The sequence below is a fragment of the Malaclemys terrapin genome, chromosome 12, assembly GCF_027887155.1.
Source record: "Malaclemys terrapin pileata isolate rMalTer1 chromosome 12, rMalTer1.hap1, whole genome shotgun sequence".
NCBI lineage: Eukaryota > Metazoa > Chordata > Testudines > Emydidae > Malaclemys > Malaclemys terrapin.
The window spans coordinates 19,807,200-19,941,676 of NC_071516.1; the positions used below are offsets into that span (position 1 = coordinate 19,807,200).

Consider the following 134,477-nt stretch of genomic DNA (forward strand, 5'->3'; position numbering starts at 1 on the left):
ACAATTCAATTTCTGTGAGAGAGCTGTTAAATCAATGGCCCGCTGTTGTCAACCCCTTACCACCAGCCTTTGGCATTGCAGTCCAACATAGAGGTAACAGGATAACAAAGGTAAAGAACCCCCCATCTACAATGGAGTCTGCAGTCTGATAAAGATACAGAGAGTTCATAATCTCACCCAGAATTCATAAATTGTCCAGACAGATTCCCCCAATGGTCACAGCAAGTCACTTAATCTCTCTGTTACCTCAATATCCTATCTGTAAAATGGGGATAGCAATACTTCTCTATCTCATAGCAGTCTTTCAATGGTAAATTCATTATTGTTCATGGGGTGCTCAGATAGCCTGGTGATACAGTCCAGAAAAGCCTAAACATAAAAGTATTTATCCCAAATACACACAGTTCACAAAGCTGTGAGAGAGTCTCACATATTACCTCTCAAAAATATGGCAGCATCTTATTTTTAAATAAAATAGGTATAAAAATGCACACCTAATTTGCATGCATAGTCATTATTGTTGCCAGCTCTGAATTCAGGTCGCAGCAGGGAAGTGAAGGAAGAGCTTATTTTGAAATACCTTATTGGATCACGCTCTTTTCTAGATTTATCTCTGGGCAGGAATTTCACTACCAATTTGGGATAATAAATAATGTGAACTCTGCTGTTCTCTTAAGGGGCAAGTGTTTATAGGCACAGCAATAATAACCCACCATCAGCAATAAGAACAGAGCATGGGTCCTGATATGGGGCATTTCAGCCACATGAAGATTGCTCCAGCTCCATGAAAGCTGGTTTACCAAAATATAGACTAAACTACAGGGATTTATTTAGTTTTACACGTACCACATAATTACCTCAGAGTCTCCCTCATATAGCGAATGTTTTCCAGTTGCCTGCTGAGTCTCCCTCCTCGCAAGGTGGGTCAATGTCTGTTCCCTCTGCTGTCAATAGCTGTCAGGAAATATTTTACCTACAATGCTCAGGGGAACAGGAACTTGCTGTCCGAGTATGGCCCCGGGGGCGTTTGCATGAGTCAAGACCTAACAAAGCTCAGAGGAGCTGAAACCCAGCTCAGGGCACAGAGTGGTGAGGTCCTGAGAGCTGAGTCATTATATTATGGGACTATATTGTGAAGGTGCAATATCCAAAATAAATGAAGGACTCTGGGGTTGTGGGCATAGGCTCTTTGGTTAGATTTGGGACCCAGGACTCTGGGGTTCTGTTCCCAGCTCTGGGAAGGTTTGTGGGCTACTAGTTAGAGTGGAGAGCTGAGAGTTCTGTTACTTATATTTTTCCCTGATACTTCTCTAGCAACTTTCCTTTTGCACAGTTCTAAAGCACAACAACAGCAGTACTTCTCTCCATCACCAAAATGCAGCCACCTTGGGCACAGAACTCAGCAGTTATCCTGTCTGAAGGACGTTGCACTACTGGGCTTTTAGGAGAAGAACTGAATGCTTTCTCTGGATCTAGACTAATGGAGAAATTTTGATAGGCAGAACTTTGGGTGCTTGAGTTGGAATATGGCTCAGATGCCAGGGTAAACGCAGGGACAACAGTGACAGTTTGAAACCTTTTCCCAGACTCTGCTCTGGGATACACTTCACTTTATCTGGTCTTGGTTCTTTTCATTCCCTGCCCCCTTCTTCTTCAGAAATAAATAGGCAGTATTTAGTTGGATTTTTAGCACTTTTGGTAACACTCAGCTGCCATCCCCATCCTCCATACCTGGCACCTCCACTCCAACTAATCCTTTTATTTTGGCATCCAACATTTTCCGCTTCATTCACTGTTTAGCGAAAAAGATAGCAGCTACCAGTCAGAATTAGCAGTGCTGGGTCTGCTGCTAAAATTGAAATTCATGGCATCCAGGAGCTTCTGGTGCCAGTGCCAACAGTGGCTGCATGTGGGTCAGGAGCAATGCCCAACCTCCAGTTGAGGAATCTCAGAGATGTACCAGCTAGAAACGAGTAACAAAACCATGACTGTTCAACCGAGAGAGGAGATAAATGATAAAGGTACATGAAATAGTGACTAGTGCAGAGAAGGTTGTTGGGACACTGCTATTTACCCTCTCATAACACCACAATACGGGGACGCTGAGTGAAGTTGAAAGGTGACACATTTCAAACAGATAAAAAGAAATATTTTCACACAACACAGCGTGAACCTGCAGAAATCACTGCTACACAATGTCACGAAAGCCAAGAATTTAGCAAATTTTTTTTTAAAAGAAAAAGGATTAGACATGGATAATGAGAACGTTCAAAATTATGCTAGATAGGATACAAAACATAAGGGACCAAACCCCTCATTATTTCAGATAAAAGACAACCACTAGCTTTAGGACCAAGTGTCCCCTATGGGCTAGTTATTCCAAAAGTATATTAAGGAGTTTCATGCAACTTCTTTTGAAGCATCAAGTGCTGCCCACTGTCAGAGATGGGAGACTGAACTAGACAGACCACTGGTCTGATATGGGCTGGTAATTCCCATGTTCCTATGCACCACACTGACAAAATGGAGTAAACTATGGCTGCTTTTCAGCTTCGCTCAAGGCAAGGCCTCCCACTCTGCAAGGAATACAGAGCCCCAGAATATGATGGTCCCTCTTGCTACTCACAAGGATTGCGATATGGAACCTTTCACCATTCAGTCAGCCATTTAAAATCAAATCCAGACTAAGCGGTGATTAGGTGACTGTTCAATGGTCTATGTGAAATAAGTGGTTGGGTCTCAGCCAAGATTCCTAGCAGACAGATGGACATGGACGCGTATGCGTAATATCTCTAGGATACGGCCTTTCCTATTCATCCACACAGCTAAACCTCTTCTCTAAGCTCTCCTCATCTGTTACTTCAACAGCCTTCTCTCTGGCCTTGGCAAAAGCAATCTTATCTTGTTCACATCCATTCAGAATGCTGCTGCAAAAACAGTTTTCCTAGACTGGCAGCCACCACTTTTTACATCCCTCCACTGGCTTCCCCTTGTCTAGCGCATCAAACATAAGCAGATTGTATTCACTTTCAAGGCCTTTCACAGTCAAACCCCACCCTATCATTTCTCATTAGCTTGCTTGCTTGCTTCTGATCAGCACATGATCCCAGCCTCCACTGCCCACTTATTAATGTTTCAAACAAGCACCTTTGTGTTTTCTCTCACTCTGCCCCACCTGCTTGGGGAGTGCTTCCCATTAACATCCATAAAGCTCCTCATTGTCGACCTTCAAATCCCTCCTCAAAGCTCTCCTTTACCACAAGGCCTATAAAAAAAACTTAACAGCTATGCAGCGGGTGTGCTGAGACCAGTGCGTATCAGGCTGACCCGTATTGTCTCATTCTTCACTTGTACTTTCCCCATCTGTCTTATTAATTTATAAATTGCTTGGAGAAGGCCCTGTCCTTTTGGTCTGTGTTTGTACAGTGCCTAGCAGAGTGAGACCAAAGCCCATGTCTAGGACACCCAGGTGCTATGGTAACACAGATAATAAAACCACCAAATTATAAGTTTCTCCTCTGATGGCAGCCTCACCTGAATGGACATGGAGATTCTCTGCCTGGATGAATCCATATGGCAGATGGTTGGGGAGGGGCGTAGGGAAAACTCACATTGCTATGGCCTGGGCTGTACCTGTTCTGAGAATAAACAGATTTCTAAGGGCTGGCAACTTTCACCAGCATTTAGCTCAGTAAAAAATAAATACAAAGCCAAATCCTAGTGCTGGGATTAATCAGAGCATTAACCAGCTTCCCTAAGAGAAACAGGATTCTTTTCAGTTGAATTTGTCTGTACAATTAGAAAAAAAAATCTATTTTATATGAATACACCACAGATGTGTGACTTGACCTAATCTCTGTTGACACAATTCAGACGTTAGGAAAAATACATGAGATGTGTGTTCTGCTGAAAAAGGTCTTTCTTCGGCATGTTCCTTTAATGTAGGCCCCAAACAATTGGCAGGGCATTTCTAACTCCAGTGTGGAGAGATCAGCGGGACCCTGCGAAGGATAATGCAGGATTTCAGTACAATTGCTGGTGCTTAGATGAGGAGAGTTGGTGGCTCTGTTCCCACCTTTTCAGAGTGGCATTTTTGCATGCCAGTGAGAGCTTGCTCCATCAGCGATCTCACAGGTGCTGGGCCTTTGAACTCCACTTCAAAGCTGGGGGCTAGAGCGAAGTTTTTCTAAACTCAAAAGAACATGTAAATATTTGCAGGCACCAATGAACCCTCCTCGTCATTTCAATGATCAACTGTATAAGATGGCTGGACAGAGAGTTCAGCAGGCTTTGAAGTGTATCCTGCTAGTTCACTGAACCCCTCCAAGAGCTGCAGAGATGGGTGCACACAAAGTGCGATGACAGAGAGATTTGTACCTGAACTGGAATTTCCCCCTCCTATATTCTCCATATAAACTCATGAGGACAAATCAACTTTTTGCTCAGCTTGGTGCAGCCTGACGCCTTGAACAGTAAGAAACAGAGTCCCACCACTTGCTGTATTCCTTGAGAGCAGAATATGCCTTACAGCTGTTATTCCAGACATGACTGATTTGGGGTCTCCTGATCCTGGAGTTTTATGGTGACCCATTTTAAAGTCAGACCAATTGTTAAATCCAGATTCAGGTTTATTTTCTACCCAGACCCATCCACCAAAGTTTAAAGGTCTTTGGACTGGAGAGTTGAGATTCAGAGGCCCATTCACTCCCCAGCCTTTATGCTGAGGTGGTCAGTGAAGGAGCTGATTAATGCCAGCTGTGTGCTGTTTTTTGCCCTGTGGGCACTTGTTCACTAACAAGATGGACTAAGACCCACCAACTAATTTCACCCACCAAACCACCATCAGATGATCATGAACTTCATTTAACCTGGACTGGATTTGACCCAGTTTCCTAGGGGTGAAAGGTTTCCCATTCCAATCTGCCTCCCCATCAGCTGGTGTCTTTAACATAAGGATGCCGAAGCTTTTAAAACTATATTAAATATGAAGTTTAGTGCTTATTGGAGCTTTTGGTCTAAGGCTATGTCCATACTGGGAGCATTTCACTGGTACATCTCCACCTTCTGCTTAAATGCAAAGCGCACTTCTCTACCCTGCCTTCTCTAATATATATAAAAAAAAAAAAAGTAAATGTGTTTTTTTTAAACCTCAAAACCTAACAACCCCCTCCCATTGCACATACAATTTCCTCCCGAGCAGAGGACAAGAGAAAGGATGACCCACTCATGACAGATGTCAGTCACATTTAGGGTGACCACAGATCCCTTATTTTAAGGGACCACCCCATATTTCATTGACCTTTTTAATGTACTGAAATGTCTTACAATTGAGCATAAGTACCATTGTAAACATCACATTGACATTTATAATAATTGCATTGTATGCTTGAGGGCAGAAGAAATGTACACTTTAAAGAAAATATGCTAAGGGCAATGGTACTTCCTTAAAATGTCCCTTAAAATAAATTATTGTCCCTTATTTCCATCCAAGGAAGGTGGCCACCCTAGTCACATTGCTTAGTGCGCTAGCGGAAGGTGCTCAGGTTCTACTGTAGTGCGAGGACACGAACACAAAGAGCCATGCTTTAAGCATCACTTAAAGAATTCCCTAACCAGGAAGTTCCCCTGTTTATTAAGTTCCGTGCTGCAACACATCCTGGTCATCTCTCGAGACAGTGGAGAGCCAGGAACTCTATAACCACTCCACATCTCCCTTTTTTTATAACGATAGATTAAAACTTAAATTATAAAGCCATGTGTATATACACACACACACACAACAGTGCAAAATAAACTTCAAATCCCTTAAAACTATTTACACAACTATGTCCCTGTAACCAAGTTCACTCACCACTAGGCATCCCTTTGTGGCCAGGCATGGATCACATCTCTCTCAGTTGGCTAGCAGCCCCTGCCAATGGCTGCTCCAGCGCCATGGTATGTCCCTGCCTGGTAACACAGCCCTCTGGCTGGCTCACCATCTTTAGTCCACCCCTGCCAGGGTCCCAACTGTCCCAAACTAAATGTCCAAAAACCATCTTTAACAGAAAAAACACTTCAGCCCTCTCAGGGACTCTTCCTCACTCACTCTTCAGCTTAATCTACAGCTCCCCTGCTAGGCTCAATAACCCTTACAATGGGCTTGTAAACCCCCTTCCTTGGGGCTGGTAGGGGAACCCAGTCCCATCCTCAGCTCTGGGTTCTGGCCCAGGGCCCTGTACTGAACAACTAGGTCTGCTCCTTTACCTGTGGTGCAGTCTTCCCTCCTCCATTTCCTACTCAGCCTCTTAAGTTCCCTTCCATTCTCCCAGTCTCTTCCCTGCTTAGTCAGGGTATCTCCCAGGCCTCCCTGCCTAGAGAGATTTCCTTGCTTCTCCAAGCTTCCTACCTAGCTCTCCCTCCAGCTCCTACCCCAGCTGGGCTTTATCACCACTCAAGCCTGACTCTGCCTCCTTTCAAGCAGCCATTTTCTCTACTTTATGGGGAATTGCCTGATTTCCCCTCAGATGAGGCTCATTCTGCAATCAGGTTGGCTTAGCCCCAGGCTCTCCAGCCCATGGAGCAAGCCACCCTACAACAGTCCCTTTTTCAGTTGCATGTAATTAGTCCTGAGCAGTATTCTAAAGATCAAATCTTTTGAGAGGGTCTGATCAATTCTTCCAGACTGTGCTGAGTTCATGTATAGAGCTCCCTGTGGAAGGAGCTCACTTCCTGACAAAGTACCAGCAGGTCCCAGATCCTCTTTTCATTGCGTTAGAAAATATTGACAATGACCCCCATTCCTTCAGAGAAGTCTTTCTCGAGCCTCCACTAGGTAGGATCTGGGAGTTTCTGTCAAACTCTGAACACTTCCAAATGTCTGGGAGCTTCTAAGCCAAACATCTCCCCTAGTTTCAGTGCAGATAGTGCTTTTGTTTTGTGCTGAGCATTGACATTTTGTTGTTGCCAAAATTTTATTTCAGCATTCTGTTTGCAAAAATGCTTTCAGGTTGGACCTCTTAGGTTTAAGCTGTGTCAGTACCCAGGTAAAGGTGTCCTTAGTCACCTTCCCATCAGAAGTTCTGCTGGTGATAGTACAGATACAAGCGGTGTGGACCAATATGCCAGGAGTGCTTTATATGGGTCTACTGGTTCTTGCAAAAGTCTTTTTAAAGTCTGTGCTGCTCTCTCCACCTCCCCTTTGCTCTGGGGGCAATGTGGATGAATAGTATGATGTTCAAAATCAAAGTCCTGTGCAAATGCTAGGAATGGTTCAGAGGTAAATTGAGGCCCATTAGCAAACACAAGGACTTCAGAAACTCTGTGTCTTGCAAATATTGACTTTAGTTTCTGGATGACCTGTGCCAATGAAATCTGTATAAGTATAGCCAAGTCAATATCTCTGGAGAAGTAATTAGCTATAATAATGTGTGTGTGTCCTTTCCAGAAAAACAAATCTGTGGCTGCCCACTGCCAAGATTTGTCAAGTAGTTTTGCACAGAATAATGGCTCTGGAGATGATTTTTTTTTTTGTTAATTTGTTACATATTTCGCAGCCCTCTTCTAAGATCTGAATTTATCACCTCAGACTGGGTCACTGTACAGAGTGTTGTGCTTGTGCCCTGCACTCATTTATATCTTGGTTTCCCTCATGGATTTTGGAGAGCATCCCTTTCTGAAGTACCATAGGGCTAACCATGTGCTATCCTTTCAGAAGCAGGCCACCGACCATGTGAAAGATCATTTTGGTCCTGCCAATAAGGTAGTAGGTCTGTCGGAAGTTTACTCCATTGATCCCACCCTCTTTGGCAGAGCTAAATCAGTTTCTGGCGAGTCTCATCCTTTAGTTCATTTCTGAGGCCAGGTCTACACTACCCCCCTAATTCGAACTAAGGTACGCAACTTCAGCTACGTGAATAACGTAGCTGAAGTTCGAAGTACCTTAGTTCGAACTTACCTTGGTCCACACTCGGCAGGCAGGCTCCCCCGTCGACTCCGCGGTACTCCTCTCGCCGAGCTGGAGTACCGCAGTCGACGGCGAGCACTTCCGGGTTCGACTTATCGCGTCCAGACTAGACGCGATAAGTCGAACCCAGAAGTTCGATTGCCAGCCGCCGAACTAGCGGGTAAGTGTAGCCAAGGCCTAAGTGGCAGAAGTCAGCTGGCAGGTGCTGGAATTGCTGCCAGAAGAAGGTCTGTGTAGATTTTGACATCTTTCTCTAAAGCCTTTTCTTCTTCCATTGGTGGCTGCTCAACTGGGGCTCTAGATAGTGTGTCTGCTGCTCTGAGTGCTTTCCTTTGTATGTGTACAATGTCGAAAGAAAATAGCATCAGCCATATTCGAAATCTTTGAATCCTCGGCAGACGGTCATCCAGTGGTTTTGAACTTAATAATGCCACTAAGGCTTTGTGACCTGTTTCTATGTTAAAATTCAAGCCAAACAGATATGCACTGAGCTATTCACAGGCCCACCTGACTGCTAGAGATTCCTTTTGAGCATACCGCTGCTTTATTTCTGTGCGGCTTCTTGATGAAAGCAACAGGTCTCTGGTCTCTTTCTGGCTGTTTTTGTGTGAGCCCTGCTCCTAAAGCATATAAAGATGAGTCTGCTGCTCTGGTTGTTGGATAGGTTTTTGACTATTGTGCCAAAACAGGTGGAGATGTTAGTTATTTTATTAAATGTGTTTTGTTGTATGCTCCCCAGATCCACATATTGTGAGCATTCAGGAGAACTCTTAAGGGTTTTGTTAGATGAGCTAAATTTGGTAAGAGTTTCCCAAAATGATTTGTCATGCCCAGGAATCTTCTTAAACCTATCCTTAGGTTCAGATAAGGCAAGTAATGGCTTCAGTTTGTCTGACTCTGTCTAAAATCCCTGTTTGCTAATTATGTGTACTACCAATTTTATCTGCTCCTTTCCAAATTCACATTTCTCATTCAAAGTGAGGCTGGCTTGTTGGAAGCATCTGAAAACTGCACATAGTCACTCAGCATGTTCATTTTTATCTCTGCCATATACCAACACACCATCGGCATGGCAAACAATGCCAGGCGAACTTGACACGATCTGGGAAATTATCTTTTGGAAGTGTTCTGGTGCTGAAGATATGCTGAAGGGAAGACAACTGAAACAGTGCCTTCCAAATGGGGTGATGAATGTAGCTAATGGTATAGATTCCTTAGCAAGGGGTATTTGCCAGAAGCCTGCTGTAGCATTTACTTTGGCTTCTGATAACTGAGCTAATGTCTGGTCAACTGTGGGAAGCAAGTGTCTTTCTCTTTACATGCTTTTAGTATGTTGTGTAAGGGCCACACAAATTCAGATTTTGCCATTGGACTTAGGAAAAAAGCACGAGGAAAAAAATAGGATTTTAAAACAACAAACAGTCGACACACATCTTTCTTACCTAAAGTACTACCACCCCGTAACGGTGACCTTGGCAGGCCTCACTTCTCCAGACACCCCCAGCAGGTTCCAGTGCCTGAGTCTGGTTCCCGTTCCCTGCACTCCCAAGATTGTGTCTTTTAAAATCCTGTCAAGTTCTTTGTCAGTCAATCTTGGCAGGTTTTTTTCTTCTCCTAGTTGAAGCAGCCCCACAGGCCTGGCAGAGGATTGAGCTAGAGTGTCAGAGCTAATAGTCCTAGCATTGTCCCTTGGTAGCTCTTAAATGTCAACAGCTGGAGGACATGGCTCAAGATGCTCACCTTTCCTGCCTGACAGATCCTAGACAGACTCCTAGTGAGAAGTACTTAAAATGAAATACACATACAGAAACCAATCACCCGGCCAACATGCAGTATTAATACTAAATTATTACAGAGCAGGTCCCTATTCATCACAGGCAGGCAGGCACAAAAACATCTCTTTTACAAGCTGAACAAACAAACATAAATAACCTTTTCTGCAGCAAAACCATTTTGCAGCTAGAGAAAGCGAAACTTTGCATCTTGCAGAGAAGGTCAAAAGGCAGAGCCTGTTGACTGGGACCCCTTTTCATTGGCTGATTCCTAGCCACATGCGCAGCCAGGCACAGGGACTCACAGTCGAGAGGGGAGTCTGCGTAGGTGTGAAGGGAAACCAAAAGAGAAACAACGATAACAAGAGCTTACTGTGAAGCGGTGAAAATCTGCCTGTGAACTGGTGCCAGCTGCTCAGTTTCTATCTTAATTTTGGACTTGGAAAGAAAGTGAGCAAATTAAATACACAGGAACTACAGTGAAGCTGAGGCACACACCCTCCAAGCAAGCAAATTACACATTTCAGCTGCCAGGGTGTCCTGATTTCACTTCACCAGGTCTAGGTTTTACAATCTGTGGTAGCCTTTGATCAGGAGCCTTCAGAACAGTCGCTGATCCTACATGTTATCCCAACCCATAGGTGCTAGAACTAGCTGCACCCCCTGGTTTGAAGTGGTTTCCATTATATACAGGGTTTACTGTGTGGTTCAATGGCTCTCAGCACTCCCACTGTACAAATTGTTCCAGCACCCCTGTCTGAGCCACAAATTTCAGCCCCCCTTCCAGACCAATGCACAGCTCCTGTGTAGTGTTATCGGTGTCAGAACCCCCGAGAATGATGATCGCATGTGTCCTCAGATATGAACTGGGGATATACATTGAATTCAAGTAAGTACTGACCACACATTTTTGCACACTGCAGAACCCTGCTCAGTGTTCATTATTCTGGAAACAGCCAATAGTGTACTGGTGGCACCATGATAATGTAGAGAGAGATTTTTACAAGAGCAGGTGGGCAATTGTTATTGTGGTGGGAGGCTTTCTGCATAGTCATGTTAAGAATCTAAATACAACAGGTACCACAATGGTCAGACATGCTAGCCTGTTCCTTACTGCCATTGCCCTCCCTCCCAAAAGTATCACAGTGGGACTGGAAACAATACATTTAGCTACCAGAGGTGAAGCCCCCAGCAGAAAATTGCTGGTAGTTGTAGTGGTGTGACCATGGGAATGCAGGGCATTGGGAATGCACAACACTGTTAGGTATTTCATCTTTGTGCCAAAGGTTTTGATACATAAATTAAGGTAATGGATGTGGCAATAAGAAAATCTTATCCCCATGCAAAAGGATTAACTAATTTCATTCTGCAGAAGCTGAAATTTTAAGTGCTTATTTCAGTGGTTCTCAACCTATTTACCATTGTGGGACACATATGCAGCTCTCTCTGTGTTATGTGGGTTGCATCCACACAATATATAAACTACCTGTATGGTCCTGAGGATGTCACATGGACCGCAGCTGTTTGCTGATAGGGTCACAAGCAGCCCACAGGCTGCGGGCTGAGAGCCACTGGCTTAGATACTATAGGATGAGCATTCTAAAAATGCATACACATAGACTGACAAGCTCTGTTTTTGAGGTTGACCTATTCCATAAAGCTTGTGGGGGGTGCACATGTGTCTATGTGTGGTTTTTGGGTGTTTGTGGGTGTGTGATTGTTTGGGGGTTGTAATGGGGGCAGTGTATAGCTGTGTGGTGTGGTTGTGTTCTATAAGTATGTGTGCAGTGGTTATTGGAGTGTGGTGTATGTAAATCACAGATATAAGGGGTTTATAGGTGTCTGATGTGTGTGCTGGTAGAGAAGAGGGATGGGTTAGGAGTGAGTTCTCTCTGTTTTCTGGAGTGATTTATGGCCTGGTGGATTCTTGTTTTCGCGTACCTGTTAGATTCTTCTTATGTTGGCAGAATGCACTGAGATCATCACAAATCAAAGTCACTGGGCTAAAAACGTAAATTGTTAGCAAACAGTAAATGGACGATTGACTCTTATGACTTGTGTTGTGAGTAGCTCCCATGTTATTTATGAAATGAATACCTAAATGTAGTCTTGCTACCATAAAAAAATATCTTTGAAGAAACTATAATCCATGAAATTCCAGACATTTATTTCTTGAAACCGCAGAAAAATTTCTCACCCTTCAAAGCTTCCAATTATATCTTAGTGCCTGGGTGGATACAATATGCTCCACAGCCTCCTTGATACAGACCTCATCTGGAATACTGTGTGCAGGTCTGGTCTCCCATGTTTAAGAAGGATGAATTCAAACTGGAACAGGTTCAGAGAAGGGCTACTAGGATCATCCGAGGAATGGAAAACCTGTCATATAAAAGGAGACTCAAAGAGCTTGGCTTTGTTTAGCCTAATCAAAAGAAGGCTGAGGGGAGATATGATTGCTCTCTATAAATATATCAGAGGAATAAATACCAGGGAGGGAGAGGAATTATTTAAGCTCAGTACCAGTGTGGAAACAAGAACAAATGGATATAAATTGGCCATCAGGAAGTTTAGACTTGAAATTAGATGAAGGTTTCTAACCATCGGAGGAGTGAAGCTCTGGAACAGCCTTCCAAGGGGAGTAGTGGGGGCAAAAGACATATCTGGCTTCAAGACTAAGCTTGATAAGTTTATGGAGAGGATGGTTTGATGGGATAGCCTAATTTTGGCAATTAATTCGTCTTTGACTACTAGCAATAAATATGCCCAATGGCTTGTGATGGGATGTTAGATGGGGTGGGATCTGAGTTACTACAGAGAATTCTTTCCTGGGTGTGTGGCTGGTGAGTCTTGCCCACATGCTCAGGGTTTAGCTGATCGCCATATTTGGGGTCGGGAAGGAATTTTCCTCCAGGGCAGATTGGCAGAAGCCCTGAGGGTTTTTCTCCTTCCTCTTCAGCGTGGGGCACGGGTCACTTGCTGGAAGATTCTCTGCACCTTGAAGTCTTTAAACCATGATTTGAGGACTTCAATGGCTCAGACACAAGTTTGATACAGGAGTGAGTGGGTGGGTGAGATTCTGTGGCCTGCGTTGTGCAGGAGGTCAGACTAGATGATCATAATTGTCCCTTCTGACCTTAAAGTCTATGATTCTATGATTCTATGGAGACTACAATACCCAGCATGCTGTGCTTCCTCTTGATCTGATCCACATTGCCCAGAGCTAGAACACTGGGTGGAACCTGCTGTTTCCACAGACAAGCCCCTATATTAAAATCATATCTAAATGATGTAAAGCAGATGCATCCCTTGGGATTCTGGCAGATTGGGAGTGTTGCCCTGAGATTGGCAACGTTTGGGCACTTCTGCTGCAGTAAGAATCCCAAACTCAGTGGCTGTTGCTTTATCCCACCAAGGCCCCAATCCTGCAAGGTGCTGGGCACCCTCAACTGAAGTTCCACTGAGCTTGCTGGCAGCTGAGAGTATTCATCCCTTTACAGGCCAGAACTCAAGCCAGGAGCTGGTCTAGTGCAAGACCAAAGGAACAGAAGGAAAAATTTTCAATATTTGGGTGCCAGCTCTGCCCTTGAGAAAGATTTTGGTTGCCAAGCTCTGTGCAAACACAAGAGAGCTCCAAAACCCCTTTGTGAAGTTCTCATCAAGCCCGCCTCAGGTGGCCATAAACACACACACAAACGCCCTGCACTTGGGATCACTGCAGAGTCCTCAATGGCAGCACTAACTATAAACCAGAAAAGGTCTTTCTCACATTTATTTTTAGGTTTTCTCATGCTCTAGCAAATATGTGAGCAGAAACGACATGGTTACAGGAGGGCATTTTACCTGATATTACAGACAGTAGCAGTCTCCTGAGCCACTCCAAAGGCATTCAAAAATGGCTCTAGAAATGTGGGATTTGCCACACAGGATTAGACCATTTGGTCCCTCCAGTCCAATATCCTGCCTCTGGCACTGGCAACAATGCACAGCTCTCATATCTGTTTTTATGGTAACAACTATGGCCTGGGCTTTCGATATGGTAACATCATTAATTGCATTAGGTGTGGAGAGTCTTAGCTCAGAAACATTAGTAAATGCTTTCAGACCCTTAGAGGAAGAGACAGCAGAGAATAGCAAAGTATTATTTATTTATTCACGTAATTATCTTCAGTTACTAGATACACCTGATCCTTTCTTCATTTAACAAAACCCCTGGAGGTTTGAGGAACACATTAGCCAAGGCCTTATCTAGACTAGGATTTGGAAGGTGCTAGCTAGCACGTATTAACTAACACATGTTAACAGCCTAGTGGAGACAAGGCAGTGTACTTTTAATGTGTTAAACTGGTTCAGTTAAATCCTAGGCACCTCCTAGACAAGTCTAGACCAAGCTTAAGGCTGTCCTCTCTTTTGCAGCCTGTTCAAGTCCCCGTGCTCCTAGTTAGTCAGTATCTCAGCTGTTTTCCTTGATTCTGAAGTTTTGTATCACCACGTAAAACAGGAATTTTCCTTCTAGCGCCCGCCCTGTTTCTACACCCCTTCGTGTATATCTCACAGAGCTGGGTGAAAGCTTGGTGCCGAAGGTGCCTGAATAGATCATACCACTCACTATAACATGCACATTCTTCAACGCCTTGGTCCAATGAGAAGCACTGAGGGAAATAAGTAAATGCTGTACACCAAAATAAACACACTCCATGGAATTGGCTTGAGTAGAGAATAAAGGATAATAAGCACTTTCAGGGCAGATGCCCTCATTCTGTGCCAGGACACCTGGAATTCAGCAGTGTAACTGTGAACTACCGCACTTGGCAGCAAGGTCAACAAAGTGTTTCCCGGCGAGCATGAATTACTGACTGCCTCCAGTGCATAAAATGGCACCAGGAAGCAGACAGAGCTGGGGAGAGCATGACCATATAGGAGGGGATTGCAAATCAATCTCTGCTTTCAGTGCTGGAGCCAAGAGTGGGCTCAGATGGCAGAAAGAGCTTTTGGATTTTTTTCCTTCTGAGTGACTTTTGGGGAGGTGCCCCCAATTTTTTTCTAATGAACTAGCCATTGAGGTGGTGCTATGAACCTTCTAGACATGTGAAAGTCGTGAAATGCCCTAGACATAATATTAATTAATTCGTTAAAAGCTGAGAGCCTATTTATTAGTATTATTATAATTTATTTGTATGATCATAGGACCCAGGCACCTCTGTCATGAACCAGGACCCCATTGTGCTAGGCACTGTACAATCACAGAACCACAAGACAGTCCCCGGGTCTATGCAGCTCAGTTTCGCATACTGTGTCCAGAATTGTGTCCATTGCTGCTGGCATCTCAGGGGCGGTGTACTAACAAGGCGGTAAACAAAAAGGAGCCCTTTGGATTAAGTGTTGTTAAAACCTCAACGGAAATTACCGAATGGAAAAGAATCAAACTGATGTGGAAAGAAGAATTAGCGCCAAGTTTCTCACAAAATCCTACAAGTAAGAGATGGGAATGACCTGATTTAGAAACCTAAATCTCATTGCCAAAAGGAATTTAAGCTCTTAGGAGCCTAAATCGCATTAGCTGTCAATGGGGACTTGGTTCCTAAGTGCCTAAATGCCTTTTGACAATGATACTTAGGCTCCTAAATCAGTTAGGCCTTGCAATACTGAGTGCTGCGACACCTCAATTCCTTTAAAAAACTGGGACTAAGCGGCTTCCCTGAGGTCCCACCAGAAGTCTGTGGTATAGCAGGGAGCTGACCGTGAGTCTTCCAAGTCCTAGATTAGTGCCCTAAACACTGGACCCACCCTTCTTTTTACTTGGCTCCAGGGTCCACTCAGAGGGTGCCTGACAGCCTGAAAAAATACAGAAAAAAAAGAATACAGGCCATTTCCCAGGCAGGCCTCTATTGTTCCCTCATAGGGAAAGCAGCTGCTGACGCTGGTCATGGGCAGTGGGTACCATAGGCTGGGGAAGGCTGTGCCTTCCCAAACAGTCAGGCAGGGCCCTGCCCTCACACCGCCCCCAAGCCCCCTGCTTCTGCTCTGTGAGCCAGCTCCAGGGTCTGGGGCCACGCTGCCTGCCTTCACAGGTGCTCCCGGGTTGGGGAAGCTGGGGCCGCGGCACTCACCCTCTCGGCGCTCTGGGCCTGGGGGGGAGGGACTGCGGCAGTGCTGCCGTCCGTTCTGGCATTCCAAGGCTGGGGGGGCTGCAGGAGTGCCGCCCTCTCTCCCAGGGCTCTGGGGATGGGGGCACTAACCTGGGGCAATGGCTGGCAGCCGTGGTCAGAAAGAGACCCTGGTGGCTCTGGTCAGTACCACTGACCAGGCCATTAAAAGTCTGGTTGGCAGTGCAGGCAGGCTCCCTACCCAGCTGCCGGCATGTCCCTCTGGCAGAGGGATGGCCACCAGGGCTCTGTGTTCTGCCTCCGCCCCCAGTGCCAGCTCAGCAGCTCCCATTGGCCAGGAACCGCAGCTAATAGGAGCTGAGGGGATGGTGCCTGTAGGTGCGGGCAGCGTGCAGAGCCATGTGGTCACGCCTCCGCCTAGGAGCAGGAGGGAGATGCCGGCAACTTCTCTGGAGTTGCCTGAGGTAAGCATTGCCCGTAGCCTGCACCTCGAAACCCCTCCCACACCCCAACCCCCTGTCCCAGCCCGGAGCCCTCTCCTGCACCCCAAATCCCTCATCCCTGGCCCCACCCCAGAGCCTGTGCCCCCAGCCGGAGCCTTTTCCCCCTCCCGCGCCCAATCCCCTGCCCCAGCAGGGTGAAAATGAGGAAGTGAGCGAGGGTGGGGAGAGCGAGCGACGGAGGGAGGGGGGAATGGAGTGAGTGGGGGCATGGCCTTGAAGAAGGGGCGGGGCAGGGGGCGGGGCAAGGGTGTTCGGCTTTCTGCAAATAGGAAGTTGGCAACCCTAGGAGGCCATATCAAATGCACCAGCAGCAATAGAACCTCACAGAGCTGGCCCCCATAATGATCCCTGACATCATCCATCAGTTCCTAAAGCCCAGGGCAATGAGGGTTTGGTGTCTGCCAGATCGGGGGGTGGGGGGGCAGCAGGTGCATGAGAGACAGGGAGCAGGGACTCTGTACTGGGAGAAGACATGCCTCTGTGACCTGCGACCCAGCCAGCTTGCCATATTTACTGCAAATCTTTCTCTTCTGTCTAGTGACTGCCTGGGCATGGTGCTAAATAGAATAACCTAGTGATAGCCCTGCCTTCCCTTCTCTGAGTGAGACCATGAATCTAGAAGGGGCTTTCTCAAAATCTATGGCTGGCATTGAGCACCATGCTGTGGCCTGCATGATATATGGTTTAGTTTGGTGTGGTAGCCCCTTTGTCTGGAACATGGTGTCCCAGACTTGAGTCTCTCTGACAGCATAGCATATGTCCCATAAACCTTCCTCTCTAGCCTGGCCAAGCTCTGACATTCTTCGCTCCCCAACCTCCAGAAGTTACAGACACCGCAGAGGTGAAATGTTCACTCCCCAACAGTCTGGGAGCACACAACCAGAGCCTCAACGGTCTCTGCCAGCTGGCTATGAGCAGCAGAAACGTCAGCCAGGAGACATCATTCCTGTCCGAATGGGTGAGGAGGCAGTGACCACTAACAGGCTTTGGAATGTGGTGGGGGGTCCGAAAATTCAGTGCAAATCAATAAATGAATCCTGAATAAATAATCCTGCAAGCTCTGGCAAACCAGCTCAGGACATCTTGGCTCACACTCACTTCAAAGGCTCCAGGAAAGTCTGGAGTGTCTCAATTTATGACACAGTCACCAATTGTTGCAGGAGAGACAGGCCTCAGTCTGCGAGACCTTCGTTTGTAACAATTTTTTATCCCACTGTGATATCTGAGTTCCACCAGCCTGCATCCCCAAGACATTTATTTATGTGTGAAAAGATTGAAGGGATTTGATTTTACTCAAAGGTATTTCACAAAAAAGTCTTGGGAACTAATGAGGAAATATGTTTAAAAGAAAATCCACATAAACAAGACAGGGCATAAAATGATGACCCCATAGGAAGCTTTAGGGGACAACAAGATACAAGATCGCTTACCCGTTAGTCTGAGCCAGTTTTTTCTATAGCTCATAAGCACTTCAAGGCAGGAACTCTGGTATCTGTATGGCATGTTTTATCTATTGCCCTGTAGTGCTCACACTGATGATTCTGTGGTAATAATAATAAGTGTTATAACTATGTACAAAATTAGCCAATGAAATCTGAGAATGGTAGATTTGGAAGCAGAATTATCAAACATGTATTACCTATTTTTAATATTTTGGGCAAAATTTTCAAACCAGCATCTAAAATCTGAATAGTCACTTGTTTGCACATGCCAAATTTGCACATGCAAAGTAAGCAGTTAGACATGCAAATAACCATTTACATGAATCGATGTGAATTTCTGTATGTGTAAAAGATATAGACTCAGTTTCAGAGGGAATATCTCTGTATTATACCAGTGTATGATTTCATACCATGGTTAACATGTTATTGGCTGTTGCCTCTCCAGCGTAAGCTTTTGGCCTGGGTTTTTTATACCACTTCCTTTAGACCAAGATTCGAAAAAGGGATTGGGCATTGACAGGGATATCAAGAATATTCAGAGTTTTCCAAATGAATGCTAACAAGTTTTGAAGGGTTATTTAACCTCAAGCTTCAGGGCCTAAGTCAATCGCTAATCATTGGAGATCAGGATGAGACCTAACAAGGGAGGCAGATCATCCCTTACCCATGTCTATGGGGGTTCTTAACCATTGTTCTGAAGCAGCTGGTGCTGGTCACTGTCATTAGGCAGGACACAGGACTAGATGGCTCTGGAGTCTGATCTAGTCTAGCAATTCCTGTGTCCTGTGTTATATCCTTGAACCATTAAGGGTAAAATCCTGGCTCTGCCGAAGTCAGTTGGAGTTTTGCCATTGACTTTGTTACAGCCGGGTTTCAACCCAGGTGTTACCCATACTCAGCAGTACCCAATGTTTTCCATTTCTAATTTCACTGATTTGGGTTGAAATATGTACAGTGAAATGTATCCAAGGCCACACCTGCAAAAGAAGGTCACCTAATGGAGGCTGCATTTTAGCCAAATGTTGAACAAACTTTGGGGGTACTTTAAAGGAGCCACTTAAGACAGGTGATTACGCATAGGAGCCGGCTGGATTTCAATATAACTGTGTGTGTTTTATTCCAGAACCGTTCAAACATTAAATTAGTTAAATCTAAGTGACCTCACATTACAGAACTCTGGTAACCACTGGCATTTACAGAGATTTTGCCCCACTGTCAGAAAACATCCCTGGTGTTCTGAGAGAAAGAACCTTGCTTTAATCCATTGCTCTTGAAATTTTAGACCACTGGAGGGTTCTAGAAGGAAAAAATCTCTTCAGAATCAAATAAACCCTTACTTTCCTTCCTTCATTTCACTGGAGCTGGAGTTACTATCAGCGTTCACATCAAAATGAACCATTTTTCCAGCTGGCAGGATTTTTATAGAGAGACAGAATTTTAACACTTCCTGGGCTAAGAGGTCTAATAAAGAAAGGGTGTATTGTTTTACCCAGACAGAAAGAAATATTCCTTCTCCCTCACCTCTGCCCTTTGTCTCACAATAAACAGAAGACATCTGCTGATTACTGAAATCTCTTCTTTCCTGTCACTGGGCCTTCTCATGAAGGTCTGAAGTCAGCAGAACATGGTGTGGAAGTGACAAAGGGGAGTCTGAGATGTGAGAGTGAAAAGGAAACATGTCAGAGACCTAGGTAAGGCTGCTCCAGGATCTGATCCAAAGCCCATTGAATTAAATAGGAGTCCGTCTCATCCACTCCAATGGGAGTTTTGTCTCAGCCGCCAGTTGTGTCCTGTCTGACATGCAGATTGTGAGCTCTCGAGGTCAGATACTGTTGCCTTTGTTATTTGTCTGTGCAGTGCCTAGCACCATGGGGCCTATTTCCTTGATTGGTGTTCTTCAGTGATACCATAATCCAAAGGAAGAATAATAATAATTTCCATTGATTTGATTGGGCTTTAGATCAGGTTCCTAGTAAGGGTCTCTCGAGCTTCCAGCTGCCACAAGGCAGCATTTAAACAAATGTGCATGGAACTGCCCACTTAGAAGACGTACCCCAGAAATTCTGGAGGAACAAGCCTAGTCCAGAGTGGTAGTGACTGGAAGATGCTCTGACCTGGTGGCTGCTTAGTGACCTGCCTGAAATGAGTGGGCAAGTCTCCGTCACCTGGTTCCTAGTGAGACAGGAAGCAACATCTCAGAACTGCCACCTCCTCTGTACTCGTGTTGTCAGAGCAGAGCTATGAAGTGAATGGGCCTTGGAGCCCAAGTTCCCTCCGTTGCCCTACGGGCACATTAGTGGGGGAAGCCGGAGCTGCTGTGGCTGAGGTTTTACATGCTTTGGAGATATACATTTTCCAGAACTGGCACCGAGACCTTTCACTGGCGGCTCTTCACTTTGAGGAGAGGGGCCAAATTCAGCCCTGGTGTGGGCAGATCCACTCCACTGAGCTCATCCTCTTACACCAGGGCAGTTTTGGTCTAAGAGGATGCCTGAGATGGAGCCTCCCTGGCAATCCCACAGTGCCATGTCACAATCTGGCCCTTGGGTAGCATGGGGATCAGTGGCTCATAAAGTCATTAGACAACTGGATGGAGAGAGAAAGAGAGAGAAAATCTTCAGACTCCATTGTGTATTATTATGTAGCAAGTTGCTATGTGTGTCAGCATTTAAACCATTGGTGCACATCTCGTCTGAGACAATGCTGTTCACCCAGTGATTTATCTCCTCTCTTTCTTTCCCTCCATGCTCATTAAACTGAGAATTCATTGGAGTGGCTGCTGAATCCAGTTGAATGCGTGTGCGTTTTGGCTCTTCGTGAGGTCCTCTCTGCAGATACCGTATGCTTTGGCAGACAGGACAGTCTAGGCTGCAGGATATTACGCCTGGCAGGGACACAAAACCCTACCAGTTCCTGGAATTTAAATTGTCTATCAGCGTGCTGATTAAGCAGCACTTGCAATCTGCACCCAAGAAAAAACCTGTAACTGTCTCTGAGCATAGGATTCTTTCACCATTAGCTCACTTTATGGCAGTGGGAGCTGCAGCTGGTACACTCTCTCCAACCCATTCAATCTGTCAAATGTTAAACTGGGAGACACAAAACTATTTTCTCAAATGCAAAAGTTTGCCTTTCACAGTGTCAGATGGGCGTTTGCTCCCTAGGCGGTTGGAGGGGGAACTCTTTAAAGAAAACAGTAATACCCCCACCCAACTATGTATCGGTATTTTCTTTGTATGCCAAATCGACTTACAAATACTCTGGTGGCTGCTTCTGCTAGTCTGCCCAGTCCATGTCTCCAGCTTGCCCAGTTCATGCCTCCAATCTGTTCACTTCTTGCCTCACTGTTGCTCATGTTGAGGGGTCACTGTCCCTCATTTCAGAGACCGGGGGCTGAAAAATATGGTCTCACCAATAAACAGCAGCACCACCAATGCCCAAGGAGGGCTAGTTCGTATTACAAACCAGGCAGCTCCAATCTAGAGCTGGGCACGCTGAAACAAAAAAGCCACTGGATGGTTCTAATGAAGCTGGATGCAGCGTTGCTTCCCTGCTCACAGCTCTCATCCATGGGGGATTTCAAAGGAGAGCAGGAGTAGTGCCCAACTCTGGAGATAAAGAGGACCACATTGGCTGGGGGCTAAGGCTTAATTGTGACTGTGTGTTTAGGTACCCATTTATCATCAAAATGCCAAGCACAGTCTTTGCTGGGACTTGCATCCTCCTGCTGCTTGAGATCACCAGCAAGGAAAAACCTGCAGCCGATTAGTCTTAATCTCACCCGGTGTTTGCAGTGACTGAGTGCTTCAGGCTGCATTATACAGGGTTTGTGGGCTCTGTTTGCCTCTCTGGCCACACGCTGAACACTCCTGGTTTAGATACTAAACTCAGCTGCAAAGAGGTTTCCAGAGACATTTCCTTTGTGTCTGGAGCTGATCTGGAGGATGCATTCGAAATATGACATTAGCCCCGAGGAGAAGATCATGGGGGAAGGTTTTTCTGCTGCCTCACTGGCTACCTCTTTATTCCATCCGCTGTGCAAGGAGCAAACAGGAGTGTGCTGTGTCAGCAGCCCATCCACCACACGTCACTGGTGCTCTCCGTCTACTCCCCAGGAGTGCCAGGCAGCTGGATTCTCTTTTCACCAGAGCAGATGCCGGAAAAAGTCTCAGGGGACGATTTCATTAGACAGAGTCAGACAGGAGGATTTGGGGGGCTGGAAAGGAGGGCTGCATTTCCTTCACACATCAGAGCCACTTTTGGGGCATCATTAGACTCCATGTCCCATGCCCCTTCCTCCTGGCTGCTGTTTAACTTAAGTGGGGCTGTGGGTTTGTTAGGGGCCCTCTTCCCCACTTAATTTCTGTTGCTGTTTTCACTCCAGTCCAATCTCAGCCATTTACTACCATCTTCCTCCAGACTAGCTGGCTCCAGTCCAAGCAGAGATGTCATCATTGATTCTGGTAGGGCTCAGATCATCCTATCTTGCAGGGGTCCTTCGACTTTGCCCAATGTCTGGTTGCACCCAGTGGTTTCTTACCCAGAACCCAACATGTGCAGAATGAAGCTGCCCTCATCTTTCATTCTGAGATGCAGGCCATTGAAGACTACAGGTCCCAGCATCTAGTGGGACTACGTGGGTGAGATCAAGATGGAGTAGTGCATGCTCCGAAATGTGGGTTACATGGGCCACATCTTCCATGGAGAAGCCAAGGATGGTTGTGAGATGCATTGTAAAGTTCCGTGGAACACATGTAGCTGCAGGCTGCACTTTGGCTACCTCTGCCATATTGAAAGGCCTGTATTATTGCCCATTACTTGGAGGCATGTGATATTGCATAGCCTTCGGGATCAACTGGTGGGAGCTGGAGACAGAGCCTCCTTGGATGGCCCACTGCAGTGAGATTCACTTCTGCTGCCATCTGTAGGGCGACAGCCAGCGTTTTGTGAGTGCCTTTGCTTAAATGGGTTTCTGAAACCTCTGCACCAATATCCACCTGTACCTGTTCCCTTCTCAAGTCATTGTGATTCCGGCTGATTGGAGGAAGGCGAGGATGTAGCTCCTTCAATGAGATTTTGAAGCACTGTTAATTTATGTAATGCACTCCCAGGTACTTAGGATGACTGGGCACCTTAGACATGCTCTGTAGAAATCCAGTGGTGTCATAGAATCATTGAAGTTAGAGCTGAGGAAGTGTATGTGCAACATGCCTCAGGTGGCATATGGCCAGGATTCATCACCGAATTTGGTCCACTGGTTGGATCATTAACTTCCCTGGCTTGGGCCAGGTATTGACAGAGTGTGACATGAACACTGATCCATGCCCCCCCGAAGAAGCACTATTGGGGTCCATCTGGCCTATCCCAGGGGACAGTATGCTCTCATGTGCATGCCTGAGTCCAGTCTTCAATGTCTCAAGCAATGGAACTTCTACAGATCCCACAGGTAAGCCATTTCCGCCTGCACAGTATAGGCCAAATTTTCAGTCCCAGCTTCTGTTTTGCACACCCATGTCCGCATGTGCATCTGCAAATCGGGGCACTCCCTCCTGTCCTGTTTGTGTGCACAGATCTGTAGGTGTGCGCACGTCAGAGCTGTGCAAATGCCAAGGTTATGCAATAAAACGGGCTGCATGTCTAATTTGGTGGGCCCAGTCAACTCTACGTGCAAAGCTGGCTGTGCATGGAGTCCCCATACTCTATGTACTGCACTATCTGGTAAAGCCAACGCTGTGTGAAATATAGCAACAAATCTCAACACAGTTCAAAAAATACAGCCTGATTCTGTATAAAGAGAAGAGGAAGAAAGCATGTCAAACTTTCCTGGCCTGTAGTCATTCATTCAATCCCAGGGAACTGTTACCGTTCGCCCTGTTATAGGAAAGCATGTGTGAGGCTGTCAGACCTGATTTATACAGTGGTTTCATCTAACTGAGATGGAGATCAAAACATCTGTTAAGCTGCCCTGGATGAATGTCAGGGTTCTGCAGAAAAAGGCCCTTTCCCTTCCACCTGGGACACCGTGATTAGGCCATTGTCACTGGCATGGATTCATTTCCATCCTACCTCAAATCTATAATACACCCTGATCAGTACCTAGGAAGCGGCTGCTCTGAACACCAGGATGGCCAGAGAACAGCCCAGGAAAGGTGTTCTCCAGCATGGCCCTGTCACTCATAGGGAGAGGTGGTTTGCCAAGGTGGCAGCCTGGGAGGCCCATTTGCTCAATTCAAGATGGAGTGCTGCAGGCAGGAACTCACAGTCTCTTCTGGGCACCCTTCCACAGGAGTGAGGACAGAATGCTGCATTCTGCTCTATTTCACACCGGTTAGGGGGAGCCCTCAGATTCCCAGAGAGCTGCCAACAGGGTCAACTCACCAGGGCAAAATATGTGCCTCCCTACCCTTTTCAAAATTAAAGCAAACTTACTACCAAAGTCCTTTAGAGGGAGGTGAGGTCTCTGGAAATGTCTATTATTAGATGTCTCACAAGTACAGTGCAAGGGTCCCACAGGCACATTGCAGCTAAAGAGAAGCTGTGTTTGCCTCTGATTAATATACTGGTGCCTATTTTATTTTATACTGTTTGCAGCCTGACCGGGTTCATAATACACACCGCTCACAACAAGCAGAGAACTCGGCAGAGCTGGGCTGTGTGTACACAGGGAAAAGGCCATAAATTGCCTAGCAGAGCATTTTTCAAACTTTAGGACGTTCCCCGGAGGAAGAGTTAAGATGTAGATTTTGCGTCAGATGCTATCAAAGGCTCCTAGGACTTGGCTAGGTTAAATCTCTCTGCCACATGTGCCTGAGCAGGTTGTTTGCAAAGGTCAAGCTCCCAGGCTGTTGCTGCAGCAGCTAACATTTCTCAGCTGTTCTTGGCTCAGTCCTCAAGGTATGTAGTCTGGGAAATGTCCTCTCAGCTTCTTTGGGGAATGTCTTTCACTGATGTGAGAAGGTGCATCTACTAAAAAAAAAGAAAGATTTTTTTAAATCTTGGTTTTGAAGTGGTTGATTTTGCTTCCCCAAAGAAAAAGATTATTTAGACTCTCTCACTGATCCTTTTAGAACTTGCCGTTTGTTTCTTTATCTGAGTAAGGTTTCGGGGTGTTTTTTTTTTTTTTGAGGGATTTGCTCAACGTACCAAAAGCCTGTGAAATCAGAGGGGCTGGAACCTTAAGCTAATGTAACATCATGTAATTAATGAGCCTGGGTTTGTGAAAAGTGAAAAATTTGGGGAAGTTTTTGCACTTAAATTAAAAAAAAAAAACTTTCTGCAGATTTCACAGGGGGTCCCAGGGAATTTGCTCTTATATATGAGCAGGAAATCCAGCTGATGAAAGATACCTTCTTTTTAAATTCAGTTTGTTTGTGGAAAAGCATCTGTCAGTGTTTAATTTTTGTTTTGTTTTTCAACCTGGAAAACCTATTTCCAAGATCTTTGGGGAGGTGGAATTTTCATGTGAAATGCAAAAATAAACTGTGCCTCTATTGTCTCCCTTTTTAGATACACCATCAGAAGGAAGAAGATTTGCCTTATTTTTTTGTTTTGTTTCCCATTTGAAAGTAGACAGTTGCAAAAAAAATAAAACAAGCTAAAATGACTTTACTACACATGCACCTGTATTTCACTGGCTTGGTCTTCTGGATTATACCGAAATCAACCTCTTTTGTGCTGCCCAATGCCACCGAGCTCCTGCACCCCTCCAGCAGCCCACAGGCTGGCTTGGTGTCCGGCCTCGGGGTGCCGAGGAGTCGTCGAAAGCGATACATCTCTCCGCGGGACATGAGCGCTCTTTTGGACTACCACAACCAAGTACGGGCACAGGTGTCTCCGCCAGCTGCCAACATGGAGTATATGGTGAGTTTTTGCCATGCTTCCTGAAGGGAGAAGGAACGATAGTGGGGTCAAGGGCAGGTTTAATGTCTTAGCACCATCTGTTGAGGAAGCGGGTACAAAGGGAAAACTGCAGCGCTGCAGAATGGAGCCCAGCTGGACTGGCAATGCCCATTACATCAGCACGGCGGATGCCATGCTCAGGCACTGGCCATGTTATTATTGTGATCTATTATTTCTCAGCAACAAGCTGTGTGCTAAGCCCTGCGCAGCAACGCGCAGAGTCAGCCCCAGTCCCAATGCGCTTCCTACCCAAAGTCAAACCTGAGACAAGCGAGGGTCATAAAGAGCCTAACCAGGTGTGGGGAGGAGAGAGGGTGCGGGGAAGTTAACGATAAGCCCACACTGGGTGCTATTAAGTTAGGCTTCCTTTGTTTTCTATGATTACTTCTTGTGAGACAGCAGAGTTTCTGGGAGGGACCTGAATGAGGAAAGGGAAGGTGGGGATCTAAAGCCCTTTAATGAGTACAGAGGTTTCCTGTCATGTTATGCCCAGCCAGGCAGTGCCCATCGGTTCAGTACAGTGTATGCCAGCATTAGCCCCTAGTACTAGCAGTGCCCTCTGGGTCAGTTTGTTAATAGAAGTTCCAGCTCTTGGTATATTTCTCCCTCTGGTCTACACACAATGTTGCACCCATTTAACTAAGGGTGTGATGCTAAAGCGATGCAGCCCTGTGTGTGAACACTATGACATTGGCTTATATCAGTTCAGCTTATGTCTGTGAGGTAACAGGTACAAATCAAACCAACACACGCCAGGTTCACGCAGAGTTATGCCAGGTTAGCAGCCTCCTTTTAGTAAAACCAGTGCAACCTCTGTGTTTAGACAAGCCCTAATTAGTCAGCTGTTTCCACCATGCTGCAGACTGTGGGCACCTGGGGGAGGTTTTAGACCTGCAGATAGGGAGGGGCCCACTTGGTTTAGAGCTTATTTCACAAAGGAAAAAGTGAAGAGCTAAGGGAGGGATCCCTATGTGAGTGGCTGAGCTCTGCATCAGCTGGTACCATGCAGCCTGCAGGGCCCTGTGGAGACAGCCTTTCTGAACTCAGTGAGCTCCTTGTTCATGATAATTGTAGTAGCTGCATTTTGCTGTTAGCAGAGAAGATGAAAGCCTGCCACGTCACAGTGACTTCCCCAGCTAGCAGCTCTGAGTGCAGTGGTTGGGGCTGGGGAGGTGGTGAGTCCAATGAAGGTAACTGATATTTCACATCATCTTCTGGGAAGCCCTGGCTTCCTTTCCTTATGCAATTCCTGGCACACTGATTGCTAACTTAGTAGCTAATGCTAACTGCTGCGTCTGTTGGGTTTGTGTCTTTTCTTTTCCTACTCATGTGTCCAAAAAAGGTCAGAGTAGAAACCTGTAGTAACTAAAAAGCAGGAATAAAAAATAACCAAGGTTCTGATCCAAAGCCCATTGAAGTCTGTCCAGTGGGACGCTGTTCACTGACTTCAGGGGGCTTTGGATTAGGCCCTTGAGGAGAAAAGTGCAGCTGTGTTTGCTTGGGAAATGCCAGCTGCTGACAGATACTCTGTAGGGAAACCGCCAAGCTCTAGGTTCCATTCAAGGCTCTGGAAATGGGCACGGGGGATCTGCTGGAGAATCGTCAACAACAGACAGAAAAGAGACCTCCCTATGGGCCTGATTCTGCAGAGCGCTGGCATCTTTAACCCTCTGAAGTCAGTGGGAGTCAGCACCTCCCATGATCAGGCCTGTGCTTGGTTCCACTCTAGAGTCCTGGCAAAACCAAATGTCATCTGCTGCAAACCAGGAACAGACATAAAGTGCAAAGAGCAGCCCTGTTTGTGTGCGCCTTGGGAGATCTGTCCCAGGCCACTTCCACCAGTGCTGCCCAAAAAACAATGCTGTCTGCAGGGGTGATCTGCCGCATGTGGAAATGTACCATCTTCTCCCCAGAGGCCTGGCAAAGTGATTGTTCGTCATTTCTACTCCCACTTGGCTTTGCTACTGTTCATAGAATCATAGAATAGCAGGGTTGGAAGGGATCTCAAGAGGTCATCTAGTCCAACCCCCTGCTCAAAGCAGGACCAATTCCCAACTAAATCATCCCAGCCAGGGCTTTGTCAAGCCGGGCCTTAAAAACCTCCAAGGAAGGAGACTCCACCACCTCTCTAGGTAACCCATTCCAGTGCTTCACCACCCTCCTAGTGAAATAGTGTTTCCTAATATCCAACCTGGACCTCCCCCACTGCAACTTGAGACCATTGCTCCTTGTTCTGTCATCTGCCACCACTGAGAACAGCCGAGCTCCATCCTCTTTAGAATCCCCCTTCAGGTAGTTGAAGGCTGCTATCAAATCCGCCCTCATTCTTCTCTTCTGGAGACTAAACAATCCCAGTTCCCTCAGCCTCTCCTCATAAGTCATATGCTCCAGACCCCTAATCATTTTTGTTGCCCTCCGCTGGACTCTTTCCAATTTTTCCACCTCCTTCTTGTAGTGTGGGGCCCAAAACTGGACACAGTACTCCCGATAAGGCCTCACCAATGTCGAATAAATGTTAATGTTTGTTGAGTGCTAACAGCATGATTGGTGCTGTATATACACAGAAGAAGACCTGGCCTCAGCCTCCAGGGACTTGCAGTCTAATTCACACACCAACCATACAGGTCTGACCCAGCAAGTAGTGCCTGGAGAGAACTACAGGCCTAATTTGCAAAGGTGCTGAAGCACCTCCAGCTCCCATTGACATCAGCACTTCTGAGACGTAGGCCCCATTTTCTGCAGGTGCAATGGGGGTCAGAGTTGCAGAGATAAAAGGCGTCTCACACCCAGCTCCAGAACTACAGCTTCCTGCTGTAGGTGTGTAACAGCATGCATCAGCTAAGTACCAGGATCATAGTCACAGTCCCTTTGTTATTCTAACTGCTTAGAGCAGCTATTTCCTTCGTCCTCACCCACCCTGAACAGCTTTGGAGACAAGCCCCAGTCATGCCTGGGAGAGAAAAGGGAAGGCGCTGGTCTGATTTTGGAAGCTACCTGTTTAGGCCAAGCATGTGTGAAGCACAGACTCTCCGCAGGCAAGATTGATCCGATCTGAGCACCACGCAAGCAGAACTATTGTGTATCCCTTATGCATCAACATCTAGAGGTGACCCATAATGCACCCTTTCTGGTGGAGCCAACTTATGTCCTTTACCCACTGGGGCTGAGAGCTGACCCTTTGGGTGTCACCCACCTAGTGACACCCAGAATCAACCTATGGTATCCCCTACCTAGTGAAATCCAGAATTGGCCTATTGGGAATCTGTTGGCCAGTGGTGGCCACAATTGGCTCACTCTGTAGCCTCAGCCCTGTGATCCTGATGGTGATTCTGAGATGTCTGAGGACAATGGGTGATACAGGAGCCTTCCCTTCTGTTGTCTACCACAAGCTATAAGTTCAGTATTTCCTGTCACTCCCATCTTTTCTCCCTTTGGGGTTGGCTTCCCTGCTTCCAGACAGGAGGACCGATGTGCCATAACTTGTAAGCCCCCCGACGCTGGGTCCTGGATTTTCAACTGTCCCCACGTGTTATGGAAGCAATGACAGGAAACAAAGCTGGAACCATTTCTGCAGCCTGCATCGCAGAGGAGAGCAGGGGTCCCGCTGTTAAAATCGCTGAGTCTCCATTCAGTGCCCACCCAGCAAATGGCCATGCATGTCACAGCAATGGTGGGGGGGCTTTCATGGGCTTATTGCCTCTGAATTAGTGAAATGTTCATAATAGCTGAATTTCCCCCGGTCCAAACTACAGGTGTGAGACGTATTGGGCTCTGGCACGGTCTCCCTGGGACGCTTAAAAGTTGGCTGGACAAGACACTAGAAAATGGCCTATAGGGCAGAACCCATGAGACAGACAGCATGAGCTGGAGTCTCTGGATATGTCTACACTGCAGTGTAAGCCCAGAGTTACCCACAACTTGAGGTAGCGGACCCTGGGTTTGTTAAGCAAGTTCTTGAGCATCTACACTCATTTGTAACTCCGGGTTAGGAATAGTTGAATTCGGAGTCCCAACCTGGGGCCCCAGTATCTACACTGCATTATGTGGGCCCAAGTCCAACCACCTATATCCCAGACTTCCAAGTGCCTCCCAAAATAAGGCTGTTCTAGCCCTTTGTTCCTGGTGTAATGTGGGAAAACTTGATTGTCCAGAGAACAAAGAAAGTCAGCCAGTGGGATTGTGGAATACTATTGGCAGGCTTCCAGAGCATGAGTCCAGTGCGGCTGTGTCTTCACTGCAAAGCAATAGGAATTGAACCATAGGTCCTGGCTTGACTAATGCTCGGATCCTCCATGGGTGGGGGGGTCCTGGGACCCTGGATTTGAGCCCTGGGTTAGTGCGATTTGTGTGTAGACGGAAGGGGGTTGGGCTTGAGCCTGAGTTCAAACCCTGGCCTTACATTGCAGTGTAGACACACCCTATGACTCTCTGACCAGCTGGTTTTGAGAAAACCCCCGTCCTTTGATTTGCCCAAAGCTGAACATCAGGCAGGGTTTGCTGAAAAGTACCCCAAACCTGGCCCATTATATAGAAAGACAGGTGATATTCAGGGGCTTCGATCCCAAAGCTCAGTGGGGGTGGGAAGGGACCTGGCCTCCTGTCCCATGTGCCACAGAGCCCAGCCGAGCTGAAGGGTCACCAGGCCTCCACATCAGGCCTGATGCAGACACTGCTTGGGCTGTATTTCATGCTCTCAGATAAGATGGGGCACCTGACACTTTGTGATGGATGCTAGGAAACATTTTCAACCTGTGAGGGTGATTAGGCGTCAGGAGAGACAATAAAGGAGGTGGCTGAAGCAGAAAGGCCAGGAGAGATGGTGATCATAACAATATAAAGTTAATACTTTGCCTTTCTACAGTGATGTCCATTTGAGGATCTCAAGGCAACTTCCAAACACCAGTGAGTTTAGTCTCACAGTTGCCCTGTTCAGTATCTCCAGGCCCATTCGACAGATAAAGCAAGTGAGGCACAGAGTGGGAAATGACTCACTCAACGTGTGTCAATGGCAGAACAGAGGCCAGAGGCCAGGCCTCCTGACGCCTAGTCCTGCGCTTTAGCTGCAAGACCACTGCTCCTCTCTGAACAAGTACAAACACAAGTGGGAATGATGTAGGGAAGTGCCCTGCATAATGCAGGAACCTAAGGGTCTTTTCCAGGCCAGCCTTCTTGGATTCTGAGGCGGTTCTCCTGTACACGTCATGGTTAAATGTTTCCCTTTCATTCTGCAGGGGAATGAGTCACTGTTTCTTGCTCTGGGCTGTAGTCTAATGACATATGTTGTTGCACCATCTCTTTTTTCCTCACCTAGGTGTGGGACGAGAGACTAGCCAAGTCTGCTGAAGCATGGGCCGTACAGTGCATATGGGACCATGGGCCACCACAGCTGATGAGATACATTGGTCAGAACCTCTCCATTCACTCTGGCAGGTAAGCGACCCACAGCCATGCTCTGATCATGCATGTTGCGTCAAATGAGGTCAAAGTCCTCATTCTCTGCAGACACAGGAGGAACTGGGGAGTCTGATTAGAACCCCGCCTAGGACAAAATTTGATCTAGGTCAGTGGTTCTCACACTTTTGCATTGGTGACCTCTTTCAAATAGCAAGCCTCTGAGTGTAACCCCCCAGTATAAATCAAAAATCCCTTTTTTTATATTTAACACTATTATAAATGCTGGAGGTGAAGAGGAGTTTGGGGGGTGACAGCTTGTGACCTCCAGGTAATAACCTCATGACCCCTTGAGGGGTCACAACCCCCGGTTTGAGAACCCCTGATCTAGTTCCATGGACGTCATTATTAGCAGCTTCCTTATTTAGGGCCCGGTTGTCACCCCTAACTCACACTCCGTAGCACCTTGCTCCACTGTGAGCTAAATGAAAGAAAGCAGCAGGACTCCTGGGCGAGTGAGGTGCTGTTCCCAGGGAGCAAGGGACAAGCCCAGGAGAGCCGAAATGAGTCTGGGCCAGGTTCACTGTTGCTCTGAGGAGGTGCAGCTGAACCCATCGCCCCGGCAGTGAGTCTGAGTCACAGCCTAGAGAAAACACTCTATGTTTGTTTGGGGAGGAGTGTGACTTATTACAGAATGGAAGCTGAAGGGCATGTCTCAGCTTGATCTGCAGACCTTGAGCCACTCAGCTGTCGGTAGCAGGAAGAGACCATTAATATACAGAGAAACCCACTGGACCAGAGTCGTGTTCCTGTTGGCGTTAGTTAGGGTTACCATATTTCAGCAAGCAAAAAAGAGGACGGGAGGAGCCCCGCCCTAGCCCCGCCCCTGTCTTGCCCTAGCCCCGCCCCTGCCCCACCCACTTCCCGCCCCCCTCAGAACCCCCAACCCTCCCCCCCACTCCTTGTCCCCTGACTGCCCCCTCCTCGGACCCACCCCCCCACCCCCAGACAGACCCCTGGGACTCCCATGCCCCATCCAACCACTCCCCACCCCCTGACAGCCCCTCCCCAGAACTCCCGACCCATCTAAACCCCTCTGCTCCCTGTCCCCTGACTGCTCCGATCCCTCTCCCCACCCCTGCCCCCTGACAGCCCCCCCCCCTGCTCCTTGTCCCCTGACTGCCCCCTCCTGGGACCCCTGCTCCTAACTGCCCTCCAGAACCCCACCCCCTACCTAAGCCTCCCAGCCTCTTGTCCCCTGACTGCCCCCTCCTGAGACCCTACCCGTACCCTGACTGCCCAAAACCTTCTCCACCCCCCCCCAGAAAGCCCCCCCCCGAACTCCCGACCCCCCCCGTCTCTTGACTGCCCCCTCCAAAACCTCCCTGCCCCTTCTCCTGCCCCCTGGCTCCCTTGTCGTTGGCCTTCGGTTCACCTAAGGTCTCTCTGGGAGCTTGCTCAGGAACTGGCTGAGCCGTTCTCCCGGCACGCTAAGCAGCAGTGGGGGAGGAGCTCCAGACTGCCAGAGGCGAATGCAGGGAGGGAGGGAGGGAGTGAGCTCTGCTGCAGGGGGAGGAGGGACTCTCTCTCGCTGTCGGAGCCCCATGTAAGTGGCACCATCCGGCTGCCCTGTTAGCCGCGAGTGCTCTGCATGGGGGGGGGAGGGGGGAAGTCCGGACATTAACAAATTCCCCCCGGACGCTATTTTTAGTTCAAAAATCCGGACATGTCCGGGGGAATCCGGACGAATGGTAACCCTAGCGTTAGTGAAGAGGTTTTTTTTAGAGCCACTGCAGGATGCAACTGGAGCCAGGGGATGGGCTGTGAAAGCGAAAAGCCCTGGTTCAAAAACAAAACACTTTGGGTAAATTAGCGAATGCAGCAAGAAATGGAGATGAAAACATCTGGAGATAAATGAGTCGATGTGTGAGTTGGATCAGTTGAGAAGTTTTCTCCTTCCTGGGAAAAGTCCTCTTTTTTTCTTGCACTGACAACACACGGGGTGGGGAGGGGGGGTTTAATGGGAGTAAAGAGTGATTTAATACAGCCAGAGAGGGCCAGATTTCTAGAGTCACTGTTGTACATGCCCCTGGCATGCATGCACACAGCTCACAATGCAGGAGAGCAAAATTATGCTGCCCCAGAGTCCTTAGCACCTGGAGAGACCCAGGGGGAACTTCCACTCACATTTCAAACCCCTGTCCTTCTTGCTCTGCTCCCCGTTTCACTCACTATGAGCACAAAGGGACCTCCTCCTTCTCCTTCACTCTCTGATGTCGCCTCCCAGGCCATTGGGAACTCAGTTCCATTCTTGGTCCTTGAGGGAGCAAGGCGGGCACCTGCTCGCATGGCTCCAACATAGCTAAGACAAAGCACCTCTCTATTAAACATGCATGAGTGCCAGGGCCGGCTCCAGGCACCAGCTTACCAAGCAAGTGCTTGGGGCGGCCACTCCGGAGAGGGGCGGCATGTCCAGCTGTTTGGCGGCAATTCGGCAGAGGGTCCCTCACTCCTGCTCGGAGCAAAGGACCTCCCGCTGAATTGCCGCTGCAGATCGCGATCGTGGCTTTATTTATTTTGTTTTTGTTTGGCTGCTTGGGGCGGCCAAAACCCTGGAGCTGGCCCTGATGAGTGCACCTAGGGGCACAGGCCTGCCCTGGCAGGTCTCCTTGGGGTTTGCTTCCTAGTCCTGGGTAGCGCGGAGGAATAACAGGGATAACATGTGTGATCTTCCACAGGTACCGGTCAGTCGTGGATCTTGTGAAATCTTGGTATTATGAGAAACAGCATTACTCCTTCCCCTACCCTCGTGACTGCAACCCCAGCTGCCCCTCCAAATGCAGTGGTTCTGTCTGCAGCCATTACACCCAGGTACGAAGCCAGAGTCACGTGGGGCAGGGTAGTGGTATTACTAAGTCTGCTGACATGCCCAAACCAGGAGTTAGATGGTAATGTACCAGGATCAGAACGCTTTCCATTGCACTTTGGGAGGTCTGGGCAATCCTCTTTTGTGTTGGCAGGATAGAATGCCCTGCAACTCTGTGTTTGTACAGCGCCTGACACAATGGGGTCCTGGCCCATGGTGAAGGCTCCTAGCTGCTACAATAACACAAAGCATAAATAATAATCATTCTACATGTGGCAACCAAGGGGATAAAGACTTTCCCGTGGGGCAAAAGGCAAAGCTTCTCATGAGTCTGATGCAGAGGCACAAACTGACAAAATGCAGTGAAATTTAGCAAAAAATCCCAGCAGACTTCCTGGGAAGCCAGTCCTTCTGCCTGACAGAGGTTTGTGTTTCATGGCAGAGGATGAGAGGCCTGGGGAAGGCAGGTTCAGGCGTTGCTGAGCCCTCTGTAGCGCACCTGGATGGGGACTCAGTGAGCATCAGTGGCATTATCCTAGGGTTACCATATTTTGAGCCTCCAAAAGGAGGACACTCCATGGGGCCCCGCCCCCGGCCCCGCCCGCGCCCCAACTCCGCCCCTCCCCTGCTTCCCGCGAACATTTGATTCGTGGGAAGCCTGAAGCAGGTAAAGGCGGTGTGGGGGGAGGAGGCGCGGCCCAGTCTGGCCCCCCCCCGGCGTCTCCAGCTTGGGCCCTGGGCCCGGCCCCCGGCCGAGCACCCCCGGCCCGCCAAGCACTGCCGGTCCCCGGCCCGGCCCCCGGGCCCCCGGCTCAGCACCGCCGGCCTGGCCCCCGAACCCCCGGCACCGCACCGCCGGCCCCCGAGCCCCCGGCCCAGCACCGCTTGCCCCGCATGTCCCTATTTTCCCGGACATGTCCGGCTTTTTGGGATTTCCCCCCGGACGGGGATTTGGAGCCCAAAAAGCCGGACATGTCCGGGAAAATCCAGACGTATGGTAACCCTACATTATCCTGCCGCTGCAGCTTCTTAGGGCAATGAGCCATATCACCTAAAGAAACCAGCAGAGAGCCCCCTGATCTGTCCCTTGCCAGAGCTGTCAGTCTGGCACCCTTTGCCAGCACTACATTCATTGCAAACAAGCACCATCCAAACACCAGCTCTTTTCCTAGCAGCAGTAGCTGCATTTTCCATTGTTCCGTCTGCTGGCTGGGGAGATGTTGTCTGTGGCGGCTGAGCTAGCTGGAGAGGGAAGGAGGACGAGCAACTCTGGGAGGCTGTCTGGTTTAAATCATAAAGACGAGGCCAAAGGAAGGCAGGCGTTAGCATTCCTGACAGGCTGCCTGCCCTCGGCAGTATCCGTTGTCCTGGGATACCTTGCAGAGCATTTGCCGGCATGAGCATGAGAGGCAGGTATTCACAGAGCTGCTGCCCTGGAACACACACATTGCTTTTAGGTGGATCAGTTTGTTTACATCTAAGAGCTGTGGCTGTAGCTGCAGAGAGGTTTCTCTCCACGTTCTGGAGCACAGATGGAAGATTTTAGCCAATTAGCTGGAATGCTCCTTTTTTATTTGGCCTCAGTTTCCCTCTTTACACCAGTAGCACCACGAAGTCTCCAAAAGGGGGGAGAGAGAGCCCCTTCCTGCCTTTCTGATCATGAATCAGCTCCTTCACAACAGAGCGGCTATTTAGTGTGCAGAAATGTCCGGCTGCTCATTAAATACGGCCCCCTCATCCCCCAGAGCACACCCAGGAGGAGTGCCGCCAGCACAAGGTGGAAAATGTTCCTTTACTTCCCTGGTTTGTGGCAAAGCATTTCTACCCTTTAATTAACAATGTGCTGCATGGCTCCACTGCTCTGCTCAGTCTGCTTGGCCCCTGGCAATCCCCAGGCCAGTATTTCCATGGGTGTCTGCCACTTACATAGACTTTTCATCCCCTTTCCTTCTGACTTGTCTGAGAACTTGAATATGTCTCAGTCCCAGTGCAGCTGTTGTTATTGTTGTGACTTAAGCACGGTCTGGATAGTGGCTTTAGGGAATCTGGGAGTGAACTAGAAAAATAACAACCACTTTTTATGAAGAGTTCAATTCAATGACCTGAGCAAGTTGGATGGTTTTCCTAGTTCTGATTAGTGTGTGAAGATGTCCACCCCAAGGCTCTCCCAAGGGATACTTATTTGAAAGGGCTGAGGCTGGTCCCTTTTTTGTGGGTACAATCCTGCAGTGCGGGCATTGCCAAGTCCTTGCTCTTCTGTTTGATGTGTACCCACAATCAGGTAATTCGGGGAGCAAATACTCAGATTTGAGCAACTCATTTCAACTTAAGGTGTGACAAGGCAGGTATCAATTTTGCAGGCATGAGTTGTGCCCACAGAAGAGAAGTCATTTGACTGGAAAACTGGCCTTACAATCGGTCAGCAAAGCACAAGGCAGATGCAGCAGTAGGCATCCACCAAGACAATCAGTGAGGGGTGTTTTTATTCTCTGTCTTCTGGAAGGGGAAATTCCCAAATAGAATAAACAGAGGTCCATTTGCCTCTGCTTGGCAGGCTCCATGGTTCTCCACCTCTGATGCTTGTGCTTTGCTGTATGCCACACAATCCTGATAGCTTCTGTTTGACTGTCTCTGATGCAGATGGTGTGGGCCTCCTCCAACAGAATTGGCTGTGCCATCAACACCTGCTCCAACATGAACGTGTGGGGCAGCACCTGGCGGCAGGCGGTGTATTTAGTGTGCAACTATGCCATCAAGTAAGTGAGCAAAGGAAAGGCTCCCCCTGACCACAGGCAACTTCAGAGTGAGGATGGGAGCTGGGGGTTAGTGAGCACCACCTCCCCTCTCCCAACACACCTGCCTGAGTTTGCCATTCACATAAGGAACTTGCCCCGTGGACCAGGTTCCATCTCAGCCTGATCTTGGTTTGCCTGCGGGACCCGTGACAGGAGGGGAGGCAAAATGGAAGCTGGGAATTCTCTCAGCCTTACCTGTGTGCTCACAAACACAGCGCCCTCTGTGTGTTGAACATCCTGGCTTAGAAGCAATTGAGTTGCCCCAGCCCTGCCAGGAGATATAGTATCATAGAATATCAGGGTTGGAAGGGACCTCAGGAGGTCATCTAGTCCAACCCCCTGCTCAAAGCAGGACCAATCCACAGACAGATTTTTGCCCCAGATCCCTAAATGGCCCCCTGTCAAGGCTCCTTCCCCACTCTGAACTTTAGGTTACAGATGTGGGGGCCTGCATGAAAACTTCTAAGCTTAACTACCAGCTTAGATTTGGCCCGCTGCCACCACTCCCAATGTGCTAACTCCCTTCCCTGGGGGTAGCCTTGAGAAACTCTTCACCAATTCCCTGGTGAATACAGATCTAAACCCATTGGATCTTAAAACAAGGAGAAATTAACCATTCCCCCTCCTCCCTTCCACCAACTCCTGGTGGATCAAGATCCAACCCCTTTGGATCTAAAAACAAGGAAAAATCGATCAGGTTCTTAAAAAGAAGACTTTTAATTAAAGAAAAAGATAAAAATCATCTCTGTAAAATCAGGATGGAAAATAACTTTACAGGATAATCAAACTTAAAGAGCCCAGAGGAACCCCCTCTAGCCTTAGGTTCAAAGTTACAGCAAACAGAGGTAAACACCCTAGTAAAAGGTACATTTACAAGTTGAGAAAACAAAGATAAAACTAACACGCCTTGCCTGGCTGTTTACTTACAAGTTTGAAATATGAGAGACTTGTTCAGAAAGATTTGGAGAGCATGGATTGATGTCTGGTCCCTCTCAGTCCCAAAAGCGAACAACCACCAAAACAAAGAGCCCAAACAAAAGCCTTCCCCCCACCAAGATTTGAAAGTATCTTGTCCCCTTATTGGTCCTTTGGGTCAGGTGTCAGCCAGGTTACCTGAGCTTCTTAACCCTTTACAGGTAAAAGTATTTTGGAGTCTCTGGCCAGGAGGGATTTTATAGTATTGTACACAGGAGGGTTGTTACCCTTCCCTTTATAGTTATGACACCCCCTCAAACTCACAACTCTGGGTTTAGCAAGCCAATGCTCAAACCACTGTGCTATCCCTCCCCCCCACACCCTTATTGCTCTCAGCCTTTGCTCAGTCTGGGCTCTCCTTTGGTGCCTGGATTAGCCCAAGAGAGTATTTTCCTTTGCCTCAAAGGGGCTTAGCAAGTACTTGCATACAGCGTTCCTCTGGGGACAGCCAGAGCTGCAAGCACTGACCATGATGCAAAACACTCTTGCTAATCAGCCTCAGGTAACTCTTCCCCTATGCAGCTGTGGCTCCCTGGGCACCAGGAGGGCTGGACATGAGCCATCCTACACTGGTATGCTGCCGGGACAGTGGAGGTACCTTAGCAATTTGAACATGAGTTAAACTCAGTGTGTGTCCAGCTTCACCTTAGTCCAATGATCCAGGGTTGAAACTCCTTCACCCCCTCATGTCAGTAAACAGATGCACACTCACACTGTTGCATGCACGCACGTGCAAACACACACAGAGACACGCCGACCAGATTGCATGTACACAGGGCATTGTGATGCTTGTTTAGGACTCTATTACAGAGAGAGCCAAGACAGTACAACATTAAGGTTTTATTCCTTCCTCCATGTGTATTGTCCTCTCTCATCAAGCACTCCCTGAAAGTGGAGTTACCCTACAGATAAGCATTCGATCAGACAATAGCACCCCCAACTGGGAAGTTATCTAGCATAACAAGTGCTGTTTGCAGTCACTGGTTTTGTCACATGCATCACTAGCTGCACAGACTTCCTGGTTGCTCACTGAGGATACAGAGCCCAGGATTCTTCTGCTTCAAAAGTACAGACCTCTCCCATTTGAGGTAAAGAAATCTCCCTGGGCTGCAATGGTATCACAGTTCATCACACCTGTCATCTGCAGCACTAGAGGGCAACATGGTCAGACACTGTTGAACAGGTGTGATTCTATCCAGTAGGGGCAGTGTGGCACGCGCACACACACAGACACGCACACACACAGACACACACACACACAGACACACACACGTTCTCTGAGCACAAACAAGCACAATCCAAAGCATGCTGCGACTCCCATGCCATGCCTTCCTTTCCAGGGGCAACTGGATAGGAGAAGCTCCTTACAAGGTGGGGAGACCGTGCTCGGCCTGCCCCCCCAGTTATGGTGGCGTCTGCAGCAACAACATGTGCTTCACGGGACTCAAATCCAACAAAGTGAGCTGGTTCTGAGCCTCCGAGAGCTCTTCCCGGCGGCTGGAAAAGCGGAGCTGCGGCTGGCGACAGGAGAGCGTGGGAAACGCCATGTACAATGTTGTGTAAACTAGGAGAATTATTTATAACAGTGACATTCCAGGCTGCTTCCCCCTCCCCTCCCCTCCCCCCCCCACCCCTCCAGCTGCATTTAGGAAGTGTTAGTCAGTAACTGCTCTAAAGAGCTGGCAGGATCTTTCCCTATGGTTATTCTGTTCTATCCCGGCTGTAGCCCACTCCCCTAACGCTGTGTAGGGAATGGCTGAGCTGTCACTTTGTCTCTGTGTTACACAGCTCCCGAGGGAGCGCATGGGGTGGTGTTCCTCTGAGGGCAGTAGGTGCAGTTAGGTTCCCAGGGTAGCAGAGTGTCGAGGGAAAAGTCATAGTGGGATGTCTGTCCCCTTTCCAGCTCTGTGATGCCCCCTCCCCCCCAGCTCACACGTAAGGCAGATGATCGTTGTCAATAATGCTCAGGCTTTCCTCTGAGCGTCCCCCATATCTGATGGTCCAGGGAGGAGCTGGGAGGGCTGAGCAAGCAATGGGGAGGACAGTGCGCACCCACGGCCTCCCTTGTCAGTGGTTCCACATTCATCCTTCCCCAACCTAACAATAAGCCTCTTTGTCAGAACTTTACAATAAAAGTCTTGGGAGCAAGGTGTTTGTGCCTGTCTCTGCTGCTGGCCCATCCCCGGGGAACGCACCCTTGCAACACAGAGCAACCCCTAGGCTTCGTTTTCCTCTTTGGAGCGAGACGCCATGTATCGTAGTACAGACAGTGCTGACAGCCCTGGCAGAGATACAGCTGTTCCTCCATGAGGGGAGGGCTGGCGGGCCAGGGGCAGAGTATCTCCAGGCACACACATGAGGGGAACCCAACCACCGACCTGCAGCTGGGGCATTTCCTTTTGCTAACCCCCACCAGCTCGGTTTCCAAAGGTAACCGTTGCAGGGCCCATGTGGAGATGCTTGTGTAATTTGCTCCACCTTGTGGGAGAAGGAGGGTATTGCAGTGAGGTTGATTCAGCTGTGCATCAAAAGTGAGATTCTTTCCTGAAGTCTCTCATTGGGTTACTACAGCTGGATGGGGGAGAGGATAAGGAGCTGCTCTGCTGGGAAGGAGGCCAACTTGAGAGCCCAGGAAGTCCACACAGAGCAGGCATAGTCTCTTGCAGGCTGGCGTACCACCCTCTGCCCTGCCAATGAACTTATCTGACCCAAAGGCCCAAATGCGTGAACTGTCCAATTTGCCCATTTGGTTGGGTCAGGGAGGTTTCCTTAGTCTTAAGGTGGAACTCAAGCACAGCAGCATGTGGTGCAGGGAGGGGCTGCAAGCGCGTTGGGGGACAGGATTGGAATTGACAAATCAGAGGATTGGTCTGAAATCAACAAGATGAAATTCAATAAAGACAAGTGCAAAGTACTACGGTTAGGAAGGAAACATCAACTGTACAACTACAAACTGGGGGATAACTGGGCAGGTGGCAGCACGGCTGAAAAGGATCTGGGGGTTACAGTGGATCACATACTGAATATGAGTCAACTATGTGATGCTGTTGCAAAAAAGGCAAATATCATTCTGGGGGTGTATTAATAGGAGCGTTGGATATAAGACCTGGGAAGTAATTGTCCCTCTCTATCCAGCAGTGGTGAGATCTCAGCTGGAGTGCTGTGTCCGGTCCTGAGTGCCACACTTTAGGAAAGATATGGACAAATTGGAGAGAGTCCATAGGAGCTCAACGAAAGTGATAAAAGGGTTTTAAAAAACCTGACCTTTGAGGAAAGGTTAAAAAAACTGGGCATGTCTCGTCTTGAAGGCGTACTTAGACTGAGTGGGGACTTGATAACAATCTTCACATATGTTAAGGGCTGTTATAACGAGGACAGTGATTAATTGTTTTCTGTGTCTGCTGAAGGTAGGACAAGAAGTGATCTGCAGCAAGGGAGGTTAAGGTTAGGTATTAAGAAAAACTTTCTAACTATTCAGGTTATTTAAGCTCTGGAATAGGCTTCCGAGAGAGGTTGTGGAATGCCCATCACTGGAGGTTTTTAAGAACAGGGTGGACAAACTCCTGTCAGGGATGATCTGGGTTTACTTGATCCTGCCTGAGCACAGGGGGCTGGACTTGCTGATTTCTCAAAGTCCCTTCCAGCCCTGCATTTCTGTGAGTCTATGGGTGGGGGTGAGGGAGCCAGTCCAGCACGCAGGGCCGGCTCCAGGCACCAGCTCAGCAAGCAGGTGCTTGGGGCGGCCAATGGAGAGGGGCGGCATGTCCGGCTCTTCAGCAGCAATTCGGCGGCGGGTCACTCAGTTCCTCTCGGAGCGAAGGACATGCTGCTGAATTGCCTCCGAAGAATGAAGCGGCGGTAGAGCTGAATTGCCACCGATCGCGATCATGGCTTATTTTATTTTTTTTCCTGCTTGGGGAGGCAAAAACGCTAGAGCCGGCCCTGCCAGCACGGGCTAGTAGCTGGAATCGTTCCCTTGACCCGGAAGCAAGAATGGGCTCAAACATCTGAGATCTGAGCACACGGAGGTGTGCTGTACAACATGAAGGCCAGGCAATGGTAGGAGGGAATCCAGTGGTACATTTCATGAACCCACTGGCCTATCCACCTGGGAATGTGAGGGCAAATCCTAGGTCATGAGTGAAATGAGTGTGGTGGGTCTCAGCCAGCTCAAATCAAGGTCTCTCCTCTATGAAGATGCATGACTAGTGGCGAGTGAATCTCCTCGGAGTTGCTGCACAACAACTTTGGGCCTAAGGAAAAGTGTCTGTGCAGTGGCCATTGAGGGGCAGATAATGCTGATTCCCCGTGCTAAGCAGCAAACAAAGGGCGGTGCCTCTCTTATCTGCACTGACAATGGGAGGATTCAGCCCCGCCGCCTGACGCTCAGTAGAGTCTGGCTTACTCTGGAGGCTGTGAGGAAACCCTCCTATCTCAGCTCTCTGGTTAAAGACAGACAAGCCAGGTCCCAGGGATGGAGCTGAGCATCTGGTTTCCCCCTCTCTCCACTGGACCGGGAAAGCCCAGCAAGAGCATTTCTGGCCCCACACACACACCCCTTCGCCCCCCACATGCTGCCACCCTGAAGAAGGGAAGGGGAACAATAATGCAAAGCAAAGAAAGTAAAAGAACTCAGAGTCATTGGATCAACCCTGCCCCCCTAATCTGAAGCCCCACATCCTCCATATCACACCCCTAACCCCACATTGTGGGGGCCTGCACATCACACAGCCCAACCCCAAGCTGCAGGAGACACTCTATCCCAGCCCAGCCCAGAGGGTCTGGGTAGAACCCTCTCTCCCAATAGATGGAGCCACTCCACATCACCCACCCCCGCCTGCACAGGCCTCCATGTGACTCACATCCCTGCCCCAAACAGGACCCATCAGTATCAGACACTCCTGTCTCAAACTCAGAGGCCCCCTCTATCCTTCCCCCGACCTCAAACTGCAGGTGCCCCCACCTCAGACACCCCATCCCCCAACTGGCGGTCTCGACACCTCTCCCACACCTTGCCCCAGGCTACATGGCCCCTCCCAGTGAGCTGGCGCTGGACGTGACTATGCTCGGAAAGTGAACAGCCTGAGTTTCCCCTCTCTGGCCCCTCCTCGTCCTGATGGCCCCCTGCAGAACTCTCCGGGTCGTCACCAACGGTCAGCTCAAAGCTGTGGCTACCAAAGCTTAGGAGCAAGGAACGAATCCCATGGTGATTCTTGGTGCCTGGCTCCTGGCACGGGGCGGCTGTGGGGCTGTAGCAGTCTGGACTGCAGGACGCACAGATGAGCAGAAAGATGCTGGCGGTAGTTGCAGATCAGAGATCATGCTGTTGTTTTCTGTGGGGTGAGCACTTGCCACTCTGGCCTGCCATTTGACACTTGGAGACTTGGGTGGGTCTGGACTCAACCCTTTACTTGCAAGCTGATGGCTTTCTTAACCCAAGCCTGATCTCCCTATCTCCCCAGCATCATTTCACCACCACCACCACCAGCATCTACTATGCAGCAGCACCAAGCCTGGGTGTATTTGTGCAGCGAACACAGCCCTGCCAGGGTGATGCATCCATGCAAGATCACTTGGGTGCAGAACACTCAACTGCACCTTCCCAGGTGTCAAGCGAGACGCTCCTGTGTGGGACGTATCCCAACAAGTCTGCTAGGAGCCCACAGATACTGCACACAAGCCAGATGACACAAGGTGCCCAGCAACTGGTTACAAGGTATAGCCCAAGGTCCAGTGTGCTTCAGCAGCAGCAGTGAGAACTACAAACTGCTGCAATCTGGGTGAACTTCCTGGTCCCTGCGGGGATGTACCCACTCCCCGCCCAGCAGGAAGTCTGAGCCTTGACGCGGGGAGCAGGCGGCAAGGAAAGGGAAGGTGGCTGGGCTGTAATCCTTTTCTGTGTTTCCTTCCAGAATCCCACTTTGTTCTGGTGGCTTGTCTGGGGGGACGGGACGAAGGTGAATACCCACGGGCGCCAACGCAGAGCCCATTGACGAACCCCCAAAGTTGTGTAAAAGCCATAGGTAGGCTTACCTTAGCTAGAACCACCCCATACTGGGATGGTGGCCAGTAGAGCATGTCCCTCTGTCACACTGAGCGCACAGTCGCTCTTCTCTGGGGTTGAACTGGAATTTTTACCTCCAGTTTCTACCTCTAATTGGTGGTCCCTGATTCTGAGAGTCAGTCTCTCCCCAAATAGAGTGGCACATTTCCCTGCCCTGAGGTAACCGGTTAATGGGATAGTTCTGTGGTAGATGTGATTTGATTGGCACACACCTGCCTATAAACACAGCTATGTTTAAACACACCCTCATACACAGGACACACGTCTTGCACCCCCTTCCATAAATGCACTTACGTGCATATGCACATTCACCCCTGCACAAATGCAAACACACATTTACACACACACCCGTACACACGTGCATATGCCCCCTCTGCCCCCTCCCCCCACACATGCCTAGGCATGTGTCCCTGGGCACACATACGTGTGGCGTGCACCGGTCTCACCCATGTACACAGACACAGAGCCTTTGTTTTCTCTCTTTGTTTGGCAATGGCAATAAAAAGAGCTGTATCTCAGAGCTGGGAGACTGGGCTGGTTCTCCACCCCCCCCTTCCCCTTTCAGAGCTCCCAGCCAGCAGAGCTCTGCCATCAGCCCACTTTTCCACCACTGCCGGGGAGAGTACCGAGACAACGGCCCCTGGCGCTGGGGTCAGCCTGGCATGAGTGGGAGCCCCAAAAGTGAGCAATAAAAGCCATGTTTGAGTTTCTAGCTTGGCAGCAGTTACTATAGCTACAGCGGCAGCACCTTGCAGATTGGTTTCCATAAAAGCCTGGTTACTATTTAACATCTCCACCCACATTAGCCCTGATTAAGTGAATCAATAAGATAACAGGAGAGGCAGGTTTCCTCGCCCTCCCTCTCCACAACCCCTCCTGCCTTCACCTAGCTCCTTGTACATATATTTATTATTTTACACATTCTCTGTTTTCTGCCCTGAGGTTCCTATAGAATTAGTCGGCGAGACATGGTCAATGTAATCGCCCAGCTAAGCGCTAAGATGGAGGCTTTGTACGGTGAGTATGTGGGTTACCATCTTCCTTGCTGCAACTCTTGGCTCCGGGCAGTCGTTGCTCGTGGGAACAAATGTCAGGGAAGGTAGGAGACTAGGGGCTGGCAGTGTGTGTGGCAGTTACACTTCTGGGGCCCTGCTCAGGCAAACTCCCACTGACTTGAAGAGGAGTTTTGCCTGAGTGAGGACCCTCAGGATTTGGGCCTTTATGGACAAGGATTTAGGGGGTAAGGGAAGGTCTCCAAGCCTGGAAACTGGCATGGAGAAGAGAAGCAGGGTTCTTGCTGGAAGTCTCTTCATTCTGCTTTGCGTGAGGCAAGAGGAATCTGTGCCATTGTCGCGCTCGGAGCAGAGCAGCCGGAGGTGTCCCCTCCCTCACAAAACATTGGTGTGCTCGGGACAGGGACTGGGTTTCTGCCTGCGAGCCCTGTTGATGTGACGTGTTCGTTTCACCAGTGGGAGAACAAATCAAAGTGAAAGCCGGGCCCTGTTGTGGGTTGTGCAGCGCTCGGGTGGCATGCGGCAGGTCAGTAACAATGCAGGCTTTCGTCACAACAAGCCCTGGTTTCCCCAATAACAGGCAGAGATGGCTGACCATTGAGAGGGGCTGGTTTGTTGGTATTGTCTAGTGAAAGGATTCCAGGCTGCGGGCTTCGCCCACAAGCAGCAAATGGCCTGAACGAGGCACACACCAGAAGGTGTGTTATTGGTTAGGAACATCTGGGTTCCGTAGGAGGTGCCAAGAAGGCCCTGCACTGTCCCTGCATGGCCGGGAGGGTGTGACCCTACTTGTGCACACAAAACAGTTCGGAATGAGCAATTCTGCACTATCCCCAGCGCCAGGAGACTGTTTTGCTTTGCCAAATGCTAAATGCCAAGAGTTTCACTTTAACTAGAGGGTGATGGTCACTTTCCTCCTTTGGATGCTGGTTTCATTATTATTACTCCCCCTTTTTGACCCAAGCAGTGTAGCTAAAATTCAGAGTCCTGTGGATTGTTTCCATTAGGAGAAGAAATTGATGACAGTCAGGTATTTCTTTGGCGCAAACTTGTTTATTTACAAAGAATGTACAAAGTTCTGTTACCCTGAACACAGCAGGAGCCAAACAACAGGAGACAGTTTCTTTACTCTCAGTTCCAAGCCTCAGGTCTAAGCCAGCACTCTGCCCAAAAGCTCTTCTCTCTCTTAGCTGTTTCTCAGGTTCCCATTCCCAGGGCTTCTCTGGCTGATTGGCTGTGTCTTTGGCTTTCTGCTCCTTCTCTCAGCTTCCCTGTTTTTTCTTGCTGCTTCTCTCACACATAGAGACACTCGCAGCACAACCAGTCAATGCCCCAGCCCCAGTGTTTGCTATATTCATTTCTGGAGCAACTGCTTGGGCCACATGATTCAGCTTCTACTCAAGCCTTGTTTTGGGTGGAGGATTCAATTAGCTCAGCTATCTATAAAGGAGCTCAATGGCTTTTTTACATTTATCCTGAACCCACCAGCTTCCACGAGATTTAACATTTTTCATTCGTACTACAGCAGGGCCTAAGGGACCCAGTGCTTCTTTGGCAAAGTTGCCAGGGCCAAGGAAGGTGAAACAACCAGTTTGACTGCCAGTTGAGCCTGTCCATCCAGCCACCCTGCTTGTTCCTTGAGGTTGCCTGCGTACATAAGGAGCGTGGCACTAACGGCTGGTCCTCTGGCCTGGCACTGGCTGGACACTGGCTCTGTCACTCTCCAGTCTGTCCCTGTTCTGTGGAAAAACAGAAGCCTCCAGAGCTGTTCAGTCTGACATCTTGTGCCTGCCCTACAGTCACTATTAGGAACAAAGAGCCTAAGCCCTGGCATAGGGTCGTTTAAGATGCCCATATGCCAACAAACACCTGGAAGCTATTTATCCAGGTGGGATTTTGATCACACTCTTTTCACCAGCCTGGAACTGGATGAAAAGATGATCACTTAAATATTCTCCAGATAGGTTTTCTCTAGACATGCACAGACATCGCTCCAGGACCTTCTTATTGGACCTGGTCCTGAGTCGGTGCAAATCCCTGTCACTCCATTTGCTATGCCAGTTTACATCACCTGAGGATCTGGCCTATTGTTATACTGCTGCTGGATAAGTTAAACACCCTCAGTGAGATTTGGTGGAGCAGGAGAACTGAAGCCATCTCATAAAGTACGTTTAGGGGGTCTGGTCCGCTTGTCCGCCTGTGAGTATCCTCTGTGTGCCTTGATCTGTGTGGCTGCAGTTTTCAATGGCCAAAAAGCCCAGCTGATTTCACAGAGCCATAGAAGTTAGAGGCAGGAAAGGACCTTGTGGGTAAAAGTGAGTGCTGAATTGGGTGATCGGTTTTGCATGAACAGTATTTTGCTGGTAAGCCCTGCTTTTGTGTGCCCAGTCCCGCTGCCACAGGGTCGTGGGATGTTCAGTGACCACGTCTGTTCTGTGAGCAGCTCAAACAAATCTTGGCATCTCCAGAAACAATGTGCACAAAGGGGCTGATCCTGCAAGGATCCTATTGACCTCAAGAGGGGAAGAGGGCACTGAGCACCCTGCAGGATCAGGCCCGAGCTCATGATGGTTCTTGCTGGGCATACAGAACGCTCAGTGCCCTCCGGAAACATGGCCCCTTCTCCCAAGGAGCTTCCACCCCGGCTCAGACACATGCAGCAGAGCTAGTCCCATAGGGGAATGGCACAGTCCGGGGTCTGTGCTGGAATCTCAGAGGGGTTATCATTGAAAGGCTTGACATGGCCGGTATGTCTGAGGAGGCAGGAGAGAGGTGCCCGGGGAGAAGCAGGGTGTTCCAGGCACAGGAGCAGCAAGGGGAAAAGGTGCAAAGATGAGAGCGGCTGAAGGAAGCAAAAGGAGCAGCTAGGAGTGGAGGGTGGATGGCACAAAGGAAACAAGGTGATAACGCGCCCTTGGTCTGTCTTGTCCATTTAAACCCTTCGGACAGGGGCGGATCTGTTACTATGCGCCCACCTCTAGGTCCTACTGCAACAACAACAACAATTCGTAACGTAGGTAGGAAGTGCTGAGAGTGGGGGGCCACGCTGAGCACGACGATGGAGCTTGTACTTGCTGCAGAAAGTGGCTGCAGTGCTAGAAGCAGGTTTGATGCCCCCCTGATATGGCCATCTCATTGCCCACCCTCACCCGCCCTGGCTAATGCATGATTATTCCCCTTGCGCATCTGCCAATGCAGCTTTATCCAGGCTACTTTTCAATGATTCAGGCAATTTTTTCCTGCCACCGGCTTCTCATGAATGGATCCCCCCATCTGTTTTATCTAGCAGGGATCAAGCTGTGTACATTTAGCTGCAGAACAGGAAGGATTAGAGTGATTCTCCCATGAGGCCCTGTCTGGGAAGCTTGGAGGTGCAAGATAACCCCTATTTGGGTCTCCCTGCACTCAAAATGTTTATGACACGCATTTGACTTGGGGTTCAGAGCTCTCTCCTACCCCGTAAGGAGCAAGTCTTTGCCTTCAGCCCTGCTTGGCTGATAGTATTGCAAACAGCTGAATGAGCTGTTAAATCACTTATTGTGTCCCCTTGCATCTGGCTTTAACATGGGCAGCGGTTTGCCAGCCTCAACATATGGAAGATTTACTGGGAACTTTTAATCAAGCTGAGTCAAATATTGCCGCAGCTAATTTTCTCCTAGAATCCAGCCCCGATCAAAAGCAAACGAGAGGCCGAGAAGAGCTGGCAGGTTGCGTGCAGGACACATGTGGGAGGAGAACGCTGCCGTATCAGCTAGACTTGGGAAGAATTGCTCCACATCCCACCTGCAGGGTTGGTCTCCCCATCTGTTTCATGGATAAACAAAGGAGATCTCGCAACAGACACTCGCTGTTTGAAAGTCTGTCGCGGGAAAGACCTGCCAAGTCTAGCTGAGTCCGAGGCCTCTGAAAAAACAACAAAAAAGGAGCCTCCGAGACCGAAGCAAGAGGAGCCACTGAATGCTGGCAGAAGGAGGGGAGCCCTCGTACACCGTTAGGTTAAAAAGTTATCCAAATACAAGCAGAGGACGGTTTGGCTGAGAGCAGGGACCCAGGGAGTGTCTGGCATGAAATGGAGTTTGGGGAAAGGATTCTTCAGATGAAAGCTGGAATCTTAGTCCTGCATGGACACACTTCAAATGGAGCTTCAGGCTAGCCTTTATGATAGATAGATAGATAGATAGATAGATAGATAGATAGATAGATAGATAGATAGATAGATAGATAGATAATGTTCAAGTGGTGCAAAGTGCACAGGAACTAGCCAGAAATAGCCTCTGAAGAATTGCCCCTGGGCACGGGAACTCCTTCCCACTATAAAGCTGGTGAAGGTGGCATAGCTGCCTCCTAGAACAACCGCCTTTTTGTCCCCAGCGTTGGGGGTTGGGTGAGGAAATGGGCATATTGGAGGGGATGTAGCAGAGCAGAGCCCACTACACTGAGTTGACTATTTGCATAAGTTCGGGCTGGTCCTTAGCAGGGTGGTACAGGATCTGAGAGCCACAGACAGCTTTCTGGCAGCCCACCCTCCACGTTGTCCTTGGGGCGGGGGTTGCATTCAGTGGAGATCTTGAGATCTTTTTGGAGACATTTTCAGGCTGTTGAAAGGCGCCTCATCCACAGCCTTGATCCCGTTCATCCCCCGAACAGGGGCAGCACCAACAGCAGCCACGGGCACCAATATGCGCCAAATTGCTCCCCATGTCTTGAAGCAACGTCCTGCAGGACGAGAGGTGGGTTCAGCCTCCGTGGGTCACTCCGGCCCTGTGCTCCCTTTCTTTTGTCAATTACAATGGAATTGAGGAAAAATCCCAAAGCAAAGGGTTCCGATAATGTCAAAACATCTGGTTCAATCGTCTCAAAATGGAGAGTTTTGATTTTTCATTTCAAAATGACTTGTCAGACCAAAATTCCATTTTTTAAAAAATGTTTTAAAAGGCCAAAACTGGAACAAAATGTTTTGGTTTTTCGTCAATAAAATGTTTCAATCAACCCCAAATTATTTCTCCCCCCAGAATTTCATTTCATAGGAGAATTCAAAGGTTTGTTTGTTTCCTTTCCATTTTGCAATGGCAAAAAATTCGAAATCAGAGAATTTTCCGGAAAATGGAAAATCTGGTTTCTGCCCAGCTATATTTAAAAGACCCCAATGATGCCCTGGTGTCTCTATTTGGGGGCTGTTTGGTGGGGGGCTAGCAAGGCATCCCCTGACTTCTCACAGAGCAGAGCACGCTAGTTTTCCACATCCCAACGCTTCCGTTTTATAGGCCATTCCTCAGAAAGGGCATGCATGGGTAATGCAGAGTTGGAAGGATGTGTCCAGCAGGGCTGATGAGAGAGGGGAGGGCAGGACAATTGTACCAGGGACCTGAGCTCAGTGCCCCCCCCCCCAAAATATCTGTATTGTCTGTGTAACTAAAGAGACATGGCAGGAGATTGGGCCCCAGGGAACATGATGTACCAGGGCCCCATATTTCTCTCGATGGGCCTGCCTGCACCTTCCTAACTGTAACGCAGAGGAAAGGGGTATGTGTTGAAAATATCTCTCCAGCATGGTGTCATCCTGCTGGCGCTGCTGAGGTTTGTGGTAATAAGGAGGAGTTGGAGGCTGTTGAGCGGATAAGCGATGGAGAGATAGACTAAGAAGCGCGCTGGCTACCCTTATAGACACCGTATAGGTCAGGGGTAGGGCAGGAGACCCACCACTCTCTGGACAATGAAGAGGAGCCGGGGTCCTTACTGGTGCTCCATTGCTAGGAGACGAGGGAGGAGCCAAACCAGTCCATTTCTTTGCATTTTTCCTCACATGGCAGTAACTGTTATCACAGCATCTCTCTGTCCTGGGAGTCAGTGTGAGCTAGTGGTTAGAGCAGGGATCTGCACCAGAAGTCAGGAGGCCTGGGGTCTGTTACTGATATCCCCACTGCTTAACTTGGCCACGTCCATCTGTAATCTGGGTGTACTGCTAAGTGAAAAGATGGGAGACCCTTATGGGAGAGGTGACAGAGAAGTGCTAAGTATTATTAGGATTGATATTTGTGTCAAGGGTTTTCTTTTCCTTGTACCACAGTGGGAGAGAGGAAGAACAAAGTGCTAATGAGGTTGGCAATTACCCCATTTGCATGTGCTGGCTCAGTAACTATGCACACAGATTAGGCAAACAATCGCACATGAAGTTGAACACCTAAATTAAAAAAAATATGGCTACAATGATTATGATTGATTGAGTGCGTGAGTAACATTCTGGAAGCGCCCTGAGGTCCTGATGAAGACCTGGGCCATCAGGTGCTATACAAATATAGGGGTGGATATGCTTCCTGCCCCAGATTGCGTACAATCAGTTTCTATTTTCATTCCAAAAAGTCAGCTGTCAAACTGGGAATGAGCACCCCAGGGTGTTAGGTCTGTGACTGTCTGGGGCAGGCTTTACCTGCCAGAAAACAGCTGAGCAGCGTGTCTTACTCCATCAAGGAATAAGCAAAGCTACTTAAACACTAAACAAAGGATAGTCCTTTACTTTAGCTGCCCTGGACATCGCTACGGTGCTGCCCCTTGGAGCTCAGAGGCTCTTTATTCATGAAAACATCCACATTGTATAAGGAAATGCCTGGGGAGCTGAGAACATGCAGTGCCTCTGTGCAGGGACACAAGGAGAACTTGTTACTGCATTTGTAGGGGGCGTGGAGATCTTGAGATGAAAGGTGGGTTGTGTGCAGTTTGGTAGCAATGCAGCTGACAATAGTGATACTGCCATGTTCTGAGCTAGTTCTACACAACTCCATGGCATTTTTATAAGGGGGTGAGAGAGCAAAGTATCCTGTCATTGACTGTAAAATGTACCCATGGCCTGAGGGCCAGCATGAGGCCTGTGCAGCATTTAAAGTCTCATTTCAAACCTACTTTGAGGTCTTCTTGTCTACACTTACTGGGGGTTCGACATGCAGCGACCGATGCAGTGGTGGTTGATTTAGCGCTAAATCAATCACAGATCACTCTCCCATCAACTCCTGTACTTCACCGGAATGAGAAGAGTAATGGGAGTTGATGGGAGAGCGTCTCCCGCCGACATAGCGTAGTGTAAACCCTAAGTAGATCTAAGCTACGTTGACTTGAGTTACACTACTAACATAACTCAAATTGCGTAGATTAGATCGACTTTCCCACGTAGCGTAGACAAACGAGGATCTGACCCTCAATCAGAAGCAATATCTTTTATTCCACCAGTGTCTGTTTTTAAGGGCAGGTCTGCTAGGGTTACCATACGTCCGGATTTTCCCGGACATGTCCGGCTTTTTGGTCCTCAAATCCCCATCCGGGGGGAATTGCCAAAAAGCCGAACATGTCCGGGAAAATACTCCCAGCTTTGTTTTGCCGGCATCCCTGCCCCAGTCCCCTGCTTACCGTACAGCGGCTCCGGCAGGCTGTGACCTGCAGGTGGATTATCCCGCGGCGGCGGCTGCTGCTGCTCCCCCCAGACATCTCAGCTCTGTGTAGCTGAAGAGCCGAGCTGCCCAAGCACTACCGGCTTCACAGTTTGCCGGGCAGCCCCCAGACCTCCAGACCCTGCGCCCCCAGCCGGGTGCTTCCCCAGCACAGCCTGGGGGCGCAGGGTCTGGAGGTCTGAGGGCTGCCTGGCAAACCGAAGCCGGTACCACTCGGGCAGCTGTTTCGCGTGGCTGAGAGGGAGGAGGGGGAATACGGGGCGCTCAGGGGAGGGGGCAGAGTTGGGGTGGGGACTTTAGGGAAGGGGCGGAGTTGGGGCGGGGTGGGGAAGGGGCGGGGCCAGGGCCCCTGGAGTGTCCACTTTTTTTAATGTTTAAATATGGTAACCCTAGGTCTGCACTCTGGGGTTAAATCGACCTAAGTTACGCAACTCCAGCTATGTGAATAATGTAGCTGGAGTCAACGTAGCTTAGATCAACTTATTGCGGTGTCTACACCGTGCTGGGTCAACAGGAGAAACTCTCCCCTCGACTTATCTTACACTTCTCATTCCGGTGGAGTACCAGAGTCGACGGGAGAGCGATCTGCAGTCGATTTAGTGGGTCTTCACTAGATCGACCCCTGGTGGATCGATCGCCACAGCATCAATCCATGATAAGGGTAGACAAGCCTAAGTCTCAGTGAGTTTCATTTGGAAGCAACAGCACTAAGTGGGTGGACAGCGTGGCATGCTGATGGAAGTCCTAGTCAAATAGCTCTTTAAATATAAACTTAATAGCACCCAGCGTCTTCCAGAATGGTAGTCCCTTGTGCACTTTACAATCTATACCCAGAGCCCCCATGAAATGCAGCCCACCTCTGGGACACAGGACAGCATAAGACACAACAGCAGAGCGGAAATTTGTATTGCAAATATTTTTGCCTCCTAACAATAGCATTTCCCTATTCCCTTGGTGACTGTCTAGCTCCCGCTGATAGGCCTTGCTTAGACAGTAAGGCCCTGTCTACACTAGGGACTTTCTCTACAAATGCCCAACCACTGGGAACACTGGCTCAGCACCATTCATGTTAGCAATGCTGGGACCTCTAGTACAGCGGGATCCCCAGTTGCCAGTTTCATGTAACCTTGTTCAGAGCAGGCCTAATCAACATGGTGCTAAATGCTGGCAGTAGCCAGCAGCTCATCTATTCTGGGACGCTTATCATTGCTGACTCAGAATAGATGGGTTCCATCCACCCACCCACCAGTTTCCCTCTGCCTTTAAATGATGGGTCTCTAGTCTGCACTCATATCCAGTCTGTAGGAAAGTTCCTTCAGCCTCCATGTGTCCAGGCACTAATGGGGAACAGAATCACACTCTGTAAGTTATTAAGGAGTTTGGGTGGTTCGGGATATTGGGAATTGGGTACAAAGCTCTCCCCCATAGGTCACCAATGTCAGTCCTGATCCAGCCAAGGCTGACAGTGATTGAAAGTCAATTCAATGGCCTGTTTGAGATCAGCTGGGAGCTCAAGTCCTGCCTCTAGTGGGCATGAGGCTGAAAAAAGCCAACAATGCCACTGCTGCAAGGCCAAGGACTGAATGATCAGGGAGACAAACTCTCCTCTGGTGGTCCCAGTGGCTCCTGGTGGGGGGGGAACAGTCTCCAGGTGGCACAAAGGAAGCTCACACTGCTGCTGCTTAGCCCTGCTCATTTTGTGGCAAGACAGAGGACTTCAGTCTGCATGACTGGCAGCCCAGCGGTGGTCTGAGGTCTCTAAATAAAGCTCACCAGCTGGACCAGGTTGTGCTGCTTGGTGCCCTGCCACGTCCCCACTGTCCTTGTGTTGGTGCCGTGGATACCCTGATAGGCTCCTCTCAGTGTGTGTCTCTGGCAACTGCTGCCACACTCACAACTGGGCAAGTACTAGGGAAAAAAATAGTGAATATTTTTGTTCAGGCTCCTTTTGTGTTTGCTTTCCTCAAATATTCTAGCAAACAAGTTTCCTGGCAGGAATGTCTGTGGAGACAGCAAATGTTGTAGAATATTCACGGAAGGCAAATTTCAGGTTTGTGATTGCACCAGAAACTTGATTCGAAACAATACCCTGTCACCTACACGTCCAATCAAACCAGCTGAAATGTTGAGTACCAACTCTTCTCGGGGAACTGCTTAAGAGAAGTGACTCCATGCAAAATGATTGATTTAGTGCTAGTTGCTATGTAAAGGGCCATCTGCGGGGAATGTATATAAAATCATGAGCCTCTGCTGGGTTAATAAACCTCTATGATTGGTGTAGCCATTAGAGGGGTACAAAGAGCCATGCTCTGCTAGGGTGGGTCAGGTTACATCTAGGAGTAGAAAACAATCCCAGAGAGATAGGGAGGAGAGGCTCCATTCTGATACACACAATCCCACCCCCATCCACAGCAGCCAGACCTCCCAGCAGGACCCACTGTTCTCTTGGGGTGGTTATGAACAGCATCTCCTCCCAGCATCACAACGGGATGGGGATTAGAAATGTCCTTCTCCCCTCCCACCTGAGCATTGTGTAAGCGAGGTTCTCCTGTGGCAGCTGTAAATAATGTGACATAGTGCCTGCTTCAGGTTAATCCATAAATACATACACAAATGGCACAGGAAGGATTTAGACTTTATTGCGCTTGGTAATCCAGTGAGCCTAACACAGTGTCAACAGCAGTGCAAAGGAGCAGGTGGTGACTCTCTTCTAGGGGGGAGGAAAATAACCAAGAGGTCGGTGAGGCCCAAATGTTCAGAATCATGCACATGCAGGGGCGCACCTGACATGTCTGTGCAAATACCCTGACGGCGTGAGCAGCTGCACTAAATCCTCACCCCAAAGGCTAGCTACCCAGCCCATCAGCTTGGGTAGAGTCTACACTGAAGTGCTACAGCAGCGCAGCTGTGCCACTGTAGCGGTTGAAGTGTAGATATACCATAACTATCAGAGGGTGAGGTTTGCTAGGAGTTGTGGGGGCAAACAACTTAATTAGATTTCAGAGACAGCTGGACAAATCTATGAGTGCGAGTGCATGATGAGGTTGCTTGGGATGGGAAAGGGACAGGAAAGGGCAGGGCTCAGCGGCCCTGGGGCTCACTTCCAGTTTATGTCTTATGTTCCTAAAAGCTCATGCGTCAGGGTTTCAGCTGGCTACCTACAAGGGTCAGGAATTGATTCTCCTCCCCCCAGTGTATTTTGGGAAGGTTTTTTTTTTTTTTTTTAATCTCCTTCCTCTGGTCCTGGAACAATTTTGATAGTAGGGGGTGCTGAAAGCCATTGAACCAAACTGTAAACCCTGTATATTATGGAAACCACTTTAAGCCAGGGGGTGCAGCAGCACCTCCAGCACCCCTAGTTCCAGCACCTCTGATCAGGGATGGCCACAGCTGGAGATGGGACATTAGCCAGATGGGCCAGGGCTCTGAGGTGGCACCAAGCATTTCCTGTCTGCAGTGCTTGGCTGGCTGGTTCGTGCTCACAAGCTGAGGGTGAGGTCTAACTGATCGCTGTATAAGGGAAGGAATTTTCCCCCAGATCAGATGGGCAGTGACCTTAGGGGTTTTCACCTTCCTCTGCAGTGTGCGAGTGCAGGTCACTTGCCAGGATTATCTGGGTGGATCTTTTCATTTCCTTGCCATTGTGGGGGCCTTGGACACTGGGGCACCTCAGCCCCACCTATTCTCTGCCTGTGGCACAGAACAGTCGGTCTCCTGAGGGCTGTAATGCTTTGGTCTCATTTCTGTTGTTGGGGTAAGTGTGATAGTGCTGAGTGTTGGTGCTGGCTTGTGATATTGAGGAGACTAGACTAGACTAGACAGATCTGCTGGTCCCTTCTAGCCTTAACTCTCTGACACTGCATGCTTGCAGGTGGCGGGTACCTTTCACCTGCCTTCTGCACAGAAAATCTCCTGTGGCTGAAAATAGGCGTGTCACAGATTTTATAGCCACCAGGCAAGGGGGAGGTGTTGGGAGAGCCATACGTTCAGCTTCCTGGCATGGCATTGATACTCTGCTCAGCAGAGCCAGTGTCAACAGAAGGCCTGGAGGAAGAAGGCAAAAACCAAACACATGGGCCCTTCTCAGAACAAGAGCTGTAAAACCTGTGCAAACCTGAACAAGTGGCACGACACCCTTTTATATGTTCAGAATCAATAGTCGGGCCCACTAAGAGTGTTTGCCGACACATAAACTACATCCACCGCACAGGGTTTCCCGAGGTTTATGACTCAAGGCCTGGAGTCTTTAATGGAGTTTGCAGAGCCCAGGTACCTACCTCCACATCTTGCTTTACTGCAGCTCTCAAATCACCAGTCTGCAGCCTCTCCACCATATGCTCTTAAAAGCTTTTTTAAAGGGTGTTTGTTCCACTGCAACCCGAGTGCACTGATAAGCAGCCTGGGGTGCCCCCCACTCCCACCCCTAGTCATGGGAGGTGTGGTCAGAGCATGGCATGTGAAATTGGTGTCCACCAAGCAAGGTATTAACAAACTTCAACAGAACTTTATTTACAGTGGAAATCTCTTTACCAAGCTGTAGCTGCACACTCTGTAACTCTCACCGTCTCCTCAACTCCTCCCCCGTCCTTCCTGTTTCCTGTCCTTTCAGACTCCCAACAGCCAGTGCTCCCAGTTCTAATAATCACATGCAGCATCTAAACACCACATTCCCTTCTCTCTTAAGTAACTTTCCAAATTAAAATAAACATTGTTCTTCTAACCACAGGAACAAATATGAAACAAGACACTATATTGTTGGCAGGAATATTACACTGAAAACACTGTAGATACTACATAACATAGTCTTTAGTCCAGGCAGGTGGTCGTCTGAGTCTGACAGGCCGTCTCTCAAGCCCCGGTTCCAGTGCAATGTCTTGTTGTGTTGGTTCTATGGTGAAGTCATCCAATGCAGACTGGGTGTTGGCATAATCTCTTCTTGGTGCATAGGCAGGTGCAAGATAAGAAGCATTCCATACCCGCCCATCAGAAAGTCGATAGGTGTAAGGTTCCTTCTTCTCTATGATTTTAAGAGGAGCTGTGAATTTATGGTCCCCTTTACGTAAGATTCCAGGTTTTCGTATTCTAACAAAGGAACCACACTCAAACTTTGGTTCCTTAGCTCCCCGCCATTTGTCTGTGAAAGCCTTAGACTTTGCTTGGTTCTGTTCAACTGCCTTTCTCACATCATCCTTGTTTGGGGCATCAGGTCATGCCTTTAACAATCCAGCAATGTTCAGTTTAGTATTCATCTGTTTCCCATACAGTAACTCTGTGGGTGATCTTTGCGTTGTGGCATGTCGTGTAGCCCGGTATGCTTGCAAGAAATCAGTAGTGAAGGGTATCCACAATCGCCCTTTCAGTTTAGCTGTTTGCAAACTCTCTTTCAAACTTCTGTTAAACCGTTCGATTTCCCCATTGGCTTGAGGGTAAATAGGGATGACCTCCTGTGTAAGATGTTCCTCTGCTAGAAAAGTTTCAAACTCCAGGGAAGTAAATTGACTACCATTATCTGAAACCAATTCTTTGGGGTTACCTTCCTGGCTAAAAACTGAAGAGAGGAACTTAATTACTGTAGCAGAAGAAATTTGCGATGTAAACACTACCTCAGGCCATTTGCTGAAATAGTCTATTAAAGTGATGGCATAACGACAGTCAATTGGAGCAATATCAGAGGGTCCTACAATGTCAATCGCCACTCTGGTGATACACAGACTTCTGCCCTGCATGAAATCAGTGGGACTAATCACAGTTTGTAAAATGAAGCATGTGTAGAAATCTTTGCAGGATCAGGGCTTTATTTGGGATCCCATGTCCATGGTTAATTAAACAGAATGAATCTATATTTAAGAATAAGTGATATGTTTTGGCTGTTACACCATTTTCAGAAGATATCTTATGGATGAGTGTTAAAGAATATGCTCATAATATTCTGGGAAACTGTTGTATCCACCAGGCAAGGTATTAACAAACTTCAACAGAACTTTATTTACAGTGGAAAGCTCTTTATCAAGCTGTAGCTGCACAGTCTGTAACTCTCAGCTAGGGTGACCAGACGTCCCGATTTTATCGGGACTGTCCTGATATTTCCTTGTTTGTCCCGTGTCCCGACCAATGTTAGGTCGGGACACTGGACAAACAAGCAAATACTCCAGAGCCCGGAAGTGCTTGCGCCCCCACCCCCCGCCCCGACTCCGCCCCCTCCTTCCCCCATTGGCTCCCTCCCCGAATCCCCGCCTCTTCCCCAGGCTCGCCATTCCTCCTCCCTCCGGCGCTTGTGGAGGGAGGCCCGGGAGACGCAGGGGAAGCGATGAGTGAGAGTCTGGCCTGGCCCCGAGCGCAGGCAGGACTCAGTCGCGCGGTACCTGGAGGGAGAGTAGGGGGGCGGCCCGCAGGGCCAGGCGGCGGCTGTTCTCCCCCCCAGGCAGCGGGACTCGGGAGCAGCCGCTGCTGCAGCTCCCACTGCCGCAGGGGGAGGAGGCAGCCGATGGCCAAGCTTGGCGGCTGCAACTGTGGCGCCCCCAAACTCCCCGAGCTCGGGCTTGTTGCGGGGACCCAGCAGCGCGCACGGTGCGCCCAGCCCCTGGCCAGTCGCGTCTGGGCTGGCTGCCCAGCTGGTGCTATCCCACAGCGGCCCCGGGGCGGAGGCATCGGCAGCCCAGCTCCGTTCATTCCCCTGCGGGACCCGAGCGGGACGGGGGGGCTGGGGCCTGCTGCCCCCACTCCGGGGCCGCCGCAGGATAGCACCAGCTGGGCCAGGGCCAGGCCGGACTCTCACTCACCCCGGCCCCGCGCTTCCCCTGCATCTCCCGGGGCCTCCCTCCAGCACTTGTGGAGGAAGGGGTTTTTTTTTTGCCCTGCCCCCTCCCACCACGCCCCCCCGCGTCCCGATATTTGACTTGGGTGATCTAGTCACCCTACTCTCACCCAGTCTCCTCAACTCCTCCCCCCTCCTTCCTGTTTCCTGTCCTTTCAGACTCCCAACAGCCAGTGCTCCCAGTTCTAATAATCACATGCAGCATTTAAACACCACAATTGGGTGTGCCAGTGCTTGTTACCAACAGCAAGCGTCATGTCTCTGGTTTCCGGCTCGCTGAGTGAGTTCTGCCCCAAATAAGTAATATCCCTGGGGATGCATCCCAGCCACCTCCTGAAATAAATGCCCCAGCCCAGGAAGTGGATTCCATTCAGGTTAACTTCACTTACCCACACTCAGCTGGTGGGGGCAGGGAGTGTTAATACTGGAGATCTGGGTCTGCTGCTGGTAACAGTCACCACTCAGATAGGCTGTGGACACTGAAAAAGCAGCTGCCCACAGTGCTGATGGGGGACAGGAGCAAACCCACCAGCGGGGCCCTGGGTCTCGGGGTTCTATGCAGCTGGGTGTGCGTGAAGGAGAAGCCACAAGAGCAGTAGAAAGGCCACCCCCAGGGGATGCTCCAAGTCTCTCCACCAAGGCAAGGGATTGTGGAGGAGGCCTGAGCTGAGCTGTCTGTGATGGCTGGGTAGCAACAACAGGGAGCAGCCTGAGATCAGTGGCATAGTGAGAGCAAGGAGGGGAGCGGTGGGTGCTGGAGACAGAGGCAGTGTCACGGTAGGAGTGGAAGATGAAGCTGGGAGAGGGAGTGACAGCATGAACCCCGGGCACAGATCCCCTGCAACACACACTGAACGATGGGGCATTCCTCTCTGGATGGTGCCTCAAGCTCCACTCTCGTCGTTTCTGAAGTCACTGTAAGCTCTCGTGGAATTACAGCTCCATAACTCCCAGCTGCCGGCTCTGCGCTGTCTGTGCACCTGGAAGCAGTTACACTGGCTCGGGTCCTGCCTGTGGGTGTGCAGCGTTTGAGCCTGTCCGGAGAACTCTCTGTTGATCTAGGTGGCAAGGCACTACATTTCAGTGCAGAATACAAGGGGAAAGGCGCTTTCACAAAGTTAAGTTGAGTTCACATCTGGGCCCCTCCTCCGTGCCGTACAGGAATGCTGATGCATTCGTCCATCCCACCCCACCAGGACAAGGGAGTGTAACAGAGTAGGGTGTGGCATGATCAGTCCCAGAGCCGAGCAGGGCTCCTGCGTGTCCAGGCCCCCTCAGAATACACAGCACAGAGCTGAGCTCACAGGCTCAGGTGAAGATAGGCGGGTGCGGGAGAGAACAGTTCTGGGGACTGACCACAGGGCTGGGCTGGAATGTATCATTGCTCCTTGCTGTTTATCCCAAAGTGCTGCTAGACATTGCAGAACTGGACAAAGCCATGGACCCTGCCCCAAAGAGCTTCCAGTCCAACCAGAGAGACAAGATGAGGGAACACAAAACAAAGGCAGGAGCTAGGGGAGATGGTAGACAAACCCAGGAGCTGGCTGTGTGCTCCAGGACCGCTCTACGCCATCTGCTTCTCCTCTCCTTTGTGCAGGTCGTGATCTGGGGCGAGGTGGGGAGTAAAGCAGGAATGCAATGTGCTCCAGGGATCCTAGGGGGCAGACTGGCTCCTAGGGGACTGTTCTAGCTGCTTTAATGTAGAGAATCTTTACTGCTGCTCTGACGGGCTCCAAGATCCACTTCTGTTCCCCACCCCACCCCACCCCCAGCTATGCTGAGCTTGAGGACGCGCAGCACATTCTATAGGTACACGAGCAAAATATTTTGTTCAGCCCCAACTCCCCAGGCACATTAGCCCCTATACCATTCCCCTGACATTGCCTCTCTTTCTGGGTCACAACATCTGTATTTATCACAGAACCAAGGGAGCTCCTTGGCCTGGCCTACCCCCACGGGGCCCTCCATCAGGAGGTGACCCCCATGTCTCTTACACATCACCCCTGCCGGAGGCCATTGCATTCACCCTGTGGGAATGAGCAGGGCACTCCTGTGAGGCATTTAAAGCCTTGCAAAGGAAGGACCCGGTTATATTGCTGCAGTAGACCATAGCAATGGGATGTGCTCCAGGAACAGTGATGCAGGAGCCATAGGAAGCCAGCACGTCTCTGCTCAGCTTTAATTAGGTTGAGTCATGGGGGTGAGGTCACTCCAGGTCTTGTTCTGGTCCTGGTACAGGTGTCAGGAGCAGAGTAGGTCTTTCACTCCCCAGAGGTTGGTGTGACGAGCGTATCCTTTGGCTTCTGTCCCGATGGGTACAATTGGCCCCTCCTTGCCCTGTGTTTCTTGTACCTTCCAGATCTCAAAGCCAAACTCAAAACTGATCTGGTTTCACACTGATACTGTGGATTCTGTCTGATCAGGGCACGGAACTGTCAAACAGCCCCAGGTCTGTGAATCTCAGGGATCCTCGCTGGGAAGCGGCTCTTAGTTTGGTGTTTGTGATGAAATCCAGGGGAGCAGGCAAGATTCCCGTGGGGTGGGGGCTGAGTGGAGAAGGGAGAGGTTTGGAGCTCCTGAGCCTGCAAACTGGGTTTCAGTGGTTTCTAGTAACAGGCAAGCCTGTTTACCTGGGCTCTGAAATCCCCATGCACAAGGACTTGACCGCTCAGATTCAGTGACTGGCCACTAGGAGGAGATTAGCAGGCTCAGCAAGTGTAGAAGCGAGCACCCCTGGAGACCTCCTGAGAAGGAAGCATGGTCTAGGCTTGTCCTGGAGTGGAGCATTTCCAGCAGCCCCAGCCTGAATACAGGGACATTACAACAGCTTTCGGGTATGAGCATTAAATCCATTGCCCTGAAACACCTTCGCCCACCAGGGGTCTGGGTGACTTCACTGAAGAGCTGCCCTGTTGCCTCTCTCTCTTGCATCGTCTCTCCTTCCTCCAGGAGGGGGACAGGATCTCCCCACCACACAAACAGCTTAGGCGGTGACGTGTCAGAACTCAGCATTTTCTGCTCTGTCCCACTGCGCAAGTCCGCCAGCATGGAAAGGTCATAGCAGCACTGCCGCCAGACAGGAATAGAAAGATCAATAGAGGCCACGGCACCCCAGTTCCTGAGATAAGGCCAGCAATGGCTCTCTCAAGGTCTTGTTCTGCTTTGCCAGCCAGAAAATCCCCTTATTTGCTACCAGCCCTGACCATGCCTGTCCCTCCTGCACGCCACATCACAAAGGGCCCCCAGGGCTAGAGTGACCAGACAGCAAATGTGAAAAATCAGGACGGGGGGTGGGGGATAATAGGAGCCTATATAAGAAAAAGACCCAAAAATCGGGACTGTCCCTATAAAATCGGGACATCTGGTCACTCTACCAGGGCAGGAACAGTCTGTGATCACCCCAGCTGAAAGCTCTTGATTGTGTTGCATGTTGAAGGACCTGAATTTCAGTTCCACCATCACCTCTGATAGATTCACTAGGGAAGGGGCTGGCGGTTAAACCAATGCACGGAACTTGCTGACAAATGTCAACCCGATAAGAGTCCCAGCCCACAATAAATACTCCCTGACAGCCAGCAACCTGGGTAAATAAAGGAGCCTTATTCTGTGCACCTGGCAGGTTCTGCTGAAGCAAAGGGCTAATTCCAGAATAAAAGGCGACCCCCCCCTCTCCTCCTCCCACCCCAATGTTTGGATGCAGGGATTCTTAGCCTAGGTGCCCCTGCTGATTTTACCTGTTACAATAGTGCAGGTAGCCACGGCCACGTATGGCTTTGTAGGTCAATATGATGCGCCTCGTATGACACTTGGGAGTGAACAAGAGGAAACCCGTTCAGTGAAACTTTCCCCATCTGGCCAGCGGCACTGAGCTGCAGCATGTGTAGCTTTCAGTAGTAGCCCCATATAGAGAGCACTGCCACTATAACGAGACCAGGACTGTATAGCCCATAGGAGGTCCCAAAGGTGAGCTTATTCCCGGGGGTACATCTAAAGATGAAAAGCTACATATCAAGCATGCTCTAATGCACTGACTGCCCATATAAAGAGCACTCTGCAGCCCAATGCATCCGATTATTACATCACTCCCTATCCTTTTGTAATGGGGACTGTGGAACTTGTGCCCCTCTGTGTAGCACAGGAGATTCAAGTACAGGTTGTTGTATCAAGGTATTTTATTACGGATGTTTGTACAGACACATTTTCTAATAAAGGCCTTTCGCTTCCCCCTTACCTTGCAGAGACGGACTCACACCGAGTCATTTTGCTAAATGCAGTGTGGCATGTTTTCATAAGCAGCCTCTGCATTTGCACACACGGTTGTGCACCCCCAGAAGCTGCAGCTGTGTGTGTGCAGATACATGGGTGCCAGATCAGAGGCCAGGGTTAGGAGACTTTGAAAAGGTGGCCCAGAAGGCATAGGGCACCCCAAAGGGCATGGTCGCAGGGTGTAGAGCTTGGGCCACCTTATATTCATGTTCGAGCATTTGTCAGAACTCTTTAAAAGCTGTAACTCCATTGCATGAACTCCTGCTTCCAATCAAATCTCATTGTGACCAGCATTAAGAGATTAGCTTATCCCTGCAGCCCACACTCCGGCTGGCCTCCCGGTTACTTGCGCTGAACATGGCTCCTTGTTCACAGCCCTTGTGGTGCTTGCTGGGTAGAAATCCCTGCCTGGGGGTGAGACTGCTCTAGCTTCTTCCTGGGGCCCAACGGATCCTCTGGAAAATGAATGGCAGCAGCTATAACTTGCTCCAGGAGACGCCAGGTACTGGTACTAGGTCTTTAACTTTACAGTCAGCCGAGTGGGGAAAGAATGGTATTTTCATAGCAGGTGTTGTGAAAGTTCATCCAGATGAATTCAGCAGAGCTGTGCTAATGACACCTCCCCCCCATCTGCTGTCCACATGCCGGACTGCTCTGAAACTCCCACCAGAGAGAACAGGAGAGCACCGAGAAAGCTCCCGGGCAGTGGCTTTGGGAAAACATCCCTCGGGGTCAGCGCAGTAAGGGATCCTTCAGGGCTAGGCAGGGGGGTTCTGCCTCTCAGGTACCTCATGTGTAACTATCATGGCACTGTTCTGGTTTAAGAATCTCCCAATCCAACATTTCTCCTCAGCCCACATCTGCCCATTATATTTTGCCAGCTGTTTATGGGTGACCAGAACTGCTGCAGCCAGGAGGGCCGGCGCAATCCATTAGGCGACCTAAGCGGTCACCTAGGGCACTAACATTTGGGGGGCGGCGACCGCGGTGGCCGGATCTTCGGCCACCCCAGTTGTCGGCGGTATTTCAGAGGCGGGACCTTCCGCCGCCTCTGTCAGGGGTGGCATTTCGGGGGCAGGACTTTCCGCCGCCTAGGGCGGCAAAAAATCTGGTGGCACTCCTGGCAGCCAGCACTGAATTCTCTGTTACCCTGAAGTCCCTGGAGCAGGGCTTGAATCTAGTGCCACAGCCCTGTTATCCCAGTCACTAGGCTACTGCTTGGAACCTGTATTGAATTGTCTGTCCCCCGGAGGTCCCCCTGCCACTGGCCAGAAGTAATCTGCATTTCCTACTCGTCCGGAGTACCTGGGACTAAGGCATTCTCCCTTATGTAAAGTGACTGAAAAATAGGTTTAGGACCTCAGAGGATTCACCCCCATGTTACTGATCCTATCTCAGGCCTGCAAGGGTCTGTCTACACTGCAGCTGGGCGCGAGCCTGCCAGCCCACGAAGGCAGACTCATGCTAGCACGGTTCAAGCTAGCATGCTAAGAATAGCTGTGTGGCCGTTACCACTCTGGCAGTGACTCAGGCTACCCACCCGATCCCCTAGGCTCAAGTTCTGGTCTCTAGCCCAAGTCTCTGCCGCACACAGCTATTTTTAGCCTGCTATCTCAAGCCCCACTAGTGCAAGTCTGTCTGGCCAGGCTTGGCGATTCACTGGCAGCTGCAGTGTAGGCAAAGACGTCCCTGATTACTCTGTGATGCATTTTGCCTCTTGAGGGTGAACTGTGCAGTGAGATCATGGCCTACATTGTGGGGTCCGTGATGTCTCTGCTGCTCGGGAACAGCGGGACTGCTAGGAATAGCAATACACAGGTATCAAACCACCAGGGACCCTGGTCAGCCAAGCAGGGACTTGTTAGGATTCCATTTCTGCATAGGGGAAATCGGGGACTCTACTTGGACATCACAAGTCCTGCCAAGTGGGTCTCCCATTTCAGATGAACAGGTATCGTTTCAAGGTGACATGCCATGATGCGTGTAGTCACAGCATCTCCGCACATAAGGTGGCGTTTTGTTAGGAGAATGTGTTTGAGTAACAAGGGGCCTCTTCTCCCCTGGGTGCACGGAGAAACATCCTCACACCAACCCGAGGGGCACAGAAGTTGCAGGAACACAGTGTAAACTGGAAGCTGCTCGCTTTTCAGCCGACCCAAGGCTGCAGAATTCAACCCCAGCTGACTGAGTGGAAAATGCACCTGCGAGGTGGGACTTTCTCTTTTTCACAGGTGAGGCTGGTCCACAGCATGCCTTGTTGGGCCAAGCCTGGTACTGCAGACTCTCCCTGCCTTACCCCACAAGTTGTGGCTGCCTGCTTGGAGCAGGGCAGCCTGGGCCGTAAATTCAGTGTCAGGCCCTACGCAGTTACAAACACAGAATTTGGCTGCCTGTATGTTCAACAAACAAACATCAAAGGCATATGCTTGGTTGCAGCGCTTGAAAGCAAGGACCTGACCTGGCCCTGGCATTCTGGGTTAGCACTGAGCGCTCCGCCTCTGTCCCAGTCTTACCCCACGCTTGTCCTGAGAGGCAGCAGGCAAGCCTTCTGAACTGGCCTGCTGGCTCCTGATTGGTCAGCGTCTCCTCCTGGCCCTTCTAGGCCACTAGATGACTACGTTTTGTTGGTAGCCCAGTCTGAGTCAGTGGGTTCATCTTGAGCAGAGTGTTGTTAGGGTGTGAACATCTCCAGCAGAGGGTGGAGAACGCCTGAGAGACTCCATCACACTCCCTCTATAACACCCAGGGGCTGGGATGTTCACTGAAAGGGAAGAGGATGGGAATGTGGTTGAAGCGAAACTCACTTTTGAATTGAGACTTAGCAATCCTCCCGGTTGTTTGCTCAGTTCTCCTCACCTACACACCTCCTCTTGTCGCCAGAGCATTCTTCCTGTCTGGTGACAACTCGGGGTCAGGAACCTTGCCGTTCAGGGTCCTGCGCTCACTCTGGGCCAAACCCTATGCAGAACTCCAGGCCCAGAAGCTGGTGGGCAGAGGAAGGCAAACAACCCACAGGACTCTGGGGGAGGGTCAAATAAATGCAATCAAAGGGGTTACCTCTAGCCAGTCTCCCATGCTATGTGCACTGGGTGGAGAACCTTGTGCTAGCAGGGCTTGAGCTAGCTCACTAAAAATAGCTGTGTGGCTGTTGTGGCTTGGGCAGGAATGTGGACTCCCAAGCCTAGGAGGTTGGGGAGGTTGAGAGCTTGAGCTGCAGCAGCCACACGGCTAATTTTAGCGTGCTGCCTCGAGCCACGCTAGCATGAGTCTGTCTACCCGGGCTCGGAGGCTCACTCCAAGCTGCAATGTAGATGTACCCCTATAGGCCCAGGGTGGAAAGCAGAGGGCACCCAGTTCCAGCCGAGACAGAGGAGAACTCTAGAGCTCAGTCCTCATTTAGGGCCCAAACAAACTCCCACTGAAGCTACTGGGAAACTATCCCTCAACAGAGCCCATTCCTGTTCTCCTGGCTGATGTACCTTTAATGAAGCCTGGCATCATGTGCTGAGAGACAAAGCTTCAACCCTTCGCCTGCAAGTCACTGGGTGGTGTCTAACTCTCCCTACACCCTGACATCGGTGTAAAGTGCTGCTCCATTCTCAGGGTCTCCCTGCTCTGCTGAGCCATGCCACTACCACCACATGCACTAAAATTCCCTCTAGCTCTGTCCATATGGAGCAGAGACAGACATTTTAGGAACCGAGTTGGACGCTCTTAGTCTAGGGAATATCAGACTCTCCAGATGCAAACTTCATAGGCTGAAACTGGCCAAATCCCTTTTGAAGTCAGAGACAAAGTAGGTGATGATGGGATTATTTTTATTAGCCCTTACGCCCTATGCAAGCTGCACAGGGACAGCCCTACGGTCAGGAAGCCTGGTGAGTGTCACATATGCAAACTCCTAGCTAGCCAAGTCTGAACTAACTAGCTTGGGACTCCCTTTGATTTCACTTATAGCTCACTAGGGGAAAATTAGTTTTCCCCCAGATAGTGCTAGGTAAATCCCAGACTGGGGCTCTGCACTCCTCCCACCTACAACACTTCCTAGCAACATCCCGGAACTTAATTCTGACATTTTGTAGACTGCAAGGCACATGAATCCAAGACTGACACTATGCCAACCAATGGACATGGTGTAAGTTCTTAGATTAGGATAGATAGATCGATCTCCACAACACCCCATAAAAGATATTGGTTCTGTAGTCACTGCCATCGAACAATTTTTGATGCCTTTTGTGAGATGGGTTGATAGTCTGCAGTGCAATTCCTGGTTTGTTGGCACCCTCAGAAGAGAGGCCGAGGATTGAATGGGGCACGGCGATTGAACTCCCCACTCTCCATAGAGGCAGTCTCTCAGGTCAGGGTTGCCTGCATTGCCCACACTGCAGCTGCAGCTCGTGTTCAGTTTTGCGCCTGTCCTTCGACTAAAGGGTTCCAGTCTGCAGAACTAGCAGTTTCCCCCTTTTCACTGGCACTAAAATCCATTTAAATCAAACAAGAGAGAAAGAAATTATGGAGGGATGTGTTTTTGTAAAACATTCCCATCTTGTTTCTTCTTCTGACACATGCCTCTGCTTCCAAGAAGCAGCCAGGTCTGTGCCCTGTCAGCCATCTCTCTAGATAAAGTCATCCTCTGCCAGCATGTTTTGATGAAACCTGCTTTGGGGGCACTTGTACTGGGAGTTATACCCAGTTAATCATTGCATTCTTTATCTGTTGATGATTGATTTAGAAAAGTTCATGGCTTCGGTGTTTGAAACATTTAGTTGACTCAATTTATGCAGTTTATGGTCATAATATATTTTAATTCTTTTATGACAGAAGAGGCCATTAGCCCAGGGTGCTGCGGGAACCAATTGTGATAAATAATAATGTTATTCTGCCTTTGAGTTCCGGGTTCAGCTTAAAGGGGAACTAATGATTTGCGGTGACGTGCGTTATCTTGGAAGTTAGCCAGATGGCGCTACAGCATCCACATCTGTTGTTAATGTGAATGTTTGGATTATAAACCTCTCGTGTTATGGAGTTATTGGTGACTCTTGTGCCCTAACATTACATAGATGACATCTTTCTTCAATGAGAGAATCAGAAATATTAGGGGCAGGAAATATGAGGTCACCCAGTGTATCTGCCTATGTGGAAGAGTGCCTGGGGTGTTGTCTATTTTTTACCAACTCCAGAAACCAGGATTATCCCAGAATCTCACTTTTGAGACTTTTTTTTAATGTCCAGCCTGATTTTCCCTTTTGCTCTAGTTCTGTCAATCTATTCATCCACCTACACAATTCTGCTCCCTCCTTGATACTTCAAATATTTCTGAACAGTTCTCAGTTCCCATCAGACCCTTTCTTGCTCTTTTTTGGATCCTTTACAATTTCCCCATCATTGTATCTTGTATTGGAATGTCCCAAACTGCACATGAAATCTTCAGGTGTTTTTGGTGTCAGACTAATACAAAGAGGCTTTGAACAGCAAATAGCACAATGTCATTTCTGCTGGGAATGGTTGGAGAAGATGGATGCGGTATTAAGAGATGAAATATTGTTCAGTATCATGGTGCTAGTGTAACCTAGGCTCACTCAATGGGGGCTCTGTTCACCTGTAGTCGTGGCTGGGCCACAGACAGAGTTTGACGAGCCTTCTACCATCTTGGATAATAGAAAGAGCGGTACAGAACGCCGTAGCACATCTTCTCTTAGGCCTGAGCTACACTAGCGGGGGGGTTCGAACTAAGATATACAACTTCAGCTGAAGTCGAAGTATCTTAGTTCGACTTACCTGGCCGTTCTCACGGTAGCGAGTCGACTGCCGTGGCTCCCCCATCGACTCCACTAACTCCTCCTGCCGAGGTGGAGTACGGGTGTTGATTCGGGGATCGATTTATTGCATCTCAGAGACGCAATAAATCGATCCCCGATACATGGAACACTACCCGCCAATCCAGCGGGTAGTATAGACGTACCCATAGACACAGGCTACCACAGCATATGAAACCTCCCTGTCCTCTGCTCCTTAAACTGGCTTCCCCATAGAATACCACATCAAGTTCCAGGTCTTGGGTCCCTATCTTCAAGGCGCTCCATGGCCTGGGCCCAGGATATCTAAAAGATTGTCTCACATAAACAAGTAGCAACATGAAAACAAACACGTGGCAGATGTTACCCAGTATTGGGAGGCCTTCAATAGACTAGAGCTGGGTCTTTTAGCTCAGGCAGAGAAGTTCATACTTATGACCCAGAAGTCATAGGTTTGATCCGCATTGCCAACAACCCACCCAGGGCATGGCATGGCATTACACTAGCAGGATAAATTATGGTACAAGGCAGAAACTGTAGTTAAGAAAGACGTTTGTGGTTGTGGCCCCATGGAGTCATGTGCTGGAATGTGTCAGATCAATCTGTCCTTCTGAGTGGCTCCATCCCTGCAGTACCTGAGTACCCCACACATTTTAAATGAAGTCTTACAGATGGGGAACTGAGGCACAGAGAGATTGAGTGACTTTCCCAAAGTTACACAGGGAGTCCATGTAGTGCCAGGACTTGAACCTAGCTCTCCTGAATCCCTGTCCAGAACGCCCACCACCACCACCATAAGACCAACCTTCCTCTCGCATGAGCAAAGAGGCTCTTCCAGCGGAGACCAGTTCATTACAGCTCCTTATTGGCTCAGACAGGGAGAGGCTGATGTTTAGTTCAACTGGGTGAGCTGCTACTACAGCCACTGTCTATGAACCATGGAGGTCTCATTTTTTAGTCTCAGTTGTGTGAAGATGTAGGATGCATCCAAAGCATTTCTGGGCCCAGCTGAGGGACTCCACTAATGGATTAACTCCATTTGACAGGTCTAGAGTGAACGGCCCAATGCCCAGAAGAGGTCTGCCATGCTATCCTGTGCAGGACATCCATCAGGAAGGCTTTTGTTTCAGGAAGATGCTTTTTGTCCTTTGGGAAATCTACTATCTAAGCAGTGACTTTATCTACTCTTTCCTTGTCCATGCTAGGACTGAGATTCTCAGCAGAACATAGTGGTCAGTGGATCTCCTACTTTCCCACACAGCCCCAGCTCCTAATCCATTTGGGCTTCGGAGCAGTTTACCATCTCTTATGATCCCTTGCAATTAACCCCATCGGTCCATTTCCCAGTTCTGGCAGTAGATGATGCAATTGGTACCAACAGTGACAAAGGGCCCTTTCCAGCAGGCAGGTCGTTTGGAGGAATTGTTTTGCAAAAAAAATTGCTTTGTAACCTTTGTTGATTTTGGCAATTCTCCTCCTCTGACAGCAGCGATTCTGGGTATCGCTCCACTGGCTGGAATTATCCAGGAGCTTTTTCATGTGTGTATAATGAACATGAAGTATAAGCAAATGAAACCTAAATGAACGGCAAATGGCTTGCAGGGACTAGTGGCAAGGCCCTCGCTGTGTCTGCTGAGCTGTATGCTACGCAGGGATCTGCAGGGATTCCCCGAGTCAGAATGGGTGGCATTTATCTCCCAACAAGAGTCCCACAGCTCACATAAGTGCTGCTCAGTGAAGGGTATTACTGCTAGGGTCATTTCAGAACCAGAACCTTGGAACCAGAGCTGTGCTCAACCGGGGGATGCTTTTTTGCTGAATTTTGCACATTAAGGACTAGATTTTTGTGCATTCAGCATTCTGTAGCTCCCATGGGGAGGAGAAAAGTGTGGGTTCTCCACTATTTTCTGCTGGGTGCAGAGCTCTTGGAAGAATCTGGCTCCAGACGTACACCACTTCATTCTGGCCCTTTTGTTCTCCTCGAATTTTCTTTTCCATTAAAAAGGCTGAAATGGTCATTTTGAAAGTGAAAATCTGCCAAAATGTATACACTGTATTTTGAACGTTTCATTTCGAAACCACCTTTCCCCTCAAGATGGGCCATTGCTTTGCTCCAGAATAGGCTCATTTTCACTGGAATCGAGTTTTTAATGAACTATTCACAAACATGTGGTGCATTTGGGGGTAAAAATAGGCCCATTTGCAATATTAAAATAAAACATGAAATGGATCTGCTATGTTTAGCCAAGCTGGGGGACTCTGTATAAAGGTAACTACATGGAACTTTTCAGTTCTCTTCCCAGCTGCGCCAGTGACTCACTGCATGATCTTGAGTGAATCATTTCAGCCCAGATATTCAAAGGGGCACACATGGAATTGTGTGCACAAACACATACAACTGATCATTTGCACATGCCGTTACCATGACTGTAATGCAGACTCAGTGACTGTGCATGTAGATTAGATGTGCAATTGCATTGGCATTTCTGTGAGTGCCGTTGTATGCAATTCTGAAAACCTGGGCCTTAACCTCTCTCTATGTTAACTGTCCTATTAAAAAATCCAAACCAACCAACCAACCAAACAAATGGCAGTAACAATAACTACTTCCTGGGGGTGTTTAGAGGCTTTGTCGGCATTAATAAAGCCCTTTGAGATCCTGGGATGAAAGGCACTGTAAGGGTTAATCTTATTGTGGGATATGTTTAAACGGTCTGTGTGCCTGGTCCCCACTAAGCCCCCACTTCGGACTAAGGTACGCAAATTCAGCTACGTCAATAACGTAGCTGAATTCGAAGTACCTTAGTCCAAACTTACCGCGGGTCCAGACGCGGCAGGAAGGCTCCCCCGTCGATGCCGCGTACTCCTCTCGGCGAGCTGGAGTACCGGCGTCGACGGCGAGCACTTCCGGGATCGATCCCAGAACATCGATTGCCTGCCGCCGGACCCTCCGGTAAGTGAAGACGCACGTGTTGACGGTTCTCTTTCCCTATCCCTTTTGCATGGCAGCTGTTTATTATGGTTCCTTTAATTAGCTCAGGCTCTCTGAGAATGTCCTTTGCAGCTTCCAGTTCAAATACGTGGATGGAGATTTAGTGGAATCTTTTCCTTACTCCCAAGCATGTCTTATTCCACATGTTCCAAGTGCTTTGGATTACTCAATACCCTAAACCATTCCCAGTGGATCTTTGGCAACAGAGCACCTTTTATGGGCAAGTCTGACTGATTTTTCCTGGGTTTGGACATTTTCAGAGAACTCCTCTTGTCTGCAGTGGTGAACTAGCACGAGGTTGATTAAAGCACCTTGCAGTGTGTTTAGTTTGTTGTGCCCTGATCAAGCCCCAAATTCCTGTTAGCAGGCAACATGTTACAAAATGCACAAGTAAAGGCATATCTGCCACAATGTGTGGCCCATGGGGCCCAGCAACCAATCTGACTTGGCTGCCTTAACGTGCAATATGCCATCCCCAGGCAATGCAGGGATGGCATCATCTCCTGTAAACACCAACCCCCAGAAACAACTGGCCCAGGTGCCAAGACCAGATCTACAGATAATTCCTAGGAATTTAAATACTGGGGCTACTCTAGGAGTCGGAGTCTGTTGTTGTTCTTACTTGTCACTTTCACCACTTCACAGACTATGTAGCTTTCAGATTATGCCTTAGAGGTCAGTTTATCCTCTTCATAATGCCATATATATATCCTAGTGTGAGTTATGTGTGGAGATCAAGGGGACAATAGACCTCTAATTAATTCTGCTGAACCTTACAGCTCCCTGGAGACTTCTCCCACCTGTCAAGAATATTTCCAGGAAATGTTACTGGGCCAGAGCTTCAGCTGCTGTATGTCAGCTAATCTACATAGGGTGACCAGATGTTCCGATTTTATAGGAACTTTTTCTTACATAGGCGCCTATTATATAGGCACCTATTACCCACCACCCCCATCCCGATGTTTCACACTTGCTGTCTGGTCACCCTAGATCTACACCAGCTCTTTACCTGATGCTTGTTTCAATTGGATAGAGAACTATAGCTCTCTGCGCCCCGGACTGACTCCAGACAAATTCCTCAGAGCTGCTTATTAACACACAGAAAACTCTGCTCTGTAATTGTTTAGGGGACAAATTCCGACAAAAGGCAAATGGGATTTGACAATGTGGCCAAAATATCCCTGTTTACAAAAAGTATGACAAAATAGAAGCCCTTGGCTTTATCTTTCCCATTTGGAAACAGCCACAGAGCAAATATACTCAGGGCACGGAAGGGGGGGAAATTTATATTGACTTTAGAAAAACTATTCTTTAAAAAAATAATCTCTCTAGATGCCCAGATTCAGTGCTGGACCCCAAAGTCTTGCATAAGGGTTTAAAGCCTGCCTGCTAGCTTGCAGGGTTTGTGTGTGAGCAAGTCATGCAGTAAACTATTCTCTGTTAATTTTTTAATGCAGAATAAACAGGCCGAGAAATGATTAGCATGCAAGTAAGTTCAGCCGAATTGGGGAAATGAGAGAGTGAGGAGGCTAGCTGGAGTTATCAGTTAACCACATGAAGTGCCTTTGCTTCCAAGAGCTAATTCTGCCTGTTGCTTTCTGAACCCTTTTAAATAGCCTTTTTTAAAATTTAAGTAATGACCTAAAATGGCTAGTATAAGCACAATGGGGGCCCTTGTTTTCTCTTCTCTTTTTCTGTTCGTAATGGCTGCGCACAGGAATTGCAGGTGATAAGGGTCCTACCTGGTTTATTACAGATGATCAGCATCTTCTTCCCCATTCCCAACTTTGAAAGGAAGCTGTTAGATTAAGACGAAAATGTGGAAATCCACTTTGTATGTGCGCAACTGTTCTGGTGAGAGTTTCAGTACGATCCCAGCAGACCCAACGAGTGAACAGAAGAGACTGCGAGGCAGGGAAAAAGCATAACTAGGTAGTTGCTTGGAATGGAGTTTGGTCAGTGGTCGGAGATCTATATTCTCAGATAGACAGGACTTTGTCCACAAACTGGAATTTGAAATTTCAAAGGGAGAAAAGCAGAAGGGACCTTTCCGGGTGTGGAGATGACTATGTGACGTTATTTCCCCAGGACTTTTGTTCTTTAGCTTGTAACTCAGGCGGTTTGCGCTTCTCCCTCAGCTCATTTGGTGAATGAGAGACTGAAAGATCAAACAGAGAGAGAGAGAGATTTGTTGATGACATTCAATGTGGCAATAAACACATGTCCCAGCTTCACAGTACAAAACTTTCACAGTACAGATCCAGTACAGAACTTTTCCAAAATTTGGGGTGGGTTCAGGCCTGGAGAATGTAGGCCGAAATGTTTAGAAATGGCCTCTACATTTACACCAGCTATGAATTATTCAGGCAAATTGTAGCAACTAGATTTCTAGCTCTAGGCCTGAAGGTGTAATTCAGGATCTTAGATATCCAGTTAATGCCATTTGGGCTTGAAATTGTTGTGGGTACAACATTGTGCATGAAAAACTAGAGTCCAGGGGGCGGCCCAGCTGAAAAACAGATCTTGAAGGTGAAGCTTGGATGATTACTGGAAACTTGTATGTGTTTGAGATGCAATTTTCCAGGTACTACTCATTCCAAACCATGTGGCTGCAGCCCTACCTGCTGCTTTGGCAAAACTTCACCAGGGATATTAAGAATGTTTTTTCTAGGTCATCGGTTCCCAGACTGGGGGGTGCGCCCCCCTGAGGGGGCGTGAAGAAATTTCAAAGGGGGTGCGAGGCTGTGAAATTTTCATAAAGAAAATATTTTTTTATCAGCATAATTTATTTCTTTATTTATTTATTTGACTTATTTATTTAATAGCCCAACAGACAATAATACATTATACATATTCTGTATACATAATAATAACTATTCATAAAATTGTCCAATTACAGGCCTATATTATTTAACTACAATAAAGTATTAACAATCTTCTCGTTTTTGATTATGAATATATTTCGTCAAGAATAAAGGTATAACATAAAGTACAATAATAATAAAAATACAACTATAAATAAAAGTATGTAACTGCAATGTTTTCAAATTTCATACCAGAAAATGCAAATATTTTTTATTTTTTTGCCTTTCGACATGTAGGAATGCCATTTCGGTTGGTGGGGAGGCCAAAGAATGATGTAGAAAGCAATGGAACTTTTTAAAACTTCTTAGCTTGCTAGCGAGAATGTTCGAGACTGTTCTATCGTGGGAGTGGTTACCTCCACCACTCACCGTGCAAGACCGGCTACTTGCCGGACTGGTGGTGGGGTATATATAGGGCAGCACGCATTCGTACATAATAGTAGTAGTACATAAACGTTCGCGATAACTCAAATTAACTTGCGTCCGTTATTATTCACGAATTCAAAAAATTATTTTTATAGATTTTTTTTATTAGTATATTATGGCCGCGATTAAGAAAAGGAAGTACGATGAAGACTACATTAAGTACGGTTTCACCGTCATGGAAAAAAACGGGATCTATCATCCTCAATGCATAATATGCCATGCAGTTCTCAGCAATGATGCCTTGAGTCCTGAGTCGTCTTGAGCGACACTTGACAAAGAACCACAGTGCTTTGAAAGACAAACCAAGAGTTTTTTGCTGCTAAACTTCAAAATTTAAAACGCATGGAGTTGGACACTATTGGCGCTTTTCATCAAGCGTCAGCCAAAGTGGTAGAAGCATCTTAAGAACTATCATTGCTCATCGCTAAAGCCAAGAAAGCGCACATAATAGGAGAAACTCTTGTGAAGCCTTGCTTGTTGAAAGCAGCTGATATTGTGCTTGGTGCCAAAAGCAAGAAAAAAATATCAGAAATTTCGCTTTCCGACAATTCCGTGAAACGTCGCATCAATGACATGGCGAAAGATCTAAAACTTCAAGTTGTGGAGGCAGTAAAAGCTTCTCCTTTTTTCGCAATTCAGTGTGATGATACCACTTATGTAGCACAATGCTGTCAGTTGCTTGTCTACGTTCGATTCATTAACGATGGAACTGTGAAAGAAGAACTGCTTTTTTCAAAGGAATTGACGACCACATCAAAGGCTTCTGATGTTATGAAAATGGTTTCTGACTTTTTTGAAGAAAATGGACTTTCATGGGAAAAACTGGTTGGCGTATGCACAGACGGTGCTCCAGCAATGTTTGGCTCTCACTCTGGACTTGTGACATTTGAGAAAGAAAAAAAGTCCAGACGTAACCACGACTCACTGCGTCATACACAGACAAGCACTGGCTACTAAAACCCTTCCAGATGACCTACATGACTCATTGAATTTGGCCATCAAAGTTGTCAATTTTGTGAAGAACAGCGCTTTAAATAGGAGACTTTTTGCAGCTCTTTGCGCAGATTTGGGAGTGATCATAAAATTCTTTTGTTTCACATGGAGGTACAATGGCTTTCCAAAGGGAACATGCTTTCGAGATTATTCGAACTGAAAGACGAAGTGGAAATTTTCCTCGAGCAACAGAAAAAAGAAGAGTTATATCATGCATTTATGGACCAAACGTTTCAACTTTCACTGGCATACCTCATGGACATTTTTGAATCTTTGAACAATCTCAATTTGAAGCTGCAAAAAAAAAAAAAACCGCTGCAAACATTATAGTGCACTACAATGCCATCATAGCATTTACAGGAAAAAACGAGCTTTGGAAACGTCAAATGCAAGCTCAGACACCTAACTTTTCATTTTTTCCAACGTTTTCATCACTCGCTGAAAATGAAGGTTTCCAAGAACTTTGTAAAGAGGATGCAAAGAACAAAATTGTGTTTCATGTGGACTGCCTTGCTGACGAATTCATCCGCTATTTTCCAGACAACTTTTCTGGCAACCCCATTCATAAATTAGCATGTAATCTGTTCAACATTGATGTCGATTCATTGCCAGAAGTATTGCAAGAACAAGCACTCGAAATGGAATATGATTCAAGTGCGAAAGATATTTTTGAAAACTTAAGCCTGGAGGAATTTTGGATAAAATATTTCCCAATTTATCCGAAAGTTGGAGAAGAAGCACTACGTATTATTCTTCCGTTTTCGTCGACGTACCTCTGTGAATAAAGCTTTTCAAGTTTAGTCAAAATAAAAACGAAACAAAGGAATCGACTGGATATCAAAAACGATTTGTGTTGCGCACTTTCATCTTTCAAACCTAGAATTTCCCAAGTCATGAAGAAAATACAACATCATCCTTCACATTAAATTTGTTTTGTTTATGCTATATATTATTTTAAATTACATTTTTATTAAATGTTTGTGCCAAGAAAAACTATTTGTGCTTATTTTTCATTTTAAATAAAATATTTATACCAAGTTTTTGTGTTTATTTTTAATTTTAAATTATGAATTGAATTAGTTAAAAGGGGGGTTGGATGATGGTAAAGGAGAGGTGGGGGGCATGAGGGTTTCTCAAAAATTAAAAAGGGGGCGTGATGCCAAAAAGTTTGGGAACCAATGTTCTAGGTCTTTCTGATCCAAGGTCTGCTTTAGGTACAAGCAATGCAACTCACCACTTGAGGACACACTTTTCTGTGGACTCCCTGGTTCTATGCTGAGTGATTTCATGGACTCACCCATCTCCCTCTCCAATTGTGGGACTGGGGATGCAAACACTCATCACGCCATCTCCCACTCCTTCCAGTAGCCCAGAGCTGTAACTCTTGCCTTGGTCCTTTTCTGATGCCTCTTCACCTAGCTGTCCTGCAGCATCAAAAAGCTTCACTTTTTCTGGTCTGCTAATCCGACTCTGCATGGAAACCTTGCAAATGAACAGGGTGCCTTGGGATGGCCATTGGGCTCTGTAGGGAGTGCAGGACAGAGTGTCTTCGGTTCCTGGGGAATTAAAGATCACCTTTGGAATCCTATTTCCAACAGATTATGGAGCCTCAATGCAGTGCTTTTGAGCCAATATTCCTCACAAAATTATTCTGCCATATCATTTTCTGCTTCCAATGGCTTCTGCTTACTACAGGCCTCAGGCTTCCTGGATGTGAGGAAGGCCGTCTCCATGCTGAATGGAAAGAGAGGCCTGAAGAATTGCTTCCCCTGCATCCTTCGCTGTTACTGACAGCGCTTACTGGATAATAAAATGCCTTGCGTGTCTATCAGCTAATACCTTCAATCAGCCAATGGTCTCAAACACTTTACAAACATTAATTATTTCAGCCTTTGTCTGTTTTACAGATGATAAATCAAAGCACAGAGGCAAAGTGACTTGCTCAAAGTCACAGAGTAAGCCAGCAGAACGGGAATCCTAATGCCCAGGCTGCTGCTCTCACCATTAGGCACGCTGTTTCTCATCCCTCCCATCTGGCTATGGCTTCTGAATGGCGACAGATTGTGTTTTAAGAAGTCACTGGGGTTTTCCTTTCTCCCTAAAGAACAACAATGATTTTTCAATCCACTTTCAATAACTCCATTGACAGGACAAGGTATGGAAGTGCTGCCAAAGGTCATGTCCCTGAATTTCTGCACAAAAGAGGTTCCACGTTAGTCATAGGGCAGTGGGGGTTATATGGCCGGGGCCATGTTCTCTGCTGGTATAACTCCATCGAATTCAATGGGTTGCCAATTCCACTGACTGTGAAGATAGTTCTGCATCCCTTTCCCTTCTTCCAAACTTATTCTTCCTTGCAATTTAGAAGGGGGTTGTTACATTTATTTGAAATAGAAGTAACAATCTAAAATTGTCAGTATATACCTGTTATAGATTTTGGGCTCAGCCACGCCACACGTATAAGCAGGCCAAGTGACTCGGTTACAATCTGCAGCATGGACAAGCATCATCTGAGTTTAACTCTTGTCGTGTTCACAGTATAAATTGTAACTGGATCAGAAGACAGCCATTTTATAACTTCAGTGGCTCTGTGCAGGTGGTACAGACAGACTGCTCCCGTGTCTCTCTGAGTGTGTCACTCTCTGTCTCTATGCACATAGGATGATTATATCCTTCCCATGCCTGTTTATTAATTGCCCTGTATCCTGCTCCTTATTTAATGAGGCGCGTATCTTATTTGCTGGGAATCCCCTTTCCTCTTAGTGAAATTGCCAAGCTTGTCAGTCTGTATATGGGGCAGGATTAGTCTCATGTCACCCTTGTATGAGGAAAAACACAGGAAAATTTACTGCTCTCTGATAAAATCGAATGATTGCCCCATGCGCAGGGTATTCCGGTTCCTGGAATTCTAACAGTTTCCTATTACAGCTGTCTCACATAGTATGAAGTGCTGAGAAGGTGGGTGGGGAGAAAGATTGATGGGGTGATAGGAGGAAGTTTCCCTAACCAACTAGATTCTGTCTGGGGCTCGGCTCAGTGCATGTGGAGCTGCCATTCACCGGGACTCTCATCACCAGGACAGAACATGGAGAGACCCATTGTCCAGCCCAGATTCCACCCTTAAACCCTCCAAAGCTTCTGCCTTCTTTCTTCCAGCTGCTGCTACTTGCTAAAACTGGGCCAAATTCTCCTCTCAGCTGCACTGGTGCCAATGGGCCTGATCCTGGACCCATTGAAGTTGATGAGAATATTTCCTGTGACTTCAAAGGGCATTGTGTCTGCCCCAGGGTGGGGTTACTCCTCTGAAGTCAGTGGATTTGCTCTGGATTTTTACCAGTGAGATCAGAATTTATCCCTCCCTCTGACTGATACTAAAAGAGAAACAGCTGCTAAGTGGGGCAGAAAAATTCAAATCAGCCTAAAAAGGAAGAGATTTGTCCATTAAATAATTTTTAAGGAGTCCCCTCTCAGGCCAGCCATTCACTGGTCCTGGTCTATATGCTTAGCCCAGGATGGGTCAGTGTGTCATTCAAAGATGCCACACAGGCACCAAGTTACCACTGATTCATCAAGGGAATCTCTCCTAAATTCCCAGTAGAGAAGTTGTCAGTCTCTCAGGGAGAGGAGAATCTTCTCATACTAGATTGGAGCTTGGGTAACTTGACTAATGAGTAGGATGGTCTATTGTTGATGGGAGAAAAATCAAGCATTCCTGGTAGTGTACCCCATCTCTGCTTTGGTGTGACCATCCTCAAGAATGCAGGAAGTGTGTAGTCTCCTTGTCTTTGACCTCTCTGCTGAGATAAGGGTTTTGTGATATGGGAGTTAGGTGTCTTTGAGGATCTGGGCCTTGTACACTAGGAACTGAACTGAAAACACCAGTAATGGTGGATTGCAGTCACCACCAACCTAGAGGTGAAAGGCTCCTATGTCCTTTTGACAGTTCCCAGCCTCCTGTGCCATCTAATTTCCCCTCAATCTCCCCCACTCACCTTTCGTATACATCTCTTCATTTTCTATTCCTAGCATTCTGAATCCTCCCTGACATACGTCCTCCAGACCTAATGGGAGTGAGCAAGTATTTCAGTCTTATTTAGTCAGCAGCCTAGTTGAACAAAGACTTGTTTTGCTGAACTAAGCAAAATGGGCCATGCTTTTATGATATTTTACTAGACACTATGGCAAATCCTGCACATATTTGACTTAGTGTCTGCACCATTTATCTAATCAAAGGGATCACTCTAGCCAAGCCTGGATTGGGACTGAGGTCCCAGGAATGAGGCTGTTAAGGGGCTGTATTCCACCACCCCCACCTCACACACATTGTTTCAGACAAATGAATTCCTGGCTCAGAATCCTCCTTGCTGAAGGGGAAGTGATATACCAGCCATGTGAGTTCAGAGGGGGGTCCTTTGCATCTTTAACGATCCTCCTGCTCCCACTCCAGGGAAGGAACACTAGACATCAATCCCAAGAAAGGAATGTGGGGCTTTCCCATACCTCCAGCAACCAAGTGGAAGCAAGGTAGCCTATGGAGCATACAGCAGTAGCCTCAGGGTATAGGTGGTGTCTGTGCCTTCAAATATAGACTGTCAGTGTCTTGGGGCACAGACTTTGCAAATCACCATGCTGAGGACATCACCATGATTTTCCGTTCATGTGTCGAATGTCACAGCCCAATGGCATGTACGCTTTCAGAGTCTGAGGCCCCAGGATTTCAGTGTTGAGCTGCCATAGGGAAGCCATTCATATCAGTCAAGTCTTTTTGACTCAACGTGACCCAGTCTGTCCTGTGTGCCTGTGAAGAGTGATCAAAACTAGTTCAGGGCCATTAACTCGCAGTGTGTAGACTAAATCGCCCTGCATTGATTGAGAAATAAACTGGGATGTTTTGATTACATAGAGAGCTGACACTAATCATTAATTACTGGCCCTTCAATGCAATTCAGCTGATGCTGTTAAGTGATAAATTGATTTCCACGTGTTGATCTTGTGTTATTGTGCAATGGAAATTACAGTGGATTATACAAAATCTTCCCAGTGCAAACCACTGCCACACCCTGGATAAACTTGCGTCTCATAAAGCCCACACGCAGCAGATGAAGCCAGGAGCTCAGAAAAAGAAAAAGCTCTGTTTCCTGACATTTGTAATGTACATTCTTACTGTCCTGTATTATTTGAAGGTCTAATCCAAAACCCATGGACGTTAATAGAAAATCTCCCATTGATTTCAATGGGCTTTGGATCAGGACTTAACTCTACAGCATGTGTTGCGTGCTATAGTATATAAGAAAGACACCCTGCAGAATAAAGTTCTGTTGCATTGTAAAATGCCTGGGGGAATTTTTAAAATACAAACACACAGGGCAGATTTTTCAGATTGTCCCTTGAAAATCAAATACAGGAAAATGAGCTGCTCTTCCGGGCTGAGATTTTTCAAAAATGTTAGGCACACAAAAAAATGTCAGTGCAATTTTATGCCTGATCCACCGGGCGCTCAAAATGCACCCAGAGTCACACTTGTGTTCACATTTGACATGTACTTTTGCATGCCTGGCTCTTCTGAAAATCTGTCCCTGAAAGTTGTTGGGAAAGGCTGTGGAGTGAGAGGTGTTTATAGTGCGCTCTGGCCCTGTAAAACTCGGTTTATAGGGAAGTAAAATGAAAGTCTCATGTTGTTACCATGTGTAAATGGCAATTCCGGTTAGAATGACCTTCTGTGAAATGAAAGCGAGAGAGAGAAAAGGGTGTGGGGGACGAGAGGGAGAGAAAGCTGGAGGATATTGAAGGGGAGGGAACAGGGCAAGAACGTCCTTCTCCAGGAAGGGTTTTTCCAAGTTCTTACACTTCAGCTAAAATTAAGACCAATAATAACAATTAAGCATCAAGATCAATAGCCCAGCAAATGTACTTCACTCATGGAGAATGCTCCTCTCTCTAAGTGCTGCCACCCCGGCACGTGCCCAGAAGCTGAAATCAGCAAAGTGCATGTAGATTCAATAATAAACAGTCAACAAAATCGCTGCTGCCCCACCAAAAAAAAAAAAAACCCAACCATCCAGCTTAGCGTTCACCAGTGGGTGAGATGATTAAAGATTAACCCCCCCGCCTTTTGCCTCCACCCCTCTGGGGAGTATAGGCCTTGAAGCTCAGCAAATCCTTTCAGAGAAATATTTGAAATAAAAGACAACAGATAGGGGACGCAGTGAAGGCAGCCGGAGGCTGAGGGGCCAATAACCTCCGACGAGGGAATCGCTGCAATCTGGCCCGTGTTTGCTGATGATAATGCGTCTCTCCAAAGCCCTGATAGACATGGAGATGGCAGATTATAGCGCAGCTTTGGACCCAGCTTACACCACTCTGGAGTTTGAGAACATGCAGGTGCTGGCCATGGGCAACGGTAAGTCTACCGCTGGGTTTGCTTTTGCCAGTCAAAGGTGGGATCAGTGGTAGAGCCAGCCAGTGCCTTCGGGAGCACAGGTCATCTGGCAACAGGCATGTAGCTGGTGCAGAGGGCACAGGGGGAGCTGAAGCACCAAGTCGGAGGGGGACTTTTCCTGCTCCTGGAGAGAAGTGTTTCTGTTTAACTAACACGCCACTTGAACTGATCGAATGACATTAACTCAGATACCAAGGCAATGGGTGTAGTATAAGAACCTGAATAGAACAGAATTTTCCTGCTCAACATCTGGCCCTGGCAGACACAGCAGAGGGACTGGGAGCCCGAGCTGACAGCGACTGTCTCTCACAAGTCCCTAACGGAAAGGAGAATGCAGAGTGAAGGGTGGTTCTTTACCTCCCTGCTAGGCAGGGCTTCCAAGTAAGGAGCTTTCCATGGCTTGACAGAGATACTGTGAAGCCCAAAGTTGGGACAGTGAACCTGGACAGAGAGCAGCCCCTCTAGCAGTGAAGTAGAATGAAAGTCCCAGAAGGTTTCAGTGCATCACGCTATACAGATTGTAATACCTCCACATAGAGAGAAGCTGTTCATGTGCACAGGTGGCATGACATTTCTCTTTACAACAGGCTGACCGTAGCTAGCTTGAACCCCGTTGCATGGCATAATTGGTGTGAATTGAAACATATGTGGGGCTCTGAGGGGAAGGTTCAGTCCTTTAACTGGAAATAGTATCAGTGTATCTTATAGCTGTGATAAAAGGGCACTTTCACCCACACACCCTGCGGAGAATCACAATTCTATCAGGATTTGCAACATTGTCCCACTGGTTATATTTTGGAACTTGTGAGGATTCCTTTTTATTAGACACTCAGAGACACAATCAATGAAAATTCCTCTCCGGGTCCCCCCCCCAAGTCCTCTCTAAATACTGGGTTAATCGCTAAGCTAAGTATGCTGCAGAAAGCAACTAACTAGCTCTCAGAGCTACCAAAATGACGTCCCCGCACCCTGGTCAGCTCCCTTAACACAAGCCTGCTCTGAAGACACAAACAGTTTTACTTACAGAATCCTGTCACTGATCTAGTCTCACTGTGGCTGCAAGAGAGAACTTCTCCTGCCACAAACCATCTATATAGAGTTGGGCTCCCCCTGTATATTGTCTCTCTGCTCAGCACTCCATGGGGTCAGCATCTCCAGAGCATATGAACCCAGAGGGAGCAGACCTGAGTGGTGGGTGTAATCTGCCTGAAGTAGGGCATAGACTGTAACTACCATTAACTGCATCAAGGCTGTTCAGTGCATCAAGTCCCAGTACGCAGAGCTCCCCTTTCCAGTGCTGTCTCATGCAGCTTGGCAAAGAACGCTGTCAGATTTTCTAGAGGTGGGAAAGACTTATTAAATCCCCCAGCCTCTGCCAAGGATCTCGTTAGGGGCAGAATGAGTGAGAGAGAGAACATAATGGGTTATGCTATGGAAATTAACTCCACAGCCCTGAAACATCCCTCATCTGTTGTAACTCCTCCAGCCATTGTTTTGGGTCTTGGTCCCACATTTGCACCTTGGCAGGCTGAGCGATTTGGCTTGGAAAGTTCAGGGGACACAGGGTGGTGGGATGCACAGAGAGGCAGCTGCCTTCACGCTCCATCTCCTTGAATTGTGTGGACTTGCAGAGATGCCAGTATTTATTCTTACAGCTGGACCTAGGCTTTACTACTAAGCTTAAAGCCCCTTATGTGGCCCTTGTACCATCCATCTAATGTATTGAACCCTCTCATCTGTGGGAAGTCATCACAACCTCTAAGGCCTAGAAATCCCATTGAAGCTTTGTAGGGCCAGAGTAGACACTATCTGTACTGAATTTGTTTAAATATGTTTTTAGCAGAAGTGGCTGACAAATTCTACAGGGATAGCCCTGATTTTATAAGCTGTAGCAAAGGTGATCCCCTTGCAACAGGCCCTGTGGGGAGAAGAGGAGAGTATCAGCTTCATTTCCTACAACTTTTCTCTTCCAAGAAGTTTGTGTGTTCAGGCCCAGTAGGAAAAATGCCCTAGAAACACTCTCCTAGTAACCCAGCCAATTCATCTGAACAGCTTCCTTCTTCTTGATATGTGATACTTTGGGGCCTTTGAGCTATAATGGAGAAGATTTTAGTGAAAGTCTACGTCAGTGGCTCTCAATCTTTCCAGACTACTGTACCCCTTCAGGAGTCTGATTTGTGTTGTATAACCCCAAATTTCACCTCATTTAAAAACTACTTGCTTACAAAATCAGACATAAAAATACAAACTACAGCACGCTATTACTGAAAAATGGCTGACTTTCTCATTTTTACCATATAATTATAAACTAAATCAACTGGAATATAAATATTGTACTTACATTTCAGTGTATAGTATATAGAGCAGTATAAACAAGTCATTGTATGAAATTTTAGTTTGTGCTGACTTCACTAGTGCTTTTTATGTAGCCTGTTGTAAAACTAGGCAAATATCTAGATGAGTTGATGTACCCCCCCAGGAGTACATATACCCCTGGTTGAGAAGCAGTGGTCTACATCTTTAGAAAGGATGGGGACATGAGGGTTAACTCTGATTCTGGCAAAATTCCCACTCAGGCAACCACAATCTGCTTACCTAAATAACCCACCTCTTCTGCTTTTTTTTTAATTGGACACAGTCCTCTACATTTCTGATCCAAAACTGCTGTGAAGTGTTGTTGTGTGCTGTTAAACAGACATTATGTTCCATTCCAGAGGTGGCTGCATTTCAATGGTAGATGTAGTTCATACCTTTTTATAGTTTTGATGCTTCTAGTTTTGGAAAATGCTTTGGGATTGGTCAGGATAAAAATTGCTATACAAGTGTTATATCATTTTCAGTGTTATTAGTTCCCTGGCTTTAAAGGGGAATTAGCTTTTTCATCTTCTTTGTCCTAACGTCTGACTAATCCCCATTAAACAGGCATTGTTGGGACATCCAGGGAGAGAGGACAGTCAGTTAAGTTTCTGACACTATACAAATAACAATAGTTTGAAAATTATCCATCAGCAAATAATTCTGTTTCCGTTTCCAGCCAGTGAGAATAGGAGACTGGTAGACTGTAAGCTTTTTGGGGTAGGACTATCTTTTTGTTATGTGTGTGTACAGGCTCAGCACAAAGGGGCCCTGATCCCTGATTGGGGTCTCTGGGGACTACTGTCATTCATTTAATAAATAATGAGGTGATTGTGTGCAGCGCTCTCTGATGTTTTTCTTCTCTGATTCCATATCTTTGTTTTATGTTATATATGTTTGGAGGAAATTGACATATACTCATTTTTCTGACATGATTTCATCTCTGACTGTCTGAGACCCTGTGAACTGTCACACCAAGAGGAAGCATGTTTGTAGGCAGCAGCCTTCCTGCAAAGCATCACAGAGGCTACTAGCTGAAAGCTAACGAGACGTGACTCACTCGCGCAGGGGGCAGGTGCCAGATGGGGCAGCACAACTATAAAAGCGACCCCTAAAATCCAGAGTACCAACAAGAGGGAGCAAAGCCCGGAAGGGCAGAATGCATGGGGACAGATAGATAGGAGCTCAGAGAAGGAGCAAGTTCATGGATGATATCGAAAATCAGGAGGGTGATCTGGAATTGGAATCAGACACGGAAGCCTGTAAAGGGGATGAAGGCTGCAGGGAAGGACAGGAAGGGAGTGTAAAAAAATAAAACCTCATTAGCCCACCACAGGAGAGATCATACCAGCTCCAAATTTCTCATCATTAACATGGCAGTGCAGGCTGATACTACAGCTCCCAGCATATACCTTGATCCAATGGGCAGGGGACATTGAATGCTCCGGACGGTCACCTTTCCCTACTAGAGGGGGGGAGGGGGCCTGCAATTTACTCTGTTCTGTGTAAATTCAGTATGGTCCTCTCAATCCTGACAAGATGCAAACACAGCCTGCTGGACTGGACAACAGCCACTTAGAAAGCTTACATCCAGACAGAAGCCCCCCTCCCACCCTGCCTCAGCTGCTGCAGAGGATGGATCGAGCAGACCCAAAGCCTTAGGGCTTGTCTGCATGGGAGATTTGCCCAGTTATATCAGTATAATTATAGCGATCTAACTAAACCACTCTGGTTATACCAGTATAACTCCCCCACGCAGACACTCTTATTCTGAAATAGGCTTCTGCTGAGTTTGAACAGCTTCCAAAGTGACATAAGCCAAACCAGAAAAAGGCCCTCTGGGAGCAGCATAAGAGTGGCCAGGTGGGAAGTAGAACTCCAGTGCTTTAAATTCACACCCCAGTTTATACCAGTATAACTTCCCCACACAGACAAGCCCTTACTCAGAGGTAAGTGAAGAGATATTTTGCTGGGAGTTTTGGTGCCTGTATGTATCTCTATGCAGTGGATCAGGGGAACAATTTCCTAGGCTGTAGTAGTCCAGTTCTCTAGCCTCCCTGGAGCCTAGTTAAACAAACAGGCAAACAAAAGAAACTTCCCACAAGCAGGGCTTTAAACAAAGAGCTCCCGAGGCTCCTTCAGCCTGGCCTCTAAATGAACTCTGCAGCAACAGAGCTTTGCCAGCAGCATTGTCCTACCCTCCTCTCCGCCCCAGGATTCTGGCTCCTACTACCAGCCCCAGCCCTTCCGGGCACAGCCCTCTTATCATGTGCTGGTGACAGGCCTAATTTGCCCAGCCTTGCTTCCAGGTGGATCTCTGCACCAAGGCAGCTGTGGCCTGTACTGAGAGAGTGTTAACCCTCTTCCTGCCAGAGCCTGTGTGAGGTCTATACATCCCTTCACAACAGGAAAGGAAATCATAGGTAGGAAGCCTTGATGGTGGGTAGAATATTGGGTTTCTTCTTCTCAGACCAGACAGATTCTTTGTGGGGATTAGGGCAGAGATTCATTCACAGTGTAAGCCCGAGGAAGCCAATGGAGTTACCCCAAGAATGGGTTTGACCCCAAGGCCCCATGAGATCCAGTGTCTGCCGTGTGCAAGGCAGAGGTTCATTAAAACCTTTTTAGGATTCCAGTTCATTTTTAGTTTACGCCCTCTGAGTTTTTGCTTTGAGTTTCACACCTGGGTATGGGACAGAGACCATGTCACCATGGATGGTTGATGATGGCCTTCTAGAGCCCCGATAGAAATTCCAGCAGTCTCCATTAGAATCCTTCAGGTAGCTTTCTAGGGTTTTCTCATGGTCTCTCCTAATTCCTACTGGCCTCTATCAGTGTCAGTGGCAGAACAGCGGTGGGACCGGTAGAAATCAGAAGACCAGCAGACTCATTTCTCTGTTTCTATGACCATCTGGAATCAGTAAATAATTTTCATCTGGAATTTCCATTGAGGAAGACAAAGGTATCTGTGCTGATACATGACACATGGAGGTGTCAGTCACAGTTACAGGGGTAGCAGCATTCGATGCCATCAGCCTTAAGGTTTAGTTGGCTCCCATCCTTCCCAGTCAATGTTTATGCAAAGCCCCTGGGGGAGATATCATAGAAATCATAGAAATGTCAGACTGGAAGGGACCTTGATAGGTCATCTAGTCCAGTCCCTTACATTGAGGCAGGACTCAGTATTCTCCAGACCAGCCCTGACTAACCTGTTCACAAAAACCTGCAATGATTCCACAACTAGAGCCTTGCGCGGATACAAATTTATATCTGTTATCTGTGGATATAAATGAGTATCTGCGGAACCGCAGGGCTCTCCCGGGAACTCAGCAGCAAAATGAGCAGAATGTGGGGCCACCGCTCCCAGGAGCCAGCGCCGGCAGCTCCTCCCGTGTGGCTGTACTGCCCCCAGCCCCGCCCCCATCCCTTCCACGCAGCTGTCTGCATGACTGCATCTCTTTTCTGGGGTCCATACAGCCACGCCAGAGGACAGGGCTGGGGGCGGGGTTGGGGGACGATACAGCTGCACTGGAGGAAGCGCCGGTGCAGGGCGCTGGCTCCAGGGCTCTGCTCCTTTTGCCCCTGCAGTTCCCGGGAGAGCCCTGCGTTTCCACGGACACCGATTTATATCCGTGGCTATCCGCATCTGCAGATATAAATTTGTATCCGCGTAGGGCTCTAGCCACAACCTCCCTAGGTAATTTGTTCCAGTGCTTAACTATCCTTACAGCTAGGAAGTTTTTCATAATGTCCAACCTAAATCTCCCTTGCTGCAATTTAAGCCCATTACTTCTTGTCCTGTCCTCAGTGGATAGGGAGAACAATTGGCCACCCTCCTTTTTATAACAATCTTTCATGAACTTGAAGAATGTTATTATGTCCTGCCTCAATCTTCTCTTCTCCAGACTAAATAACCCCAATTTTTTCAATCTTTCCTCATAGGTCATGTTTTCTAGATCTTTAATCATTTTTGTTGCTCTCCTCTGGACTTTCTCCAATTTCTCCACATCTTTCCCAAAGTGAGGTGCCCAGAACTGGACACAGTACTCCAGTTGAGGCCTTATCAGTGCTGAATAGAGTGGGAGAATTACTTCTTTTGTCTTGCTTACAATACTCCTGCTAATACATCCCAGAATGATGTTTGATTTTTTTGTAACAGTATTACATTGTTGACACATATTTAGTATGTGATCCACTCTAATGCCCCAGATCCTTTTTCCTAGGCAGTTATTTCCTATTTTGTCTATGTGCAATTGATTGTTCCTTCCTAAGTGGATTACTTTGCATTTGTCCTTATTGTATTTCATTCTGTTTATTTCAGACAATTTCCCCAGTTTGTCAAGATCATTTTGAATTCTAATCCTGTCCTCCAAAGCACTTGCAAACCCTCCCAGCTTGGTATCATCTACAAACTTTATAAGTGTACTCTCTATATTACCATCCAAACCCATTGGGGTCCTGCAGGGATCCAGAACAGTTCCCTGCAGAACCCCAATCAATATGCCTTTCCAGCTTGACTATGAACCAGTGATAGCTACTCTCTGAGTACTGTTTTCCAAACAATTAAGCACTGACTTTATAGTAGGTTTGTCTAGGTTATATCTTCCTAGTTTGTTTATGGGAAGGTCATGTAAGATAGTATAAAAATTCCTACTAAAGTTGAGATATATCACATCTACTACTTCCCCCTATACACAAGGCTTGTTACTCTGTCAAAGAAGGATATTGGGTTGGTTTGACAAACCCATGTTGACTGTTACTTATCATCTTATTATCTTCTAGGCACTTACAAATTGATTGTTTGATGATTTGCTCCATTATCTTTCTGGGTACCGAAGCTAAGGTGACTGGTCTGTAATTCCCTGGGTTGTCCTTCTTCCCAGATGGTGGCTTGGGGTGTAATGTTCTCAGAGACTCAAGGATGCCCAGATCTGTCTCCCAAGTTCTACACTCTCAGCCCTCTCTTTCTGGGCTGGAGTGCGCAACCCGTGCTCAGATGGGGGGGAGCACTGACTCACAGAAGTCAATGGGGCTCATCATGTGGGAAAGGGCTCCCTCACCTCAGTAAGGACAGCCCAATCTGTGTCTGACTGCGCTAGGGATCATCATGAAAGTGAATCGGCTGCGGCCTATCCTGACAACCCAGGTGTGGTGCCTGTTGAAAGGAAGAAGCATTTAGAGCAGTGGGCTGAGGCTGCATTTGAGGGAGTTTGTCCACACTGTCCACCAAGATGGTTGATGCCCTCAGAGACCTTTTGGATTAATTGCTGCTTCTGGATTGCCAGTTGGAAACAGTGGTCCATAAGGTATTTTTCCATCAACAGCTGGGCACGAGGCTCTCATGCAAACCTCACAATAACTATCCCTATGTTTGTCACCACACTCCTTTAATACATTCTACTTAGGGCTAGTCTGGGCTCTTCGAAGGCTAAAACTAGTGCAGAATGCAGCTGCCTCCCTATTAAATTGGGTGGCCTACACTGAGCACATGACACCTCTGCTCCAAGCTCTGCCCTGGCTAGCTGTCTGCTTCCAGGGGCAATTCAAGGCGTTGTGGTCAGCATCGCAAAACAGCAACTGAAATGTGAAAATCTCCAATGAATATCGGCTCTGGGCAGTGCTAGCTGTGAGCTGTGTTGCCACGAAGTTTGAGGCTGTGTCTGGATTCCAGACTGTTTGAATGCTAATCACACTGTTTGTGTACAGTGATTTTCACCAGAGGGTCTCGATGTACTTTACAAACATGAAGTATTTACTGTCCCCCTTAAACTGAGCCATTGGGTGGCCTGATTTTAAGGAGTACTGAGCACCCAACGCCCTCACTGAAATCCATGGGAGCTGTAAGTGTCCTGCTCTTTAGGAACTCAGGCCACTTATTTGGGTGCCTAACTTTAGGAATCCAAGTTGGAACATTTTGACCCTAGGGCCGGATTTTCCAAGGAGCCCAGCTTGGTACATCTGTAGCAAGATATTGAAGTACGTGCATGTGTGTGTGTGCGTGCATGCACAAGTACTGTAACTAGAAGTGCTGCTGCACCCCAAGGCTTGAAGAGGTTTCCATTAGCTACAGGGTTTACAGTCTGGTTCAATGGCTCTCAGCACCCCCATGATACAAATTGTTCCAGCATCCCTGTGTGTATGTGCATGCCAAAGGGTCCCCCTGGTTACCTCCTGCCTCCTTGGGTAAAGAGCAGCTTCTCTGACTTTTCATTTGTCTCCTTCTCTTTGTCCTTCCCGACGTAGACACGTCTCCATCAGACGCGACCAACCTCAACGCTTCCAATAGCATTGGGATGAGCGCATTGTGCGCCATCTGTGGGGACCGTGCCACGGGGAAGCACTATGGGGCCTCCAGCTGTGATGGCTGCAAAGGCTTCTTCAGGAGGAGCGTCAGGAAGAACCACATGTACTCCTGCAGGTATGGACTCAGGGCACCAGGGCATTGTGCTCTGCGAGGCTCCAGCTGGAGCAGGGCATGTGCCTTAGACAAGAGTGGGAACGAGTCTACCAGGAACTACACTGAGAATCCCCCAATACTTGGGGTCACTATTCCCCGTTGTCTCCCTTTACCCCACATCTCACAGTACTGGCCTGTCCCTCCAGCTGAGCAGAGCTACACTTAATCTCTTGGCAGCCGGTTCCTGGTGGAATTTTCAGCCCGGAGTGAGGTAGCTCCACGCCGCCTAAGCTCCCTATAGAGTGTGTGGGGATAGTCAAGCACCTAAGAAAGCAGAAGTTGGCCAGCTGAGCAGGGAACTGCCTAACCAAGCCAGGAGTGAAATGCTGGAAAGAGGAGAGGGACTTAGGGGCCTCCGTGGTTGAGCTGCTGCACCTGGCTGATGGCCCAGAGAGAAACACTTCCTTCTGCCTGGGAATCCCAGCTGTGAACCCTCTCCTGGAGTTATGCACCTAAGCCTAGATAGCCCATGGCCTAGCAGCCAGAACCACCTCTCTCTGGCTCCTGTTCACGTTCAATAACTCACTCACTCTCGCCCTACGTATATCTGTGACCCTGGCTGTCTTGTGTGCAGATGCTGTCAAAAGTCCCTTTTGAGACTGAAACTGAGGTGCTTTTGAACATGGTATCCTAGATCTCGGGGAAGCCGGCTGGGCAGTGTGAATGCAGCACCCGAGGAGCAGAGAGGAGCCCCCGATGTGTGACAGAGGTGTCATTTGAAGTGTAGCTTGGAGCCTAGGGCTAAGCTTTGTGGGTGCCTAATGTTAGACTCCTGCATCCATACTTAGACACCTAAATAAGTGTCCTGATTTTCCAAAGTGGTCCCAGTGACACCCTCAGTAGTTTAGAAAACAAGGCCACTTATTTAGGTGCCTAAACATGGACTTAGAAGGCTACCGCTAGGCACCTATCCTGGAAAATATTGGCTATGGGCTTTAATAGAACACAATGAAACCAGCACTCTCAAAAGCTAAACAACTGACATGCCGGGGGCCCTTTGTCCCTTGGGTCACCCTACACGCCATACTCACAGGTCTAGTAACCTGACGTGATCAGCCAGCTGAAAACTATATAGCGAGCATGAGAAGTGCCAATAAAATCTGCACTGCAAATGGCTATTGACATTGTGCTACACACTAGAGCCATAAACAAGGGAAACAAGGGAGTGTCATGGATCTGGATAGAGCAGTGGGGAAGGAAGAAGTTGCTTTGGTTCCGATCAGTGAAGCTTGGGGGTTATACTGGGAGATGGGTCTGTTTGAGCTTTAGTGCAGTGTTGTGTGGTGATAAAGAGCGGGAAGCTGGGGGGTCAGGAGGCCTGGGATTCTAAGCCTAGCTCTGGGAGGGACTGTGGTGTAGCACAGTGATTCTCAACATATTCCATACCAGACCACCCATCCTCCAGGATCTCCCTCCTATCTGGCTGTGTTCTACTGGGGACCCGCCACTCATTTAGCAGTATAGGGGGCAGGCTGGTTCTGACCCCCGTGTCACTTGTGTGTGACCCTGCTGGGGGTTGTAACCCCCATCTTGATCAACCCTTGCCTAGTGGTCAGAGAAAAGGGCTAGAAGTCAGGACTCCTGGCTTGTATTCCCACCTCTGCCATTACCTTGCTCTGCAACCTGAGGCAAGTTTCTTGGCTCCCACAGAAATTAATGGGAGTTGTATGTCCGAATTCCTAAATTTCCCTGCGCTGCCTTAGCTGCGATAATTCTTCCTCAGTTCCTGGGGGAATAGTAGGTTAATTGAGAGCCTCATATTAAAGCAGCCCTGTAAGGGCCGAGTGTCAGGGTTCCTTCCTCAGGGCTCTGCTCTGGTTTTGTGTCTCAGAGCACAGGGCCCCTGTGGGTTGCTCTCTGCATAGGCTCTAGGCTGTTGCTGCTGCTCACCCCCCTTTCTCCTCCCCAGGTTTAACAGGCAGTGTGTTGTAGATAAGGACAAAAGAAACCAGTGTCGATACTGCAGGCTAAAGAAGTGCTTTCGAGCAGGGATGAAGAAAGAAGGTAGGTCACCGCATGCGCTGTCTGTTCTAATGCCAGCCACTGGTTGGGTGTGACACCAATTACACAGCTGGTTTGGTTGCCTCTACCCTGCCAACCTCCATACAACTTCACACAAATACATACCAATCCAATTGTGTACACTTCCAGAGATACACCAAGATCCTAGAGACTCCCACCTGTGCACCAACATCTACTTACACTCACAGACACACAAAATATTTACAGGCAGGCACTCCCTCCCTCCCTCTGACACACACACCTACCTTGCCCTTGCACATCCAGTGTAGCTGTATGCACATGTATAGGACCCATATCGCTGAACCATTTAGAAAAGCTTCATAATGTTGGCAAAAGCACCAAGCTTCAGAGCCCCAATTAGTTTGGATACCGAGAAGATCGCTACATAATTAAGACCCTGAGTGCATGAATCACATCAGGTCTGATCAGTGTGAAATCAGCTGTCTCTCACTTTATATCAATTATTTTTGAGGGGGTCGGGGTTGGCTGCAAGTTCTCTCCCCCTGGAGTATCTGATCATTCTGGAGTCCGGTGAGTAGTCACTGGGAATTGAGTAACCACCAGTGTGTCCCACAGGGCCCAGCAGACTTTTTGGCCTTTCCTCATTTGGCCTGTGCCCTAAACTAGAGGATAGGTTACCTAGTTGATTTCCAACTACTTAAGGCCTTCTCTGCAATAGAGAACTGTTTCAGTAGAACACTACAGAGCCTATACTGGCATAGCCACCTAGTGTAGACAGTGTACACCAACAAGAGGAGTTTTGTTGCTTGGGGGTGGGGTTTTTTCACACCCCTGACTGACATATTTATGCCAATATAAGTTTTAAGTTTAAACCAAGCCTAAGGTGTGACATTAAATCAATATAATTATACTGCTCTAAATCCCTGTGTGGACACTCTTATTCCAGTATAAGGGCGTCGTCTTTGGTTTAGCTCATGTCACTTGGGAAGCTAAACCAAAAAAGGGTACTTCTGTAGTGGAATAAAAGTATCCACAAAGGGAGTTATACTTGTATAGCTTTATAACCAGTAAAACTTTCCCGTGTAGACAAGACCTCAGTAGTGTTTTGTATCTGCTTCTTTCTGGGATGAGTCACTAGTCCTTGCTCTTTGGCATTGAACTTATTCTGCTGATGAGGGAACATGAGGGTCTCCATTTGGAGGAGACAGACATTTTTGTTTTTGAAAACACTGGCCAATAATTTTTTATGTCGTGGCAAAGTTTGAAAATTCTTGATCCTCCTGCCCCGAATAGGGATTGGTGCAAAGGGCTATTGTCAATAAAGAGCATTTCTGCTATATTTTTTATCCTGAGGAAGTGCTGGTGGCTTTTACATAAGGAACAAATAACCAGGGACATTTTACACACTGAGAGAAGTGCCTTTTCACAAGTTTACCAAAAAGCAAAACTGTATTCATTTTTGCTCAAAATTGTCATTAGTACCCAGAGAATTATCCACAGTGTGGGGCATACTGAGGGAGCCAGCAAACCACTTAACTCCCACTTAATCCCAAGTGGCGCATAGACCCCATGCTGGCCTTCTGCACAGACATCAATGTCGCTCTATACACAGGCAATGGCAACATGTCCACTCCAAAATGGTGCATTTCCACCTTTAAGAAAGTCCCTGGTGGAAAGTGCTGATAATTCATCCCCAGTAAAATGTGTGAATGGTCATCAAAATATCCACTGTCAGGTGTGGCTACTCACCACAGCCTCGCTTCGCTCCACATGCTCCCTGCACAGCTATCTTTGGGGCCTCTGCAGTGTTTCCTGATGGGCCAGTCAGTGGCGTAACATCAGAGATGAATTTGGTACTGCATAGGGTTACCATTCGTCCGGATTTACCCGGACATGTCCTCCTTTTTGTGCTAAAAATAGCGTCCGGGGGGGAATTTGTAAAGCACTCACAATGTCCGGGATTTCCCCCCTCCCCCGGAGCGGCTGGGAGGGCTGCAGGAAAGTCCCGGGCTGGACTCCGGAGCAGCTGGAGAGGAGCTCCGCCCTGCATTCCAGCAAGTGTCTCAGCACAAAGTGCAGCCCTCCCCTTTTGCAACTGGGAGCGGTTACTGCCATGCAGCGTAGCAAAACGGGAGCGAGAGCACTTTGTGCTGATACAAGGACAGCTCTCCCCTGCAACCCGGTCCGGGCCAGGGACCGGGTTTTGTTGTGCAGGGCCAGGGACCGGGTTTTGTTGTGCTGGGGAGCGCAGCCACGTGTCCGGCTCGCACAGAGCCCAACACCCTGTTCTGAGCAGCAGGGTAAGGGGGGCAGGAGAAGGGGCAGGGAGGTTCTGGAGGGGGCAGTCAAGAAACGGGGGGGGCTTTTTGGGGGGAGTCGAGAAAGTTTTGGGCAGTCAGGGTACAGGTAGGGGGTAGGGTCCTGGTGGGCAGTTGGGGGGGTCTTAGGAGGGGGCAGTTAGGGGACAAGGAACAGGGAGTCTTAGGTAGGGGGTGGGGTTCTGGAGGGAAGTTAGGAGCAGGGGTCCCAGGAGGGGGCAGTCAGGGGACAAGGAGCGGGGGGGTAGGGGGCTGGGAGTTCTGGGGGGGAGCTGTCAGGGGGCAGGAGTGGGGAGAGGGATCGGAGCAGTCAGGGGACAGGGAGCAGAGGGGTTTAGATGGGTTGGGAGTTCTGGGGGGGAGCTGTCAGGGGGCAGGAGTGCGGAGAGGGATCGGAGCAGTCAGGGGACAGGGAGCAGAGGGGTTTAGATGGGTTGGGAGTTCGGGGGGGGGCTGTCAGGGGGTGGGGAGTGGTTGGATGGGGCGTGGGAGTCCCAGGGGTCTGTCTGGGGGTGGGGGTGTGGATAAAGGTTGGGGCAGTCAGGGGACAAGAGGCAGGGAGGCTTAGATAGTCCTGGGGGGCAGTTAGGGGCAGGGGTCCCAGGAGGGGGTAGTCAGGGGACAAGGAACGGGGGGAGGGTTGGGAGGTCAGGGGGGGCGGGAAGTGGGAGGGGCAGGGGCGGGGCTAGGGCGGGGCTTCTCCCGTCCTCTTTTTTGCTCGCTGAAATATGGTAACCCTAGTACTGCAAATGCACAACTTAAAACCCAAAGTTCTCCTGATTCCAGCCCATTGAATAAAACGACCTCCCAGGATAACAGACACCTCAAGCTGCTGTAGCCAAAACAAGGGCTCTTTGAGAACACCCTAACCCTGCCTTCCATGAGGAACATTTCCCCCCATACTAATAGGAGATAGGCATTGCTAAGGGCTTGCCTTAATTTTGCCTGGAGGACAGAGGAATCCTCTCTCTTTAGAGCCGACTCACCTTGTGCTCGAAGCTCTGCTTGTGTCTGTTAATATTCAATAGAAGTTACATTAGGTCCATGACCAGCTAATACTGAGCAAACATTTAGAAAACATCCTGGTGTGACTGAACCTGGGGCCTGGCCACTGATAATGAGCAGCGTAACCTTGAGAGCTATTTACAGCTGCTGACTGCAGGGCTTTTATTTCAGCCGAGCCTAGTTATTGCTTTTTATCAGACTGAATAATACATTCAGAAAATATCAATGCAGGGAGCCACAAGCGTCGTGCAGAGATTTTGGTGATACAGTGGATCGATAGCCTCTTCTAGCAAATTGCTCAGATGACTGTATCTCTTCCAGCGTGATTTGCCTACCATGGGTCACAATCAGTGCCTTTCAGCAGATACTGGAATTCACCTCTTCAGCATTATTGCTCTAACAGCAGCTGACACCCCTTAGACCTACAGCCTAAGCCCTTCAGAGGAACAAACCAACGAGGGAGATATATGAGAGAGAAACATACCTGTCACTGGGACTCTTCGGTCTCAGATATTCTGTGTCATACCTAACTGAGAGCTTAGATACTCTGGCAATAGTTGCTGCAAGATGCACAGTAACTATTTGTAGTAACACCGTCATTGTTTCCTTTATCATTCTAGCATACAGGTGGTTCCCCAAAGCACTATTGTACATCTCTAAGCTGCAGGAAGGCAAAGCCGTATTGGCCACATTTTCAAAGGCTTCCGAAGTTATGTCCACAAAACACATTTGCACCCAGCTTTTGTGTGTACAGAGTGAATAGCTGTGTGCATGACGGCCAGTTGTCACAAGCCACTGGGAGTGGGGGTTGTGAGTGTTAACGAGGCACATGGACATTTTTCATGCATGGCTTAAGAGGTTCCTTTAAAAAACTGGCACTATAGCATGGGGCCAAGTGAAGACACCCATTTCTGCACTTGGGAGCAGATCCACTACCCATGAGTCACTGGGGGGCTTTCCATTGACCTCAATGAGCAGTGGCTCAAGCACTTACACTCTAAAATAGCTCAGTACCAAGATGTTTTAGGCACCCAGGAGAGCCAAAATGTTGAATTATGCGCTACATTTTGGTCACCAATGTTTGAAAATCAGGCTCCCTGTGCTTAAAACTTGATTCAGCCGCATCCTGGCCTACCTCACACACTGTGTAGCTGTGAAACCTTGGCTAAAGAAAGCTGAGGATTTAGTGTGTAAAGGTAACACCAACGGAGTGTGAGGGCTTTTGGTAAACACATTCCTGACTGAGCCAAAATACTTCCTTGCAGCTGTACAAAACGAACGTGATCGAATCAGCACCCGGCGATCCAGTTATGAAGACAGCAGCCTGCCTTCCATCAGCGTCTTACTGCAGGCAGAAGTCCTTGCGCAACAGGTACCTCTTCTTTCCTGTTAGCCTACTGCTAAAGCATCAGGTGCAAAGTGTTCAGCAGAGCCAGGTGAACAATCCATCACTGATTCTAGGGTTACCACCTGGGGTGGGGTGGGGGGTTGTTACTTATCTGCAGACTGAACACCATTTTTCTCAAATGTGGTTGTTACTTGAAACCACCCGTGGTATAATTGTTGGTCTGGAGCTGATCTGTGAACAGGTTGCTGCAAGTACTTGACATTTCAGCTATTTTGACTGGACACAAAAGGCCACATCCTCAGCTGATGGAAGGTGGTGAAGCTTCACTGAAGTCAATGGAGCCATGATGACTCACACTTAATAAGATTAATAGGCAGCAGATTTAAAATAAATAAAAGGAAGCACTTCACACAGGGCACCGTCAACCTGTGGAACTCATTGCCAGGGGATATTGTGCAAGCCAAAGGTATAACTGGGTTCAAAAAACAATTAGAGAAGTTCATGGAGGATAGGTCCATTAGTGGCTATTAGTCAAGATTGTCAGGGACGGAACCCCATGCTCAAGTGTCCATAAACCTCCAACTGTGAGAAGCTAGGACTGGACAAAAGGGGAAGGATCATTCAAAATTGCCCTATTCTATTCATGCCCTCTGAAGTATCTGGCCACTGTCAGACACAGGATACTGGATTAGATGGTCTGATGGGTTAGATGATACTGGGTTAGATGGACCCAGTATGGCCATTCTTATGTTCTTACATTGTCTGGCCCATAGGTCATACGGTATGTTTCTATTCCCTGTTTAGACAAGAATAAATCTTGGAATCAGGCTTCCGGTGCAAATCCTTGTGCTTATGAATTCAAGGTTTGCTTTATGCAAATATTTTCGCCAATGTTTGCTTCAAATTCTCTGTTTCTGTAAACATTCCTGCCAGGACACTCATTTGCTAGAATATTCACAGAAAGGGGCCCAGGAAGAGGAAGCAAATTTGTTTAAGAATTTGAATAAATAGCCATAGGCTTAAAAAATTGACTTTGTCTGGGATGGACTGAGACCCAGAATTCCAAGAAAGGCAAACACGAGGGATGTTCCTATCAGGCCTCCGGGTCAGAAAGCATTTCACACAATCTCCTCGCCAGCCGACAGCCTGAATCTAAAGCACTGGCAATATCCACCTGTGCAGCCTTAAATCCGGTGGCATAATGCAAGGAAGTCATTCAAACCATTACCACTGCAATGCAAGGAAGGTCATCTTACAAGACCATGCATCACCCAGTCCATCTCAGACTTGTTCGCCTTAAGCACACTCCCTGCCCTTTCTGCTCTGCCAATGATGCCAACCTCAATCCATCCAGGGTCTTTATCTCCTTTGATAGGCATCACCATGTCTTGTGCCATGTTGCTGCTTATTCTTGGAATGATCTTCCCAAATCTCCAAGCCAAACCACCTCCCTCACCTCATTCAAATCTCTCCTAAGAAGGGCCGGAGGGAGAATAGGTAAGAAAAGAGAAAGGGGGAAATTAACAGAAGCATTAAGGCATTTCCAAGCACAGCAGGGTGACAATTTTTGTCCAAAACTTTTTTTTGCTGATAAATGCAGATTTGGGTTGACTGAAATATTTCATACATTTGTGTCAAATTTGCCATATGGTTTCAGGCAAACCAACAAACAAAACCAAAAAATTGTGAAAAAATTGAAATTTTATTTCAATTTTTTTAATTTGAAATGACTTTTTGTTTTGAAATTTATTTCAATTTCATTTAAAACTAGGGTTACCATATTTAACAAATTAAAAAAGAGGACCCTCCACGGGGCCCTGGCCCCGCCCATTTCCCACCCCAACCCCGCCCCTTCCCCACCCTAACTCCGCCCCCTCCTTCCTCCCACTCCCAGCCACGCGAAAAGGGCTGCCCGAGTGCTACCAGCTTCATGGTTTGCTGGGCAGCCCCCAGACCCTGTGCCCCCAGCCGGCGCTTCCCCAGCGCCGCCGGAGCCCGGGAGGGGAAGTGCCTGGCCGGCGGCTGGGGTCCGGAGGCAAGGGGGCTGCCTGAAGCCCATAGCGCTCGGGCAGCTCGGCTCTTAAACAGAGCCGAAGAGTCAGGGGAGGAGCAGAGCCGCCATTTTCCCGGACATGTTCGGCTTTTTGGCAATTCCCCCCGGATGGGGGTTTGATTGCCGAAAAGCCGGACATGTCCGGGAAAAACCGGACGTATGGTAACCCTATTTAAAACACATATAAAAACTTTGTAAAAGCTTGAAAATGAACAAAATGTTTAATTTGACTGGAAACTATTTTTTTCCTTACTTTTTCGTTGACCAAAAAATTTGAAAACTTTTCGTTTCAGGTCAGTTTGAAACAATGTTTTGTTTTGTTTCTCGGAACGGCCAGCAAACCGGAAAATCACATTATTTACACAGCGCCATGTCCAAGCTCTAGGGCTTGATCCTGAGAAGTGTTGAGCATTCCTGGCTTCAAAGGGAGTTGAGGGCATTCAGGAGCCCAAAGGAGTGCTCAGCAGCCTACAGGATCAAGGCCCTAGTGAGGAACCACGTGATCTTTTAATTGTCCCCCAGGTCCTTCCTTTCCCCTTCCCCCACCTCCTGTCCGGTGATACTCTCGGTGGTGTATTGGGTAGAATGTCTGGCCAAGATTTTCTAACGTCATTAGTGATTTGGGGTGTCTCTGTCTCAGCTTCCGGGTGCCCAATGGGAGACGATTTTCAGAGTCGGGTGCCATATTAATTTTTCTCAGCATAAATCCAACGCTCCCCAAATCACGAGTCATTTCTGAAAATCTTGGCCCACGGCTTAGCTCATTCTGGGAGGCTCCTAGCACATTTATGGGCCCTGTAAAGATAACATCGCACTCTGCTGCAAGGTGATATAAGGGTCCTCTGGCCACGAGGCTTGCACGGGAAGAGCATTTTACAATGAGACTGGATGTTCTGAAGCAGCATGATCCTTTGTTGAGTCAGGTCTGCCGATAAAGCCAGCAGCCCCGAAGAAACCCATTGAGACTGCTCCATTCTAGCAGTGCACGTACAGACGCATTAAACACTGGGGACTCTAGCATGCTAATCAGTAACTTATATATGCCTGGCTAATTAGAACAAGATACTGCTGAAGAGCTGCTTTCTCTGGGATCTCAGGTCACTCACCCAGAGGTCTATGTTTATTTGCTAAGCCTTCTGGGTGCCCTGATTAGGGTAATACATGGTGAGATTTTTACAATCTTATTTATTCAATAACAGCTCTAGAGCTGGAGAGGTTCCAAGAAATGCAACCTGGAAAAAACGCTGGTGCCTTTCAAACCAGCGAGGCCGTGAAAGAGGGAGCCAGGTCTGGGTGAAAGTGCTGGGATGCACAGGACAGGAAGCGCTGATGCTGTACGGGATTCCAGAGGGCAGAAGGAAGAGAGTGGTGGGTCTGGTTAATCACTCACAAAGTCATAAGGAAAAACTGGTGATTAAAGCCAGATTTTGAAACAAGCTGAGTATGCAACTGTGCATGCAACATGTGCATGCACTTTTGCATCTGATTGGCATGGAAGTTTGCTGCACCTTTGCATGAAAATGGGGTCCCTGCACATGAAGACGTGGCAGATCAGTCATTTGCAAGTGAAATGGCACCATTTGCCTTTGCAATCATAGTAATTCTGCATGCAAATTGGACGCACAGTGTATTTTCGTGAGCATGTTTGCACATGTACAGCTTGGCAAAATGTTTCTGACTTTAAACTGGGGCTTCAGCATTTCAAATGGGGGTTTTAAATGTAGATGTTCTGGTTCTGATCTCACTTAAGCCAGCTTTATGGCTGGGTAACTGACCTCAGTGGAGAGACTCATGATTTATTTCAGCATGAGTGAGAGGAGAATCAGGCAGTATATTCAATATATTATGAAAAAAGCCCAGCAAAGGCAGTGATGGCTCCGTTTGATTGGGTACGGCTGGCATGGCAGGTAGGGTAGTTCTCTGATCCCTCGCTGGTGGGGAGAAGTCTTTTCTCTAGCACCGGCACTAGCCTTAATGAGCCTCTGCTGAAGGGAAACTGGGTTTATATCAGTGCCAGTAGTACAGAAGGAAGGAATGACAGACTTGTCTGTGGGGCCACATTGGGCTCTGGTGTAAACCCACTGAAACCTGACTTACTCAATGGGAGGAAGAATTCTTGGCACTGGACGTGTTTCTCACATGCTTTACAGACCGCTCAAGTCTGGTCAGGGAACGACACATTGATAATGGGGATATCTAGGCTTTGCCTCTGTTTTTCATTCCCTTCCTCCTGTGATAAAGAAAGAAAGGAAATCTAGATCCACCTCCCAAGTTTCTGGGGGGCATATGTACTGATCCAGGCTCCCCTAGCTTAGAGATAGCTCAGTTGCTAGTACAGAGCATCATTCCTGACGTCTCAGCTCTACAGAGGAAAAAGCTCCTGACTCCATTGATCTCTGCCTGCCTTTTAATCTGTTCTTTGATTAATTTCTGTAGAGCCACAAACCTACACAGTAGATCAGAGAAGACGGAAATGCTGCCCCCACCTTTCATGGGTCTTCCCAGCTTCTGGGACTTTCATATCTCTGGCTCTTCCAGCTCTGAAAATATGAAGATCCTACATGGGTCCCTTCTCATCCTTGCAGATATCATCGCCAATTTCTGTGATCAACGGAGACATCCGAGGGAAGAAGATTGCGAACATAACAGACGTGTGTGAATCCATGAAGCAGCAGTTGCTGGTGCTGGTGGAGTGGGCCAAGTACATCCCGGCCTTCTGTGAGCTTCCCTTAGATGATCAGGTAAGTGCTGCCGTTTGACCTCCCCTGGCTCTTTCCAGTGGAGGGTAATCTGTGGCCAAGAGGAATGGCCCAATCTGCAAAGAAGTTGCACATTGTTTACTCAATTATCATGACTGCACAAGCAGATCAGATAACTGCACGCATACAATACTAGCCCTGGCTATTTGCATGTGCAGTTAAGCAGACTGTTTGCACAATCGCTGTAACAATGTGCTCAGCTAGACGCATAATCGTGCACACATTTTGCAAGCAAAATTTTGCATGGGCAGATGGTGGGTGAATCATTGGTTAATGCTACTGCAGCACTTCTAAAACCTAAAGCGCTATACAAATGCTTAGGATAATTAGACTGATTAGGTACAGTATATTGGCTTAACATTTGAAGGCCTTTCTGTTGCCTAACATTAAAAAAATCTATCATTTAATTCATTCACTGGGCCTGTGGTTTCATGGTGTCAGTGGTAACTGTTATTAATAGTGATTTATAAATTATAATAAAAACATGTCTAAAATCCCAAACCAACAGCAACATCTCTGCAGACTGAAAAGTTGCAAATATATTTGTATTTAAAGCAAGATATTAAAGTAATTTACTTACCAAGACCAGCATAGAGTGCTCCGCATTCCCCTTGTAAGAACTGAACCATAAGACCTAAGGGCATAAGACCTAATCTACACTGCCGGCAGAGTGTGATTTCAGACATACCCTCGCTAGCTTTAATCTAGCTAGCTCATGTCCGTGGCAGCCTGGGCTTCAGCCAGGCTGGCCACCCAAGTAAGAACCCAGGGTCCCAGGAAGGCTTGCATACTGCTACGGTCCCCACACTAGCTAGACTGAAGCTATCTTTGGCATGTCTACACAAGCTGCAATCATACTTTAGACATGTCCTAAAGCAGCCTCAGTGGCACAAGGAAATGCTCAGAGTACTCTTGCTCAAAATACACACACATAAAAGTGGGGGTGTGCAGGGAAAACTAGTGAGAGTCCATTTCTGTGGAGGGCTCACAGTGCCTGTTGTGGGACAGGAGGATGTTTCCAAGTTAATTGTTTTTTTGTTCACAAACTTAAAAAGGGGCCTTTTCATCCAGGATCAGGGAGCAGTCCAATGACCTCCGGATCAGGGGGTGGTTTTTACCGAATCAAAAGATTAGGATATTTAGAAAGTGAGAGTGCCTGGCTAGTCAAGAAAACCCACAGTCATCTCACAGTGCAGATCACTGGGAAGTCTGCTTATTTTACAGCCTTTAGGAATGCTCCCATTTCTGTGTATATGGGTGGTAGCTTTGAATTATTTACAGTGATAAACAGCATGCTAAATTCCTAAAAGCAAATACAATTAGAAATCACAGAAAACAAAATGGTGTCCAATGGCAAATTATATTTACCTAGCAAACAAGCTGCAGCATATAGAGGGCTAGATGCAGCTACTGTTCTATCAAGTCTTTCACTGCCCCTTGGAATGGATGCTGTAAAACCAAGTAATGCTTTGTAGGATCTATAGCAGTTTGCACATGGAACGTCCTCACCAAGTGTCTTTGGCTCAGTCATGGGAATATTTTAGAAAGGAAATAATCAAGAAGCAGATTGCCTGACCCCTGTGTTCACACTGAAGAGAGGTTTTTCACATGCCCCCTGCCCCAATGTGACTCCTGGTCTGAGTAACTGCTCGTCAGTGTGAGTAAGGGGCTCACAGTATGGCCCAATATGTCAGGGAAGAATCCAGGAGGAAAACATTAGATATTTTGTTCTGAAATGCACATTAAAAAAACCCAAACAATTAGACCCACATTTTCAAAGGACATGACAGTGTGGGAGTCACAACTAGAAAAACATGGCAGCAAAAATGTGTGCGAGTCCCTGAGCTGGCTGCATGGTAGACACTAGAGAAGTTTTCCATCAGAAAATGCAGTTTCATGGAAATCAAAATGTATTGTGGGAATGTCAGTTTCAGTGAAACTTTCCACAGGAAGATGTCAAAACAAATTAAGGTTGAAACACTTTATTCTGATAAGGTAAAATACTTCATTTCAGCTTTCTCATTTTGATTAATTTTGTTTAGACTTTTATATTTGATTAAAATATTAATATTATATTGGTATATGTTATATTTAATATTTTAATCGAATATAAAGTCAAAATGAATCAACATTATGGAAATTCTGGTTTTGACCAGCTCCAGTACACAACTGTAGTTACACAACAAACAGGGCGACTGCACACATCTGGCCATCTGCAATGCACTTCACATTGTGTTGCACAAATGAGGGTTTCACAACACCTTGAAGCATTCACCCTTTTTGCAGAAGTCCCTGTTCTATTTATTTGCATAATATCTTTGTCCCCTCAAGTGTCAGCATCTTTTCTAATCAGCGCTTTGTTCTAGCCCATTTGCATTCTCTTGAAACTTATGGTAGGGTGAGGAGAGTGAGGCTTCCCTTGGCTTCATCTGATGCTGAAAGATAACACCCAGGAAAACTGTGATATGTTCCTGCTCCTTGCTTCATTCTCCTTTTCACCCTCTGTTTGTTCAACACATAGAGGCTAGACCATCCCTATCAGGACACACTTTTCCGAGTCTCTCCATTAATGTTTAATAGTTGTTTTCTTCGGCCAAAATCCCTGGCTGGCTATTAAGACGCAGCTGGGCCACATTGTCCAATAGTTAACCTTTGTTTCTACAAAAGCTTTGAAATTGTTAACAGAAGTGGGGCAAAAGATCCGGGACATTCTCAGGAACCACTGAGGGGTGCAAGATGAAGAACGTCAATTATTAACGTCAGGGCAGAAAAACATCTCTTTGCCTTCATTGGGCTAAACTGTTCATTGCCAATGGGGGAGCAAATGACCAGAAGATGACCCCACCTGCTAGTGGAACATAGCACATGGCATGGTGACCCCACCCGCTGGTGGGACATAGCACGTGGCATGGTGACCCCACCCGCTGGTGGGATGTAGTGCATGACACGGTGACTCCAATCTTGGTGGGATGTAAGGCATGAGATGGTGACCCCACTCCTGGTGGGACAAAGGGGGGACATGGAAATTATCCTACTTATTGTCATGATGTAGAATGTGAAATGGAAACCGCCCTCTCCCCTGGCATGAATGCATTATGCAGGAGTGACCCTGCTCCCCGAGCTCTCCAGCATGGCACGTATCATGCAGAAGTGACTCTGCCCCTCTGGTGTGAGTGTCCAATGCTATTCCAGTCAATGTGATATTATTGATGTGACAAGCTCTGCGAGGGTTGCCAAAGTGTGAGAAAAAAACAGACCGCTAGGTATCTGTCAGAGGCAGGAAGCCCCCCACCAGGCTGGGTCGCAGAGTCTCTGGGGTCTGATCCCTGCTTGTCACAACTATCCATTCCTGAACCAGTGGCTGGCTGCTCTGTGGGGTGATGCCATCTCTCTCTTTTCTCCCAGGGTCAGTCACAGTTTCTCCTAATCACTTTTTGATAAGACGTCTTTTATGGATCCTGAGAACCTTCTTGCCCTTCCTTATACTTGGGACACTGGAGCAGGATGAGTGTCTCTCTGCTGCCATGCTGGGTGCACAGTTGCTTCTCAGACTGGGCTTTGTACCTCCCGATTTCCACCTCTTGTGTGTGGTCAGCAGTTGTGAGAGTCTGCCTTAGTGTTGCACATGCCAGTGCAGTGAGGTCGGCGAGAATTCTGTGCAGGGATCTGGACCAGTCCAGCTTGCTGCTTGCTTTGATTTGTTCTTCCCAGTGACTCGTCATTGGGTGTTTCAGGTGCTGGGCTAGTATCCTGAGCATCTTTTGGTTTAGACTGTTGGCTCCCTGGCCAAGGGGTTGGAGGTGCTGCACCTGAGGAGTGGTGAGATGTAGGAGTACATGGTGTTTGATCCCCCACATATAACCAGAGCGAGGACCCCACTCTGCCCTGACATGCGCAATGCAGGAGTGGGCACTTCCTCTACATTCTACTTATGTGGAATCAAAGTACTTGCCCCCCTTTTCCCAGTCACCCAGGTAATACGTCTCTGTCCTTGCAGGTGGCATTGCTGAGGGCACACGCAGGAGAACACCTGCTCCTGGGAGCTGCCAAGAGGTCCATGGTGTTCAAAGACATCTTGCTATTAGGTAAACCACTATGCCAGGATGCTGCTGCTTCCTCTAGTAAAGCAGATACACTCACACGGGAGCATCCTCTTTATGGATTTGAAGGGGATGGGCATTTTATTTCGTCCTGTGTCATTTTTGCTGAATGGCGCGTTGGGTCGGAATTCTCGTGTATCCAGGGAACCCAGCACCGCCCTGGGGTTTGGTTGGTGCTTCAGATCTAAGGGCTTGGTTCACATTTCCACCATAAAGCTCCATTACAGTGCTCCAGCAGGGTAGAGGGGCCTACAGGTCATTGACCTCCCCCCCCCCCCATTAAGACCCCATCACACTGCCAGAGAGGTGAAAAGAGGCCTTAGTGTAAGTGAGAAGCAAAGCCTCCATCTTCATTCAGCTTTTCCTTGTTTCAATGATCTTCCTTTGCCCAGTAATAGAGTGAGAAGAGGCCGCTTGGGTAACATAGGTCAGCATTTATGGCCAGCACATCCCTTCTGCTACAGGAGAGGAAGGCAGTGGATGTATATAGAGATAGGCCCATTTGCTGCTCAGGGATGGGTGGAAGAGGAAATTTCACTTGTCCTAGGTGGGTTTAGTCCTGTTCTGAGATAGGAAAAAGCCCAGTTGCTAAAGCCCAGGACTGTTGTGCTCATTAGGAAACCACTAGCATGTTGCAGCGTCCTGTCCCAGAGTAATGATACCCGTCCCATGCATGGCCCATCCACGGGGAGCAGCTTTGTGATGTCCTTGAAGTCTACAAAAGATCCTGGGTGCTTGTTGATTCAGGAGGCCAGAGTGATGTGTCCCCACTTACACTCATACCCACATACCACACGTAATTCCAGCCTTGGTCATGTGGGGTGAGGAGTGAATGTGTGAAACCCTGGTCAGCATTGTAAGTCTTGGTGGATGTAATAAAGTCTGAGGCGCTCAGGTGCCTCCTTGTTGCTGATTTGATCATGAGCAGCAGAGAAGGCTGGTGATATAGTTCTATTGCGTTCCTAAAGGAAATGACCACATAATCCCACGGAACTGCCCTGAGCTGGTGGAGGTGATTCGTGTGGCCATCCGAATCCTCGATGAGCTGGTCCTGCCATTCCAGGAGCTGCAGATTGATGACAATGAATATGCCTGCTTGAAAGCCATCATCTTTTTTGACCCAGGTAGGCCCAAACCTTCAACAATTAATCATCAGAAAAGATCTCCTCTTACAAAACCCAGAGTAGCAACCAGATAAGAGCTTTGCCTTGCTCTCATGCTAGCCAGTGCCCCAGCAATTTGGTACAGTGTTGGTGGGATGTACCTGGTTTTCTCAAGGTGGTTTCCTCAGTGCTTTCAGAGCCCTTTCAGGTCCCCAAATCCCTTTTGGGACCCTGTGTCTCTTTGCAGGGTGCTGGCATTTGGATACAGCAAGATAGTGCTGGGTCTATTATGATAGAGGAATTTGATCCCCTGGAATACAGTTAAAAAGGCAGCAGCCCTGGTGGGCAAGACAATGGGATTGTTATTAGCAGAGCTTGGAGCCCTGGGAAGGTGGTGGTTCCACAGTGTTCCTATGGGATCAATGGCCAGACTTCATGCTCATTTACCACAGCAATCCCAATGGAACCGGAGCAGAGCGGATGATACCAAGCTGGAAGGGGTTGCAAAAGCTTTGGAGGATAGGATTATAATTCAAAATGATCTGGACAAACTGGAGAAATGGTCTGAAGTAACTAGGATGAAACTCCATGGGAAGGAACAATCAGTTTCACCCATACAAAAGGGGAAATGACTGCTTAGGAAGGAATACTGCAGAAAGTGATCTGGGGATCGTAGTGGATCACAAGCTAAATATGAATCAACAGTGTAACGGGAGTATTGTGTCCAATTCTGTGTGCCACATTTCAGGAAAGATGTGGACAGATTGGAGAAAGTTCAGAGAAGAGCAACAAAAATTATTAAAGATCTAGAAAACATAACCTATGAGGGAAGATTGAAAAAAATGGGTTTGTTTATTCTGGAGAAGAGAAGACTGAGGGGGGATGTGATAATGGTTTTCAAGTACATAAATGGCTGTTACAAGGAGGAGAGAAAAAAACTGTTCTCCTTAATCTCTGAGGATAGGACAAGAAGCAATGGGCTTAAATTGCAGCAAGGGAGGTTTAGGTTGGACATTAGGAAAAACTTCCTAACTGTCAGAGTGGTTAAGCACTGGAATAAATTGCCTAGGGAGGTTGTGGAATCTCCATCATTGGAGATTTTTAAGAGCAGGTTAGACACACCTCTCAGGGATGGTCTAGATAATACTTAGTCCTGCTGTGAATGCAGAGGACTGGACTAGATGACATCTCGAGGTCCCTTCCAGTCCTATGATTCTATGATTCTCTAGGGTGGTATGGTCACTTCGTGCTGCTCAGGTGGCACAAAGGGACTAGATCCTGGCCTTAAATAGTCAGCAGAGAATTCCCCTTGTGGAAGGGACCTCTCTTCTCACCTAAACCTGGAGAATGGGGCTCCTGTGTCAGCCCACCCCCTCCTCATTCATGGCGGGAGTGTGCCAGGTAAGGAAGGGGAGATGTCGAAGCAGGCCTGGAGGTGACAGAGTAGAGCTGTGCTGGTGAAAGGTGCATTAGGGACCTTTTACCAGTGGTGTTAGTTAGCACAGTCCTCAGGCAGCGCCAATGGATGCTGAGGCAAGGTTGGTGCAGAACAATGGAGGCATAACTGGCTTACTGGTGGCTCCCACCTCTGTACCAAGCCAAGTTTGAATGCAGGGGAGAACTCAGCCCTAGAAAAAGGAACCACGAATGTCTATAAAACCGGATTGCAGGGAGCCAGAGAGACAGCCTGGGCCAGGCTGCGCCCATGGCTCATGGCACTAGAGAGGGTCTCTCCCTTGGGAAACAGCCCTCCATTTTTTGTTCCGTGGTTTGTTTCAGATGCCAAAGGGCTGAGCGACCCCACCAAGATCAAGCGGATGCGGTACCAGGTGCAGGTCAGCCTGGAGGATTACATCAACGACCGGCAATATGACTCGCGGGGCCGCTTTGGCGAGCTGCTGCTCCTGCTGCCCACCCTGCAGAGCATCACCTGGCAGATGATTGAGCAGATTCAGTTTGTCAAACTCTTTGGCATGGCCAAGATTGACAACCTGCTGCAGGAGATGCTGCTAGGGGGTGAGTATCTGTGCTCAGCCTCTGCAACCCTAATCCTCAGCACAACCCCGTCACCCTCTCGTCACAGGGAGGGAAAGAGCCGGGATCAGAATGGGGAGTGTCTTTGATTCCCAGTCCTGTGCTCAGGCCTCCTGATGTAGGGAGCTGAGCACATCAGCCCAAGTAGATCATTTATCTTCATTCAGAAGCTGCAGCTTGTGTGAGATGTAATCTCCTCCCCCGTGCAGCTTGCATGGTGTTTCATGTACCATGTGCTGAGTTATAACAGGAGACCACTCTGTTCTTATTAAATAAAACTGGCTGTTTATGCCATAGGCGCCGACTCCATGGGTGGAATAGGGTGGGAAGAGGCGGGGTGGGGTGGAGCCTTGGGGGAAGGGGTGGAGTGGTGGCAGGGCCTGGGGCAGAGCAGGGATTGATCACCCCCAGGGAAACCAGAAAGTTGGCACCTCTGGTTTATGCAACTATTTACAGAGCTTCAGGTTAACATTCCTAGCCGTGAGCACACAGACTGACTTCCTTGTGCCTCCTCCAAACCCTTCCCTCCTGCAACCTGTGCTCCGCCTCCTCCCAAGTTCCATCCAGGTTGCTACATGTGGCGAAGGTGCTGCTTCCCAACAGGAGCAGCTGCTGAAGGGATGACAAGCTGCCCCTCTGTCCTTACATCATCCCTGTGCACATTCAGAGGATGCATCTCCCAGAAGACAGAATCAGCTACTTATCCAAGTCCTGTTTCCCCCTAGGAGGGTCATGGGAGCAATACGTGCACTAAAGGGCAATGGAAAGCACGGCCCAGCTTCACCACTGGCTGCTGAAAGCTCAGATACCCTCATGCGATGTATGTAGTGGAGCAGCAGTTTGCCCCTGTGCTGCTCCTGCACGTAGATCGTCCCCTGAAGCCCACGAGGAGAAGAGTGACACTGCAGCCGGTGTTGCTGTGGCAGAGGCAGAGCAACACTGAGGTGTAGTCTCAGTGGAAAACAGGGAGGGAGCAGGTCCAGATCATTTGCACAATAGTGCACCTGGAACTACTGGCCTGGCTGTGAACATTTGGCCCTCTGGGTCTATACTCTTTTGGACTGTCTAGTGCTTTCCCCTTCTGTCCTGCTCGCGATTACTGACACTGAAATGGTTCTAGGCTCATCAAGTGAAACACCTCACGCTCACCACCCTCTGCACCCGCATCTGATCCAGGAGAATCTGGGGACGAACGTCATAGTAGCGAACACGATGCCTGCGCAGATGCACAATGGGCAGATGTGTAAGTATCCCTAGCAGGACTGACAGCTGCCAAAACAGACCTTGTTTGTTTGGAATAAAGCTACATGAAATGAGTAAGAATGGTAAGAATCAGGCTGGCATTCCAGTGACATCCCTGAGCCTCAAGGGCCGCCCCAGTAGTGGCATATTCTACACTGCAAAGCCACAGTGATGCAAGATGGGTATTATGGTGCTAGAAATTCCTCTGCAGAAAGGACAGACAGACACACAGGGAGGTTAGAGTAGATTAGATTGAATGCTTGATTCAACTGAACACTCCCTAGCAGATAGTTTTTACAGTAGCTCTAATTTGAGGACTAATGCTCCAATACAATGCATGACTCCTGAGTGCTGATTAGATCAGGCCCCAAAAGACTAGCCTGGTATCTCTGGGGGGAAATCAGTAAAACTTTTGTTAATGTTTTCCCTGTCTTGGCCTCCCCATTGTCCTTCTGTCCAAAGAACCCAGCATGAGGGGGTTGAACACTAGGGTATCACGCTTGGCCACAGCACAAAGCTAGATCTCGGAGATGACATTCAAACGCAACCTACCAGTAAGGTTGCCAACTGTCGAATGGCACAAACCCAAACACTCTTGCCCCGCCCCCTGACCCACCCCTTCCCCAGGGCCCCACCCCTGCCATGCCCCTTCTCCGAGGCTCCGCCCCCGCTCATTCCAGCCCCTGTCCCTCTGTCGCTCGCTCTACCCCACCCTCATTCACTTTCACCAGGCTGGGGCAGGGGGTTGAGATGTGGGAGGGGGTGGGGGCTCTGGACTGGGGGTGGGGCCAAGGGTTTCGGCGTGTAGGAGGTGGCTCCAGGCTGAGCCTCAGGCAGGGGTTTGGGGTGCAGGAGGGGGTGTGAGCTCAGGGATGGAGTTTGGGTATGGGAGGGGGCTCCAGGCTGAGCCTGGGGCAGGGGGTTGGGGTGCAGGGGCTCTGGGAGAGAGTTAGGTTGCAGGAGGGGGTGCAGGTCTGGGAGGGAGTTTGGGTGCAGGAGGGGGTGAGGGTTTGGATTCTGGGAGGGAGTTTGGGTGCGGGAGGGGGTGCAGGCTCTAGGAGGGAGTTTGGGTGGGGGTGGGGGTGCGGGTTGTGGGCTCTGGGAGGGAGTTTGGTTGCAGGAGGGGGTCAGGGGTCAGGCTCTGGGAGGGAGTTTGGGTGCGGACGCTGGGTTGGGGCAGGGGGTTGGGGTGCGGGAGGGGGTGCAGGGTGCAGGCTCTAGGCTGGGTTTGGGGTGCAGAAGAGGGCCAGGGGGTCGGCGCCTATCTCTGGCGACTCCCGAAAGCAACCGGCACATCCATCCAACAGCGGCTTCTAGGTGGGGAGGCCAGGGGGTCTCCATGTGCTGCCCCTGCCTGCAGGCACCACCCCCGCAGCTCCCATTGGCCAATGGGAGCTGCGGAGTCAGTGCTCGGGGCGGGGGCAGCATGCGGAAATCCCCTGCCCTTCCCCAGGCGCTACCGGGACAGTGCCAACCACTTCCAGGAGCGGCATAGGGCCAGGGCAGGCAGGGAGCCTGCCTTAGCCCTGCTGCCGCGCCGGACCTTTTAACACCTAAAATCTCCCGATTTGGCTGCAGTAGCCTCCAGGAGATAGAGCGTTATTCTGGGAGACTCCCGGTGAAACTGGGAGGGTTGGTAACCCTACCTACCAGGTGAATCTTCAGTGCAGAGTAAAAGGCGGGCACAGACCCTGTGCTTCTTGCTGCAGACTCCCCCTGCGACTCTAGTGGCTGTCTGCACTGGAGACTGTGGTGGAGCCTAAGCAGCAGCATGTGCACAGCCCACTGGAAACCATGTTTTCATTGAAGAGCAATTGGCCTCTCTGTAACCGTTGTGCCGGGGCTAGAAGGATCCAACCATACCCCAGATCCTTAGCCCTTCCCCAAACTCTGGAGTATATGGAATTGGGATCCGGATCTGAATGTTGCTTCTTGAGTCCTGGTAGTCCCATAGCATCTGCTCCTTCTGCCTTTGTAACATAGCGTTTCTTTCTGCAGCCACTCCGGAAACTCCACAGCCTTCCCCCCCTGCAGGCTCAGGATCTGAGCAATACAAGCTACTCCCTGGGGCCATCGCTACTGTAGCAAAACAGCCAGCCTCAATCCCACAACCCACCATCACAAAACAAGAAGTCATCTAGCATCTCCCAGAGGAAAACCAGCCTGTTTTAGAAAGACTGTGTGGGGGGAAACAGACTGACTGTCCCAGTGAAGATGGATGCTATCGGTGGATTCACAGGCACAGACGCATCGGCTTGTTTATTGGAATACAGCAAAAGGCTGTCTTTGTGCAGCTAGAGAGAGCATGTGCCGTGGTCCAGCTGAGAGTTACATATCTGGGAGTTAAACTGTAGTGAAATCATTAGTCCTAATACGAAGGGCCAGAACTGAAACTCATGCCTGCCGGTGACTCTTTTGAGATTTGCGTTGACTGGCTGTGAGATTGCGCCTGACCATTTCTTTACTGCCTCGGACTGGGTTCAAAGCAAACCAGACACTACTGAAAAAAAAGGACTTATCCAATACAGACGTTGCATTGAAGGAAGGGCGGAGATGCTGCTGCTGTCTTTAAAGATTCTCAGAATAGTCCCAAGTTTCAGCTGACATTAATGGAGATAGAAATTCTCTGGAAAGCATCATTCCGGGTCGGGGGGTATAATAATCTCTTGTGACAATATTTAGGCAAAGTCTGGTCCACATGGTGAGTGATTGGGCTGGGAAATCATAGGCGCTTCTGGATTCCCTGCCATTTCAGACTTTCCATATGTTGGAGTGCTGCTGGAGTTCCTTATCCCAGCACCATTATTCCCTCCCCAGGGCAGAAACTGAAGGAGGCAAAGGCAGCAAATTCTTCTATTACGCTACCACGGCATATTTGCTAATAGGAATGGAATGATGGTAGAGTTGTGGGATTCAGCTAATGGGCTTGGGAAGTATGGATATGGGGGGCGGGTGATGATATTTGCTCAGCACCCTGAAATACTGCACAGATCTCACTAGGATGATTGCTGGGATCCTGTGCGTGTCTCTGCCTCCTAGTGGTACTCACACAGGTTAACTATAAGCAAAAGCTTATCTGCAGCCTGTTCATGGGAGATTATGGTAGGAGGAGACCTGAAGGGGAGCGGGGAGGATTCAGAGGTGGAGAGATGAGAGATGGACCCAAGACACAAAGCTTGGACCAGGATCTCATGTTCCTCAAGGCTTGCGAATGGCTGGACCCAGCGGCTTGGTCCAGGCCCATCTTTAATCCCAAATGATGAATTATAGCCTGGCTGGTGCCATGTGGACTTCTCCTTCACCACAGTATAGCTGGTCCATCACAGATTTATAGGGTTTTATATCGTGACAGAGATTAGTCGTGACAGTCCGAAAGATACAGACTGTCAAAGCATGAAGATGATTAGAAAACCAGGGAACCTCAAACTCTGCTGCAAAGTTCTCAAGGGGTCAGGGAGAGATGTTTTATTATGTAAATGTCCCACCTAGCCCCTGGCCTGTACCCTCGCCATAGAAGCTCCTGGGTTTCACTTTGCTTGTGTTTTTCTTTTGCTCACTGAAGCCTATTGGTGCTATTCCCTGCAGCTCCCCCCACCACAGGGAAAGAAGGCCATGAAGCTAGCAATTTCTCTCTCCCTAAGAACTGAAATCACCTCCTGGGGAAATACTAGCTTTTCCTGACCACACACTGTATTTCTGCAAGGTCTGGGCCTTGTGGGAACATCAAGAAGTGGTGGAGTCACAACTGCCAAAAGCTCTTGGGACAAATCCCCAGCTGGTGTAAATGACAGCTCCTCTGATTTACACCTGCTGCGGATGTGGCCCCTGGATTTCAAATGCAAAAGCCAACACCCCACCCCTGCATGCGAGTTTCAAAGTATTGTATTGTCTGTCAGACCCGATGGCATTTCGCTGAGTAATTTATTGCAATGATGAATCTAATCATTTTCTATACATTATTTTGTAAATCACATTGATTATTTATAATCAGGAAATTAAATGCGAACAACTTAATAACGAGACCATCTTTTTCCAACTGTATGTAGAGATAGTGTGTGGGGAATATGTCTCAGTGCACATTTCATTCGCACCAGACATCCCCAGTACGGTACATTAATTTTTTGCTGGTTACTGCCTTCCAATGGAAATAGAGGAATATTTCTTCACTAGAGTTTGTATTAATAAAAAAAGAAATAAATGCAAAAATATTTTCTAACTTTTCCTGGACAGATGGATTTTTTTTTTCTTCTGGGAGGATAGTTCTAAACCCCCAAGCCCTGGTTAACTCTAGCAAAAGGGAACGTGCATACCTTTGTTTTTCCAATTACACCAGGGCTGAATTTGACCCATAAACCAAATGGGCCTTCAGCAGTGTTGCCAGCTCTCATTTTATCACAAGTCTCTCAATATTTGGTATTTTTCTTAAAGCCCCAGCTGCTGGAAGTATACGATTGCATGAGAATTTCATTTAAAAAAGTAACTTTATAGACATCGTGGTTGTAGAGAAAAGCTTGAACACATGTAGGTTAACAATTACACTGTGAGGGCTCAGAGACCAGAGAGTAAAGAAGAAGAAGCCAAAATCTATTTCTCTTAAATCCCAGGATTTTTTAAAGGAAATCACATGATTCTTGGTGGGGTTGACTCATGATTTTTGAACATTTCAAGGTGACAATGCTGCTTTAGTTCTTTAGTCCCATGTCCACTAGTTCCAGGGGGGTGTAAATGAAGGCAGAATTGGGCCTACAATGCCCAAAAGGACGACAAAGTGAGTTAATTTGTAACATGTCTAGAAAACATGACCTATGAGGGAAGATTGAAAAAACTGGGTTTGTTTAGTCTGGAGAAGAGAAGACTGAGAGGGGACATGATAACAGTTTTCAAGTACATAAAAGGTTGTTACAAGGAGGAGGGAGAAAAATTGTTCTCCTTAACCTCTGAGGATAGGACAAGAAGCAATGGGCTTAAACTGCAGCAAGGGAGGTTTAGGTTGGACATTAGGAAAAACTTCCTAACTGTCAGAGTGGTTAAGCACTGGAATAAATTGCCTAGAGAGGTTGTGGAATCTCCATTGTTGAGGATTTTTAAGAGCAGGTTGGACAAACACCTGTCAGGGATGGTCTAGATAATACTTAGCCCTGCCTTGAGTGCAGGGGACTGGACTAGAAGACCTCTTGAGGTCCCTTCCAGTCCTATGATTCTATGATTGTGAAGGTGAAGAAGTACACTGACAATTAGGGAAGGCAGTTAATGACCTGTCCTTCTGATCAGATGAGTTTAATCTAAGCCATAGCGTGCACCATAAGACATACATCCCAACATTTCCGGTGGCTAAAGTAGGATGGGTCCTGCTCCCAGTTTGTGGGATTTGGGGCGGGGGTCAGATGCTGCCCCTTGGAGGTGGGGGGAGTTATAGAGTGAGCCCCCTCTGCACTCACCCTGTAGCTGCAGCCCCTGCAGCTCCCGTCCCATGGAGCGGGTGCTGTGCTCAGCTTCCTGGTTCAGGCATTGTGACTTGGACCCACACGCGTGGGGTTGCAGCAATGCACAGGTTTGGCCTGGGCCCTCTGGTGGGGTGCAGCTGGGCCAAATTTGAGTGAGTGGCACTGCAATCGCATGCGCCAAGTCGCAACATCAGAGGGCCTGAGCCAAACCTGAGTGGTGCTGCAACCCCTTGCTAGAGTGACCAGATGTCCCAATTTTATAATGATTTTTGGTTCTTTTTCTTATATAGGCTCCTATTACCCCCACCCCGACCCGATTTTTCACATTTGCTGTCTGGTAACCCTACCCCCTGCTCCTGGGGCCAGGTCACAATGCCTGATGTGGGGAGCTGAGCCCAACCAGCCCCACAGAACAGGAGCCACTCAACCAGACCAGGAGGTTTGGGGGAGCAAAGTGGGGCAGTCCTGCGAAACCCAGGGCTAGTATTGCCATCTGTCTAATTGCACAAACCCAAACACCCTTGCCCCGCCCTGAGGCCCCGCCCCTACCATACCCCTTCTCCAAGACCCCACCCCCACTCACTCCATCCCTCCACCCGGTCGCTCACTCTACCTGACCCTCACTCACTTTTACCGGTCTAGGGTAGGAGTTTGGAGTGGATGGGGGGATGGGCTCTGGGAGGGAGTTTGGGTGCGGGGGGGTGCTCAGGGCTGTGGAAAGGGGTTGGGGTGCAGGATGCACCGCCCCCGCAGTTCCTGGCCAATGGGAGCTGGGGAGTCGGCGCTTGGGCAGGAGGCAGCGCACAGAGGTGGCCGCCCGTGCCTGCACCTAGGAGCCGCAGGGACATGCTGCCACTTCCAGGAGCTGTGCGGGGCCAGGGCAGGTAAGAGCCTGCCTTAGCCCCGCTGCACTGCCCCCTTCGACCGGACTTTTGGCCTATTAAAATCTTCCAGATTGCTTTCAATAGCAACTGGGAGATTGAGGCCGATTCCGGGAGGTCTGGCAAGCCATATCCAGGGCTGTTGGGAGGACTGGCAAGATAATAGGGGTTGAGAGATAGAGGCCTAGATTTCTGTAATGACTGAGACTTCGCTGAAGGAAAGACAATCATGCATTGGTTAGGGGTGACTGAGGCTTTCAGGTAGTCGCCACAAACCATTCCCAACAAAGGGCTGCTCGGTGGCCTATGTGAAATGAGTTGGAGGGTTCTCAGTCTATTTCCCAATGGGGACAGGCACTCACCTCACCTCTGGAGCTGTTTTTGTTGTGAGGCCACCTCTTTTAGATGGAAAGTTGACAGCAGGAATGAGCCCGGGACCCAAATTCAGAGCTAGCTTCCCCAGACTTTAGGGTTGTTCATGTCCAGGGCTTCCACTTGGGCCCATCATAGAGCCAGGGCCTGGCCAAAAGTCCAGGTCCAGTTCAACACATCTTCAAAGCTTGGGAACCCAGCTCTAGCTGGAAAATAGACAGTCCTGGAACCTGAACTCCGCTGTTCAGTTACAGAACAGGTTCAGCAAAGGAAGCAGCAGGGCAAGATCCCATTTCACAGTCAGGCACCTGTGTGGTTAGCCTGCTTTGGTACAAGCAAATGGGGTCAGCTTCTTGCCTCTAATAATGTGCAGCTAAGCCCAGGCCTCACTCAATCTGGCCCAGCAAAAGTGTAATGCTGCCGTTGTTTTGCCTTGGTATGTGTTCAGTAAATCCATAGACAGCATCAAATCTGTGAAGCAATAAATTCTCCTGGACTGCTGCCCACAAATTGCTCCACTGAGGTTACCCTTCGCCTAGTTAATCTATTTTAAATCAGCATAGTCCCTACTTTGCTAGCTTCAGTTTGTGCTGGAAAAAAAACACAACCTCTCTCAGAAACAACTCTGACCTCAAGTCAGCTCCACTGTCACAACACTCCCTCCTCTTTCACCCCTGACAAGACACAACCAGGGAAGCTTCAGGCTGTCCCGGGCCCGGCAGGACCATGTTTTACCCTTTCTAAGGCTCTTGTCACTAAATGGCTCCCATGATCATGGTTCATTTTGTTCTCTCTAAAATCATTTTCTTACACTATCTCTGACCAGGAGTGTTCTTTGTTCCCCTTTACTGGCCCTCAGATTTTAAGCATTTTCTGGACAGTAGCAGCAATATCTCCAGCAGCGAGGGTTTACCCTGAGAGCCAAGCCACGATGTGAGAAAGTGGGATTTTTAGGTGTGCTGTAAAATGGGATCTCGTTCATTCCTTATGTCAGCCGGCTCTGAGATAGCTAATGGGCCTCGGAACTTTTCCCTTCTCCAAGTGCTTTCATCTCTCAGTGGAACATAGGAATGGTAACTTGAGTTTTACAGCCCATAGATCACGCCTGACAAAAGTAACTATTGCTGCTATTAAACCCTCAAGTACACACACAGCACCGATAGCCATAAAAGCAAGAGCCTGCAGGGACAACGTGGCACTGCTGAGACAGGCATTTCCGTGTGCCAGGCTGTACTGTCCGTTCAAGGCTGATGACAAGAATTGCAGCTCGATTTCGAGCTACTTTGTTCTGCACCACGAAGTCCCTTTCCATGCAGAGAGATGGCACTTGTGGCAGGAGGCTGGTGCGTGGACATTCCAAATCCGCCTCCCACTTCCTAATTAAACTGCCTGCAAAGATGTGACCCTGTCAGTAGTAAACTCAGCAAGAGAGCTGCAAATCACCAATAAAACACCACTACTCTGTCAGCCTCGGCAGGTATAGAATAAACAGACGAGCACAGCGCGGTCAGGGTTCATATTCACTTCCTTTAACTCAGCAAGGCCAGCGCCTCAGCTGGGGTAAAGCACCACAGTCCCATTGAAGTCAGTGGAGCTACACCAGCGAGGATCTGGCTCTGAAAGAGGTCTTTTCTGAGCTTGGAAATGAAGGCAAGTTGGGAACTGAACTTCCAGGGTTTGCCTGCCCACTCTGTGACTCTAGCTCAAGCTGCAACAGCTCCTGCTTTTCCTTCTGGAGCTCCTGGGTTCACTCCCTGGGGTATTGGCTAAAATGGCTGCCATCACAGATGCATGATGTGAGGCTGTGCCCTAAGGGGACTTCTGCAAGATGGCAGCAGAGTCAGGACACCACGCCCTGCTCTAAGCATTAGACCATGTTCTCCTTCTGGAGAGTGTCAAGAGGCGATAGACAAGACATAAATAGGGGCATTTGAGCCCCTCAGTTCCATACGGTTCTCATCACTCCGCAAAAATCACCCTGAGCTCTCACTTAGGAATTACCCTTGGAGTCAGATGTATGTGAGTCTGATTCTCTCAGTCCCTTGGGGTTGTAGTCCACTGCTCTACCAGAGGCACCAGGGCTGGAGGAGGGCCAGGCAGCTGGTTATAGGTTTGCAGGCTCAGACCTTTGCATTCGAGTGTGATTATTTCCTGTATGAAATGCGGCTCTTTGCCCCAAAGCTCTCAGTACTGCGGAGCCCACAGGCAGAGCATTCCTCAACCCTGAGGCCACGTGAGAGGGGAGATCTTCATTCCAGTGTTGGCTTCTCTCTCGGCGCTGAGAAACACGGACCATTTGCCGAGCAGAGGCAACAGGCCGGGATATTAATTAGCTGAGATGACACATTGCCCAGCAAGTTTCTCGCAAGGCTCAGCTGCTCCTTCCTTTCCAGTGAAATTTGGGCTGGTGAAAGCTGCCAGATTGACAGCCTCAAGCCTCTCTTTTTCAAACCAGCGACTACAGTGTGGGCATCAGCAGGGCAAGCTTCCCCCTACTCTGCCCCTCTTACTGGAACACTCCCCTCTAGGAGTCAAAACCGAGCAGACTCTGTTTCTATAGTATCCTGGGCCTTTTTGCTGAGGCTGCCATCAGGGTACTGGCAAGAAGCACAGATTCCTGAACAGCCTAGTCACTGCCCCCAAGATGACTAATCTTCCAAGGGATCCACAATACCATGCAGCTAGCTTTGCTTTCATTCCAGGGTGCTGGGGTATTGGGAAAGACTAAGTCTTAGAGAAGAGTAAATTAAGCAACCGGAATCCTGTAATATTTAAGGTGTTTTGGATTCTTCCACCCCCACTCCACTTATATTCTATTCTCGACCTAATTCTTGCAAAATGCAGGAATTGTTGCAGATCTAGAAGCTAGAAAAAAAGGGGGATGATGATTCTTTTCATGGAATACACTACCCTTTGCATATATGTGCGTGGCTGTGTTGCATTGTGCCTTTGTGCATCATGTTTGCTGCCTTACACTGCATTTGTGTCTGCTTACATACTTGACTGTGTGCTTGTTTAGGGTTTCCTGTTCGCATGTTGGCACAAGTGGGTGTGTTTGGGCAGGTTTGTGTATGTGTGCATACAGTTGCCTCCTTGTGTAAGTTAGCAGATTTGTAGGTTTGCATATTATATGTGTTGGTATATTTATTGCTGTTGTGCTGTAAATGAATGGCTGTTGGTGTTGAATTCGCACAATACGGTGTGTAGTTGCTGACCATAACTGTTTGCATGTTTACCCGTTAGTGAACTGTACTACATATTTGCATAGGTTTATATGTTTCTGTGTGTTTGTGGGCAGAATGTTTACATGCCCTCTCAGAGTTAAAGTTGTCATCTTTAGAAAAGTATCCTACAGGCCAAAAGTATATATGGGGTCATGGATGTAAGGGGTAGGGGGAAAAGATGACTTTAAGTTCCCTCTGTGCTTACTGTATTCTGGGGCAGTGCGTGGGTCTGCCTTGCCCTCGCTGTAAGTCAGAGCTGCTCTGATTTATGCTGTGCTTTCTAGGGCCCCCTACGAACCCTGGTAAGCAGAGAACAGATGCGGTGGGAGGCACTGCAGCCATGCCTTTATCCACCCCCTATGCCATGGGCTCTGAGCAGAGCCAGGTTTACACCAAGAGGAGGCCCTCTGCACTGCGGGAATGTTTAGGATCGGTTTCCACCTACTTTAAGGCCTCTTTACATTGCCAAAGTGGTGTAAGTGCACCCAGGAATACCTGAGAATCAGGCCCATGTTGTGCCCAGGGGTTTCCTACCCAAACTACATTCTAGGCTCTGCTTCTTGCGAGCTGGCTTTGCAGATTGACAAGCAAAGCCAAGAATTTCATGATGGGCAACTCCCTACTCAAATGCTGAGCAAATTCATGGTGCTTGTATCATTTGTAGGCACCCAAGGCTCAGCCTGCATACCCTGGGAACCTTTGGCAGGCCCTCATGTGCTAGACACTGCACGTAGATTATCTTTATTACCGGACTGTTATGTTTGCTCAGTTTAGTGATTAAAAATCAGTTTAAAGCTTTCTCCTCTAGCTCTGCTGTTTGAAGTTGTGCTTTATTTTCGGTGTCATACAAATCAGCCATCTCACCAGGACTGTAAAATGTTTATTGCTAATGGTGGCAAACTTAAAGAAGCCAAGATAACTTTCCCAGGCTGGGCATTCAGATTGCTTGGATAAGTCAATAAGTGAAGATCATTACATGAAACCCATTAAATATAAACCAACAGCCATTCAGTTACAACACAACGGCAACAAATATCCTAGAGCTGGGGAGAAGCCAGGGGCTGCAGAACTGAGAAAAGCATGAACTATAAGGTACAGTCATGGCAGAGGACCATGAGATGGGGCAGATACACAAGTGGACACAATGTGTGGCCTCCAGAGTCATAAAATGCAGCCCTGAGCACTCTCTCTCTCACCCCCAGAAGCACAAGGGGGGAACAAAGTGGTTTAGCAACAGGATTTAATTGCTTGGGAGCTAGGAGAGCAGGCAGTTCTCGTCCATCTGCACAGGGAGACAATCCTGACTGGGCACACTTATATTCAAGAGAAACAGTCATGCAAATTCTATATGAAAATTAGTCACGGTCCTTAGGCTCCAGGCAAGTTGCAAAATGTGTTCCTCAGATGGTGTGAAGCTTGGGTAGCCCTGTCTCACATGACTCTGGGTGAGCTTCACTTGGGCGCTGTGTCACTTATGCCACTGTCCGTCAGGGCACAGGGCACCTGGCAGTGGATATTCTGCAAGGAGAAGGTGGCCATAGAAGGCAGCTGCTACCTCTCTCTGCCTAGGGACCTGCAGAGGGCAACGCAGTTGGAAACTGTGTCCATCCCTTCAGCAGATTCTTCAGGTGGGGCTCCCCTGGAGACTTCAGTGGGGTGGTGGAGGGCGAGGGTAGAAAGCTGCCCTTTCTTGGCACAAACCCAGAGGGAGGTTGGGAATAGGAACAATTCCCTCTCCCCCATTAGAATGAAGTTTGCATCTCCCAGCTGGAGTGAATCTAGTCCTCTGAGTCTAGGCTCATCTGTGCCTCGTAGGTTTAGAAATCAGTCTGGAAAGCTCAGGAAAACAGATCTCCTTGGGAGATTTCTGCTACTTACTATTTAAATACAAGCTGGAAATATCATGGGAGCAGGAGAAGTTTTGGCATCCTGGGGTTTCCTAGCACAATGGGACTTCGACCTGCTTGAGATCTCTCTCGGTGCTATTGCAACATAAAGGATAAATAACAACGATGAACCAGGCAGTGCTGAGGGGCAGGGCAATTCATATTTTGAAATTTCCCAAACATTTTCATATATCAGTGTATGAAATGCAGAGACCATCCAAGCTGGCCGTTCTCAGCGTTGCCACCTCTCACAGTATTATCCTGTCTCCTGACATTTCATCTGTTCTGTGTGAGACGCGCCACTTTCATTTCAAAGAAAAAATAATATAGCACAGTCTAGGCCTCGCTGTTGCAGAGAAATGCTTGGAAAAGTGACCCGAGTGCCCCCGCGAGGCTCCGAAAGCAACGAAATGTTGGGTTCTTCTTCTTCCTCATTTTTAATTTCACGATTTTAAAGCCAATTTCATGATTATGTGGGCCTGGCCTCATGATTTTTGAATCCTTGGGACGAGCAAGACTGCTTTTCAAACCCTAATTTGCAAATATACTGCCTTGCTATCCACAATCTGTGACGACAAACAGTGAACAGTCACTGCTAGCCCCAAGGTTAGATGTTTTTTCACAGACACAGAAGAATAAAATTAAGTACTGCCGGTATGTATCCAAATTAGGGGGCGGAATTCTGAGCTGAACTGGGGAACAGTATTCAGATCCAGGTGAGGCTTAGCCTGTGGTTTGGGAATCAGGAGAAAGGCAAAACCAGCGCTAGAATTTGCGTTCTTGTTCAACAGCCCCCAGATCTCATGAACTGCTCTTGTCAGCTGTCTGCCATCTTGGTGTAAATCTCATGCAGCCCTTGTGGTATTTCAGCCCTGGAGGCTGTGCTTGGCAGCTTTCAGCCTAGAGGTGGAGAGTACACTCTCTTTCCAGGCTGAGAGGTCACCTAGAACCAATCACAAGAGTGTGTTCAGATCAAGGGATTTGAAACACTTCTCCCACGACATTCAAAAGGTTTTGGATTCAAGGAACCAGCTTTGGGAGGAGGGATAGCTCAGTGGTTTGAGCATTGGCCTCCTAAACCCAGGATTGTCAGTTCAATCCTTGAGGGGGCCATTTAGGGAATCTGGGGCAAAAATCTGTCTGGAGATTGGTCCTGCTTTGAGCAGGGGGTTGGACTAGATGACCTCCTGAGGTCCCTTCCAACCCTGACATTCTATGATCTCTTTAAAACAAATGATGAGTTTTGCGAGCTGCATTAAACAAGCCTAATCCACAAACTATTTGGGAGGAAATATCCATATCCATTTATTTATTTGATGTTTTATGACCTATTATGTTGTGATATAAGAGAATAAGACATATAGTACATTAAAAGAGGCCCATTCACTGAAACAACCCATAACAGACAATGCAGACCATCTCTATTAGCACCCCAGTGCCTCATAAGAAAATCCGGGAGGTCAGCAAATTGGGTCTTCCCTTTTTTTCACTTTACAATGATGTCTTGCAATTGCATTAACTCTGCATGTCTCCAAATGGCAGCACATCCCTCCATTCTATTGCTGAAATGTGCTGGGATTGTATTGTATTTGTTTATAAGATTTCCTAAAATGACAGCTGTTAAAGTAGTTTTTATTTTCATAAGTAGCAACCTACAAAGATATCCTGTGCATTCTGTCCGCAATAATAACATGGTTTCAATGTGATGTCATTTTCCAGAAGCCAATCTCAGCAGATTAGACTTTCAGCAAATTTCAGCAAACGGCTCCTGGCCCCAAGTGTTTGGTTTCACATAAAGGATGTTGCAGAGGCTGCAGATCTTTTCTCACAAATCAACTCATCTTTAAACTGTTTGTTGGAACCAGCACTTCCATGGGCTTTGATCCAGGATAGCATCCCTATTCAGGAACGCATTTAAGCCCGGAAACCATGCTTTTCTGAGTGGGGTCCATAAGGATAAAACGGAAAAGTATCCAGAGATCCAGATGACTTGTAATGAGATCCCTCAAATGGATCCAATGACTTAGATGATGTGATTCCCCACGTTGTATGCCCAGCCTCAGCAGCTGTGCACCTAACTTTTTTCATGATCAGACCTTAACTTTTCACCTTCCTCTGCAGCCTGGGGTGCAGGTCACTTGCTAGGAGCATCTGGGTATGTCTCACCAAATCAATTCCCTGCCATTGGCAGGCGCCTCTGCCATTGGTGCACCTTGCTCCCTCCTATTCTCTGCCAGTGGCACACAGGGCCGGCGCTTCCATTTAGGCGACCTAGGAGGTTGCCTAGAGCACCAGGATTTGGGGGGGGGGTGCATTTTGCCTCCCTCGGTGGCAATTCGGCGGCGGGGGAGTCCTTCCGCGCTCTGGGTCTTCGGCGGCAATTCTGCGGCGGGTCCTTCACTCACTCTGGGACCCGCTGCTGAAGTGCCCCGAAGACCGGGAGCACGGAAGGACCCCCGCCTAGGGCGCCAAAAACCCTGGCGTCGCTCCTGGTGGCACACAACAGTTTAGTCTCAAGAAGGCTGTAATACTTCAGTCTAATCCAAGTTATTGGAATCAACAGTGGGGTAAGTGGGTGGTGATTAGCGGACTGTGATGTGCAGGAGGTCAGAGTAGATGATCTGGTGGTTCCTTCTGACTTTGAACTCTGTGACTCTAACTACAGATTGTATTATAAGAACAATGCTGGTGAAAGCTGCTGGCTTGACAGCGCTGGAGACTGAAATCCAGAGCAGCTACAACACAGATAGTAGTAGTGCAAGCTTCCCGCACACTTGCCATGTCCTGAATCCAGAGCTCTGCCTTCTAGCTGATAAGTAGGGCCAGATCCTCAGCTTCCATAAATCAGCATAGCTCCCTGGTAGCCTCCCTGCATTCCTTAAAATGTCTCCACTACCTGCTGGGAAGACACCAAATCCTGAACTCAGGGCTTGGCCAAGGAGAGGAGAAGGAGCTGACATTCAAATTCTTCTTCTTTTAAAAGCATTTTCCGTAATGTTTTCAGCACCATGGATTCTTTGTTGCTGGTTTGCAATATTTTTTTTTATCGGTTATTATTGCTGGAGCACAGCATGTGGTCACAGAGCTGTGCAAAAAGCGAAGAGCTTGAATGTGTTTACAAAAGTCTCTTTGGTCCCTTTTAAAAGCTGACTTTGTTCCTAACGTGCTTTCTGAAGGGGGGCAAGGGACAATTTTCTTTCAATCTAAGAGAAAGTCCTAATAATTACATCAACTGTACAAGTGTAAAAAACAACAACAACAACAACAAAAGGCAGTTCAGGTCTATTTAGGGGGATTGCTACCAGATCAGATCCTGGATCTTTGCTGGTGTTTTTGATTAACCTTGTGGTCAGTAAATGAGTCAGAACTGCAGTGTGCTGCTGTCATGCTTTGGAAGGATTTGGAGTCCTGTCTGGTTTCCAGGGCCGTGTCATAGCAGTGCAAGGACACCTTGTGTCACCCCAGACTGGGTCGGGCCTCTGACTCAGGAGGTTAGCAAATCAATATGTGACTGGAAAAACACCATGATGTACATTTCTCCCCAGAAACATCAGGAGAATGGGCACAGAGGATCCCCACCCCCAAAACACCAGCGTCCCATATTCTGCTAGCTGGTCCCAATGTGTGTTCACACATGTGGCTATGGGACTGCAATGAAGCCCCTCCAGAACTCACAATCCACCCTCTTTGCCACACCATCTCCAAGACCCAACACTCGGGAAATGGTCATTATCCAATTCCAAAGGGTTTTAGGGGGGTATAGCTTAGAGCGAAGGTGACTCTTCTGACAAGAAGAGTGCAGAAAGTGCACAAGGATTATAATGGGGGTAACTGTGTGGTTAAAAGTACATAAAAATGGATCAAAATACCAAAAAAGCCAAATTTGACTCCAGGCTTAACATTGGCCCCCATTTTTCCGGTGAGCAATTTGGGGTGTATTTATCTGAGTGGGAAGCTACTACTTCTGGATGCCATTAATCGCCTAAAATCCTCAGTGCAAAACTGGAGGCTGGCTTGAGCCGCTTTAAACCTTCAGTCCTCTTGTGCAGATGCAAGCTGAGCCATGCGCCCAAGAGAAGAAGGAGAGGAAAGGTGCACACAACATCATTCTTGCTTTTAGGAGCATCCCCATTAAGAAACAGCAGTGAGCTGTATAGTTCTTTTATGGTGTAGTCAGTTTAGCAAGCTCTGCTTGGCCCCTTCGCTTCACCCTGGAATTGACATGCCTGTAGACTGAAGTGCTCTATTATTTAGCCCAAGAACAAACACAGCATGGGCAGCAGCAGTGCAAACACCCCCCCAGCTAAGCCGCCAATATACATAAAACCCTGGCCTGGAGGAACTGAGATAGGAGCTCAGTCTCCATGACCCATCCTTGTCCTCTAGGCTGAGAGTGCCATCAAGATTGCTAATCATGGTGGGGAGGACTTTCAGTTCCTGCATCAGAGTCAGACCTTAATGGCCTATAGATTAGAGTTTCCATACCCTCTAAGCCAGCTAGTCCTCCACAAGGCAGATATTTCCACAAGCCAGACAGCTGGTGACTATTTTTGCTCTTGGAAAAACAAGGGATATTAGTTTTATAGGCCAATGGGGCGTTCTGAAATCTATGCTGACTGCTCAAACCAATTGCACTCACTGAGGTAAGGAAAGTCTGAGAGGTCTGCTTCCCCCCCGCCCCCTGTAGTAAGTGCCAAATATATGGAGAAATTTGTCTTGGGGAAATTTCCCCATTCCCATTAAAGCTAAATTTTAATCAACTGTTAATATGATTGACATAAGGGACTGATCCAGCTCTCACTGAAGATGAGTCTTTCCATTGACAGGAGTTGGTTTAGGCCTTAATAACCAAAGATCCTTATATCAGGGAGACCTTGAGAGCTTGCAAATAATGATGCGTGATAGGAGAAGCCTGCAAAGAGCCAATGTAGAACCTGGGGGGGAAGAAAGACGATGGAAATCCACACAAAATTAGAACTGTGTGAATAACAGATTTTTTTTGATTCACTGGCAATTTTAAAAAATGGGCTTGTGTTGACCCAGAAAAAAAATGTTTTGGAATCTTGGGTGAATTGAAAAGTTAAAAAAAAATGTTTTGGGTCCAATGTTATATTTTGTTTCAATTTTGACCATTTTAAAGGGGTTTTGATTTTATTAAAATAAATTAAAGGACATTTCAAAAAGAAGTTATTTTGAACCAAAAAATATAAAAAAAATGTTTTGAAAATGTCAGAATGAAACATTTTGACTTTTTCTGATTTTTTTTTTTTTTTTTGGCTTTTTTGGGCGCGGGGGGGCCACGAACATTTTGGGAAAATTGACATCAATTTTCAAAAAGTCACTGAAGCTACATCCTTCTCCAAAGAAGTTTCAGATGAAAAATGTTGCCCAGCTCTACACACAACACAAACCCTTCAGAAAAGTCCACAGCACAAAGGCACTTAGCAAACGGAGAGACTGTCAGTCTGGAGAAACAGGCTCTCTACTTAGTGAACTATGGGATTAACTGCTCCAACCACACAGGCTTTGGAACTTCTCTTTGCTGGTAAACTTCTGGGAGACTTGAAAGTTGCAGCCAGCCTACCATGTGTGGATTATTTTGCAGGCATGTGATTTGCAGGGCAGTGTGTCCTTGGGTTACCAACTCTCCAGGATTGTCGTGGAGTCTCCAAGAATTAAAGATTAATTTTTAATTAAAGATTATATCATGTTATGAAACCTCCAGGAATACATCCAACCAAAATTGGCAACGCTAGTGTGTCATTTAATGGAATAGTAAACAGAGTATTTTGGAATGATAAAATCTTGAACTGAAATAAAATGAAATTGAACCAGAGAAACTGATTCTAAGGGAAACTAACCCCTTCCCTCCATGGAAGGCTTGGAAGGCTTCCTGCTACAGTATGTGTCAAACAGCCTTTGTCTCCCTCTGCTGGCTGCAGGTGTGTATTGCCCTGAAGGAATACAGCAAAGCCCAGCAGAAATGACCCTAATTAGCTTATGCACCAGCTATCCTGATTGGCAGTAGCAGAGACGGTCCCTGGTATTTTAGATAAGTATTCAATTCTTTTGTGCTTTGTCCCTTTTGAGACTTCTCCTTGCTCCCTGTATTGCAATGCAACAGAAGGGCATGTCTCCTCCCCCAAATGCTCCTATTTGTAGCTTTCGAACTCTGGCAGGTCTGGAGACTGAACATATATTACTTATTATTTATTATTTGTCTTACTATAGCACCCTGGAGCCCCAGTCATGACTGTGCTAGGTGCTGGACAAACGCAAAACAAGACAGTCCCTGCCCCAAAGAGGTCATAGTCTAGGTAACAAGGTGAGAAGAAATCAGATGGTCTTAAAGGTGACAGCTCCTGACTGATCCAAAATAATCCTCAGGAATAAACTAACCCACCCAAATGCCCCAACCCATGTCATGGCACTGTTGGGGGCTCTGAGATGTAGGTCTCTTGCTGGAAAATACTGTAGCCTCTTTATATAAGGAAAGGACGCAGGCTATCTTCCCTCAGGGAAAAAACAGTGTTTCCTCCCTCCAAATAAAAGATCATAAAATCATATTTACAGTCCAAACCATAAACGAGTCTGTATTATAAGGAAGTAGCTGACTGTTGCTTATTAAGCACCTGTGCTTGTTTCATTGTAACTGGAGCCTGTGTTCAGTTTTAGCCAGCATCTGTGACTCACATGGTATCAATAATAATCCCTGAAGTTTCTATAGAGCCTGTCAGCACAGGTGTCTGTAATTCTCTGGACGAGTCATTGCTCAATGGGAGACCATGCTTAAATGCTGCAGAAACAGTGGCTCACTATGGGGGGCTCTTCTCTCTGAGCCTACACCTATTGTTTGAGCTAACGGTAAGATTCCCAGCTTGTGTTGATATACTTGTGCTAACTCTCACTGAACTAGCGCGCTAAAAGTAGCATCCTAGCTGCAGTAGCACAGGTGGCTGTGAGCAGCAGCACAGGCAAGCCATCCAGAGGATGTACCCATGGGGTCCAGGTGGGTTTGTACTCAGGGCAGCTAGCTAGTGCCACCGCTCTATGCTACCATGGCTACAGTTCTATTTTTAGTGCATGAGCTCATGAGAGCTAGCCCAGGTGTGCCAGTGCAAGATGGGAATCACACCCCAAGCTCCAAGTCTGGCTGAAACAACGCCCCTAGCAGGGTAATAAGGAGCACTGTGCTACTGGAGGTACCACATTTTGAGATGAACCATGAAAATGACATTCCTGAATACATAAGGTCATGAAAGACACTATCCATTGTCCAGTAAAACTGAAGGTTTGTTAATCCAGAGGTCGGGCCAAATTCTAGCTCAGATGATCTCAGTCTGCTGACCTACATTCCCCCTAAAACTTCATGCAGGTCCAAGTCTTCTGTCCTAACAATGAACCTAGAACCACACTTCCTCACTCCCTCTCTTGAACTGCTGAGTAACTGTGCTGCATGTTGTTAAACAGCTACCATGCTCCACCTCACAGGTAGCTACATTACAGTAGTGCATTAAATGAGCTCTACAAATGGGCTGTCCCTTTCCCACCTTGGTGGAGGCCATTCATGAGGCATGAGTAGTTAAGCACTTGAAGTTCCTCACATGAAGAGAGTCAATAGAAAAGGACAAGCTAACTATGTCTCTTGGATTCTACATCTCGCCAGCAAAGGCTAGATAGGCTTCCCTGGAGCATGCAATAATCCCTTAAGGAATAATTGTGTGGCTCTGAGACATCCTTTGCCTTTGACTGGATGATTGAGGTGCAGTTCCCAGCTTCAGTGCACTTTAAGGTTAGTTCTTTTAGGAGAGGACCAATGTCTCTCAGGCCCTGCAGTGGTGCTGTAACCCCAGTTCCCAGTTTCGCACTCCAAATGTCTGTTGATATTGTTTAACCCAGAGTTAATGACCCAAAAATGTGGCCTGGCCTGTTTAGATACCCATGGTTGCACTGGAAGGTGTCATAGCCGAATCACAGTGGTTCTGTAAGGAGCTCCCCCACCTCAACAGCCCTCCTAAAAGGTGATCTGACTAAAAGTGTTCCCTCCACCTCCATGTCACAATGTGACTGGCCCCTTTAAAAGAGAGCCAACTCCAGTGCACCTGTGACTGATTACCTGCAGCCCCACTGGGCTTAAGGTAAGGCACCTGTGCCTTATAAAGAGGAGAGTAGAAACTGTTCAGGCTGCAGTGGGTGGTGGTTTCTCTCTCAGGCTTCAGGTGATTAGCTTGTCCTAACTCAGAGACTTTAAGTTTGGGAGCTCTGCACAGGGTCCTGAGGTGAGGACCTTATGAATGGATTATTGTAATTACTCCTTTCCTGAAACTTCATTAAAGATCACATGCTATTCTGTGAATATATGTTGGCTTGCTTCTCTTGGCCCAGATCTGTTAAAGCTGAATTTTATTTTCACACCAATAGAGGGAAATTAAGGTAGGTCACACCTGCTGTGCCACACTAGGCCACAGGGGGGCAAGTGGGGACAGCCCATGCTTTTATACCCCATTTCTGGCATCTGATACCCTACAAGTCCCTGAAGATCAATTCCAGATCAGTTTCTAGCTAAAAATATTGTGTGTCTAGCAATTTTAATGCACAGCTGGAGGAAACACCCTTGTAAAATATAACTACAAAATAGGGTAAGAAGCATTCATCCCTGGGACAATGGGATTTAATATTTCAAATTCCCTTAAGTGGCTGAATCAGCGACGCTAGAGATGGGAAAGACCTATTCGTTTTCCTGGGCATCACCCAGAGAAGGGTTGTAATTTATGATATATTTATTAGTGTTTTGTCCAATAAGTTTTAAAAACCCCAAGCATGAGGGCTTCCACTGCTTTCTTTAGAGACTATCCCATACCCTGATACCTCTCCATCTAGATTTTCCTGATACTGAGCTAACATTTTTGTAATGCCAACCTCTTTCTCCTAGGGGAGCCCCCCGCTTTCATATACACCCACTAATAATTCCTTTACCTCCTTAGGGTTCACACCCTTCAGATGCTGCCAGACTGTTAACATGTTAACATCTCTCAAGCACCCTGATCAATTTTGTTGCTCTTCACCCAACTCACTCCAACTCACTTCTGGAAATAAGGTGCCCAAAAACTGAACAAAATATTCCAGGCACAGCCTCATTTGACCCATATAGAGAGCAATAATCATCTCTCTGCTCCAGGACACCTTAGAGGTGTAGCCTCAAAATTCCAATGGCCTTTTTTGTAGCCCTTTCACATTGCCAATCACATTTGATTTGTTGTCAGCTGTGTCCATTAAATGATTGTAAACTTCAGGGACTTTCTCTTCATACTTGCTTGCAGAGTGCACAGCACAAAGAGGGTGCTATATGCATAATAAATCAAATAAAATAAAACAATGCATCTCTTGGCTAGGTCTCTTTCAGCATTTCTGCTTCTTAGGTTTCGCCCTGTCACTGAACTGCCTAAACTATTTTTCCTTGGCTCTTTCAGGTGTGTGTTCCCTAGCTGAATCTCCTTGTTTAAGTGTGATTTGCTTTAACACAAAAATTATTGCCCCCAGCTCAAGGTAAGTCTATTCTGAATCTCATTATGATAGATAAAGATGAATTAATTACTGGACAGGAAGTTGGTGGTTAACTAGGGACCAGTGATCATGACCTGACTACATTCAATATTGGAAAACAACAGGACAGTCATAACTAGTAATATCTTCAAAAGGGCTAATTTCCCAAATTTGAGGAAAAACTGTGAGCGAAATTGATTGGGAAGACAAATTTAGACAGAAAAATGTGAATAAAAATTGAGAATTCTTTAAGAATAGTTTATTATATGGCTAAAAAGCCATCATTCTACTAGCAAAAAAGAGAACAGCTTTGGCTAAAAGCCCATCCTGGTTCAGCAGTGAAATGAAGGCAGCAATTAAAAATAAATTAACATTTAATATACATATAATAAATGGAAGAAGGAGGACTAGATAGCAATCTGTATATATTAGAATTTATTAATTGCAGAAAATTGATGAGGGAAGCTAAAGAAACCCCCCAAAAAAACCCATAGCTGCCAGGGCTAAGGATAAGAAGTTTTTTCAAATATACTAGGAACAAAAGAAATTCTAGCAATGGAATAGGCTAGATGAATATGGTAAAATAATTAATAATGATACAGAAAAGGCAGAAGTGTTCAATAAATAGTTATTTTCTGTATATGGAAAAAGTAAGATGAAATACTCATATCATAGGAGAATGACAAAGTGCTGTCCAGTCCACTAATAGCTGAGAAGGATATTAGACATTTGCATTGACTGATGAACATTTTTAAATCAGCAGTCCGAGATAACTTGCACCCAAGATCCTAAAAGAGTTGGTTGAGGAGAGCTCTGGTCCACTGATGTTAATTTTTAATAAATCTTGGAATACTAGCAAAATTCCAGAAGACCAGAAAGGTGCTAATGTTGGGCAATATTCAAAAAAGGGCAAGTGGGATGACACAGGTACCTATGTGCTAGTTTGACTGACATCAGTGTAGCCAAACTAATGGAAAAACTGATATGGGATTCAATTGATAAAGAATTAAAGGACAGGAATATAATTAATGCCAGTCAACACAGTATTATAGAAAATAGGTCTTGTCAATAAATCCAATTTCATTCTTTGATGAGATTATACATTTGTTTGATAAGGGTAACCATGTAGATATGTCCTTAGACTTTTATATGCCGTTTGACTCAGTACCACACAACTTTTTTATTTAAAAAAGGCACTATGCAATATCCATAAAGCACACACTATATGTATTAAGAACTAGCTAACAAGCAGATCTCAAAAAATAGTTGTCAATAGGGAAATAACCGTTGAATATGGATTCTCTGACATGGATGGGTTTGTTGTACCAAGAAGCAGGGCACTGCTGGGGCCAATCATCCTGCAGGCAGCCCCAGTGCAGGCTGGGGATTGTGGTCTCTGAAGGGGGTTGCACTGTGATAGGCACACTCACCTGGAAGGTACCACACTGTGTGTGGGGGGGGGGGGACATCCTCCCCTCCCCCCAGAAGGCATCACAACATGTGGGGTGGCGAGACATGGCACATCTTGACCTCCGCCCGGTACACCGGTGGGGGGCAGCTTCACCCTCCAGAA

The 134,477-nt window shown here is 47.9% G+C and overlaps 2 protein-coding genes across 3 annotated transcripts; both read left to right on the top strand.

Moving 5' to 3' along the window:
• Nucleotides 1-24,343: 24,343 nt before the first annotated feature.
• Nucleotides 24,344-39,820, top strand: R3HDML (R3H domain containing like). Its single transcript, XM_054046169.1, has 6 exons — nt 24,344-24,660; nt 25,273-25,626; nt 30,977-31,095; nt 33,795-33,927; nt 36,563-36,678; nt 39,033-39,820. Exons 2-6 carry the CDS (start codon nt 25,366-25,368, stop codon nt 39,163-39,165), a joined length of 762 nt encoding a protein of 253 aa, XP_053902144.1. The 5' UTR covers nt 24,344-24,660; nt 25,273-25,365; the 3' UTR covers nt 39,166-39,820.
• Nucleotides 39,821-44,635: 4,815 nt separating this feature from the next.
• HNF4A (hepatocyte nuclear factor 4 alpha) lies at nt 44,636-115,770 on the top strand. 2 transcript variants are annotated; one of them, XM_054046002.1, is made up of 10 exons: nt 44,636-44,773; nt 91,396-91,570; nt 93,519-93,613; nt 98,181-98,287; nt 102,902-103,057; nt 107,073-107,160; nt 108,144-108,299; nt 110,058-110,294; nt 111,433-111,555; nt 113,553-115,770. In XM_054046002.1, the coding sequence occupies exons 1-10, from the start codon at nt 44,725-44,727 to the stop codon at nt 113,693-113,695; spliced, it is 1,329 nt and encodes a 442-aa protein (XP_053901977.1). In that variant the 5' UTR covers nt 44,636-44,724; the 3' UTR covers nt 113,696-115,770. The 2 variants fall into 2 exon arrangements, with proteins under 2 accessions (XP_053901977.1, XP_053901976.1); XM_054046001.1 differs by lacking the exon at nt 44,636-44,773 and adding an exon at nt 82,542-82,758.
• Nucleotides 115,771-134,477: the final 18,707 nt, after the last annotated feature.

Bases quoted from the DNA above. Each gene is read 5' to 3' on its own strand.
- R3HDML (XM_054046169.1), top strand. From the start codon at position 25,366: ATGACTTTACTACACATGCACCTGTATTTCACTGGCTTGGTCTTCTGG. The intron at 31,096-33,794 runs GTAAGCGACCCA...GATCTTCCACAG, and splicing joins CTCTCCATTCACTCTGGCAG to GTACCGGTCAGTCGTGGATC. The intron at 36,679-39,032 runs GTAAGTGAGCAA...CTTCCTTTCCAG, and splicing joins GTGTGCAACTATGCCATCAA to GGGCAACTGGATAGGAGAAG.
- HNF4A (XM_054046001.1), top strand. From the start codon at position 82,638: ATGATAATGCGTCTCTCCAAAGCCCTGATAGACATGGAGATGGCAGAT. The intron at 82,759-91,395 runs GTAAGTCTACCG...TTCCCGACGTAG, and splicing joins GGTGCTGGCCATGGGCAACG to ACACGTCTCCATCAGACGCG. The intron at 93,614-98,180 runs GTAGGTCACCGC...ACTTCCTTGCAG, and splicing joins AGCAGGGATGAAGAAAGAAG to CTGTACAAAACGAACGTGAT.